At 39.3% G+C, this 127,789-nt stretch overlaps 3 protein-coding genes and 1 long non-coding RNA gene across 4 annotated transcripts; all 4 read left to right on the forward strand.

The window, feature by feature from the left end:
• Positions 1-6,264: 6,264 nt before the first annotated feature.
• LOC125240103 (ATP-citrate synthase) lies at positions 6,265-68,515 on the forward strand. The gene is given in 24 exon segments (XM_048147949.1): positions 6,265-6,416; positions 24,103-24,221; positions 26,612-26,717; positions 29,198-29,383; positions 31,251-31,364; positions 32,246-32,325; positions 33,081-33,181; positions 33,184-33,338; positions 34,507-34,597; positions 35,500-35,621; positions 37,893-38,050; positions 39,228-39,390; positions 40,580-40,747; positions 41,439-41,562; positions 47,933-48,030; positions 48,955-49,053; positions 56,833-56,984; positions 58,026-58,165; positions 59,424-59,662; positions 62,227-62,369; positions 64,347-64,509; positions 66,382-66,515; positions 66,948-67,154; positions 68,214-68,515. Coding segments are annotated over 23 exon segments (3,156 nt in total). The 5' UTR covers positions 6,265-6,416; positions 24,103-24,171; the 3' UTR covers positions 68,377-68,515.
• A 360-nt stretch (positions 68,516-68,875) lies between these two features.
• On the forward strand, positions 68,876-71,257 carry LOC125239986. Its single transcript, XR_007178578.1, has 2 exons — positions 68,876-69,786; positions 70,300-71,257. It is a non-coding gene; the product is annotated as an uncharacterized LOC125239986 (long non-coding RNA).
• Positions 71,258-75,047: 3,790 nt separating this feature from the next.
• Positions 75,048-109,387, forward strand: LOC125240104 (zinc finger protein 729-like). The gene is made up of 10 exons (XM_048147950.1): positions 75,048-75,200; positions 76,397-76,514; positions 77,958-78,026; positions 80,248-80,301; positions 93,368-93,578; positions 94,056-94,113; positions 96,374-96,551; positions 98,788-99,353; positions 101,377-101,647; positions 108,714-109,387. The coding sequence occupies exons 1-10, from the start codon at positions 75,048-75,050 to the stop codon at positions 109,385-109,387; spliced, it is 2,352 nt and encodes a 783-aa protein (XP_048003907.1).
• On the forward strand, positions 96,163-97,597 carry LOC125239655 (zinc finger protein OZF-like). The gene has a single exon (XM_048147296.1). The coding sequence runs from the start codon at positions 96,317-96,319 to the stop codon at positions 97,556-97,558; it is 1,242 nt and encodes a 413-aa protein (XP_048003253.1). The 5' UTR covers positions 96,163-96,316; the 3' UTR covers positions 97,559-97,597.
• Positions 109,388-127,789: the final 18,402 nt, after the last annotated feature.

Here is a 127,789-nt window from a genome sequence, read left to right on the forward strand (position 1 = left end):
GCGAATATATAAGGTCTACATATAGTCATATATGCATACAATGTGCAGTTAATATAGCGGACTTGTATGACGTGGTTTGACGTAAGAGATTATGATAGAATAGAATAGACGAAGGGCATGTAGTCAGTCGGAGTAGATGTTTGTGGAACTGACCTCTGCACTGTGATCTGTTATTTCACTCATTTATGACTCTACTAGCTTTTGCCCACGGCTTCGGTCGCGTTAGAAAGAGACAAAAAGTAGCCTATGACACTCTCCATCCCTTCAACTATCTTCACTTAAAAATTCAATTCGTCGCTCCGTTTTGCCGTGAAAGACGGACAAACAAACAGACACACACACCTTCCCATTTATAATAATATATATTAGTATGGATATTTCCTGGCCCATATAACTCGTCCCCCGTCCCACCCTTGTGGTGACGGGTTAAGAATTTCACCACTCCTTTTCGGTGTCGTAGAAGTCAACTGTAGCAAACTGTCACTGCAATGTTACAATTTGGATATCTTTCAACCCCTTTTTGCCAAGAGTGCCACTGAAACTTAGTAGTTCATGTATGCATACAATGTGATACAGGCGATAGAATACAGATTACAGATCTTTATATTGGTAAAAAAAAATGTTTTACAGGTCATATTTATACACAATGTTTAAAAAATAAATAATATGCAGGCGTGATTATATGTATGTATGTATATAACTCAGTAAACTTCAAATCAAAGATGAACCGGCACCTTCTGGGTGAGCTCGGTGCGCGGTGCTCCGGGGGAGTACCCGTGCCTAAACGCCCACCCCCACCGCGCCTACGCGAATGGGGGTGCCTGCCCAACCTGCGCCCAAAGTCCAAACTGCATGCCGCTAGTAGGCCGCCTGCCGGCACATCTCTTACATTCGCGATCAAATATATGAAAGAGGCGCGTTCCTAGCACACAGTCTAAGCTCGTGTAGGTGAACGCATACTATGCTTGTATGAGTGAAATATGACAGGTCGACTGTTAGCGTTTTTGACAGGCGGTAACTGTGAGGTAGCGGGAGTGGCCATACTGTACGATAGTACTCTTTATTATACTGTGCCGCCGGGGTGTACGTGGTAGAATGCTTATAGTGACCCATGCGACACTCCACCCAAGGCGGAGACGGAATCCGTTGGTGGTTTTAGACGGTAGTCCTACACTGGTTAGTCCGTCTTCGCCCCTGGTCCCCCGGACCGGATGGCATGCGTAAATGCATTTCCCCAAAGGCCACGTCTTAGCATCGTCTGTGGCCATGAGTACCTAGCCCATTTATAGTAAAAAAAGTTTGGTTTTCTTGAAGGAGAAATAAAGGATCTTTATAAATTTATGATGCCTACATACGCTTAAGATATTTCCATCAGAAAATAACAAGAGCGCCATGCAATTAAAACGACTGTGTACTCTAATTTAAACGAATTTAAAATCTAAATAGGTTTCAACGGAAATAGTTTGTTGAATATTCAAAATGTCGTGAAATGTCGATGCTCTGGAAATATACCTGACCTGACCTTTTCTTGCAGATATATTTGGGGATATTCAATTTATACGCGAGAGGTCCCAAGAGTTGACAAAAGTCAATGTATGTAATACCTATGTTAGGTGTATAGAAATACATACACACGTATTCCCAAATATTTTGTATATATCTATATATGTACCTACGTACTACGTAATATTAGTATTTTGTTTTAGAATTGACATTGATAAAATATATTCACTAGGAAGCCCTAGTATTATCACAGACTTCTATGGAGTTGATACCGTTGATAGTTCATATGAATGGGAAAATACTTGAACAGGCATCCACGACTACTTTCCTAGGTTTTAGGATTGATCAGGGCTTAAAATGGGACCAGCAAGTAGATAAACTGTGTGGTAGTCTGGGCATATATAATAATAGCCGTCTATAATAAACTGCCGCAATATGTGGTTGAAGCGCCTAGTGTCGAACTTTAAGTATACACTTATGACGAATTTTTGTTTACCTAATTAGAAAAATATTATTGTTTTATATACCTACAAACATTTATTTTTTGGACATTATTGATGTAATTTTATTTTTATTTTATTGCTTTATTATGACATATTATTGGTTTACTTATTTGATGATTATTATAGTTTTTATCAATTATTTTCTCATTATTATGTTGTGACGATCTTTTTGTGAATTGGTGCTATTTTTAAGTTGAAATCCTTAAATTCCTGTATTTGACGCAAAGGTTTGCACTGTCAGCTCAGCTGCCCAAAGCCGTCCCGGGCACGCGCGCAATATCGTTATAACAATGCGTTGCCATGGTTACAGAGTTAAACAATGCGTTTTCAGTTTTTTCGCCGGCGAAAGCCGGCGGACGCTGGCTTTGGGGAACAGACTTTTATGTCGGGTTTTAAAGATCTATGACCCTGCAAATGACGAATAACAGTTTGGGAGTAGAAAAATTATAGGTACAATTATCAGATTATTTTAAAAAAACCTCTTGCGTTTAGGTACTGCACAATACTCGTACCTACCATAAAATCATGTTATTATATTATTAGATGTAACTTTACCATGTCTGCTATTGTCATTGTGGCCTTGTAAAATTTAAACAAGTTTCGCTTGAGGCTAAACAATATTGCTTTAAATATCCAAATATAGATACTTAAAGCGGAGCTGAAGAGCTCTAACATATGATTATCAATTTACTAATAAAGATTTAAGTAGATCTGTTAATATTTCAGGAAAGGTTGATCTAAGGGTATACAAAGTGTCCATTCTCCTGCCTGCCAATTACGCTTGCAATTTTATCATTTATCTATGTGGATAAAGCATCCGTCACGTTCTAGCAAGTATGTCAGTGTGAGAGTGACAGATGTCTTATCCACGTAGATAAGTGATAAAATTGGAACCATGATAGCCCTGCCGGCGTATCATGCTGCCAATTTTATCACTTATCCACGTGGATAAGACATCTGTCACTCTCACACTGACATACTTGGTAAAGCGTGACGGATGCTTTATCCACGTGGATAAGTGATAAAATTGGCAGCATGATACGCCAGCTGCAGCAGGTATAAGTACAGTCACCAGCATAAATAAGCGATGATTTTTGTACCTTGTCATATTAACGTCTTTTTTGAAATGTCATACGAAATTGTCAAACTGTTAAAACCGACAAGGTAGGTACAGAAATCGTCACTTCTTTATGCCGGTGACTGTACTCTGGATTCATACCGTCTATAATCTATAAACATAATACATGTTTTTTTTTTCAATTGTATTTATCCTTAATAAAATGTCATATATATTTTGTTTTTATACTAAATTGTCATGAATACACCGTTTTTTTAATATAAATAAAAAAATAAAGCACTAAGAAAAATGTTGTGTTTACTGACTTTTGATTGGACTACAAAAAAAAACGGGCACCTACTCAGATAAGGTTTTTACTATTTTCTACTGTTCTAAAGTAGGACAATGACATTGTAAAGGTTTGAAAGCGGGATCGGTTACGGTTTTCTTACAATAAGATACCTATTTTTCAGTTTCATACAAAAAAAACACATTTTATTTTTTTCTGCTTAAAATAAGCCTCATTTTGAAAAATTTTATATAACATTTTTTATTTCTCATATCATTTTCAACCGAAGAGCATTTTTTTAAATAGGATTTTTGGAAAAAAATGCGAATGTCCATTTTTTATTCATTTCGATCCACTGTGCGGAGGTCAGCGCTGATCTTCCGACGAGACCATTTGTGAGACCACGAACGCAGCCGCACGACACAGCCCCATCGTAATTTTAAGTATTTGAATCCATACTATCCATACTAATATTATAAATGGGAAAGTGTGTCTGTTTGTTTGACCGTCTTTCACGGCAAAACGGAGCAACGAATTGACGTGGTTTTTGTAGGGATAGTTGAAGGGATGGGTAGTGACATAGGCTACTTTTTGTCTCTTTCTAACCCCCCACTTCCCTGAAATGGGGGTTGGGAGTTTGTATGGAGAATCCTGCAATTTTAGAATTTAACGCGAGCGAAGCTCTACTATCTTCTCTCTACATATACTATGTCTCTACAATTAGTTTGTATTGTTTTAGGACAGGGTTGCCAATTGCCATGGCCACCCGTCTTCGGGTCATGTCATAATATTGCATTGTTATCCGATTTGCACATGTATCGGATGATCGGAAATCGGGTAATGAGTCAAATTTATTACAAGATTTTTAGCCTTAAACAACAAACATAGTGATTTCACCCCCAAAGTACTTTTTTTTGTACAGCTTAGCATCAACAGTACTGTGACAGTATCCAAACTAATATTATAAATGGGAAAGTGTGTGAGTCTGTTTGTTTGTCCGTCTTTCACGGCAAAACGGAGCAACGAATTGACGTGATTTTTTAAGTGGAGATAGTTGAAGGGATGGAAAGTGACATAGGCTACTTATTGTCTCTTTCTAACGCGAGCGAAGCTGCGAGCAAAAGCTAGTTTTTTAAATTCCGTGGCCCGTGGCATACTCTCCTTTTATGGCACTATTAGGGGAAGGGCGATATTAGGAATACCACAGAGTTTCCTTAAGTGTTCTGCAAACGATTATCATTAGGGATCGGAAATTCGGGAGCTTCTATACCTAAACTTCGACCTCAGTCTTTTGTTTTGCGTGATGTTGACTAGTATGGAGGCGGACTCAATTTGGTTTTACTAATAAATTTCCCGGGACTTCCCGTAATTTGAATAACAGCCATAGAAATGTATTTAAAGCAATAAAAGGGTGTAACGAAATAAAACTGGAAATTTCAAATGAAAGAATCGGGTTAAAATGGTTTGGTAGCTGTGCTTTCTGACATACATTAATGAGGAGGTCTTTAATTAGCATAAGCTTTTACATTTTCTCGTTGCCACTGTAGTTCTGGTATTCACTGTACTTACAGCTTCTTCCGAACCCCTTCCAAATAATATTTCCAAACGTTTTTTTTTCCTTCGGGTGTCAATTTCACGTATCTTCAACGGTTATGCAACGGCTTTTCAAGAACGGTTTATGATTTGCTTTATGGATTGGATTCTGTAATTAGTGGTATTACATCGAATAACAGTTTATGCTGTGAATTTCTGGACTTTTGATTGATTGATTGTTATTGCACGAGATTTATACTGGAATACTTTTTTATGTGAGGTAAGATGTAGCCGTGTTATTTTATGTTAATTCAAATGAATACAGATATTCAAAATTTACGATGGTTGCAGTAATGTCCCAATTAAATTTCAGTACTTGTCAATGTCATGATATATTATTATAAAAGTTGTTATATTGTGTTATCAATATTATCATCTAAACACAATACCTAAATTAAGGCCTTAAATGGTCTCACACGTGTCCTTTTTGTACATGCTGCCGACATATCGTTAAAACGGCTTGTACATATGTTGACGAAATTCGCTAAAAAAGGCATAACCCAACGACAATTCATACACATTAACAATTTTCTGATGTTGCATACAATCCCGGGATCCCGGGATTTAAATCATAAATAATATTATTTTTAAGAAGCTGACTCCATACTTGCCTAGCTTAGCTCCCGAATTTCCGAACCCTGATTATCATGTTGGCTAGATCCTCATTTCTGATAATATAATTGTGATAATGTATCAGTATTGCATTGTCACGGAATATATCATTCATAACTGGAAAGTGTGTGTGTCTGTTTGTTCGTCCGTCTTTCACGGCAAAACGGAACGACGAATTGACGTGATTTTTTAAGTGGAGATATGGTGGAGATAGTTAAAGGGATGGAGCGTGACATAGGCTAATTGTTGTCTCTTTCTAACCACACCACCCACTTCCCAAAAATGGGGGCGGCATTTTATATGGACGATTCCGCCATTTTCGAATTTAACGCGAGCGAAGCCGCAGGCAAAAGCTAGTATATGTAATAGATTTATTTTTTTCTTTAAAGCGTACTGTAAACGTCGTCTTGACAACAGCAACAGCCGCTCTATTGGCACAATTCCTCGCATTGTGCGTGCAACCTGCCCCATTCACGACCACTTAGGTACGTCGGCTAGCGCGTCCAAAGTTCACCTTTTACAACCTCTAACTCTAACCACCAAAGGTTATCAACGATACTCGGTGCAATTTTCTTCAAATTATCGTACGTTATCAATAGCATGATTCTCACTCTACAACCGAATAGCCGAAACTCGGGTTTGATAACGGTACAGCGTATAAAGCGCTTGAAGATTCTGTAGTTATATCAGAATAACGTTAGTTTTGCGTGATTTATAGCGGTTCTAAGTTGGAAAGTTGTACGCGTCGGTTGCGTGTGCGCGCGTCAGTGGAACAAGTGTCAGTTGCCGCTGGACCGTCGAAGCGTTAACACGCGTCGCTCGCGAGTGATTTGTGACTGTCGTGCCACGACGATAGGAAGTGAGTGCTGTTGTTTAGTTTATTTTTTTATTTGTATGTTAATTTATGTAAGTGATGCGCAGCGAAAGGCTACTTGTGTTAGACTTTGTTGGACGTTTCGATGATGTTGGGAAATTTAGAATGTTAACTGTGATTTTTGACTATTGCTTACTGGTTTTTACCGGTGCCTGTCACTTTCGAATTATTAATAAACGCAAAATCGATGTTCGATAACCGGTTGAATGAAACAACAAGTCAGTGTTACTTGAAAAATACATAATAATTGATTGCTACAAAATACCTACGGTGTTTCATTCATATTGTAATTTAAGTCCGGTGAACGAGGAAGTTGATTATAATCACACCACACTAGCTTTTGCCCGTGGCTTCGCTCGCATTAAATTCGAAAATTGCGGAATGCTCCATAAGTCCATACAAACTTCCACACTTCATTTCAGTGAAGTGGGGAGTTAGAAAGAGACAAAAAGTAGCCTACGAGTGTGTGTATGTCCATTCAAGTATCTCCACTGAAAAAATCACGTCAATTCGCTCCGTTTTGCCGTGAAAGACGGACAAACAAACAGGCACACACACTTTCCCATTTCTAATATTAGTATGGATTTATTTACCTGTCTTCAATTCAATACTATAATATGTAGTTAGAAGTTCATATGTTGACCTTATTCCAAGTTTACGGTATACGGGATATAAAATTACATATATATTTCGGTCAATTTAATTACAAAACATATAAGTGTGTCAAAGGTCATGTGAATACATTTCTAGTTGACAAAGTAAACAATGAATGAAGTGATTGCTACATGTGGATTTAATTTTTCTGGCCCCTACTTTTTTAATATAGAAAACTTGGTGGTTATTCATTGTAAAATCTATAAAGGTTATTTTTCTGATATAAAAAAAAAGATTTTTTTATTCAAATTTTAAAATAAAAACAATAACGACAAAAATATGTGTATAAAGCTTTGACTGCTATTTTAAACTGAAAGTAGTATTTTTTATGAATTTTAATTTTATTTTACAAAAAAAAACGTATCGTACAAACGCAATTTAATGCCAAAAGGTAAGACCATATATGATATTTATTAAGACGCTACCGGAGCGAAAATGCTAAAATAGAAAGGAGCCTCCATTTCAATTTGGGAATTTTAGTTAAATATAGTAGTGTTATTAACTAATTTATCGAAAAAAAATTGTCCATTCAGAACAACTCAGTTAAAAATTATTGCGAATTTTATTAATCTTTAGAATCTAGGTTCCGCTCTAGACTGTTTCCTTCTTCAAAACATAATCAATCGTAACAAAATTTGAGAATCTGAATAACAATGAAATAATCTGTGTCGGACCGTTTAGTTTTTTTGGCTAATTGTTAACAATTTTGAATACCACACCTTTTTTGAGCCATAATCAATAGGGCCGTTTTTATAATAGAAGTTTTTGATGGGCTCTAGCGTCTTTAAAAATAAGAATATCAAAAAAAATTAAAACGGTCCGACATAGATAAAAATAATAATAATCTGTGTTGAAAAAATCGTTGCTCTATCTTCAAAAACCAGGGAGGAAATAGTCGAGAGCGTTTGTATGGAGAATTGACCCTCCTGTATCGTCTTAAACACTTTCAGTCTGTGCTATAAAAATCGCTCCCAACTGAACTTGCTCTGTCTCTAGCACAGTCAATAATTAAATTTTATGCCAAAATTGTTATTTTCGCCAAAAACACCATTGGTCTCATATTAGAAATGTGTAGGTATCTAAAAGAGTATTGGCTCGAACACGACCATTTGTCGCTTACATTAGATATTTAAATATACGGCTTTGACGTCTGCAGACCGGTTATTAACCAAACAACGCGCAGGCAAATACATCTACACATCTCATCGATTCGGAGGCCTTATGAATTATTGTTTAAGTTCAAAGGACAATAATCCTTCCCGGCGTCTACCAAGTGTCCCTAAAACCATAAATTAAGACGTTACAGGAGCGAAAATGCTAAAATGGAAGCCCTCCTTGAAATTTGGGAATTTTAGTTAAATATACTAGTGTTATTAACTAGATTTATCGAAAAAAAATTGTCCATTCACAACAACTCGGTTAATAGATATTACGAAAAAATCTTTAAAATCAAGGTTCCGCTCTCGACTGTTTCCTCCTTCAAAACTCAATGAATCGTAACGAAACCTGAATAACAATGACATTATCTGTGTCGGACCGTTTAGTTTTTTTGGCTAATTGTTACCAATTTTGAATAACAGAACTTTTTTGCGCCATAATCATTAAGGCCGTTTTTGGAAATTTTTGATTGGCTCTAGCGTCTTTAAAAATAAGAATATAAAAAAAATCAAAACGGTCCGACACAGATAAAAATAATAATAATCTGCGTTGAAAAAATTATTGCTCTATCTTCAAAAACCAGGCAGGAAATAGTCGAGAGCGTTTGTATGGAATGGAGAATTGACCCCTCCTGTATCGTCTTAAATATAAGATTATGCGACTGCCTAAAGACGTGCAAAAAGTAGATGGCGCCACTAAAAATGCCTTGTTGCCATCGATTACTTGTAGACGGCGTTAAGTGTCACTTTCGAGCCATACATCTATGTCGAAAGTCACACTTAACGCCATCTACAGGTAAGTATAATCGATGGCAACAAGGCATTTTAGTGGCGCCATCTACTTTCTCTCGAAAATCTTTTCGCACTACATCTGTAATTTATAAAACGTAAAGAAAAGAAAAGAAAAAAGTGCCAATATCTCGAAAACCATAACAATTTCATTGTAGTTTTATCTGTAAATAGAATTTGGTTCTTATGGCAGATGAATGACTTAAAAACCCTTCAGACTGTATAACATATTATTCGTAGGTAATAATATTATTTAGCAAATCGAGTTATTCGAGGTCATATACCGCAAGGCGAGAGGCGTTTAAAAAAAGTAAATCCTAAAAACACAATTCTAGACCCAGAATTTAAACGTAAAATTGGGGCGTATAAATAAAAAATAGGATTTGGGGTCAAAAGATTTTTATCAATATTATAGAGTTGACTACTTTGACTAGTCGCTGACAGTTATGACATCTGAATGACATGACTTTGACAGGGTGTATAAAGGACGTATTTTAAATTATGTAGAAAGTGAAGATATTTTGAACAATGGAAAATTTTACATGATTCGTTTTGATTTAATTAAACAATACAGAAAATAACGAAAAGTTTCATAATTTTACATATATTAAAATAAAGTTTTGTTGTTTTGAGGCACTGGTCCCACCGCGAGCTAGTAAGCTATGAGCTATCGGCTATAAAAGCGAACAAAAGATAAGCATTCCCGTGCAAATAAAAGAGACACGGCGATTTTGATAGCTCACCGCTGGGCGAGTAACTATAAACATCGCCGTGTCTCTTTTATTTACACGGGAGTGCTTATCTTTTGTTCGTTTCTATAGCCGAAAGCTCATACTAGCTCGCGGTGGGACCAGTGCCTAAGACCTGTGGAAATTGTATTGTGTAATTGTTTTTAACAATTCATACAATACATATTTAAGAGATAATATTGGTGATGACATTCTTATCAAATAAACATAATAAGTACGATCTGATTCACAAACATATCTACAATCCAACATGCCAAAATAGTAGATTACATTTGACGACCGGTCTGGCCTAGCGGGTAGTGACCCTGCCTGCTAAGCCGCGGTCCCGGGTTCGATCCCGGTAAGGGTATTTATTTGTGTGATAAACACAGATATTTGTTCCTGAGTCATGGGTGTTTTATATGTATATAAGTATTTGTATATTATATATATCGTTGTCTGAGTACCCACAACACAAGCCTTCTTGAGCTTACCGTGGAGTCAATCTGTGTAAGAATGTTGATATTTTTTTTTTTATATCCCTAGGTCAGTAAAGTAAGAAATGTCTCAGATCACATGTATAATGTGGGCCGAGGCGGAGTCGAAGTCAACAAACATGTGATCTGATGCTTCTTTATTTACTGGCCAAGGTGTGTATACTATTTTTTTGTTCGACAAAAACAGGAAGCGGTATAACTTCGTTTAGCGCAGTGGCCAGAAATTTAACAAGTCTACTAACCTACTCCCTTATACCACAGTATAATAAAGAGTACTAACGTACAGTATGGCCACTCCCGCTCCCCGCTGAAAGTGTCGCCCACCCCCTCTCGGTTACCTCACAGTTACCGCCTGTCAAAAACGCGAACAGTCGACCTGTCATGTTTCACTCATACAAGCATGGTACGTGTTCACCTACACGAGCTTAGACTGTGTGCTAGGAACGCGCCTCTTTCATATATTTGATCGCCAGTGTCCGATGTGTACTTATACACTATAGAGCTAAGAATATTCTAGATATCCTTAATGTTTTCTCCAATTCAACTTTATTCAATAATTGTCTTATTCCTCCTAATGAGATTCATGAAACTGATTTCCAATAATTAAATAACATCATTATTAATGTAATGATTATCATGATAAATTAACATCAATTAGGGCCAATTGCATCAACCACATTTGACAGACACATCATCGTCACGCAGCAGACGTCTATTAAACTTCCCATATAATAAAAGTTAACGAACGCTTTAACGGTGACAGACGGTTTATTGCAACCGACCCTTAGAACTAGTACATTAAGTAACTACTAACTACAATAACACGTAACATTACTTGTCGACTCAAAAATGTACAGGAAATATCAGTGTCATGTCATGTGTCAAGTTAGTAAAATAGGCGCCTGGTTGTTCCCATTCACATAATTTAAGCCTATACACGGTGTAATGCAAGGAACTCGAAATATTTAAACGTCAGTGTATTCCTGGTCAAATTTAAGGCGCCTACTGAGTAGCTTCACCGAACGATAATGGCCGATCTGTTATTGTCACTTTCTAGTTCTACTGCTAACTGACAGGCAGTGGCAATGCTCCCACTAAAATGTCATATAAACTTTATTGAAATGATGTTAACTTTCATAGTTTACAGACACTAATTTACAGAGTTAAACAAAAAAAATCTTATATTTATCTATCTATACCTTATTGGGCATAAAATAATAAGTACAAGTGGTAGACTTAATGCTTAAAGGCATTCTCTACCTGTCAACCACTCAGTCAAGAAAATCATTTGTTAGGTTATGACAGAACGGAGTGACGTCTAAAATTCTAAATATCTAAATGACCCTTAGTTGTCAACAGGTTACAAGTTACACTAGTAAACAAGATCTAGGTTTTACAAAAAAGTCATATTTAGTGCCAGTTTTCAATTCATTTACTAATAACATTTACATATTACTAGACTACACTATTATTTTTATTTAGAATTTATTACGTAATTTTTGACGATCATGATGAGAAGATAAACATAATTTTGACATGTAGCAAATTTATAGTGTAATTTTTATCATGAAATAAAGAAATCTAATCTAATCATACTTCTTGTGTACAAATATATGTATGAAAAAATGCCTGGTAATATTTTCGGGGTTCTCAGGTTACACCATGTATAAGCTTGTGCATTGTGAAGTGTGTCTACAACAATTTCATTGTTCTGTCTTCTGACCTTGCCTACAAGCTTCATACCAGAGGGCAAGAAGCTAATTGCCTCTACATTCACGAGAAAAACTATAATAACTATAATGAGAAAAAGAAACAAATATTTTATCAAGACATAGGACTTCCGTCATTTTATCCGATCTCCGTCATCCGATATTTTCCACACAGAATTAGATTTAGATAAAAGAAACAAGTTCATCTATTTATATGTCAGATTTTGTCTGAAGTTACTTGCCTGTGAGTGTTCATAATATTTTGGCCCTTTGTTCAATTAATTTTTATACTCGTAATATATTAACGCAACGAGGCATGTTTAATGTTTTTGTTGACTTCAACTTACAAAAATTGACGCCCGAAAGCTGCAAGCTGCGATTAAAGACGGACAACTCAGTGGATTGTACTGAGTTCATTTGACACGCTAAGTAGAATTTGTTGATATATGATATATATGACGTCTGTGTCTGCGACCCTCTCCCAGTGTTGGTGGTCAATATAAAAGGCAATCATGTCCCTCTTTACGGCTATACGGACCAAATTCTCACGGGTTTGGATCGGATTCGGATCGGAAGATTCAGAAGTAGTACGAAACCGCTCACATTCAATCCGGATCTCTTTGTTGACATAATTATTGAAAGTTATTAGAGTTAGTCATCTAAATCAGATTACAATTAAAAAATACATTCTGACTATGGAAAATGTTGCCTAATCCATTCATGAGTTCTGTCCATCTATACAATGTATGGTATGTATAATAGAGGCATGGTTGTCTCACTTTTCTTGGTCTACAAAAAAAATACCGAGGTGGTTTAAAAATAAAATATCACAGTCTGTGATATTTGCAAAGATATTTACACGGATACCGTAACACCGTACCATTTTATGATTTTAGTAACAGGCGAACTTTTTTCAAAGTATGTATTTAATTTACTTACTTAGTGATAAATGATAATCATGTGCAATCAACGTTTATTAATATGTAAGTAGATATTTTATAGGGATTCTAGATGGAATGGACATGGGCCTCGTTGCATTTGAAACATGTGGATTCTTTTGTCATAGAAAACTACTTACATTCTTTGATCTTTATTACAACGGCGATATGTAGATTACACATAGCCTTGACTTCTACGGTACTTAGGAAACATTATTCTATTCCAACTTCGTTTACGATACGTCACATTGTTGACGTTTGTTTTGAGGATTCATTTGTCCTCTTTTTTAAAACTATACATATGTATGTATACAACCTGTTTTTATTGAATTCCGTTAACTTTAAGGGAAGGTTCTTTAGATCAAATACAATTAATTACTCTAAGAAACTAGCGCCTTAACTCTTACGGTTATCGAGTTATTAACAAAATAAAGATAATTACTGAACACGTGTGTGACAACCGTTACCAACACAGACGGGGAGTTACAGAAAATGCGTTCTCCCAAGGGAGTAATGATATTTCAGGTACCGTACAGTCAACCAATTAGAATCCTAGTCCACTCTAGAACTCTGTCGTATCGTGCTGTGTGTCGTGCTTTATTTGCTATAGCAGTCACTTTGACTTTTACCACAGAATATATAATAGCTTTTACTGCATTAGGGTTCTACACCCTGTTTTTATTGAATTCCGTTAACTTTAAGGGAAGGTTCTTTAGATCGAATACAATTAATTTCCCTAAGAAACAAGCATCTTAACTTTTACGGTTATCGAGTATTTACAAAAATTTAGATAATTACTGAACACGTGTGTGACAGCCTTTCTTTACCAATTCCTAGTGTTATTTGTTTTACATGTGCTGTCAATCACTTGACACTAACTTGAATGTAATTCTTAAGGATCTCTCACACTAATAAATTCATTTATTATCTATGAAAACGATGAAAAAATTTTTTTGAAAAAACATGGTGTATAGGTTAGGATTCAGATTACTCTCGTTTGCAATATCCCCCTCCCTTACGGAATTCACGTTGTACCTACTTCAAGCGATTCTTAATTTAATGTTTTTAGTTCAAATTGAGTATATTTCATTTACAATCCATTTCCTCATGAGGAAATAACGGCTTATTCCAATAATCCGCTTTGTTATAAAAATGATCGTAGAAAAAGTAATGGAATCCGGCCATTGAATAATACATTAACATAACAATGAGATTTGTGTTACCATTTGAATATAGAATTACGCAATAGTATTCGGTGTAGTGACTTAACGATAGTTGCAAGAAGTCCAAAAGACTCATGACTGATAACAAAAGGAGTGGAATTCCTTGCCGGCGGCTATTCTTCCGCTCATATAATCTGGCAACCTTCAAATCTAGGGTAAACAGGCCCAGTAGTAACGCCGCGAAAGGCAGTCTGGCTCTGTCGCGCCAATACGCAAGAGCGATAGTGATAGATATCTACGAGTGTTTCGCTTCGTGAGCGTTTCGTGAGCCTTTGTGCCATTCGGCTGCGTACCCAGGCATCTTCTGGGCGAGCTCACTCCATCGTAGGCCGCGTCTTTGCCTCTGGCTAGTCTGTGGTCAAGAGTAAACCCATTTATAAATAAAAATAATATTAAAAAGTCCAAAGAAAAAAATCTCGTTTCATACGATAAGATGCAAACGCGTGAGATTGGATTATTTGACACAGATTGTACGCGTGGCCAGCGTACATCTGTGTCGCTCACATCTAGTCTATGGGCTACTATGAAAGTGCGCACACCTGCCTGTCTGTGCACACCCTTTTAGTCACATGACTACTATGCTATGTGAACCAATGAACCAGGATTAGTGGATATCATCATGTCTTAGTAGCCCAGAGTCTTCTAAGTAACCTAACCTGGGGGATAAAACTGGGATATCACGGCGGGGGTAAAGTTTATTGGGGGAGGGGTAAAATCATGATCCCAGTGTGCGTAGCCGAATGTACAAACGCTCACGAAACGCTCACGATAATATCTCTTTCGTAGCTATCTATCTTTATCGCTCTTGCGTATTGGCGCGACAGAGCCAGATTAAATTACTGCGGCGTTTCGGTGGCGTTTCGCGTCGCAAATATGCCACTGGGTACACCCCCAGAAGTATATCACCCTTCGATTCAAGTTTATATATTCGATTCGCGAAGCGGCACTACGTGTACGGTAGTCAAATGAAATTTGTCACGGCGTTAGGTACGAGGTAGGCTACGAGCGACCTGCGACCCCACTTGACGTCACGGCTGTATACATTACGCGCAAGGTGCAGAGAAATCACGTACGAAATTAGTGATTATCTGCGTAGATATGGGTATAATCTTTATACTATAAGGTATAGTGGGACAATTACGACTGTGGGACCAATTTCAACTACTCGATTTCGATTTTCGGTTTTCGATTTTGTTATTTTTCGCTATCGAAGTGTGACACCGATTTAAGGTAATTTTGCCACATAAGCCAAACTAGTAATTAGCAGAAAACAATTAAGAGGGCTTTCATGTGTACCGTGTGTGGTATCAAATTAAAGGGATTTGCGCGTAGTTTATAAATATATAACATATTATAGGACTTTTTCTACTTGATCTAAAAAAAATTGAGAAAATGTCCAGAAGTGGTAATAATTATGACGGTGAAGACTCGTTTTCAAAAAATTGCCAAAAATATATAATACAAAATGTATAATCACTAAGACGTAGGAGCAATTTAAGTAAACCTTTCAGATTAATTTAGTACAAAAATAACTTCCGATGTGATGTAGATTTTCAAAGAAACTGTCACTTAATTTTAGGTAATTTCTGAAAAAAATTGAATTCGTCTTAGTCTCATTTACTCTTTTTCAAAACCTTATAATAAAAATGTAGTCTGAGAAGATTGTAGTACAGGATATACGTATTATAAATTTACCAGTTTCAGTATTCAAAATTGTCCTTTACAAATAAGATCGACTAATTCAGCGTTATACGCGGGTTTTCCTAAACGTGCATCAGATAAAAATTCATAATTAATTTAGTGAGTTAGTTTTCAAAAATCCAGTCTCAGCCAGATAAGAATCAAGATAACAATATGTTTTAATTGAAACTTGAATTAAATATATCTATTTGACAACGGAAAGTATATACTATACTCACCGACTAAAACTATCAATTTTACACTATTTTGACGTTTTTCTTGAAAGCACCCTTAATATATTCCCCGTAAGTATATAGTCAACCATAAATTAGAGCATTACGTTAGTGACTCTCTCTTTCTCTCCCTAAAAGTGTGACATAATTAATGGATATGATGACTTTATTATGAACTAGCTTTTTTCCTCGGCTTCGCTCGCGTAAATTCGAAAATTGAGGAATGCTCTATACAAACTTGCACCCCTCATTTTAGGGAAGTGGGGGGTTATAGAGAGACAAAAAGTAGCCTATGTCTATGTCACTCTTCATCCCTTCAATTATTTCTTAGCAAAAAAAATGGCCTACGGGCCGAACCAGGTAATATGCAGATATTTAAGTAATGTCGATACAAACTCCACATTATACCAAAGTTTCATCCTTGAGAAAATGAGGAAGGTCTGGCGATTCTGTTAGTAGAATTTAAATCGCTAGTAGTGGAGATATTATTGAACGAATTTCAGGAAATCGAATGGCCGAGATTCAAAAATCGGCCCACACTGGTCTAACATCCCCAACGTTTAACGCTTAATTTTCTGAACCAATACCTTCTTTTCTGTATGTGTTCGAATAACCACGTTTGTGTAGGGCCTTAGGAGCGTGTCACATATTTTCGGCCTTCGAACTCGTATAACATGTTATTTCTGGTGACTGTATATCAGCAGCGGCTGATACATACAAGCCGATTCCCACAGGTTTGCCTAAAATTGATTACTTGTAGGTTTCTTTTATGTTGCCTAGCAGAAATTTTCACCAGCCGCCACTGCTGTATATGGTAATTATTATTTCTTACTATCAATAACTTTATATGCTATGTATATACATCTGCGTAAACATACACATATTGGTTCATATGCTTAAAACGATTGTGTCTTACTTACTTGTTTGCACAGTTCGGCTGTTGCAGAAGGCCAAATAATTAACACTTACTGTCGAAAACATGTATGACTTGCAGATACCTGATATCTTGTTTTATTAATGGAATCGGTAAACTATTCAACGATTGTACCCATAAGATGTTTAAAGTCCACTTTAGTTGTATGGTCTACGTCATCGCATCGTCATATTTGCGGAAGCAACGTCAACTTCTGAGTTCTGACAACTGTTCTTTTTGATTTTTAAGCAATCTATTATATTTTTAATTTAAATTTAGCCGAGTCGATAGACTTATCTAAGGGCATTTTCAGATTTTGGGTCCCCCCAATTAGCGTAAGTTGTTAACAAAAATGAACTCGCTGTCAGTTTTGTGACGACAATTAAGCATAAAATCTGTCTAAAAGTTAACTTTTTTCACATTCTGAATGTAGGTCGCTTAAAGTTTATGTAATTAACACAAAAACAATATTTTTATTGAAATTCCATACTTAATTATCGTCACAAAACTTACGCTAATTGGGGGGTCCCAAATTCTGAAAATGCCCCTAAGCACCTCATAGATCCTTCTGGTGACCAGAGAGCTGGCTAATATTTCACTCAGCGGATCAGCATTGCTATCCAGCTGGGCATTGCGGCCAGCCTTCTGGGCACCTTGCCTAACGATTTATTATTTAAATTATGTTATTCAGTAAAATCCTTTTTTTTTAAACTTCCTGAGATTCTTCCCAATTTTTCCATCACGGAGCAATATAGTTCCTGATCTTTAGGAGGCGTATGCTGAGTTAAAGTTAACTCAAATAATGTCATCATAGTCAACAATATTAAAAACATAGTTTTCTTTGTATTGATATTCCTTTTTACAATATTTTGTTCAGGCTTTATATCAATCCTTAGCTATTCTTTCTCTTTTATAAATTTGGTAATCCTTCTTGAGCTTACCGTGAGAATATCCTAAAATTTATTTATACAATCAATGAATTTTGCATAAAACTGAACATTAGATAGAGAATTCGCTAAACTATTTCGCCCGTGAACTTTTCCATCAATTAGAAAATCGCAATTATAAAGTCATCAACAACCAGTCCATTCCGTTACGAGAGTGGATCGAGGACTCAAGCTATATCGCCGACCATACACGTTAGCCTCATTTTCCTCCATGGATATTTAACATTATTGAACATCGAACCCACAGCTAATGCCTCTGATGTACACATGTAGCGGCGAGGGTGCTGGGTGTCCTTTATTTTGCAAATGGACAAAAATAAAAATTACATCAATTAAAATTGTATTATAATAAGTATAAGAGTACCTATGGTCAGAATCATAGCTGGGCATTAACTCGTTAATCCGTTAATCGTTAATTAACGAAGTTAACATTTCGATTAACGGATTAACAAGTTAACTTTAAAAATGTTAACGGATTCGTTAACTTCCGTTAAATTTCATCGAGTCCGTTAATCGTTAATCCAGCACCCCAATGCGCCGCGAAAACCACGTTCTTACTGCAGCTGTAAAAGCCCATAGCACGGCAAAACCTAGGTTTTATCGGTAAAAGCAGATCCGTCGGTTATGAACAGTCTAAAGACCAATTGGCGACTTTGGATCACTTACCTATTCGAGACCTCCTAAATCTTATTAGGCATGCTAGATCGATCACTAACCTGGGAATAGAGTGCAATCATCAGGCATGACAGACAAATCGCGCAACCGACGCATCGAGTTAGAGTCCGGCGCGGGCCTTAGATTACTCTACCAAGTTATCGTGGCCCACAGCATCGAGTTGTTATCTCAATCCGAAGAACCGACGCACCACAATCGCGACCGCATGAATGACCCAATAATTACCAATCCGAAGTAAAACCTAGGATTTAGCCAACCAGCGGCGGTAAAAGCCCGAAGAGACCGTATTTAATTGTTACATTTCGGTTTTTTGCCGATTGGCGTCACAGGTTTTAATAGTTTTTGGTGGATACTTAGTAAATAGAAATACATAATACCAGGGGCGGCTCACTCCGCGATTCTATCGCCGCGCTACAAGTACATGCTGGCGGCTGCAAGTTCGCGGCCTAATCAGGGGTGGCGCGCGTTTTCACGGAACTCACGTTCCCACTTTGTATTGTTATAATGCTTAGTTAAATAAACATCATGAATAAAATAGGACATCTACTATTGATTAAGTCCCACGGAAAAATTCAATAAAGCTGGTGATGTTGGGACTTCAACAAAAATATATAAATACTGTACATGTATATACCTAGAAACTACCCAAGTCTTGAATATAATAACAGTTTATCTGAGGATTAAATCGTTTTAATTCATAGGTAACCCTATCGCCGGACGCCGCGCACGTGCGGCTCGTTTCTTTGTTAGAATTTTGTAGGCATTTAAAATGCGGCATTTCGCGAACATCAAAGCAGTGGGCTATGGTCAGAATCACACGACTAACACGTTTTTATGTCCATAATGTTAGAGTTGTATTCTTTTTTTTATAAATGGGCTTACTCTTGGCCACAGACTAGGCAAAGGCAAAGACGTGTCCTACGATAGAGTGAGCTCGCCCAGAAGATAATATATGTACTTTAGTTCGCGTGTGTAGATGTAATTGAACTCTACTGTAGGAGCTAGAAGTGGCCGCATAGTAGGCGAATTCTCCTGATAGCCCTATATCCCCAATGAGGGATAACAAGAACGCATCATTATCAGAATTAGAAGTGTTTAACAGTTGTGTCTATGAAGTAAGTATGTTTTTCGTTATAAAAATAAGTAGACAATCGTAGACATAGTTAATACACCAAAATCTGCAACAACATTTTCCTTGCAAAGAGAAAAATGGGCACTAGGCACGTTTGTAGTTTGTATGGAGCGGCCGTCTCTCGTAAATAGACTCCACAGATTATACAAGTCATTCGACCCAGTTCCGTTGTCAAGATCACGGCCGCGCAGGTCGTTCATCCGACGAGGCGCGAACTCTTATTAAACGTATAACAGCATTCCAGAATAGTGTCGGGAAATGTAGCTATTATTGTTATGAGGAGAGGAAAATGGTCAATACATTTGTATGGCGCGGCCCTCTCTCGTAACTAGACACCGCAGATTATACAAGTCATTCGACCCAGTTCCGTTGTCAAGATCACGGCCGCGCAGGTCGTTCATCCGACGTGGCGCGAAATCTTACTACACGTATGAGTCGTATGACAGCATTCCGAAATAGTGTCGGTTATTTTTAGGTTTCTGGAAGAAGGAAAAATCTTATAAGATAGCCCAAGTAACACACATTTGCTGTATAACAGCTGAATAAAGATAGGGAACTATATGATAATTTTGTTGTTCGTTAATAGTACATTACGATACAAGTGCGAAAAAGAGGAAGTTCGAAATCGTAATTTAACGCCACTCGTATCGAACTTCCTTTTTTTCGCACTTGTATTGTACTATCATCTCGGAAACGCGTTGAGATGAAATTAACTGAGCGTATTACAGTTACACGTAGTTGTACAGAGCCTCTAACATCAGGCTTTTTTTGGAGACAAAAAACGGGATGTGCCAATGGTTTACTAACTATAAAAGTCATAAGTATAACGGGGAGTGCTCCGAGGAATTGTTCGGATTAATCCCTACCGCTTTTTTCCGTCATCGCCCTACGCGACAACATTTCCATCGCCATCATTTAGATGGTTGGCAGTCCTCAACTGTGCGTTTCTCCAGAAACTTCCTGCCCCGCACAGCTAATGTGCACATGCACTGTGGAATGAATTGTCGCAGCCTGCGGTATTTCCGGACCGATACGATCTTCAAATCTTCAAGAAAAGAGCGTACACCCATCTTAAAGGCCGGCAACGCACCTCCAACACCTCTGGTGTTTCGAGTGTCCATGGGCGGCGGTGATCGCTTACCATCAGGCGACCTGTCTGCTCGTTTGCCTCCTATCCCATAAAAAAAAAATATTACATGCATTTTCCGTGGCGATTGCACTGTCGCGGAATAAATCGTCAAAAACTCAGCTCAGGTTAGCTCGCGTGACGTCACCGTCCATCCGATAGTAAGCGAGTATGATCATTCGATGCCACACCACCCGCGCTGGCCAATGGCGTGACGGCGCGCGGAGCCCTATTACAAATACACAACTTGTGAGCGTGATGTAAAAGTTGTAAAACCATTGCGTTGTCATGGAAACGGAGAAAGCTAAATTTTGGTTAAGATGCGTGACGTCACTAGAGTCCCGTCCGCTACTCGCAACCTTGATAGTACGATCATTCGATGCCACACCACTCGCGCTAGCCAATGGCGGCGCGCGGAGCCCTATTACGGTGAGTGACGGGTCGGTGTAAAAGTTATAAAACTATTGCGTTGCTATGGAAACGGGGAAAGCTTTTGATGTTCGCTCTAGGCTCCGATGCGTGACGTCATCGAGTTCCGTAAGCATTTAAGCGACAGCGTTCGTGAGATGCCCCACCAATCTGAGTAAGCCATTCGCGAATCTTCTTTATTTTATTAAAGACTGATTCACGTTTTTTTGTGCGTTTCATGACGGGAAGGAAGGAAACTGTGTTGTCGTGGTAACAGGGGAAGTTCATTTTTTATACCTACCCTATAAAGATGCGTGACGTCACAGAGTTCTGTCCGTACAGAAACGCTGGAGGCTATAGTACAATCTCTACGATCATGCGATGTAGTATTGAATTGATTGAAGCCCTATTTTTATTTATTGTTTTTGGGCTTACTCTTGGTCACAGACTAGCCAAAGGCAAAGTGGCCTACGATGGAGTGAGGTCGCCCAGAAGATGCCTGTTTTGCATATATGGTGACGGAATTGTGAAAAAAAAACATGGCATTACATTGGTAACAGGGAAAGCTAAAGTTCGCTTTGGGTTTAAATGTGACGCAGCGGTCACGCACTGGAGGCTATAGTACGACCGCTAAGATCATGCGATGCCACACCGACCTGCTTGGACCAATCAAGACGCTCTCAGCCTTATTATGATTATGACCACTTCGCTTTTTGTCCCCTTCGTGACGGACATTAAGGAAACTGTTTGTTGCCTTGGAGATAGCGAAATTTAAAAAAAGAGTGTGAAGAAAATTATGTTTATATTTTTACTTTTTGAAAGTTTTCTGACCTAACGATTGGTACTGATATAATAATAGACTAAAGAAGGATGGTCTTCGAGACTAGGATTAATTATAATTAGGTACGAATTAGGAAATTAATAAAAATAGACTATTGCGTGCACATAAGTGAAATTTAATACTAATGTACCGTAATAACAAAATAGAGTAAGGTACAGCGGGGCAAATCTCGACTGGGGGGCAATTGTATGGCATGGAAAAAATGGACTAATTACATTTGGCCCCTCAGTCGCCGGCAACCTTCATATCAAGAGTGAACAGGTATCTTCAGGTAGCTCACTCCATCGTAGGCCACGTCTTTGCCTTTGGCTAGTCTGTGGCCAAGAGTAAGCTCATTTATAATAAAAAAAAGGAATTAAGTACTTTACTAGGTTCACTTTGTCGTTATTGTAGATTTTTTCTCGAGATTTTTTTAATACGCTTTTAATCCATACTAATATTATAAATGGGAAAGTGTGTGTCTGTTTGTTTGTCAGTCTTTCACGGCAAAACGGAGCTACGAATTGACGTGTTTTTTTTTAAGTGGAGATAGTTGAAGGGATTGAGAGTGACACAGGCTACTTTTTGTCTCTTTCTAACGCGAGCGAAGCCGCGGGTAAAAGCTAGTTTAATATGTACGTAACTTATATGCTTGGAAACGACGCAATGTACTAAAAATGTTAGTATGCAATTTAAATAATTGATTGTGAACGTTATAATTATCAGGAATTATCATTTGTTGATAATTGATATGCATATCAGATTGGAGCACTGAGTAGTTATTGACAGTTTATGAATCATCTTTAAAATTATAAGTAGAGATTGGATTTATGTAGCGATTTAAATATTAATATGGATATGTTTCGAATAATTTATTATGATTTTACTATACACTGATAAAAATTTATAAAAGTTGCATAAACCACTTTTGCGATGCTTTTGTGAATATTTTGTAAAATAATAATTATAATCAAAATTTATAAATAAAAAAATGTTTGCTTAAGTTTCAATATTTTAGCCCAGAAAGAAAATGGCTGAGAGAATAGAAAAAAAAATAGCAAGGTCATTTTTTAGGTCACCGGAATTTTCGAATTTCTTTGATGAAGATGCTGTATTAAAGCCCGGAAAAGGTGATAGTCGGAAGGTGCCAAATCAGGGCTATAATGTGGGTGAGGTATCGTTGTCCAACCGAGCTCCTCTAGAAATGTGTTAACTTCAGGGAGCGTTTTAGCTACCATCCACACTCATAAGACGCATGTCTTGCGGCGCGCAACGGACGTCTCCGCCACGCCGCCTGAATGTAATTCAAAAAACGTCGAGACGTCTTACGTTCTTCCTATACAAAATGTACTGAGGAGACGTTTTTTGAATTACATCCAGGCGGCGTGGCGGAGACGTCCGTTGCGCGCCGCGATACACGCGACGCCTCAGTGGGGACGGTCCCTTAGAGTGGCACGGACGGGTCCGCGCGAACGACAACATCAATTTCATACAAATTGGTCGCGCGTATCGCTCCGCGCGGACGGTCCGCGTGACACTAAAACCAACCTTACGGCCCAGCCACGACATTGGTCTAAGCGCGACAGCGGTGAGTCGTGGCTGAGCCGTTAGTCCAGTGCGGATCGCTCCGCGCGAACGATCCCCGTGACACTGAAACCAGTCTAAGGACTTTTGATGGAAATACACATACATGAATAGCTGGCATATTTATAGCTCACATCATATCATTTGTGAAGTTTCATTACAAACATTGACGACCGGTCTTTAGCTTTAGTGACCCTGCCTGATAAACGGTCCGGGTTCCGGTAAGGACTCGTCTATGTGATGGCACAGATATTTCTCCATTGAGAAAGCCTAAACTATCGCTACTGCTACCTTACAAAGAAAATGGAGGGTTTTTAGAGAATTTGACAGTTGACAGCCCACTAACCCTGAGTTAAGTGGTTGGTGCAACAGGCCTTATAGTATAAAATAACATTGATCTACTTCTTACTCGACTAAACTGTTTAATCTACCATACTAATCGATCATTTTGTCCACAGTTGTGCCCATCGGCCATATGACGGCGTAGAGCGCGCAGTAAACACACACAGACACACAAACAGGCAATCATGTCGTCCAAGGCCATATACGAAGCGACCGGCAAAGATCTCATCAACAGGTAAGACCTTACCTTACCTTTGCTCTGAGTCAAAGGTACTTGGTACTTGAGCACAGTATAATATAGAGTACTATCGTACAGTATAGTATGGCCACTCTCGCTCCCCTCTGAAAGCGCCGCCCAGTTACCGCCTGTCAAAAACGCGAACAGTCGACCTGTCATATCCCACTCATACAAGCATGGTACGCGTTTACCTACACGAGCTTAGACTGTGTGCTAGGAACGCGTCTCTTTCATATATTTGATGGCCAGTGTCCGAGGTGTGACTTGAGTCTGTGAATGTATTTGAGAGGCGTATAACAGTTCCTCCTATATTTTTATGGATATAATTAATTAAAAAAATACACATGTTTATACAGTATTTATATGACTTAATTGTTACTTTTCTTAATAAAAATATGTAAAAGAAGTTTACAAACACTTCACATTGACAGTTCAGCTCTTCAAAAATAAACTTTCATACGGATCATCGTTGGCTGCTTCAAGTATAGTCGTTCGCGACATATTTAGAAGAGCTTTAGGTCTCCATTTTACAAGTTCTATCACTTCTAACAGTGCATGCTTTATTTGACGTTCATATGCGCATTGTAATATGCCTACTTGAAAAATAAATATTTCATTTTCATTTTTTCATTTGCTTGAGTGAGAAGCGTTTACAATGGTAACACCTAACGTAAGTGCCAATAGAAAAGTAAAATAATATAAACATCATATAATCGAAAGCTGTCCTATTGCATTCGATTATATCAATTGCTGATAAGATTAGTGCGTGATCACTGATTATGAATCATTGAAGTAAATTGGTTTGTTTACATTACTTGACGTTAAATGAACGGGACGAGCCAATACGATACCTCAGAAAAGTAAAAAAGACTAGAACCCGGGGCTCACTCCGCGAGTCTACCGCCGCGCTACAAGTACCTACATGCCGGTGGCCGCGAGTTCGCGGCCCATTTACTGGTGACGGCCTTCGCGCGGCCCAATAGGATTCAATGTCGGCTGCTCGCGTGCATTATTAATGTAGGTAAGAATTTAAAATGGCGGCATTTTGTGAACATCAATGGAGTGAGCCTTCTGTACTTGTACTTATATATTTTGTGCTAGAACTTAGTTTCGCTATGCGTACCTGCGTATGCCGTCATACAAAGTTGCGATTGCCTGAATGCACATTACTGTGAAGCATGCGACTATTGCAATCACTGTAACAATTAGTATTAATTATCGCCTATACGCAACTATCAACAATTGGGAAGGCTAATGAAAGTTATAAACGTCACAACCGAAGTTTGTCGTTCAGGGTCGAATTGTGTTGTGCCTTCTAATGCATAGAATACATTGAGAATAGAATAGAATAAACATTTATTCGTGAACACAGGCAAGACAAAATACACATAATAACATACATACATACATACACGCCTGTATCCCATAAAGGGGTAGGCAGAACACATGAAACTACTAAAGCTTCAGTGCCACTCTTGGCAAATAAGGGGTTGAAAGAAAACGAAACTGTGACATTGCAGTGACAGGTTGCCAGCCTCTCGCCTACGCCACAATTTAACCCATATCCCATAGTCGCCTTCTACGACACCCACGGGAGGAAAGGGGGTGGTGAAATTCTTAACCCGTCACCACACAGGCAACGCAGCAAAAAGGAACGAAGTGCCACGAAATGGCCTCATCTCAGCGTGTTGCTGGTGACTTCCAGCGCTGATCTTCCGATGAGACCATCAAGTGAGAAAGATTCACGGAGGGTACCAGACAGAAGAAATACAAATCAATCAATTGAGAGATACACAGGGTTGCCAAAAATAACGTTATTAATTTATTACCTTATCAGTGGCCCACTCTAATGCTTTTAGTTGTGCTTCGCCATACATAGCTCTACCTTCAGAAGACTCGCCATTTTACTTGTTGCTTGCTAAGGATATGGGCGAGTCTTGCTTCCATTAGCATATCAGCCGCCTTCAATTTTCCCTTAGTCGCCTTAATACGACACCCACGGGACGAGATGGACACTTACTTACTTCCGATGGTGCTACAACCCTTTTTTTATGGGATAAGAGGCAAACGAGCAGACAGGTCGCCTGATGGTAAGCGATCACCGCCGCCCATCGACACCCGAAACATTTATGGGTCGGCCCTTTCCATTATCTTCCTCCGGTTGTCGCGATCTCTGTCAACCCTTCTCCAGTTGGTATATTTTCCTCATTCTCCTAAGGTCCTCTTACACACAGTTAAGCCACATTTTCCGAGGTTTAGCCTAGGCCTGTTTTGGTTGTGATGTCCACCTGGTCATAATTTTAGGACACTATTTATGTGCTATTTAGCTCCTACTTTTTTTGGCTAATGTTGAACATTGAATTAAACATTGCACGTTTTCGTTTCAGGCACATAGCGTCAGGGACAGCGTTGGTGCCATGCCGGTTCGCCACCTTCGAGCAAAACACCGTGTGGGAGGATGAGCTCGGCAAGAACCCATGGCTCTCTAAAGAGGTATGTATCTTATTCCAACTTTAATACCCACAAAATTAAAATTAAAAAAACCGGCCAAGAGCGTGTCGGGCCACGCTCAGTGTATGGTTCCGTAGTTTTCCGTATTTTTCTCAAAAACTACTGAACCTATCAAGTTCAAAACAATTTTCCTAGAAATTCTATATAAAGTTCTACTTTTGTGATTTTTTTTCATAATTTTTAAACATATGGTTCAAAAGTTTGAGGGGGGGGAACACTTTTTTTTTCCTTTAGGAGCGATTATTTCCGAAAATATTAATATTATCAAAAAACGATCTTAGTAAACCCTTACTCATTTTTAAATACCTATCCAACAATATATCACACGTTGGGGTTGGAATGAAAAAAAATCAGCCCCCACTTTACATGTAGGGGGGGTACCCTAATAAAACATTTTTTTCCATTTTTTATTTTTGTACTTTGTTGGCGTGATTGATATTGATATACATATTGATACCAAATTTCAGCTTTCTAGTGCTAACGGTTACTGAGATTATCCGCGGACGGACGGACGGACGGACGGACAGACAGACATGGCGAAACTATAAGGGTTCCTAGTTGACTACGGAACCCTAAAAAGAACCCCGACATAGTCGACCGATTTTCACGAAACATGGCTAAGAACACTCCGGACTAATTCAGCTTTAAAAAAAAAAAACAAAATCTAAATCGGTTCATCCGCTCGGGAGCTACGATGCTACAGGCAGACACACACACATACCGACAAACAGACAGATAGACACGTCAAACTTATAACACCCCGTCGTTTTTGCGTCGGGGGTTAAAAATGTTTCAAGAAAGTTTTTTGTTTACCTCTGCCATCGATTCTAATACTGTATGTATTCCCATGTCCATTCCATTCCATTTCTGAGGTTGAGTAATAAAGATATCAAATCAAAAATCAAAATAATTTATTCAGCAAATAGGCCACAGGGGCACTTTTACACGTCAAATGTACATATTTAGAAAATATTTAAAATTGAATTGAAATTACAATTGATAAGTACTACTAATTCTAAGTTCTAATTAAAGTATAACTTTGCTACAATTAATTAGAGATGTAGAAGGTCTCTAAATGTCGAATTACAACTAAGAACTACACTAAATATAAAAAGTACAAATAAAAAAAGTCTAAAATTACTTTAGAGGTGCAAATTACTCTAAATGTCACAACTGAAGATAAAATGTATACTTAATCTAATTCTCCTTAGAGATGTATAGGGATAATTAGTATTGTATTTTCTAATGATTGGGAGCCCCATGAAACAAGAAATAGGCGTCATCGACTAATAATGCTATTAAAAAATGTATCGACGGGACAGGCCGTGGAATGCTCCTATTGTTACCCTCATTAAAAAGTATTAATGAAGATATGAAATAATGGTTCTTGTGTTGGATTATTGTACTATGAAGGAATACTAAGACATAGTTAAAATATACTCCATATCTATACAAATTCCTATAAAAAATATGATTGGATCGTAAAAGTTTTATTGACTAATATAAAAGTGTGTATTTGCGTCACATCACAATTTATTATTTGACTTATCCAGATGCGCCCAGTATAGTCGCCATCTGTCGGTTTAGCACAACTTTCGCTTTGATGCGCGAGCCCATACTAGAAGTCGCGCTGGACGCGCGATAACCTAAGCTGTGCTAGACCGACCGCCAGATGTATTTATGCGTTTGGAGTGGTACAATACACATAGTTTCATCTCTGAGCCCTCATTTCTTTAATGTATTTCACATAAGTTTAACCTCTTGAACGCTACATCTATCGCGGCGTGTCATAGTAAACCCTAATCATAGATCAAATCAAACTATTTTCTCATAGAAAATATTTTAACTTGTATTTTTTAAGTAGTTTCAATTATAATATAAACATTAAATAAATGTCATACAAAGAAAAAATGACTAATGCCTCCAAGTGTTCCAAGCTGGATTCTAACCAGCGTACTCCGTTAACTGGACGGATACCTCAACCACTCGGCCATCGGTACACGAAAGCAAGGGTCGAAATTTTCAAGTACCGCCATCTCTGAGGTAGAACCGAAACTAGTTCGACCTCCTAACTGCATAATATTGCGTTTATTTAATGTTCGTAAGCCTTGTCGGAATGCACAAAGGTTGATGCTGGGCCGCGACACAGTATAATAAAGAGTACTATCGTACAGTATGGCCACTCCCGCTCCCCGCTGAAAACGCCGCACACCCCCTCTCGGTTACCTCACAGTTACCGCCTGTCAAAAACGTGAACAGTCAACCTGTCAGATCTTACTCATACAAGCATGGTACGCGTTCACCTACACGAGCTTAGAATGTGTGCTAGGAACGCGCCTCTTTCATATATTTGATCGTCAGTGTCCGAGGTGTGGCCGCGTGCGTCATTTCATTTCATTTGACGTCTTTGGCGGCCAAAGAGTTAAATCAACACCGTATTAACAATAGCTCATTGTCCACAGCAACTGGTGGTGAAGCCCGACCAGCTGATCAAGCGTCGCGGCAAGCTCGGCCTAGTCGGCGTGAACAAGTCCGCGGGCGATGTGCGCCGCTGGCTCAGCGAGCACATGGGCAAGGAACAAGCCGTCGGCGCCGCCGTGGGGAAGCTCAGGCACTTCATCGTGGAGCCCTTCGTGAAACACGACGCGGTATGTAGTGAGGTGTAGCGCGGCTGGTGATGGCTCAGCGTCAGCGAGCACATGGGCAAGGAGAAGCCGTCGGCGCCGCGTGGGGAAGCTCAGGCACTTCATCGTGGAGCGCTTCGTGAAACACGACGCGGTATGTAGTGAGGTGTACGTGATGGCTCAGCGTCCTCAGCGAGCACATGGGCAAGGAGCGAGCCGTCGGCGCCGCCGTGGGGAAGCTCAGGCACTTCATCGTGGAGCCCTTCGTGAAACACGACGCGGTATGTAGTGAGGTGTAGCGCGGCTGGTGATGGCTCAGCGTCCTCAGCGAGCACATGGGCAAGGAGCAGGCCGTCGGGGCCGCCGTGGGGAAGCTCAGGCACTTCATCGTGGAGCCCTTCGTGAAACACGACGCGGTATGTAGTGAGGTGTAGCGCGGCTGGTGATGGCTCAGCGTCCTCAGCGAGCACATGGGCAAGGAGCGAGCCGTCGGCGCCGCCGTGGGGAAGCTCAGGCACTTCATCGTGGAGCCCTTCGTGAAACACGACGCGGTATGTAGTGAGGTGTAGCGCGGCTGGTGATGGCTCAGCGTCCTCAGCGAGCACATGGGCAAGGAGCAGGCCGTCGGGGCCGCCGTGGGGAAGCTCAGGCACTTCATCGTGGAGCCCTTCGTGAAACACGACGCGGTATGTAGTGAGGTGTAGCGCGGCTGGTGATGGCTCAGCGTCCTCAGCGAGCACATGGGCAAGGAGCAGGCCGTTGGGGCCGCCGTGGGGAAGCTCAGGCACTTCATCGTGGAGCCCTTCGTGAAACACGACGCGGTATGTAGTGAGGTGTAGCGCGGCTGGTGATGGCTCAGCGTCCTCAGCGAGCACATGGGTAAGGAACAAGCCGTCGGCGCCGCCGTGGGGAAGCTCAGGCACTTCATCGTGGAGCCTTCGTTTCGTGAGCGTTTCGTGAGCGATTGTGCCATTCGGCTAGCCACCCAGGTGATGGCTCAGCGTCCTCAGCGAGCACATGGGCAAGGAGCAGGCCGTCGGCGCCGCCGTGGGGAAGCTCAGGCACTTCATCGTGGAGCCCTTCGTGAAACACGACGCGGTTAGTAGCTTGTTTACTCTCGTATTGGGTTCGCAGTTTGATGAGGCAGCCAATATAGGCACTGGTCCCACCGCGAGGTGTTAATGTTAAGCTATGGCCTATAAAAACGATCAATAGATAAGCACTCTCGTGCAAATAAAAGAGACACGGCGATATTGGTATAGTATGAATTTTCTGAGATGAACTTTTCGCTTTAGCCGTAATCTGTTAAACAAATGCCTTTGTGTCTATTGTTCACGGCGGCTAGCTCCCGTTTAAACGGCACGTGCTATAGTCTCAGTGTAGTTAAAAAGCAACATGATAGCAATAAGGTTCAAATTTATTAAACAGTTTGCAGTATGCAGGTAACTTTTTTTGAAGATGACAAAACGTGTTATCTCCGAAAGGGCTTACAAAATTCATACTATAGCTTACCGCTAGGCGAGTAACTATAAACATCGCCGTGTTTCTTTTATTTACAGAAAATTAAATTAAATTAAATCATTTATTTCAGGCAACTTTAGTCCATAGGTACACACAACACATTAGGAATATGGGCCAAAATGTCAAAACTGAGGTTTAAAAGTTTTTAAGCCTGTGTCGAAAGATGGCAGTCTATGCACTGTGATTACACATTTTACTTTGACAGTAACTCTTTATTTTCTTCCAGTTAGCCTTTCTGACATGTTTGTATGAAAATTTAATGAGCTTAAGAGTTTTGAATGATTCACGGTTATTTTCATTAGACTAAAGGTAATCACGGTCTATATCCCGGCCAATATAAGTCTAATTTAATGAGCTTTTTTATTTTCAGAACGAGGAGATGTACATCTGCATACAGTCAGGCAGACGGACAGACACGATCCTGTTCCACCACCAAGGCGGCGTGGACGTCGGCGATGTGGACGCTCTGGCCGTCAGGCTCGAGGTGAGACAAATGAAAACAGACAGACAAACACACAGACTCGTACCAGAAGGGTACCTTTTGATACGAACCCTAATTATGGCCTTGTAAGGCTCAGAACAATTTTTACGATTTCGGATTTGGAAATTTCTTTTATTTCTTTAAGATTTGAAAATTTGATCTTACTTTGTACTTACACAAGTTCGCCAGATATCGCGGTGTCGATTTTTCGCGTACCGCTTTAACAACTTTCGGGGGGTCTTTTAAGCCTTATTGTTTTAAGACGCTCATTAAGCAAGTGCCCACTCTTTTTTTTGTATGCTCGTAGACTAAGATCTTCGTTTAAAATCTTTTTGACGGTGTTCCTACTGACACCCATCTGCAAAGCTATCAACTTCTGTTTTCGGACAGGATTTCTTGCTATACGGGCCTTGATCGCTTTGATCACTGCTGGTGTTCTTACGGAGCGAGGCCGGCCAGTTCTTTTTTTGTCCTCACCACTAGAGACTTCATTGTACCTATCAATAGTACGGTACACCAAACCTAAGCGTTATATTTAATTTTTTGAGCAACTTGAAAATGGTACATGGCGAGTGCCCACAGCGGTGCAACGCTAAAACAGCTATTCGGTTTTCTTTTAATGTCCACTCCATCGTGAGCAATCGCAGCAAATGACTGTTTTTTGTTTTAAAATAATTGTCAAACATTCAAAAATGGAATCCAAAAACATTTTCTTAAAATTATGTTCTAAATTTAAAAATAAGGTGCCAGTGACAAAATTTTAGGACCGACTAAGTATTATACATAGTAGTGTGACCACTTAAAAACACAAATCAAAATATATGTTAAAAATAATTTGATTTGTTCCCATAGTTGCGTAATACTTAATTGTTTTTGTGTTACAGGTAGCGGTAGACACATTCCCCACCGGTGAAGAAATCGACAGGACCCTGCTCAAAAACATCAAGTCAGCGTCCACCAAAAGGTAAAAATCATTGCAAACGATTATTTTATTCAACTAGGGAACAAATCAAATTATTTTATTGAATATTTTTTGATTTGTTCTTTTTTCATGTAGTCACACTAATTGCTCGCCCTTAGAGTTGGTCAAAAGGCGCCTAGCCTTATCAGAGATAACATACACTAGAGAAATTTCGTCGGGTACCACGGCGGGCGTGTGGTCTAGTGGTAAAGACGTTAGCCGCGTAAGCTGAAGACCCGGGTTCGATTCCCGGCTCGGCCTATCTCGCTCGGCTCGGCTCGGATGTCTATTTCAATTTATAATTATTTTATTGTTAATTATTGAGGTTACCAACCATGGCTACGAATCGGTAATGATTTAGTCTCATTTTGTAACCGGTTACAACGCGGGATTATTTTTCCCGTTTCGAAGCCGGTTACCAAACGTGGTGACAATTCGGTAATGGGAAAGTCCCAATATGAAGCCAATTATGATTTGGGATTTTTTTTTCCGTTTCGAAGAAAAATAAAACCGCCTTCAAAAATAAGCGCTTTACAAAACACGGAGAAACTAAAAAGCAAAAAATAATAAACCTTTGAATTCAGAATTCTTATCGGATTGCAATAATATAACCAAATCAATTATTTTTGGAGTCGGTACCAGCCCTGTTCCTCGTCTTGCTATTGCCTGTTTGCCCCACCCAACCATACGCAGGCTGGCCTATGACGGTATGATAATGGTAAATTTCCAGTTATCATTTTCTTATTATATAATTCCAGGATACTGACGACCTTCATCCTCTCCCTATACCGCGTATACGTGGACCTCTACTTCACATACATGGAGATCAACCCCATCGTCATCACCAACGAACGCATCTACCTCTAGACTTGGCCGCCAAGCTCGACCAGACGGCGGACTTCATCTGTGCCAAGAACTGGGGCACAATCACCTTCCCCCCTCCGTTTGGACGCGATGCGTACCCTGAGGAAGCCCATATCGCGGATCTGGATGCTAAGAGTGGTGCTAGTCTTAAGGTGAGAGGTTTTTGATGCTAAGAAGTTGGGTTTAGAGTGATAATAATGCAATATTTCGAGTTTTTTTGGATTCCGGAGGTGAGGTTTACTCCTGAATTGTCTAAATTAGTCAAAATACCAATCAACGACACTCAAAAACTCTCAAGTAAGTATATGTTGACTTCTTCTGTGCCAATAATTGGGGCACAATCACCTTCACCCCTCCGTTTGGACGCGATGCGTACCCTGAGGAAGCTCATATCGCGGATCTGGATGCTAAGAGTGGTGCTAGTCTTAAGGTGAGTCTAAGAAGAGTGTTTTAAATGCTGTAAAACTGGACAGGGAGTGATAATACTGCAATATGTCGAGATTTTTTTGTTTCTTTAAGTAAGTTTTACACCAATCGCTTTTGGATTGTTACAATCGTCTAAATAAAATAATATACCTATGAATGACTTTCAAAAACTCTCGTGTGAGTATATAAACTGTCTCTTTAGTGATGTAAAGCGATTGCCAGCGATGCCAAGTATCTTTTTCGATTTCAACCGCGCAACACATTGAAAAATTGGTAATTTTTTTTTTAAAGATGAACTAATTTCTATGATTATATACAGTTTATTAGTGTAATAAGTGAGTTGAGGTATATAGAACAACACTATTTATTAAAACAACCAACTAAAGACAGATAAACTCAGGGGAATAAGAAATATTGTGAGAAAACCGGAATAACCCCAATTTATGGATGGCTTCGTAAAAACTAATGCCATATCTTAAGAGCTGGTTGACAAACACATGACTCAAAGATAATAATTATGCCAATATTCATCGAAATGGTAACTTTGTATAGCCTAATTTGACAGCTGCTAACACCATTAACAAATTCTTTATTTACATGAACATATTTGTATAAGAAACTAAGCCTAAACCTAAAAGCTAGCTAATGTCTAAAATAGACCTTTGAGGCATTTTACCAAGGATACTGGCGACATTTCCTCGCTGTATGGCGATGCTGATACGTTGTGCGAGGAAGTCGCCAGCTCTTCGGTCACCAGTTACCTCAACCAGACGCTTCGCGATTTCTGTGAACAACTTGTTCGCGCTGGGACCCCATGGACCTAGGGTTTCTACGCCAAAAGGTATTCTTTGCCGAGACTTAGCTTAATTAGTAACCTATATGTTTTGTTTCCAGTTGACGATACTGAACAAGTCGGGTCGTATTTGGACCATGGTGGCGGGCGGCGGTGCCTCTGTCGTGTACACCGACACCATTTGCGAGCTGGGTACGTTACTAAAGGCTATCTATACTCTGTCAAACAAGTCTGTCAGTAAATAAGAACAAAGAAAACTATATGCATCCTTTTCTTTAGTGTGCTAGAGAAAAAGATACCTATAGTTTTCTTTGTTCTTATTTACTGACAGACTTGTTTGACAGAGTTTATATTATATTACTTTGACAGAGTGATTTTAGATAAAACACAGTTTTCTGTGTTATATCTGAAATCACTGTTTTTTTATTATTATTATAAATGGGCTTACTCTTGGCCACAGACTAGCCAAAGGCAAAGACGTGGCCTACGATGGAGTGAGCTCGCCGAGAAGATGCCTGTTCACTCTGGATTTGAAGGTTGCCGGGTTATATGAGCTCGGAAATATAGCCTCTATGTTCAGTATAGTAGTAGGACCGTACAGAAAGGAATGTTTACGTGAAACGGACGTTTGAAATTCAACAGATCGCTTAAATTTTCAATGCGATTAGTTTCAGCGATTCAGCGAATAATCTTTATCCCTTTCGGCTATTTAGCTAGTCAAAATTCAATTATAACGTGCTCTCTAAGTTAAAAAATTATAAGTAAGTAAAGTAAGTAAGTAAACACTTTATTGTACAAGAAAAGAATAAAACACATAATATTTAAAATAAAAAGTTTCAGCACAAAGGCGAACTTATCCCTTTAAGGGATCTCTTCCAGTTAACCTTTGAGCATTTGAGGGAGAATTTGAGACGGTAGACATCCACATAATCATCATCATCATCATTGTCGGGAGGAAACTCGCATACATTCACAAAAAAATCAAAAATGTTTGAGATGTCCTCAATTCGCAATGGATCAGCGTGGGAACACACTTTTGCGTATAAAAGTAGGTTCAATATACTTTTTTTTAAATTATAAATTGTATATTTTAGGCGGTGCCGCCGAGTTGGCCAACTATGGAGAATACTCTGGCGCGCCCACGGAGTCTCAGACAGCGGACTACGCGAAGACCATCTTCAGCCTCATGTGCCGAGAGAAGCACCCCAACGGGAAGGTACGTGCCACATCTGGGCTGAACATGGTTGACCTAGTATAGGTACTTAGCGACCACATACGCCTCAATAGAATTTCAACTTTAGAAGAGGGCATTTTCGCGAAAAAAGATTCAAACTTTTTTTTTCTAAAATAGGTCAATTTAATGTTTTTCCTACCCAAAATAACGAGCCCTTTCGATCCTATTAGGCGGAAAAAAACATCCCAAATTAAATTTTTCCCATTCGTTACTATTTTTCAAACACTTTGTGAGGCGATTACAAAGTGGAAAGTATGCAAAATAATAGAAAATGGGACCATTTTTTTGTCTCTCGTTTTTTATCCTAGATCGAAAGGGCTCGTGATTCTGAGTAGGAAAAACATAAAATTTACCTAGCTACCTTAAATAGTACATTACATCAGAGGCCGGGAAAATGAGGATTTCCGGCCAAGTGGGTATATACGGCCGAGCGAGCGTGCGAGCGAGGCCGGATAGGGATACGAGGCCGGGAATCCGTTTTCACGCCGAGGCATGTATAGTGCTTTTCTCAAACATACAATGAAATAAAAAAAAATGATCTGAAGGACAATATTTTATTTATTAAGTGACAAAATACAAATACACTCAAACGTCAAGTGTGACAAGTATCCAGGTCACACAAAAATTAAAAAAAAAGTGACATGACAGTACTGACAGCTTACTTAAAAAAGTTACTTTGCAGGCCTAGGCCTAAAAAATAATATGAAATCCCTTTACAGTCCTCTCGAGTTGTTGCGCCCAAAAAGCGATACTTCCCAGCCCATTTTAAGGAACGTAAAGACAATATTTCATTGCATGTTTGAGAAAATATTATTTTGTTCGTGCAATATCTTAATTTACATTTATAGCGCAAATATGAGGTAACTTTTCGCCCTGTGCTGGTAAATTGAAAAATGTTCACCGTACATTATTACCTGAACTACAAAATAGTACATTTCGTTATAAGTGCGAGAAGTATGTCATTATTTCACGAGTCCCGAGGCAAATCTCGGGACGAGTGAAGAATGACATTCTCGCACGTGTGACGAACGACGTTTTTTAATACAGTTGCGAAAAAACACTACTACTTACTTACAACGAAATAAAACAATCCGAACTGTCAATTTTCCCATGGACATTGACGGATTATTTGACAATTCCATTTTAATTTAATCGATCCATTTATGCCCCGACACATTGCAAATAACGTAAAATAATTATGACAAATCGCGTAACATATTGAGGTTTTTTGAACGTGCATTAAGTTAAAACATGGTAGACGCCTCTACTTTGACAGTAGAAGACGCGTTTCGTTCCAATCATGTTCTGTTTACACGACTCATTATGACCGATTTTTCAAAGTATAAACCATTTTATAAATTATGTTTAGTATGACTAAAAGTAAACAATTACATATGAAATATTAACGTTTTAAATATTAATCACTTAATAGTATGTTTATAGTTTTATTCTGTCTTAGTAAACTAGACTAATATGAAAACAGCTCGGTACGGTAAGTAGTCGTAAAATGGAACGTATAAACTTTTTACGCACTAGTTCGTAAAATACAACTTCTCGCACGCTAAACAGCCAAAAAACAGGCACTTTTTGAGCAACTGTATTAAAAAAATTTTTTTGGCTGATTCTTCTCGCGAAAATGCCCAAGTACGGTTTAAGGTGAATGTTCGATTAGTCAGTAAACAATAGTCCGTTTTACTGCTCAGCCACGACATTGGTCTAAGCGCGACAGCGGTGAGCGGCGGCCATACATTGGAGCGAGACACAGCGATGGGACTTTTCATTCGCACGTAAGGCTGTCGCTCACCGCTGTCGCGCTTAGACCAATGTCGTGGCTGTTAGGCACTTTTGAGTGCGTGCAATGAATTGTATTGGTTCGAAAGTCACGTGATTTGACAAAGCTAATGAATATTCGTAAAATTATTAAATATACCCTGACTTGTACTATACTATAATAATTATTTTGGTTCTATTACAGGCCTAAAAATAAGTCAAGAGTGCAAAATAAAAAGTGTAATCGACATATTTTTTGTCCCGCTTTTTTACACCATTGCTGTGCCATTGCATTGAACTGAAAGGGACCGCCTGTCAAAAAACGCGAACAGTCAACCTGTCATATCTCACTCATACAAGCATAGTACGTGTTCACCTACACGAGCTTAGAATGTGTGCTAGGCTAGGAACGCGCCTCATTCATATATTTGATCGCCAGTGTCCGAGATGTGACTTGAGTGACAGATTTCTTTTTTTTTTCAGGTCCTGATCATCGGTGGCGGTATTGCCAACTTCACAAACGTGGCTGACACCTTCCGTGGCATCATCACAGCCATCGACACATACAAGGACGCCCTCATCCAGTACAACATCACCATCTTCGTGAGGAGAGGAGGCCCCAACTACCAAGAGGGACTTAGGTATGTTCAAAGACATGTAACTCCGTATAGACGGATAAAGTTTAAGAAAAAAACGTACCTCAAAGGCCTAGAGAAAAAGATACGGTGGCCTAGATGGCATTACACCTTTGGGGGACGCTCGGCTAGATGGCGCTAATATTAATATTTGACATTTTAACACATATCAAGCTAACAATATGGGCCAAATTGTCTAAACTGAGGTTTAAAAGTTTTAAGCTTGTGTCGAGAGATGGCAGTCTATGCACTGTGATTACACATTTTACTTTTACAGTAACTCTCTATAATATTCGATTTTCTTTGGTATGTTTTAGTTTAAATAAAAAACCTTTAGGAAATTTTCTCTTGAAAATTTCTAACGTTGTCACTGTTGCCGAATGGCCGAGTGGTCTAGGTGTCGATCTGGTAAACAGTGTATTGTTACGATGCCAACTCTGAACACAGAATACCACAGTCATGTTTTTTTTATGGCGTTATTTCGAATTAAGTATAGTTAGGTACCGTGTCTCTTTGAAAAAAACATTAATATTGGGCATTGACGACCGGTCTGGCTCAGTCGGTAGTGACCCTGCCTGCTAAGCCGCGGTCCTGGGTGCGAATCCCGGTAGGGGCATTTATTTGTGTGATGAACACAGATATTTGTTCCTGTCATGGATATTTTCTATGTATATAAGTATGTATTTATCTATTTAAGTATGTAGTGTATGTATTTAAGGCGACTGTGGGATATGGGTTAAATTGTGGCGTAGGCGAGAGGCTGGCAACCTGTCACTGCAATGTCACAGTTTCGTTTTCTTTCAACCCCTTATTTGCCAAGAGTGGCACTGAAACCTGAGTAGTTTCATGTGCTCTGCCTACCCCTACATGGGACACAGGCGTGATTGTATGTATGTATGTATGTATATCGTCGCTTAGCACCCATAATACAAGTTTTGCTTAGTTTGGGGCTAAGTTGATCTGTGTAAGGTGTCCCCAATATTTATTTATTTACATGACTATTTTTATGGAAAAAAATTGCTTTTAGAGTATTTGAACTTGATTTAGTAGTTGTACCTTTCTCGTAGTCGACACGGTTTTCATCCTGTGCTACCAATATTTTCGCCAGAAAAATGTCTTAACTACAGTTACCACTATTATGTACCCTTTTGTATTAATTTCATAAACATTTTTTTTTCACCAGACAAATGCGCGAAGTCGGCCACCGTCTTCGCATTCCCCTGTACGTGTTTGGACCCGAAGCCAACATGACTTCCATCGTTGGGTTGGCGCTGGGCCACTCGCCCATCCCCAAGGAGCACCAGTTGGACTACGCGCCCAAACAGCTGCCCAAACCCACACCTTGCGTAAGTTGACCGTTTTACATACAGTTTTAGGCACTGGTCCCATCGCGAGCTAGTAAGCTATGACCTATCGGCTATAAAAACGAACAAAAGATAATCACTCCCGTGTAAATAAAAGAGACACGGCGATTTTTATAGTTACTCGCCCAGCGGTGAGCTATCAATATCGCCGTGTCTCTTTTATGCGCACGTTAGTTCTTATCTTTTGTTCATTTTTGTAGCCGATAGCTCATAGCATACTAGCTCGCGGTGCCGGTGAGATCAGTGCCATAAGTCACTCTCTCAGTCCTAAGGAGCACCAGCTCGACTACGCGCCCAAACAGCTGCCCAAACCCACTATTTGCTTAAGCATGCTTTACATATGGGGTCGAATTATGTTGGAATAATATTCCACCACTGCTTCTTGCTGTCCACTTAAAGTCAACTTATGCAGTAACTTACAAGAAGCAAGACCAGGTTCGAACTCCGTTAGTATTTAATAGGCCTCTGCATGTTACAAACCCAACTATTGTCGGATTAGCTCCCATGGGCCACTCTCTCATTACTAAGGAGCACCAGTTGGACTACGCGCCTAAACAGCTGCCCACACCTTGCGTAAGCATACTTTACATATGGGGTCGAATTATGTTGGAATAATATTCCGCCATCACTACTTGCCGCATTTTAAGTTCTCGCGTAAATTGATAATGATTTTAAAGGGAAGATATTATAGAGTATTGCCACTTTTTAATTTATACTTTTTTTGTAAGCTGTTTACACTCAAACATGTAAAATAAGACCAGCGTGCCTAGCAAACTAGTGCCTATCAAGTCACTGCGTCTTTTTCGCACCTTTAGTACGATAGTGACCGACGCGATTCAATAAGAGGTACACTCAAAGGTTATGACAGATGGCGCCACCTTATTAGTCCATTGCACACATAAAGAATTTCATACTCTAACATAAATGAATGACAGTGATATGCCTAGGCACTTGCACAGGCGCCGCCTGTCGGGATAAAATGTCAGTGTGCCGTCTCATTCAAAAAGCGAAAAGCTTTATCACACTAGTGTGCTAAACCACCAGGTTCGAATCCCGGTAGAAATTGTCTAATTTATTAAAATGTGAGTTTGTTTAGTAAAACGTCACACAGTCACAAATAGAATCAATTTACTCACTTCGTGTCTAACTTTTTTATCTAATTTTTTTACAGCCCAAGCCCAAAATCGAGCTTCCCGAGCTGACCCACAAACTGTTGGACCTCGTGTGCTCCCAATCGCCCACGCGTGGGGAGTTGGGACAACCGCTCTCTACCGCCAAGCCTCTCTTCAGTGACCGCACCAAGGCCATCATCTGGGGCATGCAGAACCGCGCTATCCAGGTAACTACTCATGTTTGTCTCCATTAAATGAATACAATACGATACATACTAAAATATACAGAAAGGTCCTTATGCTTGAAGTGCATTAAGGAACTTTCCTGCTGGAATTCGCCCTCTCGCTCAGGCGCATTTTGGAGCAAACGTACTGAAATGAAACCTGCTTAACCCTTAGATGCATGATGATATATATATGCATCATATCTTTGAAAGCTGAAAGCCTGTGGCTCAATATCCACCACCTACCTCTGGTGTTTCGGGTGTCCATGGGCGGCGGTGATCGCTTGATGATTGATCGATGGCGCCACAAAAAATGCCTTGTTGCCACCGATTATTTGTAGATTGGCATTAAGTGTCAATTCCGAGCCGTAAATCTATGTCAAAAGTGACACTTAACGCCATCTACAAGTATAATCGAAAGCTACAAGACATTTTTTTTGTGGCGCCATCTATGTGTGGTGAAGTGTAAGCGCGGTCTTAGGCGGTCGCATTTTAATGTATGGGATGGTATGATCTTGTTATATACTCTGTCAACCAAGTCTGTCAGTAAATAAGAACAAAGAAAACTATATGCATCCTTTTCTTTAGGGTGCTAGAGAAAAGGTTACCTATAGTTTTCTTAGTTCTTATTTACTGACAAATTTGTTTGACAGAATATATTTAATTTATGATATAACTAATTTTTGTTTCTCAGGGGATGTTGGACTTCGACTACATCTGCCGTCGCGCGGAGCCGTCCGTAGTAGCCATCGTGTACCCGTTCACCGCTGACCATAAACAGAAGTACTACTTCGGCAACAAGGAAGTCTTCATCCCTGGTGAGCCCACTGTCCATCTGATGATACACGACTAGTATGACCACATCAGGGTATGTAGCCGAATGGCACAAACGCTCACGAAACGAATCACTCGTAGATATCTATCTCTATCGCTCTTGCGTATTGGCGCGACAGAGCCAGACTACCTTTCGCGGTGTTTCGTTTTGCGTCGCAGAAATGCCATTCGGCTACGGGGCCTGCTCGGTGAATCCACTGTCCTTCTAATGGTACAAGACTAGTATGACTACATCTGCCGCCGCGCGGAGCCTTCCGTCGTAGCTATTGTGTTTACCGCGGACCACAAGCAGAAGTACTACTTCGGCAACAAGGAAGTCTTCATCCCTGGTGAGTTGTATTTTATTTCAAAATCCCTGCGGGAAGTCAGTTCAATTATTATGTGTATGTATGTATAAACTCTTTATTGTACAAAACACAACACAAATATGACAGGATAGACAGTACAAAGGCGAACTTATCCCTTTAAGGGATTTCTTCCAGCTAACCTCTGAGTCGGTGAAATGTGATGTGTAGTCTATTATTACTATCTGCAAGGTACAGTGTAGCTGTATTTCAGAATTTATCCATGCAATTTTGCAGCTCACTGTTCGAAGGAGTCGTTCTGATTGTTACAAATACATGTACAGTCACCGGCATAAATAAGTGATGATTTCTGTACCTTGTCGCTTTTAATCATTTGACAACTTCGTATGACATTTCAAACAAGATGTTAATATGACAAGGTACAGAAATCATCACTTATTTGTGCCGGTGACTGTAATCTTATAGAATGTAAAACACTAACGCAGACAGCAGTTGTAATATAATCCATAATCTTAAAGAAAAGCTGACGAAATGAAGGCAGGATCAGTCATTCGCCGTTTTGCTTTTTTTTTAATCTACGTGGACTTATGCCGCACATTTTGGCGACTATACTAATGTCACATCTCGGACACTGGCGATCAAATATATGAAAGAGGCGCGTTCCTAGCACACATTCTAAGCTCTTGTAGGTGAACGCGTAGCATGCTTGTGTGAGTGAGATATGACAAGTCGACTGTTCGCGTTTTTGACAGGCGGTAACTGTGGGGTAGCCGAGAGGGGGTGAGCGGCACTTTCAGCGGGGAGCGGGAGTGGCCATACTGAACGATAGTACTCTTTATTATACTGTGCTAATGTGTGGACGCTACCATGTACTAATGTAGTGAAGTCTAGTCAGAGACCCACTTGGTCGGTTACCATAAGGGCGATGTACATCCTTATAAGCGTATCCTGTCACAACTGTATAACGGGGAGTGCTTCGAGGAATTGTTCAGATTAATCCCTACCGCTTCTTTCCGCCATCGCCCTACGCGACAGCATTTCCGTCACCATCATTTAGATGGCTGGCAATCCTCAACTGTGCGTTTCTCCAGAAACTTCCTGCCCCGCACAGCTAAACTGTGGAATTAATTGTCGCCAGCGGTATTTCCGGACCGATACGACCTTCACGGCCCAGCCACGACATTGGTCTAAGCGCGACAGCGGTAGCCGGCAGCGATACGTGCGAATGAAAAGTCCCATCCCTGTGTCTCGCTCCAATGTATGGCCGCCGCTCACCGCTGTCGCGCGTAGACCAATGTCGTGGCTTATTATAGTTTGTAGGAAGTTGGTCGCTCTTTTAATAAAAATGCAAGAAATTCTATATACTTCAATTTATTGAACTGGTATTTCTATCGAAGAGATTCAAGAGAAAGTTACATTGACAGTGGCGCTAGGTGAGTAAACTAGGAACTATTTTTTTTTTTTTTTTTTAATAAACGAGACTGGCTTGACATCTAGGTATATGTAAAATTAATTTAATCTAAACTCAATACTCCCACTAATTTTACATATCGTTGCATCACGCCTGTCCCAACATATTCAAACAAACAAAAAAAAATACACTTCTATATTTGCTTAACTAAGTACAAGATCTCTGTTCACACAAAACTTTTGTAAAGGCAGAGCTTTTGTCAGAAAATCAGCTAACTGGTTTGAGCTTTGAACATACTGAATTTTTAACAATCCTTGCTCTACCTTTTCACGGATAAACTTATATTTAACATCAATATGTTTTGATCGTTGATGAAACACAGGATTACTTATTAATTTTATAGCAGCTTGGTTATCCACCAACAGTAACATATTATTCAGAGATTCACCTAAGTCTAATAAGAATTGTCTAAGCCATAAAAATTGTTTTGTGGCTTCACATGCCGCTATGAATTCAGCTTCCATTGTGGAAAGAGCAATGGTTTGTTGTTTTCTACTAGCCCATATAATCGGGCCATTATTCAATAAGAAAATATAGCCACTGGTAGATTTCCTCGATTCAGTGTCACTTGCATAATCTGAATCACAGTAACCAACCAGGTCTGAACTACCTTTGTACTCTATACCAATATGTTTGGTTGCTATTAAGTATCTTATAATACGTTTAACAGCATTTACATGCTCTATGCTTGGGTTATTTACATAACGGCATACAAGATTAACAGCAAATGAAATGTCTGGACGAGACACTGAGGCTAAAAACAACAATGAGCCTACTGCCTCTCTAAAAGGAAAATTGATTGTCTCGCCATCATTACTACAGTTTGTTAATGACACATTTGGGTCTACTGGTGTAGAGCAAGAATGAGCATCTGACATATTAAATCTTTTAATTATCTGCTCTATGTATTTGCTTTGAGTGATGTGAATGGAATGTTCATTCCTACTTATTTCCAGTCCCACAAAATAATTAAGATCTAATATCCTTACACAGAAATTTGTTTTTAAAGCCTCTATCACAAAGTTTAATGTCTCTTCACTTGAGCAAAATATGAGACCATCATCAACATATATAATCAACAATATTTTCACATTATTTATGTAACTTGTGAATACACAATGGTCAGATTCAGTCTGTGTAAATCCATAGGACTTAAGGAAATTGGTAAACTTTGCATTCCAGCAGCGAGATGCTTGTTTCAACCCATAGAGGGACTTATTTAACTTGCAAACTTTACCATTTTCTACATTCACGCCTAGTGGAATTTCCATAAAAATTTCTTCTTCAAGCTCTCCATACAAAAATGCTGTTTTAACATCAAATTGAACAATTTTATAATTATGCTTTGCAGCCAAGCTTAGTAAGATTCTGATGGAATCATATCGAGTAGTCGGGGAGAAGGTCTCCGTATAATCTATATTTTTAACTTGTGTGAAGCCTCGAGCACACAACCGAGCTTTATACCTCTCAATATTGCCTTCTCGATCCTGTTTGATATTGAACACCCATTTTGATGTTATAGGCTTCTTGCCATTTCCAGCTTCTTTGTCAACTATTGTCCATGTTTTATTATCCTCGTGTGCCTTAAGTTCGTCATTAATTGCTTCCTTCCATTTCATTGCATCAAAACTCTGCATTGCTTCCTCATATGTTGAAGGCACCGGGTATTCAGTAAAGTTAACTTCATCGAAATGAATATTCCTCCTAGGTCGCAACAGTATAGGGGATCTCACATCAGGTATGTTAACTGTCTGACTTGGTTCAAAAGTAACATCATTTTCCTCACAACTCTTCAAACTATCATCTACAGTTGAAGTTTCGGCCCTGGGCGGAGTTGACGCTGGAGTCGAAGTAGTCTGAGGTCCTGAGGGAACTTCACTGTCTGACTCTTCTATTTCGATCAGAGCAGATTTGTTAACAATGTTGTCACCACAGGTTTCATCAAATATAACATCGCGTGTCACTTTTATCTTCTTGGTAGTTGGATCATACATTCTATAATTTTCATTTTCATAGCCAACTAGGTACATTTTATTACTTTTCTTTTCAAGTTTTGTTCTACATGCGTCAGGAACATGAACAAAACCACAAGATCCGAATATTCTGAGATGTTGCAGCTTTGGTTTTTCACCATACCAAATCTCAAATGGTGACTTGTCAGGTGTTTGTGTTGAGGTTGTCCTGTTCAATATGTACACTGCACATCCAACTGCTTCTGCCCATAAATTCATTGGCAGATTGCGACTGTAAAGCATTGAACGTGCACTTTCCACGATCGTGCGTAATTCTCTTTCAGCCCGGGAATTTTGCTGGGGCGTATAGGGTGCTGTGCGTTCATGTTCAATGCCATTTTGGTTAAGGTAATGTTTAAACTCATTGTTCACATACTCCTTGCCATTATCAGTATGCAGGATGCGTATATTGTGACCAAACTTGGCAAACTTGTTCCGTATTATAGCATTAAATGTCTTAAAGTGTTCCAGCACTTCACTTTTATGCCTCATAAAACTTACATATAAGAAACTAGAGGCTGCATCTTTAAACAAGACAAAGTACACCATACCTTGAACAGACGATTCACTCATTGGTCCACAAACATCACTGTAGACTAGGGCTCCAGGGCTCTGCTCACCTCGGAGTGAAGTATGGAATGGGAGGCGACTTTGTTTCCCATACATACAGCCTTCACAAACAAATTTTTCATCACTTAAGTCTTTACACTGTAGAAGTCCATTTTTCACCATTTTTTGAATTTCTTTCACATTCAGATGCGCAAGTCTTTCATGCCAAACTCTAAGATTGTTCACAGGCGCAAGCACAGAATTACAACTAGCACTTTTCACAACTTCAAAGTTCATCACATATAAGTTATTACACTTTTTGGTTGCACTCAATACCACATTATTGTCTTTGTAAATAAGAGCAGAGTTGTTTTTCTTTAGTATAACATAGTTATACTGCATTATGGTACCCTCTGAAAATAAATTCCTTGTTAATTCAGGTACCCATATAACATCTCTCAGTATGTTTTCCTCCCACTGACCGTTCAAGCACTTCTTTATAAGTATGGTACCTATACCACATACTTTCAAGTTCTGTTTGTTTCCTAGTTTCACATATCTTTCGTCATCATCGCTGTACAGATCCAGTTTCATAAAGAAATCTTTTCTAAAAGTCATATGCACTGAAGCGCCGCTATCTAGCAGAAAAACATCTTCAGATTCTTCTGATAAGTTTAAGCATTGTTCCACATGAAATGCTAGCATGTTACCACCATTACTACCTGGCTTGTTATATGATTTCTTTTTAGATCTGCAATCTCTGGCAAAATGTCCTCGCTTGTTGCAGTTATAACAAATGAAGCGATGACGTCTATCTTCATCATTGTGAGAACTGTTCTTTTTCGGTCTAGCCTTTTCTTGTGTAGTGACCAGAGCTACATCGGCCTTCTCCTCCGCCGTCAGACTGGCTTCTTCATCCATCAATCTTGCTGTCAGGTTTGATAAGGTTTGCTGCGATGACGCCAAAGATAACCAGGCCTGTCTAATGGAGCGGTATTTCGCCGGTAAGGTGCTTAAAATTTTGGTTATGATGGCTGTATCACTGATCTTCTCATCACAATCTTTCAGTTGTTGGGCTAAGCTCTCCACCTTGGAGATGTGCTGTGCCATGCTGTCAGACGGGTTCATTTTATATTGATAAAACTGCTCGTGCACGATCATTTTATTGAATTCAGATTTTTTTTCATATATAGATTCCAGTTTTTCCATAATTTGTAAAGCAGTTTTACAGTTTTCTACGAGTGCTATTTGCCGGTAATCCATGGCCGACGTCATTATGAACATCGCCAGGCCATCGCTCTTGAGCCATGATTCCTTATTAGTCTCGGGTTCTGGCTTACTTATATCAATGCCCTTCGCTCGTAGTGCACACTTTATTTGAAATTTCCATTGCCGGAAATTATTTCCATCAAAATGTTCCACGTTCATTTTGAGTCCGCCGACCTCCATGTTTATAGGTTATACATGTGAATTACTTTGCACACAAATTTCACTGTACCTAGTCCACACACTGCTCTTTGTATTTTTATTAAACAGCTGGGCCCATAACCTATTATAGTTTGTAGGAAGTTGGTCGCTCTTTTAATAAAAATGCAAGAAATTCTATATACTTCAATTTATTGAACTGGTATTTCTATCGAAGAGATTCAAGAGAAAGTTACATTGACAGTGGCGCTAGGTGAGTAAACTAGGAACTATTTTTTTTTTTTTTTTAATAAACGAGACTGGCTTGACATCTAGGTATATGTAAAATTAATTTAATCTAAACTCAATATGGCTGAGCCGTCAAACTTTCAAGAGAAGAGCCCATCAGTACACCCATCTTAAAGACGCACCTCCAACACTTCTGATGTTTCGGTAGTCTATGGGCGGCAGTGATCGCTTACCATCAGGCGACCTGTTTGCTCTGCTCTGCTATCCCACAAAAAAAAATTCCTTACAGCATATAATCATATGACAATCGATCAGAAGTGCGACCAAAATTACTTTTTTAATGTTTATTGTGTGCTTGTTCCAGTGTTCTCTGACATGGACGTGGCGATGCGCAAGCACCAGGAGGCGACCGTGCTCGTCAACTTCGCTTCGCTCCGCTCCGCATATGACAGCACCATGCAGGTAATATACATGGATACCCTTTCAAATCCATGAAAAAAAACGATTCGCCTAATTAAGTACTTAACTTAAAATTCTACGTAAGTTAAAACCTTTAAATCTACGTGAAAAAAAATTGCCTCAAAATATTGCCACATTGTTAGCCAGTTCATGATATAAAATCGCTTTGTTAGCATTAAGAAGTATTATAAAAATCGCATTTCATAAGATACATTCTGTGTCAATACGCGGCAACATGAGTCACAAATTTATGCCACGTTCCATTTATTCACGACGCAATTTCAAGCGATAACCTATCTCTAAATAAGAGTTACTTTCCCGATATATGCATAGATCCTTTAATTTTCAGCGTGCGTAGCCGAATGGCATTTCTCCGACGCCAAACGAAAACGAAACGCCGCGCCAGTTAGTCTGGCTCGGTCGCGCCAATACGCACGAGCGATAGAGATAGATATCTACTAGCGTTTCGTTTCGTGAGCGTTTCGTGAGCGTTTGTGCCATTCGGCTACGCACCCAGCTGTAGTTCAAATAAAAACGCAATAAAGTCGTGACTCACGTTTTTTTTACGCAGATTCACTCTGTTTGTGAATTACGCGCCATTTTTTATTGCCAAACTTTGGTTTACCGTCTATAATAGGCTAGTTTCCTACTAGTCAAATTAGCTTCTTTTTAAGAACTGTCAAAACGATTTGCTAATATGGAATTACTATGAAATACTGAGAATTCATTTACTTTATATCTTTCTCTTTGACTTATTAAATAGAAACTATGTTTAAACATAACTACTGTCCATATTTTTCTTCTAATTATGTGGTGCTTTATTTCGTGCACTGCATAAAATATTTTATTTTAAGTACAGGAAACTATCCTATTAATCTCTTTATGTACTTGTTATTAGTGCTAAAGATAAACTTTGTTGTTGAACAGGCGATGCAGCACCCCCAGATCAACACTATCGTCATCATCGCCGAGGGCATCCCTGAGAACATGACCAGGAAGATCATCAAGCTTGCCGACGCGAGAGGCGTAAGTTTACCACCACTTTAACCACCGGCTCAAAAGTAGGGGTGATTTTTTAACCCTCAAGATATGCGCTCAAAGAAATTAATATGTGCCCTATGGCATTGTAGCACTCACAGATGGACTTATTTCGATGAAATAAGAGTTTTGAATGATTCACGGTTATTTTCATTAGACTTATATTGACCGGGATTACCTTTTTGATTTTTGTCGAGCTCCCGATATTTCGACGCAGTTGCGTGCATCATGATCACGAAAACTGACGAAGGCGGGTGGAATCGCGGTCTATATCCCGGTCAATAAAAGTCTTATTTCGATGCAGTTTGTTAACGATAGGAGCGATTTGTCTTGCTGTAAATTGTAATGAAAATCGGATCCAAAAAGATATAATGTATTTTTGGCATAATTGCATTGGGGATTACTTTTTATTACCTAAACTTTGTAGCAGGACGGTTATTTGGATCAGAGATCGCTTAATTTTGTTCCGTAGAAACGAGATAGCAAAGTAAGGATTTGTTCCCAATTAGTTTTTAACCCCCGACGCAAAAACGACAGGGTGTTATAAGTTTGACGTGTCTGTCTGTCTGTCTGTCTGTTTGTCTGTCTGTGTGTGTGTGTGTCTGTCTGTAGCATCGTAGCTCCCAAACGGATGAACCGATTTCGATTTAGTTTTTTTTTTCATTTGAAAGCTGTGTTAGTCGGGAGTGTTCTTAGCCATGTTTCATGAAAATCGGTCCACTAGGTCGCGGTCGGGGGTTTTTTCAAAATTTTAATTTTGTGGTTAGGTTATATTTAATAAATTCGGTGATAAAGTCGCACAATGTTGCAACTGATTTTAAGATGACAAAATATAAAGTGAACGAGTTCAAACAAGACTAGGTCGCATTAGGTTACTGTCTTAAACAATGAACTTAAGTATGAATGTTAGTAAATAAAAAGAGTAAATAGGTATCTCATAGGTAAGCGTGATCCACCGTAGACCGCATCATCACTTACCATCAGGTGTGATCGTGGTCAAACGTCTACCTATTCATACTAAAAAAAAAAAAAAACCTACTATTTCGAGGGGTTAGTGGTTAAACCCGATAAGTAGAGCAACTTTGTTTTTGTAATTCTATCTATGTGCAATGTCCGCAACGTTCTTATTTCTATGAAAAAAATATCTCGATTTATCGGGTTTTGCCTCTAACCCCTCATTTATTATATTACTAGCATTTGCCCGCGGTTTCGCTCGCGTTTATTTATTTATTTATTTAAACTTTGTTGCACAATACAAAAAAGTACAAATGGCGGACTTAATGCCAGATGGCATTCTCTACCAGTCAACCATGGGCTAAACCGAAAGATTATATTATTTGTGCCGTTTGTATATCCGAGGTCTTTATAGAGAGAGTACGTCGTAGACGTCGCATCGGACCGATAGATGGCGCCATCGTTCGTTGTAAGTCGCTCCGGCGTCTCACCGCCGCGATGTTGGTAGTCCCGTTTTTCCCCACCTGCAACACAAGGCCCCCGCGCCCCGACTCGCCACCAGCCACCCTCATTGTTTCGTCGAACGCCGAAGTGACCGGTTGTCGCGTATTCCGTTCGAACATTTTTACAGCATGGTGTCTCGAAATTAATCTTTTAGTTTCTATTTCCTTGTTATTTCTGGTCAAACCAGAGTTATTCGTGTTTTTATTTAAAAAGTGGCTTATAACGTTTCGGAATTATGAAATTTTTCAATTTCATCCGTCAATTCTTTCTTCCCTTTTAATTTGCGCTCGTTCGTCTTGAATAATGAGATATATTATGCCTCGCTAGCGATCATTATTCGTCTTTCGGGGTTCTCACTATAGAAATGAACGAGCGGTGCTTTATGATTCTACCCACTTTTTTGTAAGAAAGTTCCATGCTGCAAAAATCGTTACCGTTAATCAGTTTTCTTTTTAAACTATTCGCATTTCCGAGACTAAAGTAGGAAGTGTTATCCGCGTATTAAAAGTTTCGCGCGAGAATATAAGCGGTAACGTAGGTAAGTTGCTCCGCCGGGGACCACGTGCTCCGGGGACCACGTGCTTCGCGACCGCGGGCTGCGCGACCTGCGGGGCGGCGGCGGCGGCGGCGGCGGGCGCGGTGGAGGAATACCGCGCTCAAGGAGGTTTGAATTTCTCCGACGAATGGGTGAGCAGATTCATATTATTTTAGAAAGAATACGTTCGGTTTCCGATTCGGTGCGGAGGCCCCAAGCCACGTGTCGGCGCCGAAACTTACTGTAGCGCTGCGATAGCGCCGCTGACCGCGGCAGTGTTGTCCGCCGCGTCGGCGCCGCCGAGGTTGCGTAGAAGTTGCCTCCTCGTTAACGATGGCCATCTCTGCGGTGCCGCCGAACAACGTTGTGGCCGCCGCATAGGCGTCGCATGCGACGCTGTAAGTATGTCTGCTGCTGCCCCGACGCGAGCGCCGTGCCGTTAGTGATCAGTCGTCAATACGCAGGCTACCAGCGCGGCCACCTTCTGCCCCCGCCACAACGCCGCGAGCCTGCTGAAGCTGTCCACCAATATCGCTGGCCGCCACGCTTATGCTGGCGCCTCGATGGTGATGCAGAGCGTGCGTCTGCCGTGACAACGCCGCGATCCTGCTGAAGCTGTCCACCAGTATCGCTGGCCGCCACGCTTATGCTGGCGCCTCGATGGTGATGCAGAGCGTGCGTCTGCCGTGACAACGCCGCGATCCTGCTGAAGCTGTCCACCAGTATCGCTGGCCGCCACGCTTATGCTGGCGCCTCGATGGTGATGCAGAGCGTTCGTCTGCCGTGACAACGCCGCGATCCTGCTGAAGCTGTCCACCAGTATCGCTGGCCGCCACGCTTATGCTGGCGCCTCGATGGTGATGCAGAGCGTTCGTCTGCCGTGACAACGCCGCGATCCTGCTGAAGCTGTCCACCAGTATCGCTGGCCGCCACGCTTATGCTGGCGCCTCGATGGTGACGATGCAGAGCGTTCGTCTGCCGTGACAACGCCGCGATCCTGCTGAAGCTGTCCACCAGTATCGCTGGCCGCCACGCTTATGCTGGCGCCTCGATGGTGATGCAGAGCGTGCGTCTGCCTTGACAACGCCGCGAGCCTGCTGAAGCTGTCCACCAATATCGCTGGCCGCCACGCTTATGCTGGCGCCTCGATGGTGATGCAGAGCGTTCGTCTGCCGTGACAACGCCGCGATCCTGCTGACTGTCCACCTGCTGTAGCTGTCCACCAGTATCGCTGGCCGCCACGCTTATGCTGGCGCCTCGATGGTGATGCAGCGAGCTCATCTGCCGTGACAACGCCGCGATCCTGCTGAAGCTGTCCACCAGTATCGCTGGCCGCCACGCTTATGCTGGCGCCTCGATGGTGATGTAGAGCGTTCATATGCCGTGACAACGACGCGAGACGCGACCCTGCCGAAGCTGTCCACCAGTATTGCTGGCCGCCACGCTTATGCTGGCGCCTCAGTAGTGATGCGGAGCGTAATACTGTTAACCGCTGCACAGGCGTCGCAATCCTTCTGCTGCGTCTGCCGTGACAACGCCGCAAGCTACTTGAAGTTTTCCACCGGTGTCGTCGGCCGACACGCTCATGCTGGCGCCTTGATGTCGCCTCGATCGCACGAGGTAAGATTGCAGACGCGGCGACCTTCATCGCGCCACCGAGCGCAATACTGCGGCTGCCGCGAAGGCGTCGCTAATTTTCCTGCCGCGTTTGCCGTGACGACGCCGCGAACTCTGTTGATGCTGTTCACCGATGTAGCTGACTGCCACGCTGGCGCCGGTGCCTCCCGCGCTGACGGCGGCGACCTCGAGAGGGCGACCGAGCACGATACTGCGCGACGCGACAGGGCATCGAGACGCCTTTCGAGCTGACGACGGCCGTCTCAATCTCACCGCCGAACATAACAGCGTCTGCTGCAGTGACAAGCTGGTAAGATTGCTGATGTGGGCCCTTGGTGCTGCTAGCCGCCACGCTGATAACGCCCGTCGCGCCTAAGATGTCACGCTCACCGCGAACACTGTCTTCCCCTACAATGGTGCCACGACCACGACTATCCAGGCTCCGTCTACTACGGTATCGTTGCAGACTCTGTTGCTGACCAGGCTGATACTACCCTCCAATGTGACGACGGGCGCCGCTATCAGCTGACATCCCGTACACTATGGTATCCACTCTTCTCTTTCCAGTTCCCGTGAAGTACGACTGTATTTACACTCTATTTTGACCAAGGACTCCTCCGTCGCCGAAGTGAGAACAGATAAATTCTTAAGATGCTACGTCCTAACGTGGTTTGGAGACCCATAGTTGAACGAGGTAAGACGTCAATAACCGGACGAGGAGCCGCACTGCTGCGAGGGTGTCCTGACGATGTTCGCGAGCTATCTAATCGGAGAGGCGCCTCGCGAGAAGACCCTGTGATTCCTGTACATCGCTCATTGTGTAGGTCAAAGACATCGTAAAGGTTTGCGGAATTAAAAAAAAAAATCCCTTTCAGAATGTCCAGATCTGAATTCGAGCCAGCGTCCTGCATCCTGAGCGTGCGTCTGTTTACCGGGCGGACACCAAAACCGATCGGCAATCTGGCCGCGGGGGTTCCAAGTACACGACGATTTCCCGGAGGCTTGTGGCGCCCCCTGTCCATTCGAGAGATTAACTTATTCGCCGAGCCTCTAATAAACAAATTGGGAAAAATAAACCTGCTTCGCCTTAGTGAACTTCAGATTCCAGCTCAAAGCGAAAGGGGCCAGGAACTCAGGAGTACTTCAGTAGTTATCATCTGGCTCGACTATACTCAATTAATATAGTGCTTGATTCGATCGTAGAACCTGATTTCATAAATTTCACAACTTTCGTGGTCTACAGAGGAAGGTTGCACCGCTGCAGTTTCCAGCATTACCTCGTACAGCTGCCGATAGCTGTAGGCCAATCGCCCCTGTTTTGCTTGCATCTGCAGCCCGATAAGACCTTCAATAATCGGAACATTGTACGAAGTAAAGCTCTTCCGATGGAGAATAATCTTCAACAGGCGGTGGCGCTGGCGACTGAAGTGACATGCAGCCGGCTTAAGGTTCGCATAGCACTATATGCTATGCACAGTTCAGTTGTATGTTATGTTATGCTGTACGATGGCAGGACTACATCTCTTCTGTTACGAGTAACTACGACAGTAACTGCTGACTCCAACAGACTGTCGTACGAGGTCAGTATGCACCCCCTGGGAGCCAAGTAAGTGACCTTCGGTGACCTCGCCTTCTTCTGCTTCGCCCGTCATCGTACCTCTTCGTCTGCGAGAGCCCTGCATTACGCCGTACAACGGTACGTATTAAGCCTCCGCCACACATAAAGCGCATTCCGCTTCGCTATCAGCGCGCTGAATGCGCGTGCATTCCGCTCGCGTCCCGCGCGCGTTGCGCTCGCTATCAGCGCTCGTTCGTTCCCGCTAGCGCCCACTGGGCGCAACGCCAGCGTTAGTGCGGTGCACCGCCATTATTGCGCTCCGCCTACGCTCTTAAAGCGCGCATGTGTGGCGGTGTTAAATTCACCCCTTGACCTGCTACCACGACGTGTTCAGCAACCACCAGCGATGCGACACTGACGTCTCCACCTCTCAGTCTACTCTGTCGACCTTCATTGCACGAAGTAGAAATCCGTCGCATCGGGTTTTGGATTAGGTAATGGATTACCCTAAGAGTCAATGACTGACTTAAAGAAATCGACTGATACCTCCGTCCAGTGTAGTAGCAATCGACAGCGCTCGTACTTTTCATCTTCTAGGCTAGTCTTACCGAGCGATCGGTATCCTCAAATGCCCTCACTAAAAAGAGTTCAGAGTTCAGGAGTCTCGCTTGCAACCGCGCTCGCTTGACGCGAAATAGTCTGATCGAAAATACCAGTATTGTAACAAATAGCCCTTGGGCACGTGAGTGATGACCTTTTTCTGTGTTTGATATGGACGTAAGACGTTGGACTTTAAATAGTCATATCAAAGCTAATATTGATTTAGATAATTTTTACGAAGGGTTGACAAAAGCAGTATCAATTACGTTACCCTGCTACAGTACAGATAGTTACACTACTTTTACAGTTAATTTCCACACTTTGTGTCTGAAATTGGGTTTATAACCTGATAAAATAACGTGTCTGTTAATAATAATAGTGTATCTAAGGTTTTTGTATCTTGTTCAAGTCAGCCTCGCCTACATCTTTTTTTTTTGGTTTTGATCTGCGATGTATAATAATGTCATTTCTCTAACTATTCGCTGACTAAAGCTAAACGTCATCACGAAAATCTCTTTATGCGTTTCTGGCACCGAGATATTCGCGGATCGAAGGCTATTTCGACTGATACATCTGTCAAATCGGTTCAACTGATTCACTTATTCTTCTATGCTATGCCAATAGGGCTACCAAAGGCTTGCGCGCCAGCTGACTCGCCACCAGGAGATAATAAACAGGTCTCTATAAAGACCTCGGATATACAAACGGCACAAATAATATAAAAATTTTACCTTCCAATAAAATTTGTATTATTTTGCCTGGTATATCCGAGGTCTGAGTGATGCCTTCCTGGTAGGCTTAATATACCGTCGGCACTTCTCCTCAACAATGAGGGTGGCTGGTGGCGAGTCGGGGCGCGGGGGGCCTTGTGTTGCAGGTGGGGAAAAACGGGACTACCAACATCGCGGCGGTGAGACGCCGGAGCGACTTACAACGAACGATGGCGCCATCTATCGGTCCGATGCGACGTCTACGACGTACTCTCTCTATAAAGACCTCGGATATACCAGGCAAAATAATACAAATTTTATTGGAAGGTAAAATTTTTATATTATTCATTAGATAGATCGCGCGCTGTCTATGCAACTTTAACATCCACCCGCCTTCGTCAGTTTTCCGTGATCATGATGCATGCAACTGCGTCGAAAATTGGGAGCTCGACAAATATCAAAAAAGGTAATCACGGTCTATATCCCGGTCAATATAAGTCAGTATACTTTAGACAAGGGGCCATTATGAATTCGTTCTTTTATCAAATAACAATGCAATTTTGCAACTAGGTGTACATTAACTCATTATTCAGTCAACATACATTGTGCTAAATTATTTTACGTAAATTATGAGTACGTAAGTCTTTTGAAAGAAAAACGAAAGAAAGAAAAACTTTATTCAGGACGCTTAAATCAAACAGTAAAAAATACAAAAACATGTCATAATAAATAAAATAAATAAATAAATGTGAGTGTGCACTGGAAAACGTCCCACTTTGTCGATTGTTATAAAGCTGCTTTGTCAGTTTATTCATATAAAGATACAAGTAAATCTCGCCTTAATGGTAACCAACAAAATTGGACGTTTTACTAAACACACTCACAAATATTGGGGGACACCTTATACATATCAACCTAGCCCCAAACTAAGTAAAGCTTGTACTATGGGTGCTAGGCGACGATATACGTACTTATATAGATAAATACATAATTATATACATAGAAAACATCCATGACTCGGGAACAAATATCTGTGTTCATCACACAAATATATGCCCTTACCGGGATTCGAATCCGGGACCGCGGCTTAGCAGGCTGAGCCAGACCGGTCGTCTATAGAATAGCTATTATACTTACTGACTAATTGCGTTAGATAGACTAACATGTAATACTATTCTTTTTTTTTTATTTTTATAAATGGGCTTACTCTTGACCACAGACTAGCCAAAGGCAAAGACGTGGCCTACGATGGAGTGAGCTCGCCCAGTTTAACTCGCTCTAATACGTAGTTTTGTTGCAGTGTGGCCTACGTGTCTCGTTCAGGCGGTATGAGCAATGAGCTCAACAACATCATCTCTAAGGAAGCTGACGGCGTATGCGAGGGCGTCGCTATTGGTGGAGACCGCTACCCTGGCACCACCTTCATCGACCATCTGCTCAGGTAACTACTGTTACAACTAGCCCCTGTTACAACCCGCCCCTTGAACGGTAATCAAAGAAAGCTGATGGCGTGTGCAAAGGTGTCTATCGGTGGAGACCGCTACCCTGGCACCACCTTCATCGACCACATGCTCAGGTAACTACTGTCACTACTAGCCCATGTTACAACTCGCCCCTGGTCGGCTTTAACATCGTCTCCAAAGTAGTCCACGGCGTGTACGAGGGCGTCGCTATCGATGGAGACCGATACCCTGTTACCACCTTTATTTGTATGTCTTTCCCATCACGGAACAATGGTATTCCGCGTGCGCGGGGCTGAAGCCAACACGTAGAGGCCCTTTCGACACTTTAATGAAATGTAAGGGGTACACTGAGCGGATGTTGCCCTTGCCCGTATCATGGGACACACGCAGAGCCCCTGACCAAAGAAGCAACACCCGCCAGGGTGTAAGGACTATTTGAGAGTTAATGGAATCTAAAATGAACTGGTCTATTTTGATGAAAGTGATGGACTAAATACTGGGCTATGGATAAAAAACCGGACGCCTGCCTAATAAAACGGTATCCAATTTTATTTCCGGCAGACGGTGACTCGTCCCCACAAGATGGGCCCCCACAAAAAGCGACATCCACACCTTTATTATTATTATTTATTATTCAAATAAGTTCCTCACCTTCATCGACCATCTGCTGAGGTAACGATTCCTTGGCACATGTTCTTGCTTACATGTTGCTTTTGACATGTTTATGTGACCAACCTAGAGTCTATCCCCCTCGATCGAACGAGAGGCGATGACTGAATTTATATTTTTTTAGCCGTCTTTCGATAGCTGCCATTCGTCAATCCACCACTGGAATGGTAGCTGACATCCACGAGCGTTTATCATACATAGTATACATACCCGTTAACGTTAACGATAATTATTTTCGCCTGGTCCGCGTTCTATAAACAGTTAGAGGCCTGGACTATCGACTTTTAATCAATCATCATTGCATACAGAAAACTAGTGATATATAACTAATTAGTAACTTTTGCTCACAGATTCGAAGCGGACCCCAACGTTAAGCTGCTGGTGTTGCTCGGAGAAGTGGGTGGTGTCGAGGAGTACCACGTGTGCCGCGCCATCAAGGAGGGCCGTATCAAGAAACCCATGGTTGCCTGGTGCATTGGTACCTGCTCAGGTAAGATACTCTTTTATTTCATTTATTTGTTGTAGTCATGTACAATAAAATTAAGATGTTACATAATAAGATAAAGTAATGACACCCTGGAATGCAACAGAAACTTTAGGTATTATTATACAATAACAATTAATTTAATGATTTCATTTGATTACATTCAATAAATACAATTAATTTAATATTATAATATTTATAAGATTATGGTATGCCATCCTTCAAAACTAGACCTTTTTACCGTCAAATATGTTACGCGCTATCGACAGTAACGGCTCAGCCACGACATTGGTCTAAGCGCGGCAGCGGTGAGCGGCGACCATACATTGAAGCGAGACACAGCGATGGGACTTTTCATTCGCACGTATGGCTGCCGCTCACCGCTGTCGCGCTTAGACCAATGTCGTGGCTGGGCCGTAAGGCACTCGTTGGGCTAAAAGCGAATGAGCTGTCCACGATAAAAACAAAATATAGTAATTGACGCTAGATGTCACTACAAATAACTCGCATTTACTGATGTATGGAGTTACAACTCTTTCGTTACTTATTTTGGTTTGGTTTTTATGTACTTTCCGAGCTTAACCCCATTCCCAGATTCCATTTATAACTTTTGCGTTATATATGGCTATACCTAATTAATGTGGTAATAGTTAGGTTTTAACCTCAATTACGCAACTATGACAAAAATTGAAATGGTCATACGTACTGTTGTAACACGTCCTACGATACAGGTGCGAAAAGGGAATTCGGAACGAGTGGCGATAAGTTAAAACACAACCGTAGGGAGTGTTTTTAATCGACACGAGTTTTCTCTTTTTTCCGCACCTGGGGGCCGATTTTTGAATATCGGCCATTCGATTTCGTGAAATTCGTTCAATAATATCTCCACTACTAGCGATTTAAATTCTACTGAGAGAATCGAAAACGAGTGGTCATTACCACTAGTTTTAAAATTACTAGCCATCCTTTTTCAAAAATAGCATTACGTCATTTTCCACAGACTCGAACGGCGAATTCGTGCGTTCGAAATTAAAAAAAATCGATTCCCTGTAGCGTGATTTAGGGCCCATTTAGACGGTACGAGAACTCGCATACGAGTTTTATTACATTGCGGTATTTGATCTGTCCAAAATGGTATGTAACCTCAACAGCCCGCAATGTAACTAAAATCGCATGCGAGCTCGTACGCAGTCTAAATCAGGCCTCTCGTACGATTATAAGTCTGAAGAGTGATTAACTTCCTAACAATGATTTATCCTTGCAGATATGTTCACCTCCGAGGTGCAATTTGGTCACGCTGGTTCTCTCGCCGGCTCCGCCCTCGAGAAGGCCTTCGCCAAGAACCAGGGGCTCAAGGCCTATGGCGTCACCGTGCCGGAAAGCTTCGACAGTTTGGGCACCGCTGTCCGTCAGGTGTACCAGAAACTGGTGCAGGACGGGAAGATTATTGTGAAGGAAGAAGAGGAACCTCCGAAGGTCCCCATGGATTATGACTGGGCTAGGGTAAGTTCTACCAAAACACGAGTCTAAGACACAGGGTACTATGAGACCTTGGACAGTTTGGGCACCACTGTCCGCCAGGTGTACCAGAAATTGTAGGAGGGAAAGATCATTTTGAAAGAGGAAGAGGAGCCTCCGAAGGTTCTTATGGATTATGACTGGGCTAGGGTGAGTAATATCAGATTATACAGGAGTCTTAGACTTATGGTGCGACAGTTTGGGCACCACTGTCTGCCAGGTGTATCAGAAACTGGTGCAGGAAGGAAAGATTATTGTGAACGAGGAGGAGGAACCTCCGAAGGTCCCCGTGGATTATGACTGGGCTAGGGGTGAGTAATATCAGATTATACAGAAGTCTTAGACTTATGGTGCGACAGTTTGGGCACCACTGTCCGCCAGGTGTACCAGAAACTGGTGCAGGAAGGAAAGATTATTGTGAACGAGGAGGAGGAACCTCCGAAGGTCCCCGTGGATTATGACTGGGCTAGGGGTGAGTAATATAAGATTATACAGAAGTCTTAGACTTATGGTGCGACAGTTTGGGCACCACTGTCCGCCAGGTGTACCAGAAACTGGTGCAGGAAGGGAAAATTATTGTGAAGGAGGAGGAGAAACCTCCTAAGGTCCCCATGGATTATGACTGGGCTAGGGTGAGTAATATCAGATTATACAGAAGTCTTAGACATGGTGCGACAGTTTGGGCACCGCTGTCCGCCAGGTGTACCAAAAACTGGTGCAGGAAGGGAAAATTATTGTGAAGGAGGAAGAGGAACCTCCTAAGGTCCCCATGGATTATGACTGGGCTAGGGTGAGTAATATCAGATTATACAGAAGTCTTAGACATGGTGCGACAGTTTGGGCACCGCTGTCCGCCAGGTGTACCAAAAACTGGTGCAGGAAGGGAAAATTATTGTGAAGGAGGAAGAGGAACCTCCTAAGGTCCCCATGGATTATGACTGGGCTAGGGTGAGTATTAGATTATATAGAAGTCTTAATACAGCACAGTTTGGGCACCGCTGTCCGCCGGGTATATCAGAAACGTGCAAGAGGGCAAGCTTATTGTGAAGGAGGAAGAGAAGCCTCCGAAGGTTCCTATGCATTATGACTGGGCTAGAGTGAGTTACTTACATTATTACAGTACGATATTATATTATGTTAAATTATAGGAAAACTGATGGGTTGTCTACATATATTAGTAGAATATAGACATTTTTCTAACATCCATTAGACGTAGATATTTTACAATGTGAGTCACGGCAAGCATACATTTAACATTTTTGATTCAATGCGTTCTCTTTTTAAATCTTCCAATGAATCTATAATATAATAAGTATTTATTGGTCTTAAATCACTTAACAACTATTTTACAATAGAATAGTTAAACGATACACAAAATCATGAGACTTTGATACTTGCAATAGGAGAACCTGTGCTACAAGTATCAATTTCTTCCAAATGTCTAAAACATTATGTAATAAGATACATTATTAGTTGCCAATACAAAAGTTAGAAATTAAAGAAAAATAAGCCAAAGTAAAAGTAACAGTAATATACAAGCGAGTGCGTGTTTGCGTGCGTGCGTGCGTGCGTGCGTGCGTGCGTGCGTGCGAAAACTCTCTCTTTCGGAAGTGTTATGTTATCCAATCTTTCGAATCCATGCCACCCTTTTCACGCGTTCCTTCTTTACTGTTTGGTATTCTTGACACGTTGACTGACTTATGTAAACTAAATGAAATCGTGAAAAGTTTTATGACTTAGACATACCAGCGTCAGCTGCCTGTCTAAAACGAAATCATAATTATAATAAATTGTTCTGACAACATTACTACTTTGGATTGGAATAAAAGCTTTCCGTGACCCCGTACCGGATCCCTTTCTTTGACATAATGATGAAAAGTTATGTCATGTTGTAATTTAATGATTGCCGGATTATCATCAGTCATATTTCTGAAACGGTTAACTTTGCAGGATTTTCATTAAGGTCATCTATAGATTGGTTAGGTTAGGTTAGGTTTGTTTCATGGCAATCCTGAAAAGTTACACGTTTTTGTGATAAATCAAATTATGACAAACGAAAATGTGGACAAACGATTTAGAGTTTATGGAAACCAATATAGGCCCGCCCCGTACGGAATATCATCAATTCATCAACATCCTCCTTGCGTTATCCCGGCATTTGCCACGGCTCATGGGAGCCTGGGGGCCGCTTTGACAACTAATCCCAAGATTTGGCGTAGGCACTAGTTTTTACGAAAGCGACTGCCATCTGACCTTCCAACCCGAAAGGTAACTAGGCCTTATTGGAATTAGTCCGGTTTCCTCACGATGTTTTCCTTCACCGGAAAGCGACTGGCAAATATCAAATGACATTTCGCACATAAGTTCCGAAAAACTCATTGGTACGAGCCGGGGTTCGAACCCGCGACCTCCGGATTGAAAGTCGCACGCTCTTACCGCTAGGCCACCAGCGCTTAGGCCGTACGGAGCATATGACAGTGAAAATGTTAAACTTGCCTTTAACAGAACGCTGATATTCAACAAATTGATAATTTGTACTTTGTCCCCAGAAACTGGGTATGATCCGCAAGCCAGCAGCCTTCATTAGCACCATTTGCGACGAGCGTGGCCAGGAGCTCACATACTGCGGGATGCCCATCAGCCAGGTGCTGGAGAAGCAGCTCGGAGTAGGCGGGACCATCAGCCTGCTGTGGTGAGTAAGAGTAACCTTTGGATCCCCAAACACGAACTGACGCGTGACACCGAAAACAACCTTTATGCTTTCGAAAAATGATGATTTATATAGGATTTACGATCTCCATTACCATAGATTAAATAAAACAAGATCATACCATCCCATAAATTAAAATGCGACCGCCTACGAACGCGCTTACACTCCACCACACATAGATGGCGCCACAAAAAATGCCTTGTTGCCACCGATTATTTGTAGATTGGCATTAAGTGTCAATTCCGAGCTGTAAATCTATGTCAAAAGTGACACTGAACGCCATCTACAAGTATAATCGAAAGCTACAAGACATTTTTTTTGTGGCGCCAGATGACCACACATAGATATGTGTGGTGGAGTGTAAGCGCGGTCTTAGGCGGTCGCATTTTAATGTATGGGATGGTATGATCTTGTTATATTTAATTTATGCCATTACTAAGAATCATACCTCAATTTTTAACGCCACCTATTAAATACCATCATAACTACACTGATGATGCCTACAAACAAGAACGATTTAATACTGGATTAACAAAGCCCATACAAAAAAGCGTACCCCTGAAATGTATGGGCCCTTTGGGCTTAAAACTAGATGGCGCTCTTTCGCAGCCTGGAAGTGGCCAAAATCATATTTTACCCAAAAAATTTTACGTGTTTTTAGGGTTCCGTAGTCAACTAGGAACCCTTATAGTTTCGCCATGTCTGTCTGTCCGTCCGTCCGTCCGCGGATAATCTCAGTAACCGTTAGCACTAGAAAGCTGAAATTTGGTACCAATATGTATATCAATCACGCCAACAAAGTGCAAAAATAAAAAATGGAAAAAAAATGTTTTATTAGGGTACCCCCCCTACATGTAAAGTGGGGGCTGATATTTTTTTTCATTGCAACCCCAACGTGTGATATATTGTTGGATAGGTATTAAAAAATGAATAAGGGTTTACTAAGATCGCTTTTTGATAATATTAATATTTTCGTGAATAATCGCTCCTAAAGGAAAAAAATGTGCGTCCCCCCCCCTCTAACTTTTGAACCATATGTTTAAAAAATATGAAAAAAATGACAAAAGTAGAACTTTATAAATACTTTCTAGGAAAATTGTTTTGAACTTGATAGGTTCAGTAGTTTTTGAGAAAAATACAGAAAACTACGGAACCCTACACTGAGCGTGGCCCGACACGCTCTTGGCCGGTTTTATTTTTTATAAGAACAAATGACGTATGTCTTTATTTTAAAATCATGATATCACGTCAATACACATTTTGAAAGAAATAAATTTGTAGGCATCATCAGTGTAGTTATGATAGTATTTAATAGGTGGCGCTAAAAAATCGAGGTGCGATTCTTAGTATGAAGTATGTAAATCCTATATAAATAATCCTTGCTACAATTTTTTATATATGATATTAAAATAAAGAAGCATGACATTTGTTCTTATAAAAAATAAAAACACGCAAAAATATTTGGGGAAAATATGATTTTGGCCACTTCCAGGCTGCGAAACAGCGCCATCTAGTTCTGAGCCTTAAAGGCCCATACATTTCAGGGGTAAGCTTTTTTGTATGGCTTTGTCTGGCCCGATATTATATCGTCCTTGCTTTCGGACACACAGAAGGGTTAACTAGATGGTCTAAGAGACCGCGTTGATCTATTTAGTTTACAACACGGCTTAATACCCGAGGTCACAGCTTAAAACTGATTCGCACTCCTACTACTACTAAAGCTGCATATCATTCCCTATCCAATCGTGTTGTAGCGGCTTGGAACAGTTTACCGGATAGTGTTGTTACTGCTCCCTCAGTGAATGTGTTTAAAAACAGACTAGACAAGTGGCTTTTAAATAATAAGACAGTGACATGACTTTGCTAACTATAAATCATGAGACATAGGCTCATCAGCTGAATAGCCGCTCGCCTATAATCGAATAATAATAATAATAACATTATCCTCGTACGTTACAGGTTCCAACGCGAACTTCCCGACTGGGCGTGCAAGTTCTTCGAACTGGTACTGATCGTGACGGCTGACCACGGGCCCGCAGTCTCAGGCGCACACAACACCATGGTCACCGCGCGCGCTGGCAAGGACCTCATCTCCTCTGTCGTCAGCGGCCTGCTCACAATCGTAAGTGTTGTGGAAATTGTCTTTTGCCCTGAACTGACCGTCTACCTCTTTAGAACCTCCTTTACCCATTGATCGAAGCATTTGAGGCTGATCAATGACAACGATGACATGAATGTAGAATCTCAAAAACTATATTTACTCGTTACTACGCGTTTTCCACGGTTATATTATAACATTTATAACGTTAGAGACTCTTCTTCTTATTAAAAAACCTGCCTGCTGCGCCGCGGTCCCGGGTTCGAATCCCGGTAAGGGCATTTATTTGTGTGATGAGCACAGATATTTGTTCCTGAGTCATGGATGTTTTCTATGTATACACGGTGTTTCCGGTATCACTCAAAACCTCAGACACCCCAACTGATTTTTATTTTTTTAAACTCATCTAGAGTATTCATCTTTTAATCTGATCGTTACTTTTTTTTTAATTGAATTTTTAATTTTCTGTACAGCTCTACTTGACTTTTAGCTCTACACTCAATAAAATAATTGCTAACTACCATCATAAACCATAAGACTATTTATTTGTGTACGTTACTGCAACGACATAAGGTTTACCAATAGACAGCTAAGATGTCACTGTAAAACACTTTAAAGCTTTGTCACAGTAAACTTCAAATTGGACAGGTAATCGCAGTAAGCAAATAAACTCAATATTCAAAATGACAAGGTTGTAATTAGGTACGAGTTCAATTTGTTATGACTTATGATAAACATTAAGATTAAACTGACAAACAACGTCAAACTAGTAGCGGAAAAAATAATCGTCCAAGTAACCGGCCAGTATTAATACCCCTAAATACTGAAAAAAGGTAAACAACCTCTAGCAATGCGATATACACAATGTTGTATTACGAGTACAATAGAATGGGCACGTAAAAAATAACTAATAATACTAATTTAAATAAAAATATTACCCCCATCAAGATATAGCTCAATCGATTCTACTCTCGATTCTGAACAAAGTGTTTTCAGGTTTTTAGTGTTAAGTGAAACACGGTGTATAAGTATTTATATATTATATATATCGTTGTCTGAGTACCCACAACACAAGCCTTCTTGAGCTTACCGTGGGCCTCAGTCAATCTATGTAAGAATGTCCTATAATATTTATTTATTTATTTAAAAAAAGACTTGATTGGTGATTTGAAGACAACTGAGTTTAGATACCAAATAAGTTCAACATAAGCGAATCAAGTTTTTGACCAGTAACAACTTGCCTATAACTTTTAAATTTGTTGTAAAATATCACTTTGTATATATTTTTAAAAGCTTTTAATTCAACTTCACTTGTTAGTATGTTAGTGCATAAAAACGTAGAAGCTTTTGACCAACTTCTCGGTTTCCGATTAAGCCGAAATTTTACATGCATATATAAATCACGTGACAATGCAATATTATGTTATCATGGAGCTGACCTGATGGAGCAGAAAGGTGGTCATAGGAACTCTGTTATGAAACGTCGTATCTCCATCGAGTAAGGAGTTTTTAGAAACGTCTCGGAGAGCAGTAGATGACTGTTGAAAGAAAGGTACAGTCGGCGATAAAAGCTTATGCCAAAAATGAAATTTTTGCAAAAAACTTATTTGCATGTTATGGTGGGTATATGTTACGATACGTACTGACTTTTATTTAGACACAAGGCACACAAAACTTTAAACAAAAAGTTGATTGGCCAACTCTACTGTTAGGAACCCTCGGTGGGCGAGACCATCTCGCATTTGGCCGGGTTTTAAAATACAATTACGGTCCTACTTTAATTTAAAAGTTTGTTTTCTTTTCCAGACGTAAAATCCCGGTAAAAGAAATCCTATTAAGCCTAACTGTTAAGTAGCCTTTCCATAATATAAATTTCAAAATACCTCTTAATTCCAGGGCGACCGTTTCGGAGGCGCGTTGGACCGTGCCGCCATCGACTTCTGCGCGGCGTACGACAAGGGACAACATCCTCAGGAGTTCGTCAACGAGAAGAGAGCCAAGGGCGAACTCATCATGGGCATTGGACACAGGTCTATATATATATATCATGATTATGGATCATAATGTGTATAATTTATTATTTGCTACATTCACATATTAAAACTGATTAATCAAAGAATCCATCTTTAATAAAGGGCGCAAAGTTTTTTAACCGCACGTGCCGATATTGATACCCGAGCAAGAGAAAGAATCCAATATTGAACCGCGAGCGTAGCGAGCGTGGTGAAATAGTACATTACGATACAAGTGCGTAAAAAAGGAAGTTCGAAACGAGTGGCGATAAATTAAAACACGACCGAAGGGAGTGTTTTAAATTGACACGAGTCCCAATCTGTTCAAGGCGTAAAAAAACACCATCTGTGCTGAAAAATATTTTTCAGTACAGATGGTCGTTTTTTTACGCACTAGTTCGAGAAGTGGTTCATTATATGCCAGGTCGAAACAAAACGTTCCTCTTCCAGAGTAAAATCCATCAACAACCCGGACTCCCGCGTGCGCGAGTTGAAGGCCTACGTCACGGCGCGGTGGCCCGCGTGGCCTGTCACCCGCTACGCGCTCGACGTAGAGGCCGTCACTACTCGCAAGAAGCCTAACCTCATCCTCAACGTCGACGGCATCATTGCTGCTGCCATGGTCGATCTGTTTAGACACACCAACCTCTTCACTACGTAAGTACAGCTAAACGAACCAGCGACATATAAGATTATCGAATCAAAGGTCCCATATTGAAAGTTGTATCAAGATCCTGGTCACGGCACCAAATTGTAAAGACCTGTTTAAGAATTAAAGTCAATACGCGCTGGCCCGCGTGGCCCGATGATGAAGCCGTCACTCGCAAGAAGCCTAATCTCATCCTTAATGTCGACGGCATCATTGCCTGCTGCCATGGTAGACTTGTTTAGACACACCAATCTGTTCACTACTTAAGTACAGTTAAACGAACGTGCGAGAACAGAGATTGAGCAGCACTGGGAGCCAGCAGGACACTTCTAAGGCACTCACGTAGCTTACAGAGGTCCTGTGAAGTAGTATTAAGATCCTGGTCGCGGCACCAAGTTGAACGTTGTATACGTAATATTAATTAAAATATAATGCAATCTAAAAGAGGGAGTGCCATACCAAAATTCATTTAGTGAATTTTATGAAATATTAATGTGAAAATAATGAAATGCAATTATTAATTTTTAAATTCTAGACTAGTCACACTTGTTAGTAGTATAGATATTTTGTACGGGGTAGACAAATAAATATAATCTACCCTGGGTAGACCATGTATATTTTAAATGTACCTATTACCTTGTGTGATGAATAAATGATTATCTATCTATCTATCTAGCAAAATTCATTAGATATGTTCTGTACTTTTATACTTTTTTTTCAGCGTTTATGTTTGACTTTATTCTAGCATTACTTAGTAATTTCCAATACTTGAGACATGGGAGATTGACATAACCTTAAACACACCTCGGACAATGGCGATCAAATATATGAAAGAGGCGCGTTCCTAGCACACAGTCTAAGCTCGTGTAGGTGAACGCGTACTATGTCTGTATGAGTGACATATGACAGGTCGACTGTTCGCGTTTTTGACAGGCGGTAACTGAGAGGTAACCGAGAGGGCAGTACTTTCAGTGGAGAGTGGGAGTAGCATATTTCAGCGATAGTAATCCTGTGGCTTAAATGAGACTCAAATGAGTGAGGACTAATATTATTTTTCCTTTTTCCAGCGAGGAGGGCAACAACTACATCCAGATGGGCACAATTAACGCGCTGTTTGTGCTCGGGCGCTCCATCGGACTCATCGGCCACTACCTCGACCAGAAGCGCATGAAGCAGCCGCTCTACCGCCACCCGTGGGACGACATCACCTACATGTCCCCCCTCAACTAAGCTCACCCCATCCTTACCTGTCGTGCAATGGTAACACACCGTTGTGTGAATCCACGTATAAGCACAGATGAAATATAAGATCATACCATCCCATACATTAAAATGCGACCGCCTAAGAACGCGCATACACTATACCACACATAGATGGCGCCACAAAAAAATGCCTTGTTTATTTTATTTATTTATTTAAACTTTATTGCACAAAATAACAACTTAATGTACAAAAGGCGAACTTAATGCCATGAGGCAAAAATGCCTTGTTGCCATCGATTATTTGTAGATTGGCGTTGTTTCGAGCCATAAATCTATGTCAAAAGTGACACTTAACGCCATCTAAAAGTATAATCAAAAGCTACAAGACATTTTTTTTGTGGCGCCATCTATGTGTGGTGTAGTGTATGCGCGTTCTTAGGCGGTCGCATTTTAATGTATGGGATGGTATGATCTTCTTATATTTAATCTATGGTATATGTAACGTGAGTCACGACTTCATTGAGTATTTATTTGGAATATAGCTGCAAATGAAAGGATCTATACATATATCGGGAAAGTGACACTTATTTAGAGATAGATTATCATTTGAACTTGCATCGTGAAATGGAACGTGATATAAAATCGTGACTCGTGTTACTCTTGCTGTGGATTGATCCCGTTATAGAAAATTGTTACAAATGCACCGTTACATTAGACAATCTTTTTGAATACTAGAGCGTAGTTTTAATAAAAAAAATAAAAAGTCGGCACGTTAGAAACTTTGAGGTGTAAGGTGTACTCGGGTAATTCCGAACGTCGAAAACCGTCGGAAAATTCCGAAATTCAAATGATAATCACCCGTGATTCCATAGTAATAAGGGTCCCTTTTCGGAATTTGCCGACGGTTTTCGACGTTCGGAATTACCCGAGTACACCTTACTAAAAGTTATTAAAAAATTGTAATGCGCGCACGGTAGATAATAATGTGTGGGTTTCCATCGAGGAAGGGTTCTTATTCTTCATGTGAAATAAATACTATTTTTTAAAAATTTCTGTCGAAATATTAGATAAAAAGGATACTATTTAACTTAAAGTTTAAAAACCCTTTTGAGATAGAAAGCCACAAGCATTCAGGCTCTAAATGTCTAAATTAGTAACTTAACGGTGTTATCGTATATTTGTAGCTGAAAGTCGAAAAGCACGTCAGGTAATATTAATCGAATGTCAAGGTAGCATTGTAGAGTGCAGTCCAAATTGAATTTTACCGTTTACAAAAATAACCTCAAGATTTTCATTTATAGTTGTATCGTTAAAGGATATCTCATTTGTGACGTTATCTGAGTAAAGGGACCTTATTTTCGATGGCGCTTACGTCCCTCGGCGTCGTATTTGTACACGAACATCGCTCATAATGCCGTAAGCGCCATCGACACTAAGGTCCACAGACCAACCCCTATAGACATCCATTACAAGACGACTCGCGGTCGCCAGCCTTCCTAGTATTTGCACTGATATAAGCGCGGGCGCTCGCCGTGCCCGATCAGTTCGACCAAGTAACAGACCCGAAAGCAGCGCGTGTTTTTCGCACTAAAAATTTGGAAAAGGGATGATGCCTTAAAGATGTCCACCTGTAGTGTGAAATGGTGTGGAAAGGTAACAAGAAGCTCAAATTTAAAAACAGACGGCATTACATTCCACAAATAAGTCATATTTATAATTTATTCAGAGCCGGCTAGGTCAACTTACATTGGCCACTTACGTATTGTCAGTAGAGGGACACTCATACTTCTGTCCCTTTTCATCTGGCGCGACTGCCCGCCGTCCTTGAAACGGCCAATCACAGCGCGTAACACATTTCCCCGCCCGCTCCTCGCACCCCAAACACTGGTGACTCGTATCGCGAACAAAATGTTTAAGATTTCTACTCTATAGGAGGTTCTCTGTGCTAAGGTCCCTTTACCCAGATAATGTCACATTTGAACATGCTCACTGATTTAAATATTAAGACAGCACCTACATTGCAACTAAGTTTTCCTCAACGTTCTGTTTCCTTTAAATTATTTTTTTAGTGGAATCTAACGTGCGAACTATATAAATAAATAAATAATTAGTTAAGTATTTATGGGGTTACTATAGTACGTGTAATTGTTCTAATGTCGGATGTGGATAAGTGCTTTAGAATTTCTAATATTCTACTAGATAATTCTTTGAACACAATTTTCCAGAGTTGTCTAGTAGAATGTAAGAGGTCTGTTATTTAAATTTTTGACTTATGGTGCAGAAGTTAGATACTTTTTTATTTCGCCGTTCGCAGTTTAAATAAAATTATTAAATTGGTAGTTTACTTTCAAAATTCCGAACGCATTTGCTAATAAATAATGGTTTTTAATATAATTGTATTCTTTGTGATTTTAAGCTTGAAATTAAACACGCATTTTTAAATCCACTGCCGAATTTATGTACATTTCGTAAATTATATTCTAATAATTTTATTTAGAACGCGAACGGTATCTACTGTCCATTCCAGAAATCAAAGTTGTTGGAAAAATGAATTTTTATTTTTAAATAACTTATTGAAGAAAAATATTAACATAAGTAACTCACAATCGTCATATTTTCTTATGAAGAAAATTGTTTACTTGGGTGTTTGGACAAAAAATGTATTTAGAGTATTTTGTTTAATATTTTATATTAGTCAGCACATAACCTTGTGGTGAAATAATTCATAATTTAAACTACCGAACAAAACTGGACTTTTAATCGTTTTATAAAATAATTCATTTTATATTCATTGCCATTTATTTGTGCAAACAACTCAAGAATGTATTTTATAAGTACAACGCTTAGATCTGATGCTAAGGTAAAATGTTTTTATGCAGTAAGTTTTTCAATAAACTATGACACTGTATTTTTGGTTGTTTTTTTTTTGTTTCGACTGAACTGACTGACATTATATTTCTTGTTAATTTTATTTATTTGCAATCTTATTTAGTAATAATAGTTAACGAAGTGCACGCCTCCCAAAGGTCTGGAATAGCTGCGGTTTGCGCGATGGGAAAGATAAACAATTTTAGAAATCGTTGCATTGAAATATTGTGGATGTTAGCTACATAACATAATGAATTTTCCTATATACGTCCGCTTATATATCTAGTATATCTACACTATACATATACTCCTCTCTCTCTCTCTATACCAATTAAAAGATGGTTCCCCTTTATTTTTTCCGTATATAAAAAGGCGACTGACATTTTCGATTCGATTTCTGCGATTTTTTTTATATAGTAAGTTCCTTTTTGATCTCGCACTTTGCCATGAGTTCCTGTCAAAAATCTTTGCCACAATTCTAATATATGCGGAAAATTATTGTGTAGTTTACCCTATTCATATAATAAACTAACATATATAAATATAGCTTGAATAGGTAGGTATATTATTTTTTGGATGCACTGTTTTTTCGATATTTACACCAAATAGCCTCGATGTTGTCTATTTTGTATAAAATATGAAAATATTGTAAAAGAGAGCAGCACTGTTATATAGTTGTGCACAGAACCATGTTATCTGACTATTTATATGTATTTGTAGTAATTAGGGCCAGTTGCATCAACCACATTTGATACACATCATCGTCACGCAGCAGACGACTATTTCATTTCATTTCTTTATTTAATATTTACACAGCATTACCATAGCATTACAGTTAAGACTAATACACTGTTAAACGATAAAATGACATACTATAAGTACGTAAAACTAAAAATACAATTAAAACACTTTAAAAACACTAGACTATGAAACTTGCCATACAATACAAGTTAACGAACGCTTTAACGGTAACAGGCCGTTTGATATTTGGCCCTTAGGGCCGATTTGTGTGACGATGTGTCTGTCAAATGTGGTTGATGCAACTGGCCCTTAATGTGTGTATTCAGTGCTCATAGGATTTACCATTCATATTTAAAATTTAGAATACATATTTCACAGTTAAGACTATGCTATCTTACCCTGTTTTGCTATATCACATATGTATGTATGCATATGCATGTAATAAATACATAAAATTTTAGTATTTTTACAAAACGGAACATCGACAAAACAGCGGTTTACTTGTAGGTCTAATGGTTAATTGAGATGCTCGGTGGAAAGGTTAAGGTTATTATATGGTTTAAAATACATAAGACACTTTTTACCGCAAATTCAGCTGTAACCAGAGATCTGAGGTCTTCCTACACATATAGGCGCAGCGTCGATGGAAAAAAATACCTATGTCGACACAATTAGAGCGAAAAAACAGCTTTGCCTCTCGTTGCGTATAGGAGCTATCGGCTATTGCCGATTCTGTGTTGTAAGTTTTGGGACGACCCTTAGGCCGTTTTCACATTATCCGATCCGATATCGCATGTCGGACCGATGCCAGGCGCCATCTTGGATTTTTTCCATTGAAATTCTTCCGAAATCCGATATCGGATCGGATAATGTGAAGACGGACTTAAACTTTGAACAGGCATGCTTATGCTATTTACCCTCATGTCACCCATGTTACTGACCTAAGTCCGTTTTCACATTATCCGATCCGATATCGGATATCAGAAGGATTTCAATGGAAAAAATCCAAGATGGCGCCTGTAATGTATGGGACATCGGTCCGACATCCGATATCGGATCGGATAATGTGAAAACGGCCTAAGGCTGCTTTACGTCAACGCTTCGACGAATCTTTTTCTACAAGTACATCTACAAATACAAAACTTTTGGTTTAGGACTTAATTTAACATATGATAGTTACAACTAATGTAGGTGTAAGTACTCGTCATTATTTGACTATACTTCACTTATAATTGTGATTTAAATTCATTTTTTTAAATCTAACATTGCCTACAGTCAGTGGGGTGAAAGTGGCGAAGCTGTTCCTTTCGGGCATTCTCTTCTCGGCTCTGTTCGGCTTAGCATTTCTCACAGCACCTATTGACCACGTGCACGAAGGAGCTGATAAAAAATACACGTGATCTTATGATAAGATCATACCTAATACTTGCTAATACCAAGGATGATTTATCTAAAGGATAGGATTTCAGGAATCAGGAATCGTATCTCATTTTTTTAGCGTCACCTATTAAATACTATCATAACTAAACTGATGATGACTACAAATTTATTTTTTTCAAAATGTGTATTGACGTGACATCATGATATTTAAAGAAAAAAGCATGTCATTTGTTCTTACAAAAATAAAATCGCGCAAAAATATTTGGGGAAAATACGATTTTGGCCACTTCCAGGCTGCGAAACAGCGCCATCTTGTTTTAAGCCAGAAACTCCTGAAAGGCGCATACATTTCAGGGGTCTTTTTTGTGGGCTTTATCTGTCCCGTATTATATCGTCCTAGCTAATACCTATGAACCCATAAGATTGAGGACAGCTCTAGTCGTTCACATAGCGAATATAGACGGTCAAGCATTATCAATAAAGAAAGCGCAAAATTATAATTTTCTATGAACGTAATTCGATATCCTTCGCTCTACTGTATGGCTAATGATTGCAAATATTGCAATACATGAAAAAAGAGTGCTAATAGGAACAATCAATTTACGCAGTTAAATGGGCATTTTAATATGTAACGTAAATGTTGTCATAGCAGTTTTATGCACAAGCACGTTTTGAGGAACAAGAAATCGACAATTAGTTGTCTAACTAATATATTAGGCGTTTGTAGACTGAAACCCTGCCCTGTTGAATTCAAATAAAATTTTATTTTACCGTATTGCAGTGTTTTCATTATATGAATTTCCCACCTGCTTATTTATTTACCGAATTTAGCGCAGGTCAATGTTTTGACTCTGTTTATTTACTTTTGTATAAGGTATAGTACCTACTACCAATAAATATCTAGATGTTTTCCTCACAATTCTAAACAGATTCGCGTGAAATTATGTGAAACAATATTTATGTCGGACATGATGAGTAAAGTTGAGGCAGTTAACAACAAAGAAACTAGCATTTTGCGGCTTACCTATTCGCGTTGGTTTTGAAGAAAATGTTTACCCTAGTACTTAATAGCTGACGAACTTCTGTCTAGTTTTACTTTACTACTATTATGAAAAAATAATACTGCGCAATGATTTTCTATTAATTTAACATTAATTACTTTAGTTGAAACTTGAAACTCTGAAACAATTTGAAATTGCCGCCCCGATTGTTTGTCTATGATTAGATTTTTTTTATTTGCCTAGTGAAGTGTCATTCATGTTATATAAAGAATACCGATTTTTTAGCCAAGTTTTTGTCAAGTTTTTCTCCGAAGACTATTCATTGTCCTACACATGTCACAGAGCTTGAATTAATTCTTTTTATTTTTCTGGCCTGGCAATATTGGCTACCAAAAGGTTTCACGCTATTGGCTAAGCTCATGTCAAGTGTTATAATGTTGCCTGTTTTTAATTTCTTGAAACTCCATGTTTCTACAAAACCGGTTAATTCATAACTTGCTATAACAAAACGAAACGTCATAATTATTTCTAGAGAGAGATTCGAACGCTCCCTTTGCGTCCGACGCCATTTTGAACGCTGTCATTGAACGGTATCAAGTCGCAAAGATGGATTCTTAGATCCCTCGAGATGATATTACGATTCAAGCTATGCTATTTTAGTCGTAATATATTCTAAATTCGCGTTATAGTAGTGAATAGACCGCCACCATGACGGACATTGCAGTTCAGGCCATGGAGGCCCTGCATAATTGTCGCTGCTGCTTGCGACGCCCTCCGGATAAGGGTCTCAAGACGATGTACGAGTCTGTTGGGAAAACTGAAGTTTATTGGGAAATGCTGAAACAGTGCTTCGACATACGTGTAAATATTTTTACTATATCATGAAACGAAACAATTTAAGGCACTTTAATCCTAACATTGACCTAATTCAGTTTTATTCATCTATATATTACGTCTCCTGTTAGCTTAGAGTGCATACTTAGGGCTTTCTGAGATTTAAATTTAGTTTTCACATAAATTCTCTGAAAGTAAACTCAAATGAAGTTCTGTTAACCATTTCAAGGAAGTAATCATGAATGAAATATTCAATTTATTATACTATTATAGATAGTCTTATGGTTTATAGGGTCTAAAATTTCAAATTATACATGTTTTTAATTTTTTTGACTAAAAATATGATTTACAACGTTCAATTATTAACTCAATGTTATAATTTACGTAAACTGTACATATATAGATGTTATTATAATACTCAAGTTTCTATGGCAATTTAAAAAGTTGTTTATCAGTTTAAATACTTTAAATAATCTAAAATTTGTCTAATCTTTGATAGTCTGATTCCATGATTCATTACAAGGATTTGTTACTTATCCCAAAGAACCTCCTTTTATTGAAGTTTGTTAAAAATGTTTAAAGCAAAAGTAAACAGAAACATTCTGTAAGCTACACTCACAGTGAAAGTCAAGCATATTTGTGTTGAAAAAGGTCACATTTTCATACTACTGTCTCCATACCCATATAGTAATACTATTTCTTAATCTGGAGCTAAAACTTGGAACTGCAAATAATGTTTTCATTTCTAACAGAACAACACTATTCATTTGAGGGCTTGAAAAGCCACCATTGGACTATCTGTTGCACAGAACTAGATTCAGATAGAATATTTAGATAGAAGTAACAAAAGTTCTTATCTATTTGTATGGCGTCACCACTGCGCGAAGCGTACTTGTAAGATTTTGTACTGTAAGTTATTTTTACTTACTTGCCTGTGATTTTAAATATGTCTCAGGCCCTTGAGTGTTCATAATTTTTGTTGCAATTAAATTGGCATTTTTAATGTTTTTGTTGACTTTAACTTACAAAAATTGACACCCAAAAGCTGCAAGCCGCAAATTAAAGATGGACAACTCAATGCATTTTACATTGTTCATTTGACACGTGAAGTAGATATGTTGCTTGATCTATGGTATATATTACATCTGTGATCAAATGGTTACAATCTGCATGTCTCCTAATCCAGTTTTATTTCACCTGCAGCTTAATCTGGCAATGATGAGTGCGGCATCTGCGAGGTGTGTGTGAACCGCCTCCGCGACGCCAATGACTTCAAGAATCAGGTGCAGCAAAGCCAGATTGACCTTAAGTCTCTGTTGGAGCGAGCACTGGCTGAGAAAGGTAATTTTTTTAATTGTATATAACGTGATGTGGTGACGGGTTAAGAATTTCACCACCCCCTTTCTTCCCGTGGGTGTCGTAGAAGGCCACTGTGGGATATGGGATATGGGTTAAATTCTGGCGTAGGCGAGAGGCTGGCAACCTGTCACTGCAATGTCACAGTTTCGTTTTCTTTCAACCCCTTATTTGCCAAGAGTGGCACTGAAACCTGAGTAGTTTCATGTGCTCTGCCTACCCCTTCATGGGACACAGGCGTGATTGTATGTATATAAAAAAATATTATATTGAAAATTACTAAGGACATTCTTACAAAAGTCAACTAGACGCCATGGTAAGCTGAAGTAGTCTTGTATTGAAGGTTATATGTACACTATACAAATCCACAAGGAGTATGTTAGAGGTTCCTTCAAAGTAGCTTCTATCGTGGAAAAAGTGAAGGAAAGTCGCTTGCATTGGTATGGCCACATACAAAGGCGCGAAAACGACTATGTGGTTAAGAAAGTACTCAACATACCAAACTCAACCAGGGGAAGAGGAAAGCCGCCTGCCACTTGGTGGAACAACATCAAGCAAGAGATGGACCGGGACAACCTAAGTACTCAGACAACCCAGAAACGAGTTCTCTGGCGCAAGTGTACAGGGAGACCCAACCCCAGATAAACTGGGAACATGGGTAGGACAAAGAAGAAGATGTACAATATACAAATACATACATAGGCAACTTCCGTGATGATGAGTATTTGTGCTCATCACACAAATCAATGCCCTTATCAGGATTTGAACCCACTAATGTCTGAAAAACCTAATGATATATGTGATTGTGCACGGGAAAACATCCCACTTTGTTGATTGCTTTATAGCCGCTTTGTCAGTTTATTTATATAAAGATACAAGTAAATCTCGCCTTAATGGTAACGGACAAAGTGGGATTTACTAAACACACTCACATATGAACAGGTTTAGTATGTTCTCTCCTTATTCCAAAGAACTAAGTTACGAAAGTCCCTACATAGTACATGTCTAGTATCAGTGTTCGAAAATATCCGATATTTATAATAAATATCAAAATATCGGATATTTATGATATATTATATCGGATATATATCAACTTTGATATATATCCATTTTGTATGGAAGGCATATTATTATTTTGTTGCATTATTTATGAATACAACTTTAGATAAGGAAAATTCTACTAAAAAACATAACATTTAGTAGAAAAACAGTAACAAACACAAAAAACTATATTATTAACAATGTTACATTTTTTTTAAACCATTTTTGTATTGCAATATTTAGAAAAAAATATATATTTATCGGATATTTATATCCATTGATATCTTCTATCAATATATCCTCGAACCCTGTCTAGTATATATTATAGTTTTAAACATTATAGTTTTGAATATAATGGATGGACTCAAAAGATTATCTTTGTTTCAGACAAAAAACCAGCCATTGTTAAGGTGGAGATTGTAGAAGATCCCATCAGCGCCGACGAGCCTTTGATACGTGAGTATTTCCATTCTCTCTTTATCAAGATGTCAGGGCTGCACAGGCATAGACCGAGCCACGTCGCGAGGATTGTGCTGGCGCGGCAAATATGCTACAGAGCGAAAAAAAATCTATCATACTTGTTAAATAGTACATTACTACAGAGGCCGGGACAAAGGGGGTTGCCGGGCAACCCCATTTCCCGCCGAGGTATGTATAGTGCTTTTCTCAAACATGAGATGAAATAAATAAAGTCTACTGAAAATAGTAACTTTGGATGGCTGTATCTCCTAAACGGTGCGTCGTAGCGCAAAAATAATCGAATTTTCGTTCCCCTTTGATACCCCGTATACGCTTATAAAAAAAAAAACAAAAAGTTAAAAAAAAAATTCAAAGAAAAACGAAAAAAAATTTTTTTGTATGAAAACGCACCCAAAATCAAATATTGTCTAGGGCCCGTACCAGTTGCAGTCGGCACGTCTATAAAGCCCCTTATAGTTTTTTTTTTAATTGGCTAAATGCCTGGATGTTATGTCACAATTATCTGTGTTTGGAAATTAAAAAAGAGGACTTTGCCGGCCTTGGCCTGCAAGGTTTGTATGAAATTCCATTATCTATCAATCGTCCTAGCCGCACCTGCAACGTCATACTTCGCTGCCAATTATAAGGCACATAACATCAATATTTCATACCATGTTTGAGAAAAGGGCATTTTCATAATTTGGGACCCCCCAATTAGCGTAAGTTTTTATAAGATAAGTATGCAAATGTGTCCGACAAAAAAATTATAGATTATTTTCCGCTACTGTATATTTCTATAGACCTGACTTGGCCGAGGCCGCCATATAGAAATAAGTAAAGATAGAAGGAAGGGTGTTCACTCCATTCATATTTGTTCCAAATTTGTACTGTACGAGTATGTAATAAAATACTAAAAGGCTAAGTATACTGAAGCTGCCCACGCTTAAGGACAGGAGAGCGAGAGGAGACCTTATCGAATGTTTCAAGATTGTTACCCACTGTTACAACCTCCCCGACATTCACAAAGTAGTCGCTATGAGAAGTACCAGCCGCGAGACCCGAGGTCACAGCCTAAAACTGATTCGCACTCCTACTACTACTAAAGCTGCATATCATTCCCTATCCAATCGTGTTGTAGCGGCTTGGAACAGTTTACCGGATAGTGTTGTTACTGCTCCCTCAGTGAATGTGTTTAAAAACAGACTAGACAAGTGGCTTTTAAATAATAAGACAGTGACATGACTTTGCTAACTATAAATCATGAGACACTGTGTGACATAGGCTCATCAGCTGAATAGCTGCTCGCCTATAATTGAATAATAATAATAACCCGAAATGACCTCAAAGATTTTCATATAATGCTAGAACATAACAACACCCGTCAGTGGTCATTAGTATAAACTAGTCTCTCGCAGGTCATACAACAATTCTCATAGACATTTCTTTAGTAATAGAGTGGTAAAAGCTTGCAACCAGCTCCCGGACGATATATCGGCCCAAAGTGTAAACAAATTCAAGAATAAGTTAGACAAGCACAGTGCAACATACATACCTGCAACCTCTGCTGACAACTGGATACAGGCTTTATCAGTTACTATAACTGCCTCGTCGTCGTGTGCTCTGTCGTGGGTGTCGTATAAGGCGACTGTGGGATATGGGTTAAATTGTGGCGTAGGCGAGAGGCTGGCAACCTGTCACTGCAATGTCACAGTTTCGTTTTCTTTCAACCCCTTATTTGCCAAGAGTGGCACTGGAGCTTTAGTAGTTTCATGTGCTCTGCCTACCCCTTTATGGGATACAGGCGTGATTGTATGTATGTATGTATAACTGCCTGCCTGCTTTACAAGTAATAATAGTAATACTAACTGGGGATTGTCCTTGGGTTCATTACTATAGTGCTTACAGGGATAATCGTTGGTTGGTGTCACATTACCTTTTAGATTAAACTGTCTTAAAGAGCCTCTGCACTGTTGCCTTCGGTCCCACGCATGCCTCCCAAAAGTCCGGGACCCCTTGGTCCCGAGATATGGTAAAGACAAACAAAATAATAATAATTTTAAGGCTCATTTAATGAATGGAGAGATCTAGTTTGTACGTAACATATTTTTAACGTATGTTGTCAAATTTGCATGAAGTTTTTTTAGTTCCATGTGGTGAGTGAAAAAAATTTTAATTTAAATTCTGTCAACATGAATACTGATTCTTCTATTTGTTACAGGTGAAGATCCCAAAAAGGAATTCAAAGCAGAGAGTGATGGCGACTTGGTGTCAAGTAAGTACTAAATATAATAAATGTGTTGTTGACAAACAAAAGGTAACACATTGTCAGTCTAGATTTATTATTAGTTAATGTTTGTTAATTAACTAGTGACTTACAATAAGACTGACAATAAGTAACCTTTTGGTTGTTTACAACACGAAAGTAGAATAAATGAGGATAGGATCTTGTTAGGCGCTCAGTTTAACTACCATACTTTTATTTTGGGTACAAGAACAGATTCTAAAAACTAGTATTTTTTGTAGGTACTTTATCATTATACGAGTACATAATGTCTTAAGACCAAGTTATCAATATCACTATTTCAATAAAAGTAGCTATTGACTACAACTTGCCACTTAGTAGAATTGAAACAAATGGTGCTTTGTTGCTCCTTTTGTGTGTAGTCACTGAAGTGAGCAATGACATTTTTGACTACCAGGGCCTGTAAACAAGTGCCTAATCAAATCACTAGCTAATCTCTATTGCTCTTTGGAACGTGAACAATTAACTGCTTGTTTACGCAGTCAGTTCGCTTAACCTTCACCTCGTGTATTTCAAATCCGATTGCTTTAGAGTTTCTAGACTGTACTAGTGCAGTCATTATGTATGTTTGACGGTATAAAAAAGTATAAACGGTATTTTCAAACAACTGTGAGCCATGAAATAAATATAATATGATTGTAGCGCCATTTACAACAAAACATGGCTTGTAAAATAGAGAATTTTGTGGCCTGAGGTAAAAAGTCTGTATAAAAATGAAATATGGTATCTCAGGCTGATCAACGGCTACTTATTTAGAAGTATGAAATGAAAATGACATTGCTTAGTAGAAAAGCTGTTACTTCTATTGGACAAATTATGAAATTCAAAACACAACGAATTTCAATGTCTTTCCATTTAGATGAAATCTTAGTTAATCGGGGACATTAGTTAAAAACGATGACATTATACAGATGTAGTGCGAAAACGGTTTCCTTCGTATTTTTCCGGAAACGTTCGTATTTGTCACGCTAGTTCAGTCAATGTCAGTACATCTTGTACAGTCAAGTGTAAAAATATGGGTGCGTACAACTTATCAAAAATATGTCCCATAGCACTTTATGTCGGCGGAATAAGGTCTCGGTACATATTTTTGAGCGGATAAAATCGATACGTATTTTTGCATCTTGTACTGTACGTTCGTACGTTTTATGAAATGCACTACATCTGTAATTATGATGATTTTTATACGTTAATTGTAACAAAAAATACATTTTTAACTATTAGTATTTGCTAACATTGTACCCAAAATAAAACAACTCCCTGATTTCTTATAAGATTCCAAAAAAATCTGCTAAAACACGGATCTCACTTTGTTTTTTAACAGATTTTCTGCCAGCATCGCATACGTTCACCGTCACATAAGCGTAGACCATGCCCTCTGACGGTGAAAGCATTAATAATAGTTTGTGAAATTTTACCGATCTTTGATAACAGTTTGTGTTAGACAAAATGTAATTTAGAGATTGCCATTTTTTTTTATGTATATGGAAATTAGTGCTTGTCCACGGACAGTTTTGTATATAAGATAATACATGGGTTAATAAAATCTAGCACATTGATAATTGATATCATGGAATATTTTTCCTGAATCGTCATATTTTTTACGTAAGGTAAAAAAAAACAACAGTATAGTAGATCCTTGACTAAATTATAGACAAAGTGGCCATAAAATTGGTGGATTTTACTGGATTTTTATAACATATCAGGGTAATTTCTAGATATTTCTATTATTTGTCACCAATCAAGTATTAGTGTTTTGTTCTGGTGTGGTATGACAGCCGGTGACATTTTAGTATAGAAGCATACCGTGTTCAGTCCTCAGAGTTGGCAATGCATGTGAAATCTTGAGATTGCATACTTCCATGCAAGCCTTGATAACGTTATTTAAATACCGTTATGATACCGTTATTTTAACAATAACGGTTTATTCATAACGGTATTTGATAACGTTATAAAACGGTTATGTGTATTGATTGTAATAATAACGACACTGTCCGGTATTGAACTCGACCGGCCAAGCTAGGCTTTCGGATTTTGTGTATGTCATAACGGTATTTAATAACGTTACAAAACGGTAATGTATATTCATATCGTTTTTGCGATACGTCCTATGGTGGACTCGGCCAACGCAAATCTTTCAGGTCTGGAAATTGTGTACTTCATAATGGTATTTGATAACGTTACAAAATGGTAATGTATGTGTTTATTTCGATAGTCCGATGGCGGACTTGACGACCAAGTGGGTTCTGCTATATTTCGTTCAGTCGCCGTTACGCCACTTTTGTGGCGTCTGGCTACAAGTCTGCGTACCTACTCGATGTCAAGAGATACGGGGGCTTATAAAATATAAAAATTTTACCTTCCAATAAAATTATTATTATTTTGCCTGGTATATCCGAGGTCTTTATAGAGAGTACGTCGTAGACGTCGCATCGGACCGATAGATGGCGCCATCGTTCGTTGTAAGTCGCTCCGGCGTCACACCGCCGCGATGTTGGTAGTCCCGTTTTTCCCCACCTGCAACACAAGGCCCCCCCCCCCCCCCGCGCCCCGACCCGCCACCAGCCACCCACATTGTTGAGGAGAAGTGCCGACGGTATATTAAGCCTACCAGGAAGGCATCACTCAGACCTCGGATATACCAGGCAAAATAATAATAATTTTATTGGAAGGTAAAATTTTTATATTATTTGTGCCGTTTGTATATCCGAGGTCTTTATAGAGACCTGTTTATTATCTCCTGGTGGCGAGTCAGCTGGCGCGCAAGCCTTTGGTAGCCCTATTGGCATAGCATAGAAGAATAAGTGAATCAGTTGTTGAACCGATTTGACAGATGTATCAGTCGAAATAGCCTTCGATCCGCGAATATCTCGGTGCCAGAAACGCCTAAAGAGATTTTCGTGATGACGTTTAGCTTTAGTCAGCGAATAGTTAGAGAAATGACATTATTATACATCGCAGATCAAAACCAAAAAAGATGTAGGCGAGGCTGACTTGAACAAGATACAAAAACCTTAGATACACTATTATTATTAACAGACACGTTATTTTATCAGGTTATAAACCCAATTTCAGACACAAAGTGTGGAAATTAACTGTAAAAGTAGTGTAACTATTTGTACTGTAGCAGGGTAACGTAATTGATACTGCTTTTGTCAACCCTTCGTAAAAATTATCTAAATCAATATTAGCTTTGATATGACTATTTAAAGTCCAACGTCTTACGTCCATATCGAACACAGAAAAAGGTCATCACTCAGGCGCCCAAGGGCTATTTGTTACAATACTGGTATTTTCGATCAGACTATTTCGCGTCAAGCGAGCGCGGTTGCAAGCGAGACTCCTGAACTCTGAACTCTTTTTAGTGAGGGCATTTGAGGATACCGATCGCTCGGTAAAACTAGCCTAGAAGATGAAAAGTACGAGCGCTGTCGATTGCTACTACACTGGACGGAGGTATCAGTCGATTTCTTCAAGTCAGTCATTGACTCTTAGGGTAATCCATTACCTAATCCAAAACCCGATGCGACGGATTTCTACTTCGTGCAATGAAGGTCGACAGAGTAGACTGAGAGGTGGAGACGTCCGTGTCGCATCGCTGGTGGTTGCTGAACACGTCGTGGTAGCAGGTCAAGGGGTGAATTAAAACACCGCCACACATGCGCGCTTTAAAAGCGTAGGCGGAGCGTAATAATGGCGGTGCACCGCACAAACGCTGGCGTTGCGCCCAGTGGGCGCTAGCGGGAACTAACGAGCGCTGATTGCAAGCGCAACGCGCGCGGGACGCGAGCGGAATGCACGCGCATTCAGCGCGCTGATAGCGTAGCGTTAGCGAAGCGGAATGCGCTTTATGTGTGGCGGAGGCTTAATACGTACCGTTGTACGGCGTAATGCAGGGCTCTCGCAGACGAAGAGGTACGATGACGGGCGAAGCAGAAGAAGGCGAGGTCACCGAAGGTCACTTACTTGGCTCCCAGGGGGTGCATACTGACCTCGTACGACAGTCTGTTGGAGTCAGCAGTTACTGTCGTAGTTACTCGTAACAGAAGAGATGTAGTCCTGCCATCGTGCAGCATAACATAACATACAACCGAACTGTGCATAGCATATAGTGCTATGCGAACCTTAATCCGGCTGCATGTCACTTCAGTCGCCAGCGCCACCACCTGTTGAAGATTATTTTCCATCGGAAGAGCTTTACTTCGTACAATGTTCCGATTATTGAAGGTCTTATCGGGCTGCAGGTGCAAGCAAAACAGGGGCGATTGGCCTACAGCTATCGGCAGCTGTACGAGGTAATGCTGGAAACTGCAGCGGTGCAACCTTCCTCTGTAGACCACGAAAGTTGTGAAATTGATGAAATCAGGTTCTACGATCGAATCAAACACTATATTAATTCAGTATAGTCGAGCCAGATGATAACTACTGAAGTCCTCCTGAGTTCCTGGCCCCTTTCGCTTTGAGCTGGAATCTCAAGTTCACTAAGGCGAAGCGGGTTTATTTTTCCCAATTTGTTTATTAGAGGCTCGGCGAATAAGTTAATCTCTCGAATGGACAGGGGGCGCCACAAGCCTCCGGGAAATCGTCGTGTACTTGGAACCCCCGCGGCCAGATTACCGATCGGTTTTGGTGTCCACCCGGTAAACAGACGCACGCTCAGGATGCAGGACGCTGGCTCGAATTCAGATCTGAACATTCTGAAAGAGATTTTTTTTTTTTAATTGCGCAAACCTTTAAGATGTCTTTGACCTACACAATGAGCGATGTACAGGAATCACAGGGTCGTCTCGCGAGGCGCCTCTCCGATTAGATAGCTCGCGAACATCGTCAGGACACCCTCGCAGCAGTGCGGCTCCTCGTCCGGTTATTGACGTCTTACCTCGTTCAACTATGGGTGTCCAAACCACGTTAGGACGTAGCATCTTTAGAATTTATCTGTTCTCACTTCGGCGACGGAGGAGTCCTTGGTCAAAATAGAGTGTAAATACTGTCGTACTTCGCGGGAACTGGAAAGAGAAGAGTGGATACCATAGTGTACGGGATGTCAGCTGATAGCGGCGCCCGGCGTCACATTGGAGGGAAGTATCAGCCTGGTCAGCAACAGAGTCTGCAACGATACCGTAGCAGACGGAGCCTGGATAGTCGTGGTCGTGGCACCATTGTAGCGGAAGACAGTGTTCACGGTGAGCGTGACATCTTAGGCGCGACGGGCGTTATCAGCGTGGTGGCTAGCAGCACCAAGGGCCCACATCAGCAATCTTACAAGCTTGTCACTGCAGCAGACGCTGTTATGTTCGGCGGTGAGATTGAGACGGCCGTCGTTAGCTCGAAAGGCGTCTCGATGCCCTGTCGCGTCACGCAGTATCGTGCTCGGTGGCCCTCTCGAGGTCGCCGCCGTCAGTGCGGGAGGCACCGGCGCCAGCGTGGCAGTCAGCTACATCGGTGAACAGCATCGACAGAGTTCGCGGCGTCGTCACGGCAAACGCGGCAGGAAAATTAGCGACGCCTTCGCGGCAGCCGCAGTATTGCGCTCGGTGGCGCGATGAAGGTCGCCGCGTCTGCAATCTTACCTCGTGCGATCGAGGCGACATCAAGGCGCCAGCATCAGCGTGTCGGCCGACGACACCGGTGGAAAACTTCAAGTAGCTTGCGGCGTTGTCACGGCAGACGCAGCAGAAGGATTGCGACGCCTGTGCAGCGGTTAACAGTATTACGCTCTGCATCACCACTGAGGCGCCAGCATAAGCGTGGCGGCCAGCAATATTGGTGGACAGCTTCGGCAGGGTCGCGTCGTTGTCACGGCATATGAACGCTCTACATCACCATCGAGGCGCCAGCATAAGCGTGGCGGCCAGCAATACTGGTGGACAGCTTCAGCAGGATCGCGGCGTAGTCACGGCAGATGAGCTCGCTGCATCACCATCGAGGCGCCAGCATAAGCGTGGCGGCCAACGATACTGGTGGACAGCTACAGCAGGTGGACAGTCAGCAGGATCGCGGCGTTGTCACGGCAGACGAACGCTCTGTATCACCATCGAGGCGCCAGCATAAGCGTGGCGGCCAGCGATATTGGTGGACAGCTTCAGCAGGCTCGCGGCGTTGTCAAGGCAGACGCACGCTCTGCATCACCATCGAGGCGCCAGCATAAGCGTGGCGGCCAGCGATACTGGTGGACAGTCAGCAGGATCGCGGCGTTGTCACGGCAGACGAACGCTCTGCATCACCATCGAGGCGCCAGCATAAGCGTGGCGGCCAGCGATACTGGTGGACAGCTTCAGCAGGATCGCGGCGTTGTCAAGGCAGACGCACGCTCTGCATCACCATCGAGGCGCCAGCATAAGCGTGGCGGCCAGCGATACTGGTGGACAGCTTCAGCAGGATCGCGGCGTTGTCACGGCAGACGAACGCTCTGCATCACCATCGAGGCGCCAGCATAAGCGTGGCGGCCAGCGATATTGGTGGACAGCTTCAGCAGGCTCGCGGCGTTGTGGCGGGGGCAGAAGGTAGCCGCGCTGGTAGCCTGCGTATTGACGACTGATCACTAACGGCACGGCGCTCGCGTCGGGGCAGCAGCTGACATACTTACAGCGTCGCACGCGACGCCTATGCGGCGGCCACAACGTTGTTCGGCGGCACCGCAGAGATGGCCATCGTTAACGAGGAGGCAACTTCTACGCAACCTCGGCGGCGCCGACGCGGCGGACAACACTGCCGCGGTCAGCGGCGCTATCGCAGCGCTACAGTAAGTTTCGGCGCCGACACGTGGCTTGGGGCCTCCGCACCGAATCGGAAACCGAACATGTTCTTTCTAAAATAATATGAATCTGCTCACCCATTCGTCGGAGAAATTCAAACCTCCTTGGAGCGCGGTATTCCTTCACCGCGCCCTCCGCCGCCGCCGCCGCCGCCGCAGCCCGCAGGTCGCGCAGCCCGCGGTCGCGAAGCACGTGGTCCCCGGAGCACGTGGTCCCCGGCGGAGCAACTTACCTACGTTACCGCTTATATTCTCGCGCGAAACTTTTAATACGCGGATAACACTTCCTACTTTAGTCTCGGAAATGCGAATAGTTTAAAAAGAAAACTGACTAACGGTAACGATTTTTGCAGCATGGAACTTTCTTACAAAAAAGTGGGTAGAATCATAAAGCACCGCTCGTTCATTTCTATAGTGAGAACCCCGAAAGACGAACAATGATCGCTAGCGAGGCATAATATATCTCATTATTCAAGACGAACGAGCGTAAATTAAAAGGGAAGAAAGAATTGACGGATGAAATTGAAATTTAAAAATTTCATAATTCCGAAACGTTATAAGCCACTTTTTAAATAAAAACACGAATAACTCTGGTTTGACCAGAAATAACAAGGAAATAGAATCTAAAAGATTAATTTCGAGACACCATGCTGTAAAAATGTTCGAACGGAATACGCGACAACCGGTCACTTCGGCGTTCGACGAAACAATGTGGGTGGCTGGTGGCGGGTCGGGGCGCGGGGGGGGGGGCCTTGTGTTGCAGGTGGGGAAAAACGGGACTACCAACATCAAAATACAAAATACAAAATCATTTATTCAGCAAATAGGCCACGGGGGCACTTTTACATGTCAACATTACAGAGTATTCATTAAAGTTAAACAAATGAAATTAATAGAAATATTAACTAAAAATATTAATCATAAGCAAAGTAGCTATACACTGATATAGAATTAGAGATGTATAAAGTCTCTAAATGTCATATTATTACTAACTATAATCAATACATAAAGAAAGTGCAAACAGATACAAAGATAAAAGAAATCTATAATACTTCAATAGTTGTAAAAGACTGAATATTACAAGTAAAAATATTATACTTAATCAAATAATCCATGGAGATGTATAGCGTCTCCAAGAGTCAAATTTTATAAAATTAAAATATTTAAAAGTAAAAACCTTTGTCAAATAATACAAAAAAAAAAATACAGAAAATGAACAGCTAAATTACACATTTCAAGAGATGTACAAGTCTCTAGTTGTCAATCATTAAAGAACAAATCAAGTTTACAAATAAGGGCCAATCAAGGTTACAAATTAAGTTTAAAAATATAATCAAAATCTCAGAGATGTATAAGGTCTCTAAGTGTCCAAAAAACTAACATTAACTTAATCAAACGCGGCGGTGTGACGCCGGAGCGACTTACAACGAACGATGGCGCCATCTATCGGTCCGATGCGACATCTACGACGTACTCTCTATAAAGACCTCGGATATACAAACGGCACAAATAATAACGTTACTTCATGGATAATTTAATTTAGTATATTCGTACAGCTTTTGAACAGTGATTTAAACTTTAATGGCAAGAATAACGTTATTGTCATTACGTTACTTATAGCCAATTCGTAACTTCGAGTTTGCTTTAATTGTTTAAGTTAATCAAAGAGGTATTTTCATGATTCATACATGTTTCACATTTGATGTGTTCTTTGTGAAACTGTGATTACTGGCGGAACTATAATAGAGGAAGCAATGGCTTGTGTAGACGTCCGTACGTATTCTAAACGCGCAGAATAAAAGTCCTTGCGGTGTCATGATATTTCCCCTATTGAGTAAGATCAGCAACAAACAGTAACGGCCAAAGTGATAAAATATATGGTTACTACTTAAGTATGTGTTCCAGTGTGTTATTGAAAGGAATCTTAGGTTTATGTATTGACCGCTTTAGTTTCTGTATTTTATAAATACCTAACAGATTGACAATAACACCCTTCATTGACATTATTTATAAGATAAAATTAAACGTGTTGTGCCCGGTGATCTGCCACCCCAGAGCAAGCGATATTTCGACAAAAATCTTGTCATGTAGACATTAAATTACACACAATGTAGTAATGTAAGTTTTGGTTGAAAGTGTTTGTACTAAATGTTGATTGATTATTGTAAACCTGTGTTTGTACATGGAGTTTCTGGTTTCGTCTTAAGCTAAAACATGAAATCGCTACTAGATCTGAGGTGTACTTGAATATTAATTCCTACATTTACCATAAGCAAGTGTGCCCATATATTATAACAGAAAGTACTATCGTATTTCACGAATTATAAATGTCTGATGGAGGAAGATTGGAAAATTCTGTACACTTGGTGCCGTGTTGTCAGGAGTGAATTGTGTATGAAATTTGCTATCAATTTTGTGGATAAGTGGAAAATTGTGGTCGCCTCGAGTTGAGGACGGGGCACTACCAAGTGTAGTGTTTATTCATTTTTAAAACACAAGGATGTTAAGAACGAAACAGGTAAGTCTATTTTTCATCTGTTTTTAGTAACACGATAGTCTAAATTCAATCTATGCTCTTCCGCGTAACTTCTGCTTCTCCCGCGGTTACTGAGTAGTGCATGTACTTGTCAGTTGCTGCTTCATAGAGTCATATCATTTGTGACCTGTCTCCAAAAGCCAATAATTTAATGGACTTGGCGGTGTCGTCTAGGCATAAGTTACTAGTAAGACGCATATATTTTGCTTATTAATGCATCTTTCTTATCTGACACATTTTGTTTAATATGTCAAGTATTCTTTATCATTGAGGAGACAACCATGTTACGAGTAATATCCGATGGTAAGTGGGCATACGCTGCAAATTTGTTGCTGTTACATTCAAATTAAACCATTTGTTACGGGAGTAAGTACAGTCGGCCAAGAAAGTGGTCTACCAGTTTTTACAAAAGTTTCTGTGAGCTCTAACGATCGCTAAGGTTGACTTGACACATGGCATGACGTAAACATCATATACACCGTGTTTCACTTAACACTAAAAACCTGAAAACCGTTTGTTCAGAATCGATAATAGAATCGATTGAGCTACATCTTGATGGGGGTAATATATATTTTTTTAAATTTGTATTATTAGTTATTGTTTACGTGCCCATTCTACAAATTCGTAATACAACATTGTGCATATCGCATTGCTAGAGGTTGTATACCTTTTTCAGTATTTAGGGGTATTCATACTGGCTGGTTACTTGGACGACTATTTTTTTCCGCTACGAGTTTGACGTTGTTTGTCAGTTTAATTTTAATGTTTACCTCTAATAAGTTATAAGTCATAACAAATTGAACTCGTACCTAATTACAACCTTGTTATTTTAAATGTTGGGTTTAAATTTGCTTACTGAGATTACCTGTCCAATTTGAAGTTTGCTGTGACAAAGCTTTGAAGTGTTTTACAGTGACATATGGTAAACCTTATGTCGTTGCAGTAACGTACACAAATAAGTAGTTTAAAGGTTTTTGATGGTAGCTAGCAATTATTTTTTTGAGTGTAGAGTTAAAAGTCGAGTAGAGCTGTACAGAAATTTAAATATTCAATTTAAAAAATAAATAAACATCAGATTAAAAAATGAATACTCCAGATAAGTTTAAAAAAATAAAAATCAGTTGGGGTGTCTGAGGTTTTGAGTGATAACGGAAACACCGTGTATAGACAGAGCGATTGTCACTGACATAATATTGTTGTCTCGTGACGTTTAAACGAACCTCACCCGTAGGGACTAAACCACATCTTTGGTCGACTGTACAAAAAGTGAGATTTCTTTTTTCAGGGCATTTCTACTACAAAAAAGTTGGTTCTGGAACCTTTTAGTTTTGAAAGTCCTCGGAAAAGTAAACGTACCCTGCAAATTCTGGCAAATTGTCAATAAGTTTATTACTTTTAAACTTCCAAAAACCATGTTCCATAAATATGAATTAAAGACTCGTAATTGATTGATTAACACACGTAATTTACGTATGCAACATGTAACCTCAAGTTTGAAATATGTAAAAACAAATTTGCAGACAAATCAGTATTATTTATAAAACAGTCGCAAGCTTCTAGTATTTACAATATAGAAAACTTCATGCTTTTATAATATAAGAGAATATTCGTTGAAAATTACGTCAAATTACCACAACTCAAATTATACCTTAAATTAAAAATCGTTAAAAACTAAATTGGTAAAATACAAAAGAATTGTCAACTCTTTGGACGCATAAATGTTAGTGAATGCGCCGGCTGGCTTACAAAAAATTGTCCATGTGTGACAGTACCATACATCGTATTATTGTTTACAGGTCTATTTTACAACGAAGTCATAGCTACCGTGGACACGGTATTGGTTGAGATTGAAACAGATGACGACATGCCTCCATTCAGCTGTACGACCTGTTTAAAAGTATTTGATCATAAAGAGAGTCTAACGAGACACAAGTTCGCTGTCCATACCAAACATGAACTGCAGTGCGAAGATGATTTTGTCGACTACCTAGCTCTTCCTACGATTAATAAGCATACTTGCTATGTCTGTTGTCAATGGTTTACAGTCGAATCTGATTTAAATACGCATATAGAGGAGATGCATAAGGTACAATCGAAGAGTTACGAAGCCCGTCAAGATAAAGATACGCAGGAAAATGATTTGAAGAAAAAAACGTCAGCGCTCAACGCATTATCATGTAAAGTATGTAAAAGAACTTTTGAAAATAATTTTCTTTTAAAAATTCATATGCGTTGTCATACGAGTGAGAGATCACACAAATGTGAATTATGTCTTAAACTATTTAAGACTAAAAGTGACTTAAATATCCATAGACAAAGTCACATAAAGAATAAGTCGAATTTCTCCTGTGAGATATGCAAAAAAAAGTTTGCACATAAATGTGAACTCGAAGACCATAAGCATCAACACATTGGGGACAAACCTTACTCTTGCAACAAGTGTAAGAGTCGGTTTGCGCGTAAATCTACGCTGGATACGCACGTGCGTTTCTCTCATGCGGGCGCAGTATATTCGTGTGCTATGTGTAAGAAACGATTTGCTCGCGAGTCCGCCTTGAATACACATATGCGGTTTCACGTCAGAGAAAAACCACGGTTACGGAGTCATACTAAAAGAAAGCTTAAGTAGGTTATAAAAACCGCATACACATCAACACACCTTGCATATATAGCATAAACCACATTTTGGTAATAGCAGCATTTTTTTACCTCTAAAAATGCAGAATACTTAGTACAACAGGACCCGATAAATAGAAATAAGCTTTATCACAATTTCACTACACCTTGAAGTAAATGCTCTTTTAGTACTACAAAAACTTTTAAGAGCCATATTTGTGTGATGAGCACAGATATTTGTTCTTGAGTCATGGATGTTTCCTATGTATATAAGTATGTATTTATCTATTTAAGTACATATGTATATCGTCGCTTAGCACCTATAGTACAAGTTTTGCTTAGTTTGGAGCTAGGTTGATCTGTGTAAATATTCATTATTATTTATTACTGTAATCTGATGCATATTATTGGTTGGTTGTTGATGTTAGCCGATAGAATTGACGTTTATGTGATAATTTTATTAACTATATTTATTTTGCTACGTTTATTTGAATATGCAATATTATCCTTGTAACGCTCAAAATTACACTTTACAAACCACTCGTGGTTTTATTTTGGAAGCTTTCGATTGCTCAAATATCAATACGAGTTAATAGGGGGCAATCCCTTTTAAAAAACGAATGAATGTTCAAATATGTGTAAAGATGATTTGTCGCGCCTAGGTCTTTTTTCACTCTGATTTGTGTATCTTAAATAGTAAAAAAAGATTTATTTGTAATTAATGTAAGGCAAATGTAATGTATTTGATTGTGTTGGCAATAAAGTATTAAGTACATTAAACACGCATTTCAATAGTTTTACCAATAAGTAAACCTTTAAGTTGTTTATTTTATTATGCAGAATATATCTCAAAAATCAAACAATATAATTATATAAGAATTACACTAACATATGCAAGAAAAACACAAGAGATAAGCGATAGTCATATGCGTCTGCTGAATAAGTTTTTTGATGTTTCTACAAAAAATAACGCAATAGAGCGCATACATAAATGGACCCGAGCAATCTCAAAGCGTTGTCAACTCTGGGGACGAAAGTGCAATGATTGCCTGTTTGCTAGAATATAACCGACTGTTTCACAACGGCAACTAAAAAAGGACGCTTAAGAGTACATGATAAATGTTTTTCAGAGCGCGATGGTGGCGCCTCGACAGCCTTCGAGCGTCGGTTCGAGGCCGAACGCACTGGCCCGCCGTACAAGTGCCAAACTTGTCGGAAAACATTTGAACAAGAAGAGAGTCTCACAAGGCACACCTTTGCTATCCATGCCAAACATGAACTGCAGACCAAAGGAGCCGTACATGACATCACGGAACCTCCGACCGCGCAAAATATCCATACGTGCGACTTCTGTTGTCAATGGTTCACTGAAGAAAGTGACCTAAGTATACATATGGAGATACATAAGGTGTCATCCAATGACTCGGACGATGATCGGTTAAATTGCGACATTTGCGACAAAGAATTTGAAGATAAGGCTCAGCTGAGAAAACACGAACTCAGCCACGGCGTAGATAAAAAGTTCTCATGCGATTTGTGCGAGAAAAGTTTCACAACCAGTAACGGTCTAAAAATGCATAAGATGGTACACAGCGGAGAAAAACCCCATTCGTGTGAAGTGTGCCAGAAGAGATTTAGACACAAAAGCCATTTAACAGCTCATATTGAAATCCACAACGCCAATAGAGAATTTCATTTCTCTTGTGCGGTATGCAAGAAGAGATTTGCGCAAAAGTCGTCTTTAAAACTTCATATGCGTATACATACGGGAGAAAAGCCGTATTCCTGCGAAATTTGTAATAAACCATTTGCGTTTAGATCCACCTTGAACGCGCACAAGCGCTTCCACACCGGAGAAAAGCCTTATACCTGTGAAGTTTGCCAAAAACAATTTTCCGTAAAAAGTCTTCTGACAAAGCATTTATTCTCTCACGCTGATGTCATCGATATACCAAACCAACCTGAGGAAAGTTACTGTTGTGAAATGTGTGGCAAACGATTTAGACAGAAAAGCTATTTAGCTAGACATCTTAGGGCTCATATGGGAGTCAAACCATATGCTTGTGACATATGCAACAGACGATTTACCCAAAAAGGCAACTTGATAGCCCACAAGAAGACTCATACTGGTGAAAAATCTTATACTTGTGAAATTTGTCGTAAACGATTTGGCACAAAGGCTAATTGCAAAAACCACATGATCATACACACTGGACAGAAACCTCACGCATGCAAGATATGTAATAAACAATTTTCTTATAAGTGCGCTTTGAACGTTCATGTAAAAGCAATTCATTTCAGAGAAAAACCGCACGTATGCCACATATGCAAAAGAGCATTCGCTTTAATATCTACTTTAAAGAAACATATATTGAGTCACACTGGGGAAAGGCCTTTCTCATGTCACGTGTGTGGCAAGGCATTCACAGTTAAATATGGTTTAAAGAAACACTTGTTAACGCATAGTGGCGGGGCTCCCACAGCCAGCCGGCCATTCCCGAGTCGCTCTAATCTCTATCACCCTTCTATGTCGCACTGTCCAAATTAAAAAAAAAGTAATAACCTGATATTTAAATATACTAATATAATGCTCACGTTGATATATCGCCACTGGCAACATGTTTCTAGTCATATCGAGACCCGTCGCGGCGGCTACACTCAGTGCACTGATCGTGATGTGTTGCCGCCGTTGCCTGATTATGGGTTTTCCATATAACTCGAAACTTGTCGCTAATTGCGATATATTAACTTAAGCATACCTGTGTATTTAAATATGTCTCACGAAAGTTTAACGTCTATAGCGATAACTTGTTTTCCTGACATGTAAGGCAGCTATGTAGAGCGTAGATAACATCAAAACTGATAATTGTAATATTTATAGATGTGCCTACTTCCGAGGTTACGGAATATACAAATAGAGAATAAAACTCAAACCGATTGAAGTAACAGCGTTCGATTTCAAGGACGTATCGTTCCTACTAAAATTAATTAATACTTCAATGTTTTTATTTACATATACTTGTGGTATTTAAAACATAAAGAATGCAGTTATTAAACAGAATAAGGGTTTTATTAACACTTATACAAAAAAATACTGTAATCTTCAATGGGATTAGCAAACCGTATATAGTATTTATATTGTTACTTTTAAATCAAGATATTGTAGCCTTATTTCAATATAAGTACAGTTTTTTATAATGAATGAGTAATATGTAGGTGTAATGCTTTTCATACTTATATTTCACGGTAATTATGAACAACAAGAAAAAAAATGTTACATATAAATAGAGGTTCAACCGACGAAACTAACTGATGCCCAATGAGTAAATTATTATATTAGTATAGGCGAAAACCACCTGTTTTAAATTGTTATTTTATTTTGATTTGAACCAATATTCAATCTGTGCTTAAATGTATTGTATACTATTATTCATGTTTTATAAATAAAATTCTAATTTTATCTTCTTCTTTATATTTAAATCACTTGGTCTTTTATATGCTTTAAAACACTATGTTTGTCTGCTAAGTTTGATGAGTTTATGGCTTTATGCCTATAATGGTCAACCTATAACCTGTAATGGTTATCTCTCGTACACGTTAAACAACGTTAAGATCAATAAAATCGTAAGGAGAACAATTTATGCCGATTGCAAAATTGTTTATAAATACTATCGCTATTCTTTTACTGAAAATGCATTAATCTTTGTCTACTTAGTAACGTAATTTTATATTTGATTTTATGTGGGAGACAAACTATAGACACAAGTTATTACATGGTAAGTAGACATTCTGTAATCTCAATAAATGCGTTGCTAACTCTTGGGACTAAAATGTAATACTAAAATTACATCTGCTTTACACACGAAACGAGAATGCGGCTAACGGTGAAGAGTAAGTACACCATAACTTTTTCAGAGCGCGACTGCGCGGCGGCAATTTCCTTGGAGAGTCAGGCACAGGGTTCTCCATACAAGTGCCAGACTTGCCGAAAGACATTTGACACAGAAGAGAGCCTAAATCGCCACACTTTCGCTATTCACGCCAAACATGAACTACAGTCCAAGGTGATCATTAACGAAATGAACATAGTACCACCCTCGACCAGCAGTATCCATACTTGTGAAGTTTGCTGTCAGTGGTTCACAGATGTCACTGATTTAACTGCACATATGGAGATCCACAAGGTCACGTCCGACGAGTCGAGTGACGACGAACTCACTTGCAAAATATGCGACAAACAGTTCTCCGAGAAAGCACACTTGAAGAAACACGAGCTAATCCATACGGACGAGAAAAATCACATGTGTGAATTATGTGAGAAACGTTTCAAAACTAGCAACGGTTTAAAATGGCATAAGATGGTGCACAGCGGTGAAAAGCCCCACACTTGTGATATATGCCAGAAGAGATTTAGGCACTCGAGCCATTTAAAAGCACACCTTCAGATACACAATGAGAATAGGCAATTCCAATTTACCTGCGCTGTGTGTAAAAAACGGTTCGCGCAAAAATATTCTTTGAAGCTTCACATGCGGATACATACCGGAGAAAAACCTTACTCGTGTGAAATTTGTAGTAAACCATTCGCTTTTCGGTCTACTTTGAATAATCATATGATCTTTCATACAGGAAAAAAACCTTATTCGTGTGACGTCTGCCAGAAGCAATTTACTTTAAAAACTACATTAAACAAACATTTATATTCTCATGCCGATGTCCTTGACTTACCAGACCAACCCGAAGAGAGTTTCTGTTGCGAAGTATGTGGAAGGAGATTCCGACAAAAAAGCTATTTAGCACGACACTTAAGATCGCATACTGGAGTAAAACCGTATGCGTGTGACATATGCAATAAACGATTTACCCAGCAAGGTAACTTAAGGGCTCATAAGATGGTGCACACGGGTGAAAAATCTTACGCTTGTGAAATATGTCGTAAACGATTCGGATCCAAAGCTAGTTGCAAAAACCATATGATTACGCACACTGGACAAAAACCTCACGCATGCAAGATTTGTAATAAACAATTCTCGTATAAATGTGCCTTGAACGTGCATATAAAAGCAATACACTATAGAGAAAAACCTCATGTTTGTCACATGTGCAAAAGGGCATTTGCATTGATATCTACGTTGAAAATACACATGTTAAGTCACACGGGCGTGAAACCTTTTTCGTGTCATGTATGCGGCAAGGCGTTTACAGTGAAATACGCTTTGAAAAAGCATTTATTGACCCACAGCGGCGGGGCTTCCTCAACTAGCCGACAGATGCCACCGCGCGCGTCGCACTATCATCCGCTACCGCATTGCATGAATTAATTCTCGCGTGATGAGTCTCGCAATATGATAAGTTGTAGAAATAAGTGTTAACACACGTAACCAATATGGCTTTTGCTGTTATCTTAACTATAGTTTAAACACTGATTTAAACTTTCACGATTATTACACATAATTATTTTTAAAATGGGGACTTAATCGCGTATGACTACATATTAAACTGACCTCCAACGTTTCAGGGACGGCGTTGTCCCCGTGGTCTCGGAGACAACGACGTCCCTGAAACGTTGGAGGTCAGTTTAATATGTAGTCATACGCGATTAAGTCCCGATTTTAAAAATAATTATAGTTTAAACAGTAAATATTCTGTTCAATATTGTCTTCGGTTACTGAATAGACGACAGATAGAAATGAAAATATTTAGACGGATTTTGTGTCGTATAATGACTTAAAACATCGTGACTTAATATAAGCGATATAAGCGACATACTTCGTTTAAATACTGTTATTTCAAATCTGATTATTGTTATTATTTTATAACAATGTGGACTGTTGCTTACTGACAATGAGATCAAACCATATTTGAAGCAGTCCTATATTTTTTAGCTTTGTTTTTGTTAATATTTATACTTTTTTCAATTAGGCATAGTGATGAGTATGTTTCTTGGCCGATCTTTTTTTGAACCCCACGAAAACCAAAGTAAATTACTCATATTTATCATTAGAAGTAATAGTAGTCTCGCCTTTATTTTAATAATTTTATTGACGGGAAAGCCATTCTGAGTTTTTAACCCAGAGTGAAATGAAAACACAACATTATTGAAACACTACTATCATTCAACTTATATTTTATTTAAATCAGAAACGTTCTAGGTCTAATTCTGCAATCTCTGGTTCGCTTCCGCTAGGCTACGTTACCGACACTTAATTTTTGTTCTAGTATTAAACCACGATAAATGCTGGTGTAAATTTTAAGACACTGTTACGTCTTATTTAGTATTTATCGCAGTATCATACTGAAGAGAAACCAAGTACAAGTGTGCAGATTATTTCTGTGACTTTCAAATAAATATGGTCTTGATAATGAAAGTAAAATACTTGTTCTTACAACTCAACTTTAATAGCTACTTGCCAGTTACATGGCCCATAATTATGTATGATTTCGATAGAAAATGCGTTGCTAACTCTGAGGCTACACTTGTTGCCTCCCAACTGTTTATCCGTGAAGACAAGCGTGAAATGTTGAAGAGTACACAATGACGTTTTTTCAGGGCTGTTATTCACCGCAGCGACACCTTGCGTGGACATTGCGTCCGAGTCGGAGCTCGATGAGGCGTCGCACAAGTGCCAAACTTGTCGCAAAACATTTGACAACGAAGAAAGCCTCAAGAGGCATACGTTTGCAGTCCACGCCAAACACGAATTTCCAGTTCCCACCAAAATAATACACACATGCAAATTCTGCTGTCAATGGTTTGATGAAAAGAGCGATTTGAAAAAACACATGGAGGTTCATAAGGTATCACCTAATGAGATCATTGATGGACAGTTCTCTTGCGATATATGTGACAAGCAGTTTGCAGAAGAATCTCACTTGAAGGAGCATGAGTTAGACCACGCTGTCTACAGAAGACTGTCGACTGGAGAAGAACACGATGAATTCGACGATGGAGCGGTTCCTAATTGTAGCAAGAAAAAGAAAAAGGACGACATGTGCAGAATGTGTGACGAACACAAACCAAGAACAATCTACCCTTGTGAACTGTGCGAAAAACGTTTTAGAAGCAGCAATGGTTTAAAATCGCACATGATGGTACACACGGGCGAAAGACCTCACGTATGTCAAGTGTGCCAGAAAACATTCAGGCATAAAAGTCACTTAAAGTATCATATTCAAATTCATAATGAAAATAGGGAATATCCATTCTCATGTGAGATATGTGGAAAGAGATTTTCCCTTAAATCTGCTTTGACTGGCCATTTGCGGTCCCACACGGGAGAAAAGCCTTATTCCTGTGACATTTGTAGAAAGAAATTTGCACTGAAGTGCACTTTGAACGCACACTTACGTTATCACAGAGGAGAAAAGCCTTTCTCTTGTGATATTTGTAATAAATCTTTTGCGTTTAGGTACACTTTGATTTCCCATCAGCGATTTCACACGGGACAAAAACCGCATCAGTGTGAAATATGCCAAAAAGCAATACACTTTAAAAGCTACTTTAGACAAGCATTTGTTGTCCCATACCAATATCGACATGCCAGATAGTCAAGAAGAAAGTTTCTGTTGTGAAATTTGTGGAAGAAGATTCCGGCAAAAAAGTTACTTGGCGCGACACCTAAAAGGTCACAGTGGGTTGAAACCATATGCTTGTGACTTATGTGACAAACGGTTTACCCACAAAGGTAACTTAAGAGCTCATAAAAAAGTGCACAGCGGTGACAAACCTTATGGTTGCGAAATATGTCGTAAAAGATTTAGTTTAAAAGCAACTTTGAAAAACCATATGATTGTACATACAGGTCAGAAGCCGCACGCATGCAGAATATGTAATAAACAATTTTCTTATAAATGTGCTTTAAACGTTCATATAAAAGCAATTCATTTTAAGGAAAGACCTCACGTATGCCACATTTGCAAAAGGCCGTTTGCGTTGATATCTACATTAAAAATTCATATGTCGAGTCACACTGGTGTAAAACCTTTTTCGTGTCAGGTTTGTGGCAAGGCTTTCGCAGTGAAATATGCGTTGAAAAAGCATTTATCTACCCATAGCGGTGGGACAAGTACACCTAGTAACGTTCCTCAGTATCGCCCGTTTATGTCGCACATGAATTAGAACAATACTTCCATAAGTACTCGCATAGATGAGACAAATGTTAGTAGTACTACTTGACCTAAGTACTATCCCCGTTGCATCTATTTTATTAGATATCCATAGCATACGTAACTACGAATATTTATTGAAATTTTATAAGGTTTTTTTAATGATTTTAGAGTCATCATAACAGTAAATATAAATATCACGAATAACAACACTCAAAATCAATCTTTTTACTATATCGATAGTCATATTGTTGTCTAGTTTATAAGTTATAAATTAAACGCTACAGATAGCTTTTCCTAAATAAGTTTTTTTGTAAAATATCTTGTAGTTGACACGGTCGTTTATTTAAGTATTTATCTCTGTTTTCTGTGGTATTGAACCATAAACAAAACATGAATTTAAATCTTTAACAAAGGTTTTACACGTATAATATGAGAATACCATTTGTTTTTAGCCTTTCAAACAATAATAACAGGTATATCGGTTCTGTGTTACAAAATTAAACGTCATGAAAACATTTATTATTTTAACTTTAAAATTACCTTTATGTCTTAGCATATTTAAACATGAATATAAAACTTTCTAAAATAAAACTTTTTTTTTGTCTTTTATGGAAATGCATACCAAAAGATTTCCAGAGATAAGTGACCTTTTGCAATCTCAACACCAAATGCATTGCTAATTCTGGGGACTAAACCACACGCCATGAATTATCGAAAACATTATTGTTCTGTACTTATATTACAACTGAGCGGCAGTAGTTAAAAAACGCAGTACCTACATCATAACTTTTTTTCAGACTTATTGTTTGACCTGCCGACGCCCGCTGCGGCTTCTGATCCCGAATCCGACAGTGATTCTAGCGATTCGGAGCCTCTCATAAAGACTGTAAAGACTGAGTACAAATGTAAGAAATGTCGCAAGACATTCGACCAGGAAGAGAGTCTCACAAGACACATGTTCGCTCTACACGCGAAAAACAAAATTCCAGTTCCCGCAAAAAAAATTAACACATGTAAATTTTGCTGTCAGTGGTTTACAGAGAAAAGCGACTTAGAAACTCATATGGAGATTCATAAGGTTGAAGAGGACTTAACGGATGACCAACTTTCTTGTGAAGTGTGCGACAAGAAATTTACAGAAGATTCACAGTTGAAGGAACACGAGTTACAAGAACACAATATCTATAGAGGGAGACGTGATGACATAAACGCTCCGAACAAAAACGCTGAGAGGTTTAAAGACGATGATGAAAATAGAAAAATCTACCAGTGTGAACTGTGCCACAAAATATACTACAGTGGTAATGGTTTGAAATCACATATGATGATACACGCTGGTGAAAAACCGCACACTTGTGATGTTTGCCAAAAGAAATTTAGGCATAAGGGTCACTTGAAAGTTCACATTCAAATCCACAGTCAGGAGAGGCAATATCCTTTCAACTGTGATGTATGTGAGAAGAAATTCACACTAAAATCTGCGTTGGTTCGTCATATTCGCACGCATACTGGGGAAAAGCCTCATGCCTGTGAAATCTGTAAGAAACAGTTCGCTCTCCAAACCACTTTAGACTCGCACATGTGCTTCCACAGGGGTGAAAAGCCTTATTCTTGTGAGATTTGTCAAAAAACATTCGCCTTCAAATATACTCTACAAAAGCATAGGCGTTTCCACTCTGAGACACGCGGCCAGAAAAAAACCCTTACGTGTGAAGTATGCGCGAAACAATTTACGCTGAAAAGAAATTTAGAAAAACATTTACTCACTCACTCAGATGGCATCAATCTGCCAAATTTCACAGAGGAAAGTTACTGTTGCGAAATATGTGGACGGCGATTTAGACAAAAAAGCTATTTGGCTCGACATCTCAAGGGCCACACGGGAGTAAAACCACATGCTTGTGATGTATGCGACAAACGATTCACAGAAAAGAGCAGCTTGAAAGCTCACAAGAAAATACACACGGGTGAGAAAGAATACTCTTGTGAAATATGTCATAAACAATTCGGATTGAAAGCCACTTTGAAAAACCACATGATAATACACACTGGACAAAAACCGCACGCCTGCAGAATCTGTAATAAACAATTTTCATATAAATGTGCGTTGACCGTTCATTTAAAATCTGTACATTTCAGAGAAAGACCTCATGTTTGTCATATTTGCAAGAAATCTTTTGCGCTGATATCTACGTTAAAAATACATTTGCTGAGTCACACTGGTATGAAACCTTTCTCATGCCACATATGTGGGAAGGCATTCGCGGTGCGGTATGCATTAAAGAAGCACCTTTCAACCCACAGCGGGGCTAGTGGGGTTAATCGTGCCCATACGGCTAACCGGCCTCAAGCGTCCCATTATCGACCTTTTCTCTCGCAGTGTATGAATTAAAAAAAATAGGAGTTACTGTGACAAACAATAGGTGTTTACAATTAGGTTTAGAGAGTAACAAACGACTTTTATTTAATTTTCGATTATTATCGATCGTGCATATTTCATCACTATCGCGCCACTATTACTTATGTGGTTATTTATAATTAAGAAAGGAGTACATAAATATTATATAACGATTAATTTAAATTATAAACTGTCATATTTAGATATACAATGTTTTTTAAATCACTTTTTGGAGTATGAGTATAAATAGTAATAAAATAGTCTTGAAAACATGAATTGATCTTGATCATTAGAGAAACGTTAAAAAAACATACTCTTAGTCTAATTTATCACTGAAAGTCATAAAATGGTGAATAAAAAAATATGATTAAACGGAAAGAGATCGGTAAAAAAATTCTTAAGACTACTTTCATATCTTTGTACAGTGACCTACCACATAGCGAACCTTAGCAGTATAGTTAAATCTATAAATATCTAAGTATATCGACTATATTTGATCATAGTGATCGACGACGACTCTGAATGTAATACAGCTTTAGCGGTACTCGCAAGTATCTATAAAATCTATTTTCATACCTAATTACCTAGATGGCGCTCCAATACCTATTAAGAATCAATGTTTGTTAAGTACATATATGCATAAGCATATGTCATGAATCCATGCCGATGACATCAATTTATAATATAGGATGATTCAAATAATTTTATTTTAATAATTAATCATTATTCATCAATCAATTTAATCATGTACAAATGACTTCAAAAGTGAGCTACTCGTACGTAAAATAATTAATACCGACTTGATAATCATGACTTCAATACTAATCTATTCATTAGTATTGAAGTCATGATTAAAATGATTGATGAATAATTTTAATTATTAAATAAAACTCTTGAATCATCCTACGGGCAAGCTAGTATATGATCAAATTTATGTATCGGCATAGGAATCATATGTCATGATCAATATGCAAAGAATATCAGACTTCATATTGTCAATGTTAAGTCTGTATTGATGTCATATCGATTCAATGTCTGAATTTGGATTTAGCTTCTGGGGACCGATTTTTGAATCTCGGCCATTCGATTTCGTGAAATTCGTTCAATAATATCTCCACTACTAGCGATTTAAATTCTACTAACAGAATCAAAAACGAGTGGTCATTACCACTAGTTTAAAAATTACTAGCCGCCCTTTTTAAAAATAGCATTACGTCGTTTTCCACAGACTTTCGAACGGCGAATTCGTGCGTTCGAAAATCAAAAATCGATCCCCTGTAAAGGTTTCAAACAAAACAACAACAACAAACAAAACAAAACAAAACAAATTTAAAGGTTTCAATATTTATTTTAACAAAATAAATATTATAGGGATATTCTGACACAAAATGACTAAGTTCCATAATATAGATACATTGTAGTTTTTTTTAAATAAGTAGGTACATATAGCCGAATGTGCTTTCATTGTCATCAAAAACAATGTCATAGCTTATAAGATAATGTTCATATAGTGCGTATAAAATTATATAATTCTATATAAAGTTTTGCACTAAGTACACACTTCTTATCACATTTATTGTATGAGATGTAGCTTTATTCGTATATTAAGTTAGTTGTAGTTAACTAAAGTATGTGTTACATAAATGCTTATTATAAATATTGTTTTTAAACAATTAAAGTTACTGTAATATAAGTTGTGTGTATATTTCAACAACCCTCCGTTCTGATTCCCAAAGCTTACTCAAAACGTTTTAATTGATAAAAGAAAATATGGCATTAATTTTTCCCCGCATTAGCTCGGAAACACGTGTTTTATCCTTTAATGACAGCTGGTAAAAACGTATTTTATCCACTAGTGGATAAAGTAATTTGACCTTGAATATAGTCAAATTTTCTGCTTTAAAATTTATAAAAGTGGGTGAATCTAGTGATGAAGATGATGTACCACCTGTAGAACTACTGGAAGCAGTGATAAACGCGTTTTTTGCGTCGTACTTTCGGGGAAAAGTTTTATGTTACACGCGGGTTCTAATGTATTTTATTTCTCGTGTGTCAGTTCGCTCGTGTTTCGATTATAGAATCTTTCCGCTTGCTCTTTTTTCAATTCCACACTCGGCGTTAAAATACAAATTTGTACCCTTGTATAACGAATAATAATTACAGCTCTTGATTTAGAAACAAAATTTGTACACTTTGTTATCAATTGAATCACAATCGTTGCAACTTAAAGCCAAAATATTCAGAAAGTAATTTGTGTGTGTGTGGATTGAGTGAGCACCTTCCGAAAATAAAAAAAAATATGCTGATCATTTAGTAAAAGTTCTAAAACAATTGTAAAACGAATCTCTGAATTTGTAAAAAGATAAATCAAAAGATACAGCCATTAACATGTGCTCACTCAGTTCTCACAAACTACCAACGAAAACAGTGAATATATTCATTTAACATATAATATTTATATACTAACATTTAGTAAAAAATAGGCCAACCTACCTCTATAAATATTAGATCACCTAGTGACGTATTAAATTTTTTACAAATAGTTTCTTATGCTCACTCAATCCACACACTTTTGAAAAGCCGAATTTTGATGAAAAACATAAGATTTAGACCGCTATTATATGTGTATAGTTTAGTAAAAGTGAAATGGGAATTTGTAAAATACAAAACGAACCACTAACGTGTCAGGTTTTTTTATAATAAATTTTTGTAAGTGCTCACTCAGTCCACACGTTTTGAGAAAGTTAAAAATGTAAATATCTTACGATTTGTAGCACCTAAGACACTCGAAAGTACTTCAACATTTAGTAAAAATTTTTACTAAATATCCACCATCTAATATTTTATATTCGTTGTCTGGTTTTAAAGATATTCAGACATAACTTTTCTCATACAAATGTATCAAGTAGGGTGACCACACTATGTCGGCTCCTGATTTTCCCCACCTTCCCATTGTCATATTGAGATTGGGGAGTTTCGTTCAATTTTGATTATAGTTTACCGGATTTGTAAGTGGGAGCGAGAAAAGAATAACTATTTCTCGCTCCCACTTACAAAGGTTTTTAGGTTATGTTCTTGGCCTAGTGATGATGTGTATTGTGTAATTTTTATCGACGTCAGGATAATAACCATATCGACATGCATGCATTAAAAAGGACATGAATGATAATTGGTAAGAAACAAAGAATATAATACTTCACTAGTAAGAAACCAGAACCTGGTAATCTAATCGCGCTAACAGATGAGCGTACCGGATTTGTAAGTGGGAGCGAGAAATAGTTATTCTTTTCTCGCTCCCACTTACAAATCCGGTAAACTATAATCAAAATTGAACGAAACTCCCCAATCTCAATATGACAATGGGAAGGTGGGGAAAATCAGGAGCCGACATAGTGTGGTCACCCTACTTGATACATTTGTATGAGAAAAGTTATGTCTGAATATCTTTAAAACCAGACAACGAATATAAAATATTAGATGGTGGATATTTAGTAAAAATTTTTACTAAATGTTGAAGTACTTTCGAGTGTCTTAGGTGCTACAAATCGTAAGATATTTACATTTTTAACTTTCTGAAAACGTGTGGACTGAGTGAGCACTTACAAAAATTTATTATAAAAAAACCTGACACGTTAGTGGTTCGTTTTGTATTTTACAAATTCCCATTTCACTTTTACTAAACTATACACATATAATAGCGGTCTATATCTTATGTTTTTCATCAAAATTCGGCTTTTCAAAAGTGTGTGGATTGAGTGAGCATAAGAAACTATTTGTAAAAAATTTAATACGTCACTAGGTGATCTAATATTTATAGAGGTAGGTTGGCCTATTTTTTACTAAATGTTAGTATATAAATATTATATGTTAAATGAATATATTCACTGTTTTCGTTGGTAGTTTGTGAGAACTGAGTGAGCACATGTTAATGGCTGTATCTTTTGATTTATCTTTTTACAAATTCAGAGATTCGTTTTACAATTGTTTTAGAACTTTTACTAAATGATCAGCATATTTTTTTTTATTTTCGGAAGGTGCTCACTCAATCCACACACACACAAGTAATTTGGCTTGAGATTTCAAGCACAAGTCTGTAGCGATATCATAGAAATTCTGGTGACTGTACTCTGGTAGAAAAGAGAAGCATTTCTTGTGCCACATTTGGGACAAGATATTGGTAAAAAAAGTACAAGCAAATCTGAAAATTTACAACCTATTTTTGACTCACTTTTAAGTAGGTAGGTGTTGCTGATTTTTAACCATTGCTTATGCTTAGTAAGACTTAATAGTACAATACGATACAAGTGCGAAAAAAAGGAAGTTCGATACGAGTGGCGATAAATAAAACTCGACGAAGGGAGTGTTTTTGTTTTACTCACTAGTGCGAGAAGTTGTTCATATGTCAGGTCGAAACTTCGGAGGGCCATCTGTACTGAAAAACGTCGTGCGAATAATTTATCTCCAGATCCCCACTCGTTTCGAACTTCCAAAAATAATTCGCACTTGTATCGTAATGTACTGTTTTATATTGAGTGTAATTGTGATAAAATTCAGACAAAACTTCTGTGTCTTAAAAAGTTAGTCGTTTTTATAAGATACCTACCAGAAACTCCTTCGATCTATAGTTAAGCTCTATTTATATGACAATGGTTAGATACCAGTGGCGGCTGATGAAAATTTAATTTAATTTATTTATTTAGGCAACACTGAGCAAAAAGAATCCTACCTTAACATTAGGTACTTTACTAGTAATCAATTTTAGGCAAGCCGGTGGGAATCGGCTTGTATGGACCAGCCGCTGCTGATGGTTACAATAATCGATCATACACAGAACAAACAAGCACCACATTAATGTATTAATACGAGTATTAATGCATAAGGTAAAAACCCAACGTCTACGGTGGGAATAAGCGCCTTAACCCTTAAATGCATGATGATGTATATATGCATCATATCTTTGAAAGCCCGTGGCTCAATAGCATGGGTAGCTATCCAAAATCACATTTATTAATTATTATCCATTGTTTATTAGTATTCAATAAATATTTAAAATAACTTAAGTGAGTTTCACAAATAGTGTACCTTTCTAATAGTAGTAAAAATTTACCAAAAAAATCATGCATCATTAAACTCTCCTGGACTAAAGGTTTGTAAAGGTCTCATTGGCGCTCAACAGTATTAACGTTCTTGCTAAGGTCAATATATTTTGTACAGTATTTTGGACACTGCTAAAATTGGACGTAGTTTAGCGAAAAGGATCCATCCCCAAAAAATTCCATTGAAATGAATGACTTTTCTTATTGACAGAAAGTTTAAATTCTATTGTCAATTTTTTGCAGGTTGGTTCATTTTCGTTGAACTATGTTCAAATAACAGGTTTTTTAGGATATTATTAGAATTGGATATTGTTACGCCTGAGGGCCTAAACGATTAAAAATTCGGAAGGTAATCGGAGATAACGTTCACAATGCGTTACCAACTCTGGGACTACACTGTGGGAATTAATAACCACACCAGTCACTGGATATCATAAAGGACAGGTAACGAGATGGTAAGGGTACGAGTAGATGTAATCAGTAATCAAATCACATTCACTATGCGTTGTCAACTCTGAGACTAGTTAAACCGTAGGGACTTTGTGTTTATAAATATAAATTATTATTGAAGTTAAATTCTGTCAAAATATTTATACACGGTGAAATAAACAGGACCGTTCAAATTTTGCATAGCGACTTTTGAGGTCATAGTGAACAACCTTTATTATGGGACCAATACTGAAATCGCCAAAAAAAAATTTGGTTGTTTCAACATTGGAACAGCCAATTTTTTTCGCCTCAAAAGTCACTATGTCAGGAACGTTGAATATGCAATATGCTCCTGTCATGGTTAATATCATGCATGGGTCGTTTAAATCTATACACAACACTCGTCTAATTTTAAAGATTGCTTACACCTCTTTATTTTCACAGGGCTTTTATTCACCGCGCCGACCCCCGCCGCGGCGGACCTCATCTCTGAGTCCGAAGCCGAAGACGAGCAGAACAAGTGTCAGGAGTGCGACAAAACCTTCGAAAACGAGGAGAGTCTCAAGCGACACAAGTTCGCCGTCCACGCTAAAGACGAAATCCCCGTCCCCACTGAAATTATACACACCTGCAAGTTCTGCTGCCAGTGGTTCACTGAAAAAAGCAAACTACTTAGACACATGGAAGTCCACAAGGTCTCACCTAATGAAACTATCGATGGCCCTTACTCCTGCGACATTTGTGACAAGCATTTCGCAGAAGAGGCTCACTTAAAAGAGCACGAGCAGGACCACACTGTGTATAGAACACACAGGTTACCCTCCACAGAATCTAACCGAGATGATTATGACATGAACGATGATAGCTACGATCGCGACAACAGCCCGCTCTCACATCTCGTCGCGAGGAAAAAGGAAAAGGGATTAAAGAAAAAGGATAAAGGATCTTCTTGCAAACTGTGCAAAGAACACGAGCCCAAGAAGAGTTATCCGTGTGACTTGTGCGATAAGAGTTTCAGAAGTAGCAACGGCTTGAAATCCCACATGATGGGTCACACGGGCGAGAGACCTCACGTGTGCCAAGTATGCCAGAAGGCATTCAAACATAAAGTCACTTAAAATTCCATCTACAAATTCACAATGAGAATAGACAATATCCATACTCTTGTGAAGTATGTGGAAAGAGATTTACATATAAATCTGCGTTGACTGGCCACTTGCGGTCACATACGGGAGAAAAACCTTATTCCTGTGATCTGTGTAAAAAGAAATTCGCACTTAAGAGCACTCTTAATGCCCATTTACGATATCACAGAGGAGAAAAGCCTTTCTCCTGCAATATTTGCAAAAAGTCTTTCGCGTTTAGGTACACTTTACAAGCTCATGAACGTTTTCATGCTGGAATAAAAGAGCATCAGTGTCATATATGCCAGAAGCAATTCACTTTAAAACGTACTTTAGACAAGCATTTACTCTCTCATACTGATATGGGCATGCCAGGCTACGGCAGGCCGGAGGAAAGCTTCTGCTGCGAGATATGTGGACGGAGATTCAGACAAAAAAGTTACTTGGCACGGCACTTAAAAGGACACATGGGAGTCAAGCCGCATGCTTGTGATGTTTGTAACAAACGATTCACCGAGAAGAGTAGCTTGAAGGCTCATAAGAAAATACACACCGGTGACAAACCTTACTGTTGCGAAATATGTCGGAAGCGTTTCGGGCTTAAAGCTACACTAAAGAACCATATGGTAGTACACACTGGACAAAAACCGCACGCGTGCAGAATATGCCATAAACAGTTTTCGTATAAATGTGCTTTGACCGTTCATTTAAAATCAGTTCACTTCCGAGAAAGACCTCACACTTGCCACATTTGCAAGAGAACGTTTGCGTTGATATCTACATTGAAAATACATATATTAAGTCACACAGGGGTAAAACCATTCTCGTGTCACATATGTGGTAAGTCATTCGCTGTGAAATACGCTTTAAAGAAACATCTAGCCACGCATAGTGGAGGGAGTAGTTCGAATAATCGCGCGAACGCTGTGAATCGGGCGACGTCACACTATCGGCCATTTTTGACACACCCTATGAATTAAAAATAAACGAAGGAAGTATTTCTTGTGTAACGAAAAGCCGCACGATGTACAGTCAACCAATTGGAACCCTAGGCCACTGTAGAACTATGTCATAGTGACGTTATAAATCAGATTGTAAGAAATCTCTTACTGTTTGTCATTTTGACATGGTTGTAGGGTTCCAATTGGTTGACTGTAGTACTTCCCTGTAGGTAAGTTAGAGATAGAAAAATGTCTAGTTGAAGATACAAATCATGGCAACTGTATAGTTTTCAATCTTCATATTTCTAAGGCCCATGGTACTAAATATAGTACTATTGAGTGCAATGAAATTTGAATCGTTTATAATCGGAGTTATATGGGTCATTTTTTTCAAAGTTGTCCACCCCACTTTTTTTGTAACACAACTCTGTTTTTTACGCGATTCATACTCAGAATCGCGAGCTCTTTCGATCTGATAAGAAAAAAATGTCCCAAGACTTCCATACATTTTTCAAACCTTCCATTCCGTTATCGCCATACCAAAATGTATAAAAAAAATGGTAACGGAATGGGAAAAAACTTTGGGACACTTTTTTCATAAAAAAAATTCAAATTACAAAAAATGTGGGGTGGACAACTTTGAAAAAAATGGCCATATTGCTTACTTACTGATTATTTCCTACACTATGGATTGATATTTCATAAATTTTGGAAATAATCGCCTACAGCTGGGGTCTTAGGAGGTAAACCGGGTCTCTTTTGTAGAAATACGTAGAAGTTAGACCAACGTTGGTAATCAGAGATTGCTTTAGTTTATAAGATATGTATGTATTCTCGTAGTAGGATATCTCTTTAAATGTATTTAAAGATGTCGCTGTAGTCGTATCTAAACCCCCAAGGGTAACGTGACTCTCTATAAATAAATAAATAAATAAATATTATAGGACATTCTTACACAGATTGACTGAGGCCCACGGTAAGCTCAAGAAGGCTTGTGTTGTGGGTACTCAGACAACGATATATATAATATATAAATACTTATATACATAGAAAACATCAAACTCAGGAACAAATATCTGTGCTCATCACACAAATAAATGCCCTTACCGGGATTCGAACCCGGGACCGCGGCGCAGCAGGCAGGGTCACTACTGACTGCGCCAGACCGGTCGCCAATAGCTAAGAAAAAAGATGTCTTTTTTGTAGTCAGCTACCGAGATAAAGTATAGAGAGTTATAGGTTCGAGGTCAGCGGAAGTGATAATTTTTTTCTTTATCTCTAAAAATAAGTACTTAGTGACTTACACCTGCCATGCATCAAAATGACTTTTTCCCCTCACTAGCTCGGAAACACGTGTTTTGTCCTTTAATACCAGCGTGTAAAAACGCATTTTATCCACTAGTGGGTAAAGTAATTTGACCTTGAATAAAGTCAAATTAATTGCTTTAAAATTGATAAAAGTAGGTGAATCTAGTAATAAAGATGATTTACCACCTGCGGAACTACTGGAAGCAGTGATAAACGCATTTTTTGCGTTGTAGTTTCCTCGCTATAGTGATGGGAAAAGTTTTGGTTACACTCGGGTGCAAATGTATTTTACTTCTCGTGTGTTAAAAACTTGCAAGTTCAGGATTCTATTCTCGAACCACTCGCTTCGCTTGTGGTTCAACTATAGAATCCTTTCACATGCTCGTTTTTCAATTCCACACTCGGCGTTAAAATACAACTTTGCCCCCTTGTATAGCTAATAACTATTTCTCTGCTGCTGACTATACAACTGAACTTAAAATGAAGTGTCCCAGGTTCTAAGTTCTAATGAAGGTTCAAATAACGTTCAATGAAATGAAATTATTATTAAAGTAGAACAGAGTTAATTTTATTTTTTGGATTTCAAAGGAAACCTATTAATTCTGTTACATTTTCTGCTAAGTTTTTTTTTTGTTCAATGGTTGCTTCAGGTTAACCATGAAACAAATGATCTAGCTACTGAGCCATGCCTTTTAGATTGATGCTGGAAATATCAAATAAATTTAAACTTTTTTTTTACTTGATAAGTTATCTATTCCTTTTTACTTTACATCTATGTTTGTTAACGACTCTGTCAATTTTTAAATATTTTTTGTCTTTTTGGAAGATAACTGCATTAGGGTAATTCCGAAAGATATAAAAACCACCATATTTTCAAATTTCGAAATTACCTGAGCATTGCTGTGATTCGGAATTACCCTAATGCACCTTATACCTTTTTGCTTTCAACAGTACGACTGAGTTTTACCGATTCTGAAGTCCAAAAATATACGGATCATTGGGGTTTTTTTAGGAACTTTCTTTTACAATTGTTAACACTTTCGCTACCAAGAACCCGACTGTCGGGCACACCGCTCGTAGAAGCGTAGCCGATTACATGGGTTTCCCCGTATGTAGCGAAAATGTCGTAGCGCCGCGTAGAGCCCGGTTTCGAAAGTGTTAATATAAGTAATAAACTAACGTAATGAATTTCTACATTGTAGTTTTAACATAGACGAATTAGTAAGGGTAGAGTTGTAACACCATACGTCAGTAAATGCGAGTTATTTGTATAGGCATAGTTAAGTGACATCTAGCGACAATCACGCGTCAACTAGCATAAATTATCAGTACTGCTACTTGTCAATAGATGTCGCGACAAACGAAGAGTCTAATGCTCACCAATTTTTAGCTAATATTACAATAGTATTAATCAGTATTCTGTTTTCAATTCCTTCTGCTTGTAATATAAGTTGTATTGTAAACTCATCATCATCCTCCTTGCGTTATCCCGGCATTTTTGCCACGGCTCATGGGAGCCTGGGGTCCGCTTTGACAACTAATCCCAAGATTTGGCATAGGCACTAGTTTTTACGAAAGCGACTGCCATCTGACCTTCCAACCCGAAGGGTAAACTAGACCTTATTGGAATTAGTCCGGTTTCCTCACGATGTTTTCCTTCACCGAAAAGCGACTGGCAAATGTCAAATGACATTTGCCAGTCGCTTTCTCTCTAATATAAAATTTTGGCAGACGAAACACTGCTGCCACCTAGTATCTAGTAGTTGTACTGATAATTCACGCTATTTGACGCGTGATTGTCGCTAGATGTCACTTAACTATGCCTATACAAATAACCCGCATTTACTAATGTATGGAGTTACAACTCTTCCTTCCCTTAGTTATTCCTCTATGGTATTAATAATGTAAATGTCTTAATGTCTGCCTTTGCCTTACCCCCTTTGGCATCAACTGTACCAAGGCCAGCAGCCAGGAGTTACAATCGCTCTCGGACCGTAGCGTACATAATCTAAGGCTGTATTTAGTTATTTACTATCACGCTGTTGTCCGCTTTACTCTAAAACACACTCTGAACTTAATACATATTGTCCCAGATTTGTAAGTTCACAATTTTGACATATTTGTTTTGAAGTATGTTGCGATGTGGCTAAGACGTATCGTTTGCCAAATGTAACGATTAATTTCGAATTGGTTGAATCGATTAGGCCCTATGTACAAGGAGGCGCTTAAACAAATACATATACGATTTCTATCAACTTACTGAAATGTCATTTGAATCGAAATGACAGACTGCCACAGCACTAGTTTAAAAATAAAAATGAATGATAAATGACATAATAAGTAAATCCTGCAGCCGGCGTATCATGCTTCTAATTTTATCACTTATCCACGTAGATAAGACATCTGTCACTCTCACACTGACATACTTGCCAAAGCGTGACAGAAGTCTTATCCACGTGGATAAGTGATAAAATTAGAAGCATGATACGCCGGCTGGGTGATAAATTAATATCGTAAAATACTAACGAAGATCCGCAAAAATGTAACATGTGTTAGATTATGTTTAAAGTAAGCGAAATATTGTTTTACTCGTACTACTTGATTTACTCGTACTAATTTCATTAGGTTGCGCGAGTTTACGTTTTGTGGACGCTGTCATGTGTCAAAAAGAGGTTTTTACAAATCTGGGACAATTTTAGTCCGGTGCGGATCGCTTCGTGGTCAAACTGCGTGACACTAAAACCAGCCTAAGTAATCGCTCTTCCTTATTTGTGCGATAAGGCATTGTCAACGATTGTACCCTTGCATACAGGCCTTGTATTATTAGGTCTGAACCCCTCGAATGCCTAGTTCCGTAACTAGGGTTGCCAACTTTTTTTTAGGGAAAAATAGTATTTTAGAAAATTCCATCTATATAATATAGTACATCGAAATAAAATATAGTACGGTACAGATAATCGATAACCGAATCGTAGAAATCGTTTTTTCTGCCCACTGTAAGGGGCTCCACTCGGTTTTCATCGATTTTGACAAGTTTTGTGTTGTATTGGTTCTCTTAGGCAGCGTCCCCACTTAGGCGTTGCGTGTCTCGCGGCGCGGAACGGACGTCGCCGCCACGCCGCCTGAATGTAATTCAAAAAACGTCTCCTCAGTACATTTTGTATAGGAAGGACGTAAGACGCGCCCCAGGCGGCGCGGCGCGCGCCACACCGCCGCCGCGCCGCCGGTTCATCCGTTCGGGAGTTACGATGCCACAGACAGACAGACAGACAGACAGACACGTCAAACTTATAACACCCCGTCGTTTTCGCGTCGGGTGTTAAAAAGACAAATGTTTGCAAACAACGGTGGCTTTATATATTTGTAACTGTAATAATTTCATGTCAGAACGAAGTAATGAAATGTACAATGGATGTCAAGTAGAAATGAAAGCGCGAGCGTAGCGAGCGCGAAATTTTTTTTATTATAAAAACGCCGCCCCTGGCGGTTTGATCCTATTGTAAATTCGCCACTAGCAAGGACCCCAAAAATATAGTACTTTTGCGTACTATATCTTTGTCATATAGAATATAGTACGCTGGGCCAAAATATAGTACAATACTATATTATATAGTACGGTTGGCAACCCTATCCGTAACACAGACAATTTGGACTTAGCAAAGCGAAGATTATTAATACAATAATAAATCTTTGACGTCGGCATTCCTGCCGGCGTATTATGATTCCAATTTTACCACTTATCCTCGTGGATAAAGCATTCATCACGCTTTGGCAAGTATGTCAGTGTGAGAGTGACAGTTGTCTTATCCACGTGGACAAGTGATAAAATTGGAAGCATGATACGCCGGCAGGGGTTAGATCTGAAGTAATAAAGAAGTACCTAGAGATGTAGTGCCTAAAGGGTTTTCTTTCGGATTTTTCCGGAAACGTTCGTATTTGTCATGCTAGTTCAGTCAATGTCAATACATCTTGTACTGAGACTGACTGAAATATCATTCAATTTGTGTGTTGGCCATTAGAATAATTATGATTTTTATTTCGAAGCACCTACTCTTTTTGATTATGTTTGTTATTTCCGCTACCCAAAGGTTGTCTGGTAGAGATCGCTCTTTAGCGATAAGACCGCCTGTTGTCTGCCTCTATTTATAATCATTTGTTTTGTCTCCACTGTATCTTTTGCTGAGGTGTGCCAATAAAGAGTATTCTATCTATCTATCTATCTATAGCATGACACGTGCGTACGTTTCCGTCGTAACAATACGAAGGCAAATTTTTTCGCACTATACATCTGTAAACTGACATTGGCAATATAACTGACTGCTGTGTCACTGTTCTCTCTGTTCATTCTGAAGATTTTTTTCTGGTTTTCTCTGTACCTACAGTGGCGACATCTGTCGTAACTTCAGTGCCTCCTCATAGAATCATCTAATCGGGCGTTGTAATTGAGACATTGACATTACTTTTTAACAATAAAAGTTATTCTTATTTCAATGCATCTGTGTTTTATTTGTGACGTCTCATTTTTACACCTCAGTGAGGGCCTTTAGTATAAAGTCCAGAAGTACGGATGAAGATTTTGGCAGCTGAGCATTTCTTTTTTTTGCCATTTTTATTATTTTGTTTTTTTTTAAGGAATTTTAGGTCAATTGTACTCAGAATCACGAGTACTTTCAATCTCACTGGGAGACAAAAAGTGTCCCAGAATTTCCATACATTTTTGTTACTTTCCTCTTTTGTTACCCAACACAACATGTATGGAAAATGGTAACAAAATAGGACAAAATCGTATGGGACAATTTTTTTTACTACTAGGATTGAAGAAGCTTTTTCAAAAATATCACATTTCATAAATTCATAAAAGTGGCGAAAAAAAAAGAAATGCTCGTCTAATATAATACCGCATAGTAATGATGTGGTATGACGGAAGTTTCTAAATAACATTTAGGTATGTTCACACTTTCATGAAGAATACCAAAATAATTATACCTACTGAATGAGACAGATGTACTCTGATGTAGCTACTCTACTCGTGATCAATTAGTAATGTGTAGTAGTAGTTTATCTCTATTAACACTTTCATTGCTAAGAACTCCACCGTGGAGTTCTCTTAAACTATGTCCACATGCGACACGACACTCCTGAGAGGAGTTCGTATTATAGATGACTAAACACCATGCTATCCGACTCCTCTAGCGAGTTCTTACGAAACTTACGATATTTCAGGGCTGTCACTTTACCTCATTTTTTAGGATTAGAAAAATCGTGCTTTTTTTAAGAAAAACAATTTAAAAGTAACTTTATGAAACGGATAGATGTTTATACGTATTATATACATCGCCGCCTGGTACCCATAACACAAGCCTTATTTTCCTTACCGTGGGATTTTATTTTTTATGTTCACTTTGCAAACTAAATGCATGCATGGCGAATTTTGTCCTTTGTGACAGCCCTGGACTCCCTAGAGGAGTCGCTAGCATACGGCATAGAAATAAATGAACTCCACAGCGGAGTACTCAGCGTGCGGCGTTGTTTATTCATTGAGTTCGTTGAGTGTGTGCGATTGGACTCCACGGGGGAGTCTTATATATATGTTTGTATTTACGCCAGCATTCAGCGAAGGACTTTGATTTTGGCCTAGCAATGAAAGTGTTAAAATTTTATACATTTAATATTACTTATATGCATTTTTAGAGAGCAACTGGCTGTCAGTCATATCATAAATTAAATATAACAACTTGTTATAATTTATTTACTTGTTATTCAACATTATCGTTTAGCGTAATAGAAAAGTGGTGCCATGACACAGTATAATAAAGAGTACTATCGTACAGTATGGCCACTCCCGCTCCCCGCAGAAAGTTCCGCCCACCCCCTCTCGGTTACCTCACAGTTACCGCCTGTCAAAAACGCGAACAGTCGACCTGTCATATCTCACTCATACAAGCATAGTACGCGTTCACCTACACGAGCTTAGAATGTGTGCTAGGAACGCTCCTCTTTCATATATTTGATCGCCAGTGTCCGAGGTGTGGCCATGATGAAGTCGCATGCCTGTCATCTAGGGGTTCTACAATCTATGCCATTATCTATGATTGAAGTCAGAGCAAGGAGGAATAGAATAAAGTCAAAAATTTCTTAAATATTAAAAAGTTTCAAAAATTTAAAAAAAGATCCTCCTTTCACTTTTGACAACTGCCTAAAAAGCAAAAAAAAAAAAACACATCGAGTTGTCATAAAAACGAGTACCAATTAAGTTTCGACATAATTTGGATTTTATTAAGGAATTACAAATTGCTAACGGTAAGTTGCTAGGTTGCTACATATTAAGGAGATTAGAATAGAAAACGCGCAATATAGTATATGACAATATGAACGACTACTATGATACTACTTGAATTATGAACGATATTCCCGCGGAAAAATGTTTTCGCATAGTCTGGCTCTTAAGTATATGTAGTCAACCAATTGGAACCCTAGGCCACTGTAGAACTATGTCATAGTGATGTTATAGCTAGGAACATACTACGCGGACGTCCGTCGTAAATCGACCGTGACCGCGACCGATCAGTGTGCACGGAACAAAACATCCAGCGAGCCAGATTTCGATCGGACGTCCATGCGCTCAAGGCCACGTCCACGTCCGTCGACCGATAGTTTGCACGGTTATGTGTAATTTCATTGTCCAGATTCCCGTCCGCGGTCGATTTACGACGGACGTCCGCGTAAAGTAAAATTCATAATCCTACGGACTAAATTGACAAATGACTGACAGGTAAAATGATACCAGGAACAGCAAAATTAAAATAGGGAAGGGTATATGTCGATAACAATATATCGACAAGTTGTAAAGTACATACAACAGACAAGTTTAAATCAAGAATAAGTATATTAGTTTCAAATAAGAGGTACACATTTTGGTTTGTTCTATGTATCTTCGAGGTAGTGGATCCATCCACTACCTCGAAGATGCATTTTTGAACCATGCATTTTTACCCACTAGTTTATAACATAAAAAGGTTTCCGAGCCTGTAGGTAAAAAATAAACTACCATGTCCGACGATAATACTGTCACGCTATGGCAAGTATATCATAAATAAAAAAATAAATATTATAGGACATTCTTACACAGAACAGAATCACACACACATCATTCTTATACAGAATTATATAGATAAATATCTATATAATTTTTGAATAATATTACTGCTGCTTCGAAATAAAAAAAAATATCTCTAATTAGCGATCTACAGACCTTTTGATCTGTCGAAATCACAGAAAAAGTTGGTATATTGATTAGCCGATCAAATTGCCAATTTCGTTGTCCCGACTGGGTACACCTTAAATCTACGATGTAATAATAATTTTAATATAGATAAGAACGACACTGGCCAAACTGTGGCAACATTCGTTCACACTTACTTGTCAATTTGGTCCGTAGGATTATGGATTTTACTTTAGTATGTTCCTAGCTTATAAATCAGATAGTAAGAAATCTCTTACTGCTTGTCATTTTGACATGGTTGTTGAGTGGCCTAGGGTTCCAATTGGTTGACTGTACAAGCCTCTGACAAGAAAGCCCCAAAACTAGGGGAGATAGGGGAGCATTGGGCACTTTTTTACTTAAGCCTTAATAAAAATGCAATTTTTTAACAAAATCAACTTTTTACTCCTTATATTAGTAGCACATATATTTGGCTTCAATTATAACGAAGAACACTTATACAATTATAATCAGGCTCAAAATTGCAAGAGATTTTCTGAATACTGTCAAAAGTGCCCAAACCTCCCAATGGTCGGGAGGTTTGGACACCTCAATGGGAGGTTTGGGCACTGTATTAAATAGGCCACTTAATGGTAAATTACTTGAATATTAAATAATATAATCGTAAAAACTTGCAATAAAATCAACAAACAATCAACTGTTTTAAACTATGTATGAGTACTCAAATCTTTTACAGTGCCTTGTTTTAAATATCTTTGGAGATTTGATCTAGGTATGTCGTATTTATTTGCAGTCGCTTTAATTTTTGCTCCCTTTGTAATTTCTTCTATGGCACGTAATATTATTTCTTTTGGGATTTCGCGTCGCTTATTTTTCTTTTTAAATTCAAACGGCATTTTTCTAGAAAAAAAAATTTGTAACACAAACAATAATAAAACATCAAAAGTATTTAGTATTCAAATTGAATATTTACATGCAATTTAAACCCGTCGAAATAATTTTCTTTTAACAGAACTTACTTTTTACAGCGATTGCCGAAACAAACAATAGTGGCGGGAGCATTGGGCATGCCCAAACCTCCCTTTAAAATTAGTGCTCAATGCTCCCCACCCCTTCATTTCACAAATAAATTCAAATATGTTTTCTGTAGTTTAACGTTTTACCTAATTTATACGTTAATATTAGCTTTCGTAAACACATAACTAGATGACAATACAGAAACTTACGGCTTTACGCAGATCACGTTGTTATTTCCTTCGAAATCACATCAAAATATTTACTTTTGCACGCACGAAACGGTCGACACCATGTGACACTGACAACTAATCAAAATGGCAGATGACATTAGCCTGAGCGGTGTTGCCAGTTAGTAAGCTAAACTACCACAGTATACAAAATTAAGTACCTTTCATACGACCCGACTTACAAGGTCGTGCCCGAACCTCCCGACTGCCCAATGCTCCCCTATCTCCCCTACTTTAGATCCTGATACCTACAAAAGCTAGGTTTTTAAATTTTGAATAGATTTGATTACTTCAGAATTCTTATCGAAAAGGAAACATGAAGAAAGAACACATAAACAAGAGTCATGTAGATGTACCTACTTAAGTGGGCAGGCAAGGACTGTCGCGTGATAAACGATATAATAGTCAGGCCGTCCTTTTCGCACTATAGCAGGACCTCTCAGGATCCGAACCCTTTTTACCCTCGTTTGGATTATAAGTAGGTACCTAGTATAAACCTAAATAGGTTACTTTAAGTATGAAAGTAACCAAATAATATTGTGATAATTAATAAATGCGTATTAATATAGATAATGTTTCTCAAACTAGATCACTGTGTGCTATAGTCTATCCCGATTTTTTATTTATTTAGACATGCAGCGAGCAAGCACAGGAAGTATAACGCAACTCGTGCGCGTTGAACGACTACGAGTGCTGCTCACGACAATCATGGTGCCCTGGGAGGCACACAGCTTGCCTCGCGAGGCACATTACGTGCCTGCCTCGCCACAGCACTCGCCTGGTGAGTGTCTCTATAGCAGCATAGATGGGTGTTGAATGACTTCAAGCGCTCATAACAATCATGGTACCCTGGGAGGCACACAGCTTGCCTCGCGAGGCACATTACGTGCCTGCCTCGCCGCAGCACTCGCCTGGTGAGTGTCTCTACAGCAGCATAGATGGGCGTTGAATGACTTCGAGTGCTCACAACAATCATGGTGCCCTGGGAGGCACACGGTTTGCCTCGCGAGGCACATTACGTGCCTGCCTCGCCGCAGCACTCGCCTGGTGTCTCTACAGCAGCATAGATGGGCGTTGAATGACTTCGAGTGCTCACAACGATCATGGTGCCCTGGGAGGCACACAGCTTGCCTCGCGAGGCACATTACGTGCCCGCCTCACCGCAGCACTCGCCTGGTGAGTGTCTCTACAGCAGCATAGATGGGCGTTGAATGACTTCGAGTGCTTACAACAATGATGGTACCCTGGGAGGCACACGGTTTGCCTCGCGGGGCACATTACGTGCCTGCCTCGCCGCAGCACTCACCTGGTGAGTCTATCGTCTTCACAGCTTAGTAGCTTAATTTGAAGACAAGTCACTTGTAAGTATTAATCAAAAATAATTTTCAACGGAAAAATAAATAAATATTATAGGACATTATTACACACATTGGCTGAGTCCCACGGTAAGCTCAAGAAGGCTTGTGTTGCAGGTACTCAGACAATAATATATATATTATACAAATACTTATATATATATACATAGAAAACATCCATGACTCAGGAACAAATATCTGTGCTCATCACACAATAAATACCCTTACCGGGACTGAACCTATAACTAGTCAACTCATACATCCGAATAACAGCGACCGGCGCCCTCCTGAAGACTTGACAAGAAATGTATGACTATTGTCAGGACTTCAGGAGGGCGCCGGTCGCTGTTATTCGGATATATGAGTTGATAGTTCAGTTTAGTATGAAGAAAATAGTTCTAATGAAATTCCGCGAGATGGCGCGTAGTCATATATTTTTGGTTAGGCTTATTATGCTACGGTTTGTCTTGCAGATCCCGTGGTATCGGAGCAGGACACCTTAAAGAGGCCCAGCGGAGTCTGGCGAGACACGCTATCGTCTATCATAACTTTGCAGTCGGTGCCCGGATCGCGATCCTTGTACAGCATTTAGGTAAAGATTTGATCAGCAATTCCCGAAAACGTGATCCAAATGCACAAGCAAATGCAAATGCACAAGCATTTGGATCACGTCTCCGATTTTGATAAACATTGGTAGGTTGATAGTGTCCATGATGCTGAGCAAGATCCACTAGGTTTCTCAAAATGTCCTGATTGTTTGTACCGAAAATATATAGAAATCTGGTAACAAAAAAGGAAGGTTTCATACGAACAACCTAGGACATTTTGGGAAATCTGGCTCAGCATCATGGACTCTATCAGCCTACCAATTTTTATCAAAATCGGAGACGTGATCCAAATGTACAAACTTTTCGGGAAATGCTCTGATATGATATATTAGTACTTAGCTTTTTCCGATGTAAAAACGGTCGAAAATCGTTTACTCTTTAGCGCTAGCTACCTACGCTATGAAGAGTACTGATAATTTACGCTATTTGACGCGTGATTGTCGCTAGATGTCACTACAAATAACCCGCATTTACTGATGTATGGAGTTTCAACTCTTCCCATACTTATTCCTCTGTGCTCACAGTTGCCGTCTGTCAAAAACGCGACCAATCGACCTGTCTTATCTCACTCATACAAGCATGGTGCGCGTTCACCTATACGAGCTTACACTGTGTCACATCTCTGAGCTCAGACTGTGTGCGTAGGAATGCGCCTCATTCATATATTTGATCGTCATTGTCCGAGCTGTGGTACTGTTTAAATTCTGGTCCTCTCTTTTCACAGATAAGCACTATGTAAGAAAGCCGTTTAAATGACCCAAAACGCAAGTCGGCCAGAAGAAAATTCTTTCTTGAAGCTAAATTAAAGAGTCCAAGCTAAATTTGCGGCGATTTTGTTAGTACCTACAGATGTTGCACGTGTTAAGTAAACGTCATAAGTTGTGAGTATGTTTAGTAAAACGTCCCACTTTGTCGCTTACCATGAGGATGAAATTTGCACGTATACGAATTACTTGCTAGTTTCCTTATTTCTTATGCGACTATGTGGGAACCTTTTGAGAATGGCGCATTAAAGTCAATACTGGTAAGTGTGTCTGACCTTCACATGTGGCCTTTTTATAAGCTTTTATTTAATTTGCCTTGTTAGTATTATGTTAGTGTGCGTCAAAACGTAGAAGCTAAATTTGACCCACTTCCCGGTTTCCGATTGAGGTGAAATTTTGCACACATATGTAAATCACGTGACAATGCAATATTATGGTATCATGGAGCTGATCTGATGATGGAGCAGAAAGGTGGTCATTAGGCATCCTGTTATGAAACGTCGTATCCCCATCGAGTAAGGGGTTTTTAGAAACGTCTCGGAAAGCAGTAGATGACTGTTGAAAGAAAGGTACAGTCGGCGATAAAATCTTGTGCCAAAAATGTCATTTTTCTACTTGTCGACTGTAATCTGTCAATTAGGACACCACAGACTAAACTATAAGTGCTAACTTTTCAGTGTTGGATACTCTATGGCAGTTCCGACTCAATTATAATGAGCTCATTATAGTTGACTTTAGTTAACTGTAATAATTTCAAAAATAGAACTTCATACAATTTCTATACTAACTTGCGATACCTGGCAAATTTTCCTGCATCTGAAACACATTTTTTTTTATCTGTCGCGTTATGGGCCAATCAGAGACGGTTATTACAAACAATTGGTTGCTCAGGTAATTCGATGTTGATACAACGGTGAACGACTCTATTAACATTAATTTTAACTTGCGTGAATGATGATATTTCCGTCCATTGATGATGAAGATGATGACTCGTAGAAAAAGTATTGTATACAATAGTGATATAATTAAGCTTTTCACTCTCGTACCGTACTATTAGGCCACTCAGCAAGCTTCGTGGCCTAAACATGGTACTCGACTGAAAAGCTTTGTATTATATCCCGATTGTATAAAATACTATTTTGCAAAAAATGCGAGTTCATACTCTTACTACCTGCTATTCATGATTAGTGGTACCTAAACATATGAACTCTAAATAAGTAGAGTGATAATTGTTTAAACATGCCAGATGTAAAGGCCAGACACTTCCCTTGTAACACACTTATCCGTATTGACCTCACATAAAGTTTGTCGTTTGAAATAAAATAATCGTTGCGCAGTTTGTGGTATAAAAGCGTTGCTAACTTAGCTTGGTCGATCTCCATCAGTCAAATGGTGTTAAGAAAATGTTCTATTTAGATTTGTTTGAATTAAAGTATTGAATTTGCTTCTAAATGTATTTTTTTAATTTTTAGTACATGGTGCTTTTTTCACGCACTAGTGCGAGAAGTGGTTAATTTTTTGTCAGGTAGAAACTTCGGAGGGGCGTCTGTACTGAAAAACGTCGTACGATACACGTGCGAAAGATAAATTCGTAAGTCATGTCCAAACTTCTCTTTTCCGCACTTGTATCGTAATGTACTTTTTTAGATATGCAACAACAGGTTTACATTTTAGGTGGATATGAGAGATAGAAAACTAACAGATGAGTTAAAAAAAACACATTCAACTTAATATAAATATATTCCAAAATGTACATTTTAGTATAACAATAACTAATTACAACTTTGTGTCCCATAAATTAACTAATTCATATTTATAAATTATAACGTTTAGAGCCAAAATATTACACTAGGGGAAAAGTGGACAAACTAGACCAGGCTATGAAACCTTTTTTGCATTATTTCGTTAGTAAAAGAGAATTTTGTATTTTAATGTTGGAAAGTAGCGGGCAATTAGTGTTTTCACTTAAAATAAATTATTTTCTAAACTACCAAAATAATGCAAATGAGCAGTCCCGGCAACTTTGTACATAGCCACGTCAGCAAATTTTAATTGATCCTATTTTGTTACCACCAACATTTAGTAATATAAGTCGATTTTCGTAAGATATATACAGGATAATTGTTATAATTAAGAAAATATAGATACTAGAGAACCTTAATGACGAAATAAAACTTACTAAAATCTCAATTCAAACAAAATAGGAAAAATAAAAACAAATACTTTTTCCTTAAATATTGTACAAACTTTTCGAGAACTGCTGAAATCGGTTTTCAAAGCTAGATCTTTCAAGCCGCGTTTCTCTCTCGGGTATACGTAGCCGAATGGAACAACGCTCACGAAACGAAACGCTAGTAGATATCTATCTCTATCGCTCTTGCGTACTGGTGCGACAGAGCCAGACTACCTTTCGCGGCGTTTCGTTTGGCGTCGCAGAAATGCCATTCGGCTACGGCACCTGTAGTCAATAAGTCTCAAGTCGACCTTATTAACAACTGTGTTATAAAAAAGGTACTGTGTTAACCACAGATGTCATATATACCATAGATCAAGCAAACGTATCTACTTAGCGTGTCAAATGAACTCAGTGAAATCCACTGAGTTGTCCGTCTTTACTCGCAGCTTGCAGCTTTCGGGCGTCAATTTTTGTAAGTTGAAGTCAACCAAAACATAAAAAATGCCTCGTTACGTGATATTCAATTGCAACAACACAAAAATTATGAACAATCAAGAGCCTGAGACATATTTAAAATTACAGGCAAGAATCTTCAGTACAAAATTTGACACGCTCGGCCCCTATACAAATATATGAATTTGTTTCTTCTATCTAAATTAAGTTCTGTGGTGTTAACAGTACCTTTTTTATGAAAACATCACAAACCTTTACTTATGTTATCCCAGATATAATACAAAACAGTCTCTAGGTGCTTAGCCACTATGCCAATCGCTAACGCTAACGCCACGCCACCCAACGTTGGCTAGAGACAAGGACATTTGGCGTTTTGAGCGTAATAAACGCATATTGGCTAGACCAGCCCGTCGTCACTCCATAGTTGCTCCATAGTATGATCGCCCATGCAAGCGATGCTTGCCAACATTACGGCACAAAAAAATGCTACCGAATCAAAATGACATCTATTACTGTTAAGTCACCGTACTGCAAAATATCGCACATTTATCGATATCGATAAATATTAAGGACTGGGTTAGTCGAGCCCTAGCGATTTTTTCTTTGTGTTGGAAGCAGTGACATGACGTCACGACCGTCGAAAAACTCTTGCATGAGTCGGTTCGAGAGTGCCGACTCTTAAAACGTAGTGATTCAATGCTCCTTGGGCTAGACAGCCCGCCTATTTAAAATACTTAAGAGTCGGTACAAGCTAACTCTTCATTCAAAGTGACGACATAAAAATTAAATAAAGAATATTTAGGTTATTTAAAAACATCTGCTCTACAGTTATTGCACATGTGTAATCAACTTTAATACATATCGTCACTACTTTGAAAAAATCTCGTATCTCACGCTGCTCCTTAAAGTTAAAACGCAGTAAGTCTGTATACATTCCATACATACTAACATACTTACTACAATTTTCTTTTCATTGACAGACGACAGTTTTTTCAAAGTAGTGACGATATTTCTGGCATCAAATTATATAAGTAACTTAATATCTTTCCCATCTTGGAACAAACTGAGTGAGACCAACGCGTAAAGCACCTTTTAATTAAATGTAAAGTAGCTAACAGACGATCGCAGAAAAAATAACTCTTTCCCGCTCCCACTTGCAGGGTAGTATGTGGATGACTTTGATGTGGTGCGGTGTGCGGTCATGTGTTAGTACTTAGTACTATAAGAGGTACGCCGAACAAATACTGCCCTTGCTCGTGTCATGGTAAACAAAGGCACAACAAGGGACTATTCGATAACAATGGTCTAAAATATCTAAATGCTGGGCTGTGGGATAAAGAAAAGTGGGCAATATGTTATCAACACTTGGCAACCTTCAGTATTTTCTTGTTCCGCCGGGTTTTGTTGTTTCATTTAACACTTCAGCCATTAATAAATGTCAAATGAATACAACAAACCGAAGTAGAAAAGAAGTGACAACCTATATGAGCTTCCCTACTCAGTGCAACCCCATCACAAGTTTACGCAGTGGGGTTGCCTATTAGTTAAGAGGATAGAATCGATATACTGCTTCATTTTGATTGCAATATCGCATTGACTTCGTCAGGACCACGGACCAATATAATACGGGACATACAGAGCCCATACAAAAAAGCGTACCCCTGAAATGTATGGGCCTTTTAAGCTTACTAGATGGCGCTGTTTCGCAGCCTGGAACTGGCCAAAATCATATTTTCCCCAAATATTTTTGCGTGTTTTTATTTTTTATAAGAACAAATGACATGCTTTTTTATTTTAATATATCACGTCAATAAATATTTTGAAAAAAATAAATTTGTAGACATCATCAGTGTAGTTATATTATTTAATAAATGGCGCTAAAAATTGAGGTACGTTTCTTAGTATGAAGATTTTATAGTGTATAAGTGGCATTATTTCATTGTAAGGGTGCGCGCCCACGGGGGACACAGTTGCTCGGCGACTTTCGTATTTGTATGAAAAGTTGCGTCGCCTCGTGTGCGCACTTTCATACTAGGCCATGGTCGCGACAAAAAAGTCGCCGACAACAGTTGTCCGTGTGCGCGGTCTCTAAGGGTGTAATTAGTTCGTCAAAGCTCCACATTGACTTAATTATTGTTTGTTTTCTCAGATCAGAATGTGCAAGTTTCGTTATAGGTATTTTTATATTAAAAAAAAAAAACAAAGTACAACTAATCCCTAGGTCCAAGTAAGTAAGTCAGTCCCTTCTTATCCCTCTGGAGTAGGTCCTCGCCCACTAAGAAGTTGACCTGTCGGTTCTTTAAGTAGCAGGTCCCAGTAAAAATA

The sequence above is a fragment of the Leguminivora glycinivorella genome, chromosome 26 (genome assembly GCF_023078275.1).
Source record: "Leguminivora glycinivorella isolate SPB_JAAS2020 chromosome 26, LegGlyc_1.1, whole genome shotgun sequence".
NCBI classification, from domain to species: domain Eukaryota; kingdom Metazoa; phylum Arthropoda; class Insecta; order Lepidoptera; family Tortricidae; genus Leguminivora; species Leguminivora glycinivorella.

Excerpts from the sequence above, each read along its gene's own strand:
- LOC125240104 (XM_048147950.1), top strand. The coding sequence starts at position 75,048 with ATGACGGACATTGCAGTTCAGGCCATGGAGGCCCTGCATAATTGTCGC. Across the intron at positions 75,201-76,396 it reads AACAGTGCTTCGACATACGT|TGCGGCATCTGCGAGGTGTG; the intron begins GTAAATATTTTT and ends GGCAATGATGAG. Across the intron at positions 93,579-94,055 it reads ACCGCGCAAAATATCCATAC|ATCCACCTTGAACGCGCACA; the intron begins GTGCGACTTCTG and ends ATTTGCGTTTAG.
- LOC125239655 (XM_048147296.1), top strand. The coding sequence starts at position 96,317 with ATGAACATAGTACCACCCTCGACCAGCAGTATCCATACTTGTGAAGTT.